We start from the raw sequence: 144179 nt of genomic DNA on the forward strand, positions 1-144179 counted from the left end.
ACTTGTAGTTAGCAATGAACTTTTACAATTAAAAATAATTGAAAAATGAAAGATAAGCACATGGTTTAGTAAAATAATAATATTCACATGGTGTTAAGTAAAGAGCCCATTTGTTAATTAATTTAAATCAATTAGTCATGACAAGTCACTACTGAACAAAAGAAAATTACAAAAGGTCAGTGAAAGCCATCTTACTAAATGAAATAATGCACCCATTATAAGTGCAAAGTTTGGTATAAGCAATAACACATTTTGATACCCCTGATATTAAGGACAAAGAAAGTAAAGAGGAGAGTATGGTTATACTCACATAGATAGATAAGGATATTTAGACTTTGGATCCGTGACTATAGTGTATATGTTCTCCCAAGCTTAGACTAGGTAACTTTTATACAATCACTTTGTACCTGCACAATGAAAGATATCCCAAGCTTCTTCGGCCAACCAAAGATATTATACCTTGAATGACCGAGAACTAATTGCTAAGAACCAAGTTATGTATCATTAAGACATGTTTTGAAATATAGGTGAAGTGGCAGCTAGGATCCATGTTGCACTCTTTCCAAAGTACACCTAGGAAGAAACAGAAAGTTGGCTAGTTGAGTACTTGATTAAGTTATCTCTTTTGTCTTCATTAAGTGGAATACATCAAGTTAAATTATAATGCAAATTTACATGTGTATCTGTGTAGGTTGTGAGAGAGTGGTGTGAGGTTAGAACTTATGAGTAAAAAACACATATAAGTAAAGGCTTCGCACAAGGTCAAGAATATTATTCCATTCGTACATACCAAGTAGCAATGGCTTTGCACAGGGTAACAAGTGACAATTCCCAGACTTGCATGCAATAGTTCCAAATAGCATCAAAATTTGTAGTTAGTGTCAATTTTTATAATTCAAAAATAATACAAATAAAAAAATGAGCACATCATACCAATGCTCATATTGACCACATTGACATCTTTTTCTCAATATGATCCGTCCCCGCAAAAGTTCACCTGATTTAAGTTAAATAGTTCCAAGAACTTAATGTACAAAAATGCAAAGAGTGAACGCCTTATTTTAGTCGTGTAAAAGAAATCGATAAAAGAAAAAACCGCTTAAGACAACGTGCTAAAACTCATCTCACTAAATGAATGATATGCACAATTTATAAAAGCAAAAAATTGGTACAACCAATAAGACATTTTAACACTTGTGATATTATGAAGAATATAGGAATAGAGGAATTTTTCTCTACTCGCAACAGATAACAAGTTCGTGCATATATGTAAACTTGAGAATGCCAGAAGGTCATGTATGTATTAATATATGTATGTTTAGTGTCTAACAAGTTCACTACTTGGTACAGCTTTGAAGTGCTTAAGTTTGGTTATTGTATTTTATTTTATGTTACATCCACTCGAGGCTTAGTGTATGAGGCACCGTTTTGCTCCCGAACAAAAAAGAAAAAGAAATCCAAGTTTATGGAATCAGGTACAGACTAGGGAGCAAAACTTGTCAATAGAAATCCAAGTGAGTTCATCCTAATGGTCAAATGCATTCTCACAATAGACAAATCTGAAACAACAAATTATAATTGTACTGTGAATTATCAAATTGAATTTTTGTATAACACGCCAAGGACTTTTGTGCAAAGCTTCACAATTTTTTATAACACATTGTGCAAAGCTTCATACTCTGTTATATATATATAATAAGAGCACACTGATGTAAGCAAGGGCTTTCCCAAATTGATTAGATAGAAGAAATAAGTCTTAACAACCATCTTGATGAAAAAAAAAATCCTTAAATATAAAATATTACCAACACAAACAATATTGAAACAATGAAAAAAAATCGTACTTTCGAGAGCCTCAATTTATAAGGAGAGGGACACAAGGAAAAAGGAGAAAAGAATGCTTACTTGTCTTCTCACAGACTTGCTTAAGATTTTCTTCTCTGGTTCGTTGAGGATTCGACATCAAGAAGATGACTAGACCATAGAAGCATGTACGTACGAAATTTGGTTTTCCTGACTTCCCAAGCAACAAATTAGTCGATTCAAATAAATCAATGTGATTAGACCTTGCCACTGTTATGCAAAACGTCCACATCGGGTGATGCCCGAACCTTACATAAGATCCCCAAATTTGTAAATTGCAAAATCCAAAATTAATTTATGAGAACCACTATTCCAAAGAAATTAAGGTTTTTGAAATTGGGGGTTTTAATTAGTGGTTGTAACCTAAAATCCAATATATTGCCGCAGTAGTTAAAAGCTATTGTAATAATCCATAAGGAACGGTGAGTCTTACCAACATATATTTCAACATGCACATCCAGAAACTACAAACACAAGAGAACTAATACAACAAAATAGTTTTTCCTGTATAGCTGGTTGAACGACTAACATATGTGCTGAACAATACCAAGTCAAAGATTTACTAAAACACCTAGCGAATAATCAAACTAGTGCACTGATCTTCTAAATAGTATTTGTTCTTACTTTGATCCCATAGTATATATATAAAAAAAAAACAACAACCATGTCAGGGGTATTGGCATACTAGAAATTAATGTAATTCTTACAGACTGCAAATAGATAGATTAAGAAAAATAGAATAACATAATCGTGAAGTCTGCTTATTGTGAAAACTGGTTTGTTGTAGCACAAGAAACGAAACAAAAGACTAGAATTGCAAAATCAACAACAAGGACATACTCTCATTAAAAAAAACAAGTCTATTACAATACAAAAATATTCCTTTCTTTCACCCCTAATTAAAACAATCACAAATCACTTAACTGAATAGAAAAATCATTCTAAATTCCAAGACAAAAGCATAAAAATCATAGAATTGAGGAAAATGGGGCACCTTTAATAGCTTCTGAAAGGAGTGGGAAGAGAAGTTCTGTGAATATATATCAACGAAGGAACAACTAGTTCGATTTCTCGATTTGTTAAAGGTCAAGTTCCTGTTGATGTCAAGATTGATCTTCAATTGAAGTTCCAGATTTCAATTTAGAAGTAAACACATGGATGACTAAAAGAACCATGCTGCCCTAGGGCATATTCGCAATGAAGAAGACAGCCAAAATGTTTGAAACATGGGCTGCTCTTGTTCATTTGGTATTATTTTTTTAATCATGGGCCGCTTACTACCAGTGGGCCGTGGTATGTCCAATTTGCCTGGTTTAGAGAATATTGACATTTTTTTGCTGAACAAGTTACATATTTATCTATTTTTTTAACAAGATGTTGATGGTTTAATTGAAAGCTAAAATGGTCCAACAACGATGTAAGCCAAAAAATTGTGGAAGGCCTTGGCGGTTTATTATATTGCTAACTTTGACTATTTTAGAAAATCCGTCATAAAATTATAATATTTTCTTGATGCATGTGTCATACACGACATAATGTTACAACAACCATCATAAAATCATCATATTTTCTTGGCGTTTGTGTCATACCGCGACATAATTTTGCAAACATACCGTCATAAGAATATTATATTTTCTTGATGTTTGTGTCATACATGACATAATTTTGCAACAGCCATCATAAAAATATCACCAAAACACCTATCTTGACGGTTTTTAACAAAGCTATCAAGATAGATAAAAACCAAGCGTCATAATATGCCTTTTTTTTAGTAGTGTTGGTCAAACCAAGTCAATGAATGGTCAAACCAAGCCTAAAGGTTCCTCGGTCAACCATGTTCAACTTTTGTTAACATTGGTCCTAGTCCAATTGACCAACCCTAGTTAAGAGTCAAAGTAGTATCCCTTATAATACTTATAATGGATGAATTCTGGTAATACTGTTGTGAGAGATAAAATGAAACAAATGGTGGAAATTAAGTATAGTGTGTGGATTTTTATTGTTTTTTTTTTTAAAAGATCGACAAACTCTTCACGTGAAAACATTGTTACTATACCAATCACACACACATTAACCGTATATTTAATTTTTAATTAGTGAACTTATGTGGAGGATACAAATCCAAATGCAATAGTCTTACAAAAATGTATTACTAAACTTTTTACATTTTGGTTTTGGCAGTTTCTATTCTCCATTTCTCTTACTTATTATTACATATTTATGGTACTTTTAAAAATTATATTAAAAGTGGTCAACTATTAGGAGTAAGTTATTTATATTTTAAACTTGTTTATTATTATTGATATTATTTTTATTTTTATTACACTTTGTGTTTTATTAAAAAAAAAATTATTGAAAAATGGGGTTTTTTTTACATTAGTCCTACTATTACTATGACAATTAGACTTTGGTCCACAAATGTTGAAATATTAGGTTTTGGTCCTACTTTTGTTACTTGATCGTCAGTCAACTTAGTTGACTGTGGTCACGCCGTTTGCTTTTTTGAGCGTGCGTCATCCGTGCTTACAAGTAGGACTAAACTCTAATATCTAACTTATAATAAAGACCATGTCCTAACAATGACGCTATTATCTAGGTCAAATACTAACTTATCTTTAAGAGTGAGAAAGGATGATGGTTTAGACAATGTGTATCTTCCAATACTCCCTGTTTTGATCCTCCGCAATTCTTCCTTATGCTCTCTAAGTTTTGCAAGTTTTTCTTTTATTTCCATAGTATATGCCTTGCAGAAATAAAAACAAAAGGAAACCGGAAGAATTGTTTAGAAAACACATGCATAGAAGAAGGAAACTAGAAAAATTGTTTTGAAAACACATGCATAGAAGAAGTATTATGGTGTGGTGTCGTGAGTATCTCACTACAAAAGTAAGTACTCAAAAGAAATAAATATGCATATTTCTAGTAGGATCTTAGAACATGCTATCCAAATCAATGACATAAAGGTTCATATAATCTTTACTTGTTAGGTCCATTATATATGAGGTGGAACGATGGAACATATTAAGTTTTTACTTAGCTTGAACATTGAATGACAATACCACAATCTTTTCCTCGGATACACGTTCTTGATACCCACAGAGATTCAATACATACACTTGTAAAACATCTATCGATAAAAAACCTGTGTCGTGAAAATAAGAACCCTAGCACGATTAAAAATAAATAAACAAGAAAAATCTTTACTCTAACAGAAAATCCTATTGATCCTAAAATAATTATAGTGTCATATGCTAGTTATATGTTGTTTAGTTTCTTATCTATCATACATATTACTATTTCTAGCGCAAAAGATGTCACTGAAGGCGGTTCTTTGAATTTATTCCCCACTGAGAGAATTGGTTTATGCAACATATCAGCCAATTTCGAGGCAATTTATTGTAGAACGTGAAAAAAACTTTCCTCAATATGGGAATCAAATTCCATCTGAATGGTTAATTAGAACTCTCAAGTAAAGAATAGTCATACTATAAGTTAGATATTATAGTTTAGTCCTACTTGTAAGTTAGATGTTAGAGTTTAGTCCTACTTGTAAGCACATGTGACGCACGCTCAAAAGAGCAAACGACATGACCACAGTCAACTAAGTTGACCGACGATCAAAATAACAAGTAGGAGCAAAACCTAATATTTCAGCATTTCTAGACCAAAATCTAATTCGTAATAATAGTAGGACCAATGTCTAAAAACCCAAAAAATGTTTAGTCATAATTTGGGGCAATTCACAAAATGCTCAATTTGGGGCTTGAGAGGTTGCACCATTGCACACCATTTTTTTTCCTTCCTTAAATAATAATTTTTTATATCAAAACAATTGCTTTATGGTGGGCTTCAGAACTGTGTGTGGACCGCAAAGTTTAATTTGTCTTTCGGTCACTATCATGAGTAATGAGTAAAATTATTGGTTTGTTATCAATGACCACATGGTAGTTTTTTATTTGGCCCGAAGAAAACTAAGCATTGGGAAATTGCAGCAAAAATGGGCTCATGTTAGGAGACTTAAAAAGATGAGTCCTAATGAGGAGATCTCTTCTCGAAGGAGCACTCAAGATTGTCAGCTGTTAGATTAAAAAGAATCTCATATCCCAAAAAAAAAAAAAAAAACAAAACCATTTTGTATGTATGTGATGTGGCTAGCAATGAAAACAATTGAAGAAGGAAAAAAAATACAACCAAAATGACACTTTAGCCCTCGTCTTCCTCGCTCATCTCTTCTCAAGTTCTCAACTTTTGTTCCTGTTATTAAGACCGGGTGTATTAAGACCCATAAATCAAACATAAAATTTGTAATGGTTGGATAAGTAGTAAAATCACTACTTTTAATGTTGAATAGTAAACACCACACATGAATTATATCTTGCATGCACTTCCTAAAGCTTTCATTACAACAACAAAATCTGAAGATTATTAAGCTATTAGTTTGATCAAGTAAATTAACGAAACAATGTCAATTAGTTTTCATATTGATTGGTAATCTGTGTTTGATACATTGAGTGAAAAACAATGTGAATATAGGGAAGAAGATTATTAGAATTTACTTTTGTTTTATGTTGACTTATCCACATCGAGATTCATGCACTCTATCTTATGGCTCTTGACAAGTGCGGCTCTAATTCGAGGAGAGATCCATCTCTCCTTATCGTTTGACTAACAAGATTGCCATGGCACGGTTCACACACTTCTATATCTTCATTGCTACTCGTTTTGGTTACCATAACTTTTTCTTCAGAAAACTGTCAATAAAAAATAATATAAGAGCATCTTCAATGCAATAACTTGATTTAGAGTACAAAATGGCATCATCCACTTAAAAGATGACATTATTTGAAGTATGAAAAATTATCTACATTAATGCATCACACTCTATAATATTGTTTAATATTAAAACTTATTAAACAGACACCATCATTGAATTTTAGAAATTATTAAAAAAAAAGTAATTAAATTTGGTATTTGCACATATGGCAGGCATAGGTTGGATGGGCAATATGGGCAACATGGGCAACTAATATAGAGTGGCACTTCATAAAGCAAATCAAACTCTATATTTGACCCCTAAAATAGAGTGTGGTGAGTTGTTCGCTTGATATAAAGTATGGGTAGGTGTGGAACATTTGAACTGCCCACTTAACACATACCTAGGATTATAAAGCACCATCGAAGATGCTCTGACATACTATAAAAGTACAAAGTACAAACTAAAATCTCAACTACAGTATAGAAGGAAACCTTAGAGGGTGTTTGGATTCTATTTATTTATTATCAATAAACATTTATTAATGAAAAAACTTTTTTTGAAAAAATAAACATGTTTGGTCTCTATTTTTGTAGAAAGTAGTTTTTCACCCAAAAAACATTTGTTGGTCCAAAAATCATGTTTTATGATAAATAGCAAAAACTTGTTTTTCAAATTAAAAAACAATTTTTTCTTCTCACTTTCTCAGCTCCAAAGGCATATGGATTGCCCATTAGTGAAAAATGCTAAGATATTTCGAGAAATATCACGAAATTTATTAGTTTGATAAAATAGTTTTTAAGAAAAAATCTCAACCAAACATGTTTATTTAAAAATTGTTTTTAGAATAAATATTTTTTCAGAAAAATACTTTTTGAGAAAAACTGATTTCCCAAAGGAAAGCACAAAAAAATTTCCCTTCTCTTCCTTCTCTAAGCTATCTATTTCTTTTTGTAACAATGTTGCATCTTCCAACACATTTCTCTATCTTCGGAAAAAATCAACGCGTGCAATTCGGCTCATCCGTTGCCTAGACGATTCCAACTCATCAGGCATAGCTAGCTTTGACTGAACCGACTTTCAAAATGCATGTGCTATTAGTGCAAGCAACACCAAGAAGAACAATGATAAAGGAGACACAACAGTCATTAATAGTCAAGAAAACTATATCAAACTCCCTAAACCCAAACCATTAGCAATGATCGCTTTCTCACCCGATTTAGTTCAGTTCGGCTCCGGTAGCACATTTTGGAGAACCTCGAACTTATAGAAAGAAGTAAGTCTCTGTCAAAGCTTATCGAGGCTACTTGGCGTTCCCTACCAAGGATTTGAAGTTTTTCAAGTGGTTGAACATTGTATCATTGATAGAGCTGTGTTACCTATTGAGAACTGTTGTACCACACTTTTATTACTTTTCACTCTCTCTACTCTCTATGTTTTCTTTCTCTCTTCTCTAATGAATTTTCGACCCCCTTCTCTCTTCTCCTCTTTTCTCTTTATACCCCCATCTCCTTTCATTTTAGTCGTCCACCTGTCTCCTCATCTCTCGGTCTCCTTTTCCCCACGTGTAAGTGTCTTCGTAGTGTATCTACGAGTCCGCAGAATGATCCTGAACCATGCTAGTTCGCCGCATATCGTGCATTAAGCTCATCCAACCAATGATCTTCTATACCCCGGATTATACCACCACAGATGCCCCCTTTCGAGTCCGTGATAATGGGTAAGATCGATCAAGAATTTCTCCTTTGCCTCTTCCTCTATGCTACGACCCATCCTTTAGCATGTGTGATTGGTTTCATGTGATCGGCATGTGCATTAGTGTCAGTGTCTCTTCGTTTTTCCGCGGCTTCCGCGACGCCACCTTTCTAATAGTTCCTTTTGGTGGCCCTTCGATTTCTGCTCATCCCATTTACAATTTTGCCCTTCCATCTTGTTAAATCCCACTCAATCTTCTTTCCCCTTCATTTACTCACTCTCTCTCCCTTTCGCGTTTCTTACTCCTCTTTACTCCCATTTTTCTTCCACTCCTTCTCCGATTGGTGGCGTTGTTGCTCACTAGTCTTCTTCTCGCAGCAAGCATTTTGGTGCCTTTGGTTCAGACTGGCTTTCCCTTTTAGGTTGGTTCCTATCTTTTTCTCTCTTTCTTTCACTATCTTTGATCTGTTTCATTTTCTCTCCACCATTTTTTAAATCGTTATCTTTTCTTTTTTCTGCCCCCTTTATGATGCCGGAATCCCATTCTCGGCCTCTTCATCTTCCCCAATCGAACATGGTGGCATCTCCCCACTAATCGATCCCTCTGTGGGCACCCTCCACATCGGGCAGCCCATTACCCTTCCACAACTGATAAGAGTCCAAAACTGTAGTTTAAACCCCTTAACAATATTACTTTTAGACCAATTATTTGATTAATAAGTAAGAGTTAGTACTGTTATCCTGCTTTTGTGTGTTTCAGGCATTGGAGTCAATTATGTGAAGAAATACGTCCCTTTTATGAGATAAAGGAGCAAGAGTTCATTGCTAAGAAGTTCTATGATTAAAGACCAAGATTCAAGGAGAAAAAGCCTTTTTAAAGCCCGGTCAAAATTGAAAAGTCAAAGTCAACGCTGGGCGAAATAGAAGCGCAAAAGCCACATAGAACTTCAAAAGGTTGTATCTTTGAACTCAGACCTTGGAATTTGGCCTACCATATTTCAAAACAACCGGCTCGAACGAAATTTCTAATGGTCCAAGCCTTGACCCAATCGAGGAAACGTGGGACCTAAAAGGCTATCAAGTCATTTTCAAATTTAAAACCCCTTTGGGATCTGAAGTAATGAGGTTTTGGGCTCGATTTTCCGACCCAAAAACATGACTACTAAGCCCATGCATGAAATTGTGGATCTAGCATCTTCTATTTAAAGAGGACAAAGGCTTAGCTCTTAAGTTAAGAAGTTTCTAATTCATAGACTTAGTCGATAATTGATAAACTAAGTTTTTGGAATTCAATACTTGGTTAGCTTTAGTTTGTCTTAATTTCATAATTAGTTAGTCATAAATTCAAGTTCTAAATTAGTTTTAATTCATTTTGAATCATTAGATTATTGTTCATTAGATTAATAAAGTAATTGTTATTCATTCAATAATGTCTTGTTCTTATTGTTCTTATTCCAAATGATAGTTTAATGACTCAAGGCTAAACCTCCATTAGAAGGGTTTGAGGAAGCCTTGATGATGACTTGATTTTGTTAGCATAGATATAGTTATAATGTTCTATCCTATTCTAGAAAGTAATTAGTTCACCATGAGAATGGGTTTGATTGCTTCACATGCTAGTTATTAGTTAGTAAGAGATTACCATGAATAATTAGGATAAGAAATACTGAACCTTTACGTGAAAACGAAAGATTTGGATTACAAATGTGATTCTATGCTAGTTTATTAAGTCGAATCAAGGTGGAATCAAATTCCCATAATTCCTTCTCATATTGTCAATTTAGTATTAAATTGTTGTTACTTCATTTATCACATCTTGATTAGTTAATTCACCACCTTAGTTAAATTTAATTCCATTACTCTCATTGTTTTGTTAGAATACATGAACTAGGAAACTTCATATATAAACGAACTAGGAGTGGAACGAATTCTGCTCCAAATATTTCATTGATAACGAAAGTAGAAAAACTTTGATACATTAGCTTAAAATTGCATTTTAGTTTTACTTACATTTGAGTTTAATTACTTATTCGCGGGTAAAACTATCGTTTTAAAAGTTTATCAAAGGAAATTAAGCTACCATCTTAGTTGTGTTTAGTTTCATTTCCTTTAGTAGTGTTAATACTACCAAAATCCCATTAAACCCACCTACCCTTGTTTGGTTCTAATTGTGGTTGTTTGTTTCATAACTGATTTTTTTTTGCAGAATACATCGGTGCACCCCGCCCTCATTGGCCCATTTTGAAGTGAGCCTCCCGCTAAAAGTGCCTGGACATCGCCCAAGCAAGAGCCCTCCCCCCTAGTTAGGCAAATTTGAAAGCGCAGGCTAAAGTGCTCGGACTTCGAGTCGGGCAAGAGCGTGACCCGCCGCTTGTAAGGCAAATTCGAGCACCTCGCGGCCCTCTTACGACGACTCATTTTTCACAAGTTAGTACAAATTTCTATTTTTCAAGTTATTCAGTGTTTCTAACTTGTTAAATACACCGAGCTTCGTGATACAAGACTCTATTCATAAGCGAAGCAAGGAGGCATTCGGTGTACTTTCTTTCCATGCACCGTGATCTCCCCGTTAGAGGATTTTATACTAGCATATCGAGGTTGTTTTGACCAAGGTCGTTTCTTTAATATTGGACTTAGTCTTGCATGAGATTAAGGTCAGGTAGAGAAAAAACGACTTTATGTAATTTATCATGAACGTTAACACACACACCTATTTAGTATACCACGCGACTACCCTCGAAATAATAGGCTGAAGAAAGAGATTTTCTCGACTTTTACAGCCTTGAACGATAGCCCAAATCTTGCATCGTTCTTGCAGACCCGATGGGGATTTTCAATCCCCCAAATATATTTAATTTGTTACTAGTTTTTCATGGGTTAGACCATGAAAAACCTTATCAACATATCGTAGAAGATTGAACAAGTTCTTACCACATTCCATCATCTTATAGTAGGTATGGAACAAATTAAACCTGAGGGTGTTTCCTTTCACCCCAGCCGATAAAGGCGGACATCTTGGTTAAGCGCCCAAGCCTAATTACGTGGACTCAATAGGGCCAAACTTATTCAATTGTTTATGAAACATTTTTTACCCACCATTTGAAGGCGGATGAAATGCTTTCCAAGATTCATTTTTTTCTACCGTATTCTCATGAATCTTTTTTCTGGCCCACGAATCGTTTCAATCGATCTTCTTATAGAGTGTTCACATTATAACCTTGTGAAAGACACGCTAGTTCATGCCCTTTTCAAGGGACTTTTACACCACCATAAAGAGGTCCTTGATATAATGAATGGGGGTAGTTTCCTCGATAAAAGGAACCTCGTGAGGTTTATAGGTTTTAGAAGATCAAACAAAGCGTAATAATAAGGGTAGTGGCGATATCCCCCGCTAGTTCTTCTTCAGCGGATAAGGTTGCGGTATGTTTTGAGATTAAACCCGATCTCGAGCTTTAAACTTTAATCCGAATCTCACTAAAAAGGTAGAAGCTATTTACGTTTCAACAAAAGCCTACCCTGCGTCATGAATGTCAACTCTATTCCATGTAATTTCGTTTTGAGTCACGAAAGCATCCCGCTCTATTATCCTCTGCATATGGACAACAACCATCACAACCGGATAATGTTTGCTCCATTAATAGCTATCCTATTCCTAACGCCTTTGAGGCAGAAATCTCAAATCCGGTTGGGAGAAATAATCAACAAGTTACACCTCCAGGTATAATAATCAAAATAAGGCGCCAAACAATTACATAAACAAGCTCCACCACGACAAGGACAAGGACAAGGTAATTATAATAATTATAACAATAATAATTATAATGTTAATAGAAATATCGTTCCAAAAAATAATAACTATCCGCAACCCACCCATTAATAATAAATCGACATAGTTCTGTCCGCACAACCCGTAAATAACCACTCCTCCACAACCGGATCATTTTTATCCAAACCCAACAACAAATTTTTCTGATCCGTCCAACTTTTCTTACAGCGGTTAACTAAGAGAAATCTGACCAAAAGGTGTGTTCCGGAAATTATTGTGGGAGTCAGAACTGTAGCACAAAGAATTCATGCGATGCGGTACTTGGGATCCTTTGTCGTTAGCTACTTTGATACAGGTATTCTCGTTGAAAAGAATTTGCACAAAAAAAATACAGGGATATATAATGGCCCATACGCTCCGAAAGAATGGCAAGTTGAAAAGAATGACAAACAAGTGTGTTTTACCAAAACATTTACATAAGGTTTTCCTCGAATGAAGTGTGTTCAAATAAGGATTTTGTATGGCTCTCAAGAGCTAAAGAAATCACTCAAGTCACAAGTTTCTTTAATTTAGACCACCGCTATTCCGAGAATCCAACCATGTCACCTAGCCCTTCACCAAAATGATTCTACTGAGCCATGGAAAAAAGAAGGAAGTGTAAGTGGGAAAACCGTTAAGGATTTGACATGTTACACAATCACTAAGCATTGAACTTGCTCTCATACATACCAAAAGTTTCTTTAACTTGTTCTTCTTCTTCTTCTTTTATCTACATAGGCTTCAAGTTCCTTCACACTTTTACAAGGGCATCCTCCAGAGTGAGTAAAACAAGAATAATCAAGCTGATAAAAAGCATTCGACGCTTTTCCTTTGAATGTGCGCTTACTAGCTAGTAGCCGCATTACCTTAGGCCAAATACATACAATGAGTTCTAGCAATCAAGAAGAGTAGAGCAGGTGTTAGTATATCAAATTCAAAAAAACATGAGTCTATAAAATTACCCGCCAGTTTCCATGAGTTCTTATTCTAGGGCATCGACATCGCTTCACAGTTAAAGATTAAGCATTTCCTCTCTCCATTGCATCAGAGTCGGGTTTTTATCGAGAACAACGACCTTCTTTCCAGTCATGACACTTCATGACGTATATGTATTTAGCGGGCGGATATGGTAGGTCCAGTAACCGGGTAGTTGGCGGCTTAATGTCAGGGTTTACAGAGTCAATAGCATTGAATAGAGGTTGCATCAAATAGCTTTTCGTATGTCATGAAATAATCCATCATCATAGTGATAACGCCCATGACAAAACGCCGGATTTTGTGAGAAGATTTGAGCGCTTTAGCTTGTCGAAACCTTGCATCATCATAAGGAGAGAAACAACCCGGAATTTGAATAGTAGCATTTGATGGCTCCAGGTTATACAACAAAACATAAACACTTGGCAATATAATATTATTAGGTTATGACACCACTAGTGTTCTCTTTGATTCAAACTTATTTTACAAAGAAATACAATTTGCTTCGTGCATTTGCTATTACTAGGTGTTTATATATATATATATATTTGTTTTTCCTTCTACGATATTCCCTCGTTTCATCTCATATAATAATTAATTAACGCCCCTGCGGCTTTATATTTTTCAAATTTTAGCCTAGCCATGGATCCCAAGAGGTTGTTCATTTCGAGGGATTTAGGTTGTCCATTCCTAAGATGAGGTTGTTTCATTCCGGAGGATGAGGGCCGCCCATTCCTAAAGACAAAACACTATAAGTACTAGGGTAGAAAGGAGAGGCGAACTGTAATGTATCATTTCTTCTCATTGATTGGGATGGTATCATCATAAGAGTTCACTTTGATAGGAAAGGTAGCCTATAAGTCAAAAAGTTTGTAATAAGATTTCGGTTGGAAGGTGCTCTTGCGAGAGTCCGATTCCCCTAAGTGCTTTTTTCAAAAGTGGACGAAAGCACCAAATTTAACTTTAAAACTATATTGGGTCGGCATAACTGTAATTTATTTTGAATTTTGAATTTTGAATTTTTATTTTCCGTTTGTTTTTATCTTGCTTATAACTTGGATTCGGCTTATTTATTCGCGGACCCGTGATAAGATTCGATATAGATATCGTATAGGGAAGTCAGGCTTTTGAAATCGCTTGGAGTTAGATGGAGGACCTTCAAGAATATGCTGACTATCAAATATATTATGCCATTTAAAGATGATCCCGAGGCACTCTCAAAACCACCTCGCAAGTATAAGCTAATTAAAAAATCGACCGATGCATTTGTGAAATCGAGATTAATGTAAGAGTTCCGGTGATGTGTGTGAGACATTTAAATAGGTATATTGTTCTATTTAAATTAATAACTTTTTTTTATCTATTAGGAGAAGAGTAAGTTACAACTGCACGGGCGGCAAATGGTAAGTATAAATCACCGAAGTTAGCGTGCTTGATATATCGGCTTGATATATAAGATGGTGAGGACTTGTACAACTTTTTAAAATCATAATGTATATAGTAAACCATATCAAATACTTCATAACTAAATTGATTTTTTTTTTTTTGTATATCTCATTATAGCAAGAAGAGTTGGAGAATCGCTTTGATGAGGATGATAGAGCCGGGTTTGTGGCTTTAGCTCGGCAGAGCAAGAGTGGCTTAATACTTTAACGATGATATAAGGAAGGTGGTAGAAAAAATTGTAAGTTTTGAGCTATGCTAGCACGGGTAATAGAGTAAAGTACTAATGTTTCTAGTTCATGTCGACTTTGTTCGGGCTTCCCGCCCATGCCATCGCATCAAGTTGCTCCCCCGGGTGGAGTCACCACTGCGGTGCCTCTCCTTAACTCGGTACCAATGGAAGAGGAACGATGTTTATATAAATGAAAAAATTAAGCCTATCCATTATATAGAATTTTCTTTTGTGTTTCCAAAGCCCTCGAGATCCACACTCCCACCGGGCAAGTAGTCCCTGTTTTTAATAAACGGCCGCTACCCCGTAGGTGCTAGGAAAAGAAGAGTTCTCAGAGCCATTGGGAGGGGATGGCCTCATCAGCGATTGAATCACTTCTACCGGGAAACTTCGTCTTTATCGAACTATGCCGAAACCGATCTTGGTTCCAATGCTGCGAGAGCAGGGTTATGGGTAAAACTAGGTATTGGTCCCGGTGTCAGCGGAGACAGTGTGTTACCGATCGAACTAATCTAGGCTATGTTCAAGACTTACCCCAGGCCCTGTTCCAGCCTTATGTCGCCTTGTTTAGTCTTCCAGCCCATGTCAGAATATGTTCAAGACTTACCCCTGTTCCAATGTCGGACCTTGTTTAGTCTTCCAGCCCATGTCGGACCTGTTCAGTCCTTTACAAATCAATATCAAGCTTCAATAGACCATGTCCATACCATTCATGTCCACCCGCAATACTTAACAGGTCCAGAAAGCATTGGCAGTCCACCACTCAGCCCATGACAAGCCGTCAACCATCCCAATTAGGGTATGGCTGGCCCACCACGGGTTAGCTACACTCACTAAGAAAACACACACATTGAGAATGATGGGTTGATATTTTCTTTCTCAGTAAATGTATGATCTACCTTGCTTAAGAAGAGAGAATGTTTTCGCAGGAACAACTAAAAAAGGAAGAGGCTGAAGGTAAGTTAGTAACCCAAGGAAGCGATGATGTTCTTATGAAGGCATTGGGGACTCCGAACATTGTGGCGGGGTTAGGAGCAGAGGGAAATATGTCACTCCAACTACTTACTTTAATCTCCCCTAAACGGGGATCAAAAGCACATAGAGCGAGATGGAGTCCACGATCCGTAAGAAAGAAGAAGAAAACCGGGCATTAAAAGAAAAAGTGAGAGAGTTGGAGACCTTACAAGGAGTGATTAGCTCAAGCAACACATAGAGAAAGTTGCCTCCAATGGTTCCAAGAATAATAGTAAAAGCGAATGGAAAGTCCAAATGATGATGTATTATCTTCTTGCACTAACAACAAGACAATTAATAAATGTCTTGAGAGAGCATTGGGTGTGAATTGAGAAAGAAGTCGAAAAGGTATTACTTTTAAATAAATGGCTACTCAATGTAAATATTTTTTCAGTTTTGAATTAACTTGTTCAATATGTGTGTAGGCAATTAGTGGTGCTAAATCTAAAAGCGATGAGGCAAATTCTAAACAAAAATTAGGAAATGAGCAGGTATATGTTATTTAACGTGCAATCTTTAAATGTTACTTAAAAGATTGTTGATTTTAAATTCATTGTTATGTCTCTTAGGATGTGGGCTTGAAGAACAGTAGTGTTGCTAAACTTAATAGCAAAGTGGCGATCTTTCAACATAAGTCGGGCGAAGAAGAAGGTAATAGTTTTTTTTTTTTACTAATGAGTTAGAGAGGCATAGGAAGGTAAATGTTTTTACAACGGTGATAAACTCAAAAGTGATATGCCAATATCTATTCTCGGGTTGTTAGAGTATGGAGTGTGAGCCTTGTAAACATTTACGCTTTTCATTGGTCCACGACACAACTTTTTTTCAGATGTCAACCCCTTAGATAAATGAGTTTATCCGAGGTTGGAACCGTTAGTATAGCCCGGATACTCTTACATAGGGTTTTACCCAAGTGATGAATAGTGTACTATTGTTCCCATCCGAGTTTCTATAATTAGAGAGAGAGAGAGCACATGATGTGATATGGTTAGTGTGCATGATCTGCTGAAACCACGCCGCGTGTACTAGGATCAACTTGTACACGCTGTCTTAAGAAACTTAAAAGTATACACTAGAATATTCATCAAATTAGCCACTAAAACCTACTTGGAGCAGTTCACAAAAGTATCAATAGAGCTCACGTGCCAAAGGCTTTATTTGTGGCTTAGAAAGATATTAGTTAATATTAATAGAACAAATTAAAATACACAATATTCACAGCAAAGATGGGAGTAACGTGACACTCCTACGCTTACTAACACTAGGATGTAGGTGGATTTGCAAATATATGCCATTGAAACATACTTACAAATAGTTAGTAGCACAATATTCTAAATACTTATATAGACACTTTACAGGAAAGTTAAGGGATAGGTACAAAAAAAAGGTTAGTAAAACATGGAGATGAAAAATTTTCAAAATATAATTTATCTTCAAGGAATTTTAACTTAATTATAGATAGGAAACAAGCATGATGGTGTGTCATTATCAAAAATACAGTAGCTTTAAAGATGGAAAAAAAATGACAATATCTTAGCTTATCGTTACTCTTTATCCGTCCCTAGTTCCTATGCAATAATAGTGAAAGTACAAGAGTCATGGTGTTATTGAGGGGTGCGAGAGATGAGCGCAAGAATGAAAAACATCCCCCGTTTTCACCCATTTTCTTTTTGTTTCCAATTTTTTTTTTTTTTTTTTTTTCAATACGTCACACTTTATTATCCGTCACATAATATTGGGTATATGTTAGGAAATAAATCAAGTATTTGCCTACAGAATAGGTAACGGTTGGTAATATTTCTAACATAAAACTTGTGTGACAAACATTATAACGGATGAATAAGTGTTAGCAATCAATTTTACTATATGTTGCAAATTCAGTGTTATGGTGTAGTGCTACCAATAATGTTATACTCAATTGTTTTGTTGTTTCAAAAGTGTAAGCTGGCTTTGGGGTCCAAAAACAATATTGTTGCGGATGCTAGTCTAATTGAGGGGTTCGGACCGATGACAATATCTATAATGTTAAAATGGGGAAGGCTATATGTACGTGTACAAATCATAACGCGTGCAATTTTGGCAAATTCTCTTCTGCCAAGACCGATTCCGGATGATGATATTACCACCGTAGGAGGTGCAGTTGGCTACCACGTGGCTTGGCCAAGTGACTTTGTGGTATTTGACAATTTGGCTATCTCAAAACCTATGTTAGGAAACAAGCAGGTACTTGTCATTTTGATATTAACTAAAAGTGATAGTTATATATAGTTTACAAATATCTATTAAAATTGTCCTTATAATGTTTGTTAGGCTGTGGGATCAAAAGACAATGATAATGGCGCTAAAGCCAGATCAAAAGGCAATGATAATGGTGCTAATAAAGCCAAAAGTGTTATGCCAATCTCTAAACCTAAATCAGGAAATGAGAAGGTAAAATCTCTAATTTCTAAAATCATTAATCATGGTACTCACTAGAATTTTTAATTTATAATTATTTTAATGTTTGTGGTTGTTTTAAAGTGTAAACTTGCTTTGGGGTCCAAAAGCAATGTTGTTGCCGATGCTTGTATAATTGAGGGATTTGGACCGGATGACAAGATCCATAATGATAGAATGGGTGAAGGCTATAAATAGCGTACAAATAATACGCGGTAATTTCAACGATTGCTCTTCTACCAAGACCAATTCCCCGATGATGACATTACCGTGGGTAGGTGGTGCAGTCGGGTACCATGTGGCTTTGGCCTCGTTGACTTTGTCATACTTGATAATAAGGTAAAACGTATTCTATTATATTTTTCTATCAATATTTATATAAATTAGCACCTATTTGTATTCATTATTCATTGTTTATTTATTTATTTTTATAGAAAAATGAGGCTCAATGTGATGAGCATGACGAAATTATATTTGAAGAATTTGTGGTTTTGGTCGGCAATATAATGAAGGGAAATCATATAAGTGAAATGGACATGAGGATTTTTGAGCGTGAAATGTAGTTTTATATTTCAAAAGATGAAATAATGGATATTTGTCATAAGCAAATGTTGAATGGCAATTGCATTGTAGTATATATCCGGTGAGTGGAATCTTGGATTTTATTTTTAAGAGATGAGTTGTTTAATTTATGCGTACATGTCGTACTAATGGTAGTATACTTTTCTTTTAGATATTTGTATGAGAAATAATGTAAGTTCTCGGCCTAGGAGGTTTGGATTCTGTTATCCCCGCGATTTCAACTTGTATGCAGACAAAAAAAGATATGAATCATCTGGTCTCAAATAGATTAATGGCAAGACAAGGAGACCAAATTATTTTTCTTCCGCACAATTAGGGTATGCTTGTTGGTCATGTTATTTAACATATATGCATTCTCATTTTATTTTTATTTATTGTACTTTCTTAACTCCTATATATGGTTGTATAGGATACATTGGGGTTTGGTAATTATTGACGTAAGTGCAAAAAAAGTATATTTTCTTGATTGAACTGGAGGTGTCCCTGATATAAAACTAAGATGCATGGTGAACACGTGAGTTGATTAATCTTATTTTTATTTTGTATGTCATATATGCAAACAACTTGTAACTTAATTGTAAAGTTTGTTTTTTAGTGGGATGAAGACATTAACATTAAGTGAAGGAAAAAGAGTGGAACCAGAGTGGGACTATGTCAAGGTAAATATACAATACTTGAATGTGAAAGATTTACTCGTCTTGACTTCCAAAAGATGAAACTTGAAGATGTTCGACGAATTGCCGCTGAGAAATGGAGACCCAAAGGAGCTAGCGTCTGATCTAAGATCTCCCAATCGGGACAATCACGAAAGCAAACACCCACTTATTGAGCGGGAAGATCGGGCAGGCAAAGCTTGGTTTCCGGTCGCCTTACCAAGTTTTGTACAACAAGAAACCAACAGTATCACCACACTGGTACAAAGACCATAAGAGGGCTTGAAAACGTGAGATAGGCTCAAAAATCGGCAATTGAATTGAGAAGGTTTTCCGCAGTTGTGTATTGAATGTGTTTTGACAATTTGTTTATGTTTTGGTGTAGTGCCTAATTCAACCAGGAGGATACGAGTGTGGATATTATGTCTTGCGGTTCATGAGACATTTTCTGATGGATCCTAGTCAATCAATTAAGACAAAGGTTAGCAAGTCTTTCTTGTTAATATATTCTAAAATATCTATGTAATTTTTTCTTGTAAACGTATATCATTTATATTAAATTCTTTGTTGACTTGACGCATTTCGTGTAGCTAATGGAGTGGCCAACACTATCACCTATACCAATGCTTTGAGCTTATTGAAATTGTGATGGAGTTTATTGACTTTATCAAACGATTTATCTCGCCAAGCCAAAGGTATGAGTATGTATTGCAATAATAGTATTTTGTTTTATTTTGTTTGCTACTTTTTGAGGTATGGGATGACTTTAAATGTAGTAGTGTATATCTTGAATCACATCCCATTTGCATTGTAGGTATTTTCATTTATTTTTTCTTCCGTTAGAGAACTAGGTCCCATCGCATTGTTATCGTCATGCTTATATAAAATAGTCCGCTTTGGTCGTGGCAAATTTACTAATAATGTTTCTTTTTACTTTATTTGTTTCTTAGGTTTGACAACGCTCGATCGATCGATGGATAATATTTAATTTGTTGATGATGGAGTTTATTAGAATGACTTTTAGTTTGGTTGAATGTGCTATCAAATAAATGTATCTAGCATTTTCATTGATGTTGGATAAATGATAAATTGATGTAAGGAATAAGTGTTTCCGAATGGTTTGAAAATATATGGGTTGAAGTTATTGTGGATGTTTTAATTTTATTTTTGAGAATTTTATAGCCGTTTTATTGGCTAAATAAGTTTACGATTAGGAATTGAATTACTGTGTTATTATGCAGTATTTTTTTTAGGAAAAATATAATATAAATATATATATTATAAATTAAAAAAATAATAAAAAAAAAATAGATGACGGTTGTAGAAGAATTGTCACAGTGTAAACTATTTGTTGACGTATTTTTCTTCCATAAAATGACGGTTTTGTAGTAGTTGATAGGCATTTCATGACGGTTCTACAATAGTCAATGGGCATTTCATGACAGTTCAACAGTAGTCAATGGGCATTTCATGACGGTTCCACATTAGTCAATTGGCATTTCATGATGGTTCTGACGTGAACTGTTAGAAAATATTGTTAATTTCTTGATGGTTCTAACTATAATTAATGACGGTTATATATGAGGTGTCATAATAAAACTTACCTACTATGACATTTTAAAGACTAATCTATGTCATAATGGGAGGACCTTCTAAGACATCTTTCTATGAACCGTCATAAATTTAATGACGGTTTTTGTTGACTTTTTATGACACCCTCAATAATGACGGCTAGATTTTTAATCGAAAGTGTCATGATATGTATTTCATGACAGCTAAAATTGTCATAAAACCCTTTTTTAGTAGTGATTAGTTACACTAGGCAAAGACCAAAACAAAGCTAGACAGACTTTTTTAGGAGGGGTTCTAGGGACATGTTAAAAAACACACACACAACAAACTCAAAATCTTTAGGGCATTTATATATTTTAGATTAGCTTAATTCCTAACTATTTTAAACATTGTCACAAAAAATTGTTCAAATCCGAAACTTGTAATCCCATAAAATGTATTCAACAAATTAAGAATTGCTAAGAATTGTGGAAGTGCTAAGTTCGTCCGGGCTCAAAATAATGTACAAAATGCTGAAAATAAAAGTGAAACTCTGTCTTTTTTTCGGTTAATATTTCGAGAATATTTGGTAACTTAAAAAAAAAAAAAAAAAAACACCCACCCCTCATTGGCCACCATACTTGTGTTGGACATGATATAACATTGATACTCGTCAGAATTATTTTTTGATAATGATGTAACAACGATACCCGTCGGATATTATTATTTTTATAAAAAATATTAAATAAAAGAGACTCTTAGAAATGAGTTTGTTTTTAGGAGAGTGGGATTTAATTTGTTATTGAAAAGGGACTCGCGGTGCACTTTATAGCGCTCTTGTCGCCTCTCTCATTGTAATTTGATTGTATATTAATAAAATATTAATTCAAACAAAAAAAAAATGTTAAATTGCACTACTAAAAAAAGGGCTTTTTATGTCATCTTTTAGCTGTCATGACATACATATCATGACATTTTCTGAATGAAAAAATAGTCGTCATTACTGGGGGTGTCATAAAAAGTCAACCAAAACCGTCATTAAATTTATGACGGTTCATAGAAAGACGTCATAAAAGTCCCTCCCATTATGACATAGTTAGTCTTTAAAACGTCATAGTAGGTAAACTTTATTATGACACCTCATATGCAACCGTCATAAATTATAGTTTGAACCGTCAAGAAATTCACAATATTTTCTAACACTTCACGACAAAACCGTCAAGAAATGCCCATTGTCTATTGTGTAACAGTCATTTTATGGAAGAAAAATGCGTCAACAAAAAGTTTACACTATGATAGTTCTTCTAAAACCGTCATCTAAATCTTTTTTTTAAAAAAAATTATATTATTTATATTATTATTATATTTTTCCTACCAAAGATACTACATAATAACCTGTAATTCAATGCCTAACCTGTAAACTTATTTCACCAATAAAACAACTACAAAATTCTCAAAAATAAAATTAGAACATTCACAATAACCTCAACCATATATTTTTAGCTCATATCATTTCACATGTACTACGTTCCAATATTTCAAACCATAACATGACAAGTATACAACTTTGAAATTTCCATTAATATATGGAGTGAATAACAGTAACAAACAAGTATACATCATTGCAATTTTTTTGAAATTACCAATAACTAACATTGTAAAACACTTTTCCATTACATTCAGCGAGGCCAACAAATTATTCATTACCTAGCTAGACCTTAAGAAATCACGTTATGCTCAGGTCATCCATCCATCATTGAAGATTATCCCATTCTTGCATGCCAATTACGAGCAATGGCCTACACACAATGTATACAAGCTAGGGAACTTGATCAATGATGCCCCCAAACAATTTGCAAAAACCTGCAGGAGTTCCCAAGATAATAATCTAAGTTGTTGACTTGTAGTTAGCAATGAACTTTTACAATTAAAAATAATTGAAAAATGAAAGATAAGCACATGGTTTAGTAAAATAATAATATTCACATGGTGTTAAGTAAAGAGCCCATTTGTTAATTAATTTAAATCAATTAGTCATGACAAGTCACTACTGAACAAAAGAAAATTACAAAAGGTCAGTGAAAGCCATCTTACTAAATGAAATAATGCACCCATTATAAGTGCAAAGTTTGGTATAAGCAATAACACATTTTGATACCCCTGATATTAAGGACAAAGAAAGTAAAGAGGAGAGTATGGTTATACTCACATAGATAGATAAGGATATTTAGACTTTGGATCCGTGACTATAGTGTATATGTTCTCCCAAGCTTAGACTAGGTAACTTTTATACAATCACTTTGTACCTGCACAATGAAAGATATCCCAAGCTTACTGGCCAACCAGCATATTATACCTTGAATGACCGAGAACTAATTGCTAAGAACCAAGTTATGTATCATTAAGACATGTTTTGAAATATAGGTGAAGTGGCAGCTAGGATCCATGTTGCACTCTTTCCAAAGTACACCTAGGAAGAAACAGAAAGTTGGCTAGTTGAGTACTTGATTAAGTTATCTCTTTTGTCTTCATTAAGTGGAATACATCAAGTTAAATTATAATGCAAATTTACATGTGTATCTGTGTAGGTTGTGAGAGAGTGGTGTGAGGTTAGAACTTATGAGTAAAAAACACATATAAGTAAAGGCTTCGCACAAGGTCAAGAATATTATTCCATTCGTACATACCAAGTAGCAATGGCTTTGCACAGGGTAACAAGTGACAATTCCCAGACTTGCATGCAATAGTTCCAAATAGCATCAAAATTTGTAGTTAGTGTCAATTTTTATAATTCAAAAATAATACAAATAAAAAAATGAGCACATCATACCAATGCTCATATTGACCACATTGACATCTTTTTTCTCAATATGATCACGTCCCCTGCAAAAGTTCACCTGATTTAAGTTAAATAGTTCCAAGAACTTAATGTACAAAAATGCAAAGAGTGAACGCCTTATTTTAGTCGTGTAAAAGAAATCGATAAAAGAAAAAACCGCTTAAGACAGCGTGCTAAAACTCATCTCACTAAATGAATGATATGCACTATTTATAAAAGCAAAAAATTGGTACAACCAATAAGACATTTTAACACTTGTGATATTATGAAGAATATAGGAATAGAGGAATTTTTCTCTACTCGCAACAGATAACAAGTTCGTGCATATATGTAAACTTGAGAATGCCAGAAGGTCATGTATGTATTAATATATGTATGTTTAGTGTCTAACAAGTTCACTACTTGGTACAGCTTTGAAGTGCTTAAGTTTGGTTATTGTATTTTATTTTATGTTACATCCACTCGAGGCTTAGTGTATGAGGCACCGTTTTGCTCCCGAACAAAAAAGAAAAAGAAATCCAAGTTTATGGAATCAGGTACAGACTAGGGAGCAAAACTTGTCAATAGAAATCCAAGTGAGTTCATCCTAATGGTCAAATGCATTCTCACAATAGACAAATCTGAAACAACAAATTATAATTGTACTGTGAATTATCAAATTGAATTTTTGTATAACACGCCAAGGACTTTTGTGCAAAGCTTCACAATTTTTTATAACACATTGTGCAAAGCTTCATACTCTGTTATATATATATAATAAGAGCACACTGATGTAAGCAAGGGCTTTCCCAAATTGATTAGATAGAAGAAATAAGTCTTAACAACCATCTTGATGAAAAAAAAAATCCTTAAATATAAAATATTACCAACACAAACAATATTGAAACAATGAAAAAAATCGTACTCAGAGCCTCAATTTATAAGGAGAGGACACAAGGAAAAAGGAGAAAAGAATGCTTACTTGTCTTCTGCACTGCTTAAGATTTTCTTCTCTGGTTCGTTGAGGATTCGACATCAAGAAGATGACTAGACCATAGAAGCATGTACGTACGAAATTTGGTTTTCCTGACTTCCCAAGCAACAAATTAGTCGATTCAAATAAATCAATGTGATTAGACCTTGCCACTGTTATGCAAAACGTCCACATCGGGTGATGCCCGAACCTTACATAAGATCCCCAAATTTGTAAATTGCAAAATCCAAAATTAATTTATGAGAACCACTATTCCAAAGAAATTAAGGTTTTTGAAATTGGGGGTTTTAATTAGTGGTTGTAACCTAAAATCCAATATATTGCCGCAGATGGTTAAAAGCTATTGTAATAATCCATAAGGAACGGTGAGTCTTACCAACATATATTTCAACATGCACATCCGAAAACTACAAACACAAGAGAACTAATACAACAAAATAGTTTTTCTGTATAGTCGGTTGAACGACTAACATATGTGTTTTGAACAATACCAAGTCAAAGATTTACTAAAACACCTAGCGAATAATCAAAACTAGTGCACCGATCTTCTAAATAGTATTTGTTCTTACTTTGATCCCATAGTATATATATAAAAAAAAAAACAACCATGTCGGGGGTATTGGCATACTAGAAATTAATGTAATTCTTACAGACCGCAAATAGATAGATTAAGAAAAATAGAATAACATAATCGTGAAGTCGCTTATTGTGAAAACCTGGTTTGTTGTAGCACAAGAAACGAAACAAAAGACTAGAATTACAAAATCAACAACAAGGACATACTCTCATTAAAAAAAACAAGTCTATTACAATACAAAAATATTCCTTTCTTTCACCCCTAATTAAAACAATCACAAATCACTTAACTGAATAGAAAAATCATTCTAAATTCCAAGACAAAAGCATAAAAATCATAGAATTGAGGAAAATGGGGCACCTTTAATAGCTTCTGAAAGGAGTGGGAAGAGAAGTTCTGTGAATATATATCAACGAAGGAACAACTAGTTCGATTTCTCGATTTGTTAAAGGTCAAGTTCCTGTTGATGTCAAGATTGATCTTCAATTGAAGTTCCAGATTTCAATTTAGAAGTAAACACATGGATGACTAAAAAGAACCATGCTGCCCTAGGGCATATTCGCAATGAAGAAGACAGCCAAAATGTTTGAAACATGGGCTGCTCTTGTTCATTTGGTATTATTTTTTTAATCATGGGCCGCTTACTACCAGTGGGCCGTGGTATGTCCAATTTGCCTGGTTTAGAGAATATTGACATTTTTTTGCTGAACAAGTTACATATTTATCTATTTTTTTAACAAGATGTTGATGGTTTAATTGAAAGCTAAAATGGTCCAACAACGATGTCGCCCAAAAAATTGTGGAAGGCCTTGACGGTTTATTATATTGCTAACTTTGACTATTTTAGAAAATCCGTCATAAAATTATAATATTTTCTTGATGCATGTGTCATACACGACATAATGTTACAACAACCATCATAAAATCATCATATTTTCTTGACGTTTGTGTCATACACGACATAATTTTGCAGCAGCCGTCATAAGAATATTATATTTTCTTGATGTTTGTGTCATACATGACATAATTTTGCAACAGCCATCATAAAAATATCACCAAAACACCTATCTTGACGGTTTTTAACAAAGCTATCAAGATAGATAAAAACCAAGCGTCATAATATGCCTTTTTTTTAGTAGTGTTGGTCAAACCAAGTCAATGAATGGTCAAACCAAGCCTAAAGGTTCCTCGGTCAACCATGTTCAACTTTTGTTAACATTGGTCCTAGTCCAATTGACCAACCCTAGTTAAGAGTCAAAGTAGTATCCCTTATAATACTTATAATGGATGAATTCTGGTAATACTGTTGTGAGAGATAAAATGAAACAAATGGTGGAAATTAAGTATAGTGTGTGGATTTTTATTGTTTTTTTTAAAAAGATCGACAACTCTTCACGGCGAAACATTGTTACTATACCAATCACACACACATTAACCGTATATTTAATTTTTAATTAGTGAACTTATGTGGAGGATACAAATCCAAATGCAATAGTCTTACAAAAAATGTATTACTAAACTTTTTACATTTTGGTTTTGGCAGTTTCTATTCTCCATTTCTCTTACTTATTATTACATATTTATGGTACTTTTAAAATTATATTAAAAGTGGTCAACTATTAGGAGTAAGTTATTTATATTTTAAACTTGTTTATTATTATTGATATTATTTTTATTTTTATTACACTTTGTGTTTTTATTAAAAAAATTATTGAAAAAATGGGGTTTTTTAGACATTAGTCCTACTATTACTATGACAATTAGACTTTGGTCCACAAATGTTGAAATATTAGGTTTTGGTCCTACTTTTGTTACTTGACCGTCAGTCAACTTAGTTGACTGTGGTCACGCCGTTTGCTTTTTTGAGCGTGCGTCATCCGTGCTTACAAGTAGGACTAAACTCTAATATCTAACTTATAATAAAGACCATGTCCTAACAATGACGCTATTATCTAGGTCAAATACTAACTTATCTTTAAGAGTGAGAAAGGATGATGGTTTAGACAATGTGTATCTTCCAATACTCCTGTTTTGATCCTCTGCAATTCTTCCTTATGCTCTCTAAGTTTTGCAAGTTTTTCTTTTATTTCCATAGTATATGCCTTGCAGAGAAATAAAAAACAAAAGGAAACCAGAAGAATTGTTTAGAAAACACATGCATAGAAGAAGGAAACTAGAAAAATTGTTTTGAAAACACATGCATAGAAGAAGTATTATGGTGTCGTGAGTATCTCACTACAAAGTAAGTACTCAAAAGAAATAAATATGCATATTTCTAGTAGGATCTTAGAACATGCTATCCAAATCAATGACATAAAGGTTCATATAATCTTTACTTGTTCGGTCCATTATATATGAGGTGGAACGATGGAACATATTAAGTTTTTACTTAGCTTGAACATTGAATGACAATACCACAATCTTTTCCTCGGATACACGTTCTTGATACCCACAGAGATTCAATACATACACTTGTAAAACATCTATCGATAAAAAACCTGTGTCGTGAAAATAAGAACCCTAGCACGATTAAAAATAAATAAACAAGAAAAATCTTTACTCTAACAGAAAATCCTATTGATCCTAAAATAATTATAGTGTCATATGCTAGTTATATGTTGTTTAGTTTCTTATCTATCATACATATTACTATTTCTAGCGCAAAAGATGTCACTGAAGGCGGTTCTTTGAATTTATTCCCCACTGAGAGAATTGGTTTATGCAACATATCAGCCAATTTCGAGGCAATTTATTAATAGAACGTGAAAAAACTTTCCTCAATATGGGAATCAAATTCCATCTGAATGGTTAATTAGAACTCTCAAGTAAAGAATAGTCATACTATAAGTTAGATATTATAGTTTAGTCCTACTTGTAAGTTAGATGTTAGAGTTTAGTCCTACTTGTAAGCACATGTGACGCACGCTCAAAAGAGCAAACGACATGACCACAGTCAACTAAGTTGACTGACGATCAAGTAACAGAAGTAGGAGCAAAACCTAATATTTCAGCATTTCTAGACCAAAATCTAATTCCGTAATAATAGTAGGACCAATGTCTAAAAAACCCAAAAAAATGTTTAGTCATAATTTGGGGCAATTCACAAAATGCTCAATTTGGGGCTTGAGAGGTTGCACCATTGCACACCATTTTTTTTCCTTCCTTAAATAATAATTTTTTATATCAAAACAATTGCTTTATGGTGGGCTTCAGAACTGTGTGTGGACTGGCAAAGTTTAATTTGTCTTTCAGTCACTATCATGAGTAACAGAGTAAAATTATTGGTTCTGTTATCAATGACCACATGGTAGTTTTTTATTTGGCCCGAAGAAAACTAAGCATTGGGAAATTGCAGCAAAAATGGGCTCATGTTAGGAGACTTAAAAAGATGAGTCCTAATGAGGAGATCTCTTCTCGAAGGAGCACTCAAGATTGTCAGCTGTTAGATTAAAAGCGAATCTCATATCCCAAAAAAAAAACAAAACCATTTTGTATGTATGTGATGTGGCTAGCAATGAAAACAATTGAAGAAGGAAAAAAAATACAACCAAAATGACACTTTAGCCCTCGTCTTCCTCGCTCATCTCTTCTCAAGTTCTCAACTTTTGTTCCTGTTATTAAGACCGGGTGTATTAAGACCCATAAATCAAACATAAAATTTGTAATGGTTGGATAAGTAGTAAAATCACTACTTTTAATGTTGAATAGTAAACACCACACATGAATTATATCTTGCATGCACTTCCTAAAGCTTTCATTACAACAACAAAATCTGAAGATTATTAAGCTATTAGTTTGATCAAGTAAATTAACGAAACAATGTCGTCGTGTTTTCATATTGATTGGTAATCTGTGTTTGATACATTGAGTGAAAAACAATGTGAATATAGGGAAGAAGATTATTAGAATTTACTTTTGTTTTTATGTTGACTTATCCACATCGAGATTCATGCACTCTATCTTATGGCTCTTGACAAGTACGCTCTAATTCGAGGAGAGATCCATCTCTCCTTATCGTTTGACTAACAAGATTGCCATGGCACGGTTCACACACTTCTATATCTTCATTGCTACTCGTTTTGGTTACCATAACTTTTTCTTCAGAAAACTGTCAATAAAAAATAATATAAGAGCATCTTCAATGCAATAACTTGATTTAGAGTACAAAATGGCATCATCCACTTAAAAGATGACATTATTTGAAGTATGAAAAATTATCTACATTAATGCATCACACTCTATAATATTGTTTAATATTAAAACTTATTAAACAGACACCATCATTGAATTTTAGAAATTATTAAAAAAAAGTAATTAAATTTGGTATTTGCACATATGGCAGGCATAGGTTGGATGGGCAATATGGGCAACATGGGCAACTAATATAGAGTGGCACTTCATAAAGCAAATCAAACTCTATATTTGACCCCTAAAATAGAGTGTGGTGAGTTGTTCGCTTGATATAAAGTATGGGTAGGTGTGGAACATTTGAACTGCCCACTTAACACATACCTAGGATTATAAAGCACCATCGAAGATGCTCTGACATACTATAAAAGTACAAAGTACAAACTAAAATCTCAACTACAGTATAGAAGGAAACCTTAGAGGGTGTTTGGATTATATTTATTTATTATCAATAAACATTTATTAATGAAAAAACTTTTTTTGAAAAAATAAACATGTTTGGTCTCTATTTTTGTAGAAAGTAGTTTTTCACCCAAAAAACATTTGTTGGTCCAAAAATCATGTTTTATGATAAATAGCAAAAACTTGTTTTTCAAATTAAAAAACAATTTTTTCTTCTCACTTTCTCAGCTCCAAAGGCATATGGATTGCCCATTAGTGAAAAATGCTAAGATATTTCGAGAAATATCACGAAATTTATTAGTTTGATAAAATAGTTTTTAAGAAAAAATCTCAACCAAACATGTTTATTTAAAAATTGTTTTTAGAATAAATATTTTTTCAGAAAAATACTTTTTGAGAAAAACTGATTTCCCAAAGGAAAGCACAAAAAAATTTCCCTTCTCTTCCTTCTCTAAGCTATCTATTTCTTTTTGTAACAATGTTGCATCTTCCAACACATTTCTCTATCTTCGGAAAAAATCAACGCGTGCAATTCGGCTCATCCGTTGCCTAGACGATTCCAACTCATCAGGCATAGCTAGCTTTGACTGAACCGACTTTCAAAATGCATGTGCTATTAGTGCAAGCAACACCAAGAAGAACAATGATAAAGGAGACACAACAGTCATTAATAGTCAAGAAAACTATATCAAACTCCCTAAACCCAAACCATTAGCAATGACTGCTTTCTCACCCGATTTAGTTCCAGATTCCCAGCTCCGAGTAGCACATTTTGGAGAACCTGGAACTTATAGAGAAGTGGCTGCTGTCAAAGCTTACTGAGGCTACTTGGCAGTTCCCTACCAAGGATTTGAAGCTGCTTTTCAAGTGGTTGAACATTGTATCATTGATAGAGCTGTGTTACCTATTGAGAACTGTTGTACCACACTTTTATTACTTTTCACTCTCTCTACTCTCTATGTTTTCTTTCTCTCTTCTCTAATGAATTTTCGACCCCCTTCTCTCTTCTCCTCTTTTCTCTTTATACCCCCATCTCCTTTCATTTTAGTCGTCCACCTGTCTCCTCATCTCTCGGTCTCCTTTTCCCCACGTGTAAGTGTCTTCGTAGTGTATCTACGAGTCCGCAGAATGATCCTGAACCATGCTAGTTCGCCGCATATCGTGCATTAAGCTCATCCAACCAATGATCTTCTATACCCCGGATTATACCACCACAGATGCCCCCTTTCGAGTCCGTGATAATGGGTAAGATCGATCAAGAATTTCTCCTTTGCCTCTTCCTCTATGCTACGACCCATCCTTTAGCATGTGTGATTGGTTTCATGTGATCGGCATGTGCATTAGTGTCAGTGTCTCTTCGTTTTCCGTGCTTCTGCACGTCACCTTTCTAATAGTTCCTTTTGGTGGCCCTTCGATTTCTGCTCATCCCATTTACAATTTTGCCCTTCCATCTTGTTAAATCCCACTCAATCTTCTTTCCCCTTCATTTACTCACTCTCTCTCCCTTTCGCGTTTCTTACTCCTCTTTACTCCCATTTTTCTTCCACTCCTTCTCCGATTGGTGGCGTTGTTGCTCACTAGTCTTCTTCTCGCTGCAAGCATTTTGGTGCCTTTGGTTCAGACTGGCTTTCCCTTTTAGGTTGGTTCCTATCTTTTTCTCTCTTTCTTTCACTATCTTTGATCTGTTTCATTTTCTCTCCACCATTTTTAAATCGTGCTCTTTCTTTTTCTGCCCCCCTTTATGATGTCGGAATCCCATTCTGGCGCCTCTTCATCTTCCCAATCGAACATGGTGGCATCTCCCCCACCCACTGATCCCTCTGTGGCACCCTCCACATCGGGGCAGCCCATTACCCTTCCACAACTGATAAGAGTCCAAAACTGTAGTTTAAACCCCTTAACAATATTGCTTTTAGACCAATTATTTGATTAATAAGTAAGAGTTAGTACTGTTATCCTGCTTTTGTGTGTTTCAGGCATTGGAGTCAATTATGTGAAGAAATGCGTCCCTTTTATGAGATAAAGGAGCAAGAGTTCATTGCTAAGAAGTTCTATGATTAAAGACCAAGATTCAAGGAGAAAAAGCCTTTTTAAAGCCCGGTCAAAATTGAAAAGTCAAAGTCAACGCGGGCAGAAATAGCGCACAAAAGCCAATAGAACTTCCAAAGGTTGTATCTTTGAACTCAGACCTTGGAATTTGGCCTACCATATTTCAAAACAACCGGCTCGGAACGAAATTTCTAATGGTCCAAGCCTTGACCCAATCAGAGGAACAGAAGTGGACGAAAAGGCTATTGAAGTCATTTTCAGCTGAAAACCCCTTTGTGGACTGAAGTAATGAGGTTTTGGGCTCGATTTTCCGACCCAAAACATGACTACTAAGCCCATGCATGAAATTGTGGATCTAGCCTCTTCTATTTAAAGAGGACAAAGGCTTAGCTCTTAAGTTACGTAGTTTCTAATTCATAGACTTAGTCAGATAATTGATAAACTAAGTTTTTTGGAATTCAATACTTGGTTAGCTTTAGTTTGTCTTAATTTCATAATTAGTTAGTCATAAATTCAAGTTCTAAATTAGTTTTAATTCATTTTGAATCATTAGATTATTGTTCATTAGATTAATAAAGTAATTGTTATTCATTCAATAATGTCTTGTTCTTATTGTTCTTATTCCAGAAATGATAGTTTAATGACTCAAGGCTAAACCTCCATTAGAAGGGTTTGAGGAAGCCTTGATGATGACTTGATTTTTGTTAGCATAGATATAGTTATAATGTTCTATCCTATTCTAGAAAGTAATTAGTTCACCATGAGAATGGGTTTGATTGCTTCACATGCTAGTTATTAGTTAGTAGAGATTACCATGAATAATTAGGGATAAGAAATACCCAACCTTTACGTGAAAACGTAAAGATTTGGATTACAGCGAATTCTATGCTAGTTTATTAAGTCGAATCAAGGTGGAATCAAATTCCCATAATTCCTTCTCATATTGTCAATTTAGTATTAAATTGTTGTTACTTCATTTATCACATCTTGATTAGTTAATTCACCACCTTAGTTAAATTTAATTCCATTACTCTCATTGTTTTGTTAGAATACATGAACTAGGAAACTTCATATATAAACGAACTAGGAGTGGAACGAATTCTCTGCTCCAAATATTTCATTGATAACGAAAGTAGAAAACTTTGATACATTAGCTTAAAATTGCATTTAGTTTTACTTACATTTGAGTTTAATTACTTATTCGCAGGTAAAACTATCGTTTTTAAGTTTATCAAAGGGCGTCGCTACCATCTTAGTTGTGTTTAGTTTCATTTCCTTTAGTAGTGTTAATACTACCAAAATCCCATTAAACCCACCTACCCTTGTTTGGTTCTAATTGTGGTTGTTTGCTTCATAACTGATTTTTTTTTGCAGAAATACACTGAGTGCACCCCGCGCCTCATTGGCCCATTTTTGAAGTGAGCCCCGCGCTAAAGTGCCTGGACATCGTCCAAAGCAAGAGCGCTCCCCACGCCCTAGTTAGGCAAATTTGAAGCGCACCCCGAGCTAAAGTGCCTGGACTTCGAGTCAGGCAAGAGCGTGACCCGCGCCCTTGTAAGGCAAATTCCGAATGCACCTCGTGCCCTCTTCTGAACAGCCCGATTTTCACAAGTTAGTACAAATTTCTATTTTTTCAAGTTATTCAGTGTTTCTAACTTGTTAAATACACTGAGCTTGCGTATACAAGACTCTATTCATAAGCGAAGCAAGGAGGCATTCAGGTACTTCTTTCTTCCACTCCTGGCATCTCCTGTTAGAGGATTTATACTAGCATATCAGGGTTGTTTTGACTGTTGTCGTGTTTCTTTAATATTGGACTTAGTCTTGCATGAGATTAAGGTCAGGTAGAGAAAAAACGACTTATGTAATTTATCATGAACGTTAACACACACACCTATTTAGTATACCACGCACTACACCTGAAATAATAGCTGAAGAAAGAGAGATTTCGCTCTCTGACTTTTACAAAGCCTTGAACGATAGCCCAAAATCTTGCATCGTTCTTGCAGACCCAGTGGGGGATTTTCGAATCCCCCCAAATATATTTAATTTGTTACTAGTTTTTCATGGGTTAGACCATGAAAAACCTTATCAACATATGCGTAGGATTGAACAAGTTCTTACCACATTCCATCATCTTATAGTAGGTATGGAACAAATTAAACTGAGGGTGTTTCCTTTCACCCTAGCCGATAAGGCGGCATCTTGGTTAACTGCCCAAGCGCCTAATTCTGTGGACTCATGGGCCAAACTTATTCAATTGTTTATGAAACATTTTTACCCACCACTGAAGACAGATGAAATGCTTTCCAAGATTCATTTTTTCTACCAGAATTCTCATGAATCTTTTTCAGAGGCCTGGAATCGTTTCACTGATCTTCTTATAGAGTGTTCACATTATAACCTTGTGAAAGACACGTTAGTTCATGCCTTTTTCAAGGGACTTTTACACCACCATAAAGAGGTCCTTGATATAATGAATGGGGGTAGTTTCCTCAGTAAAGGAACCTCAGAGGTTTATAGGTTTTTAGAAGATCAAACAAAGCGTAATAATAATAAGCGTGGGGTAGTGACGATATCCCCTGTTCTGCTAGTTCTTCTTCAACAGATAAGGTTGCCGGTATGTTTGAGATTAAACCCGATCCTGAGCTTTAAACTTTAATCGAATCTCTCACTAAAAAGGTAGAAGCTATTTCTGTTCAACAAAAGCCTACCCTCGTCATGAATGTCAACTCTATTCCATGTAATTTCTGTTTGAGTCCTGAGCATCCCGACTCCTATTATCCTCTCGCCTATGGACAACAACCATCACAACCAGATAATGTTTGCTCCATTAATAGCTATCCTATTCCTAACGCCCCTTGGAGACGAAATCTCAACTTCAGTTGGAGAAATAATCAACAAGTTACACCTCCAGGGTATAATAATCAAAATGTTAGGCCAGCAAACAATTACAACCAAGCTCCACCACGACAAGGACAAGGACAAGGTAATTATAATAATTATAACAATAATAATTATAATGTTAATAGAGATATCGTTCCAGTAAATAATAACTATCACAACCCACCCATTAATAATAAATGCGACATAGTTCCTGTCACACAACCTGTAACAACCACTCCTCCACAACCAGATCATTTTGACGCCTTTATCCAAACCCAACAACAAATTTTACAGTCCATCCAACTTTTCTTACAGCAGTTAACCTAAGAGAAAGTACAACCAAAAGGTGTGTTTCCAGGCCAAACGATACCTAATCCTAAAACAACAAACACAACCTTTGAGGTAAACGGTAATACTAGTAATGAAAATGGAAATGTAAGTGAGCTAAATACCATCACCACTCTCCGTTCTGGCAAAGTGGTTGATAACGCCATAACTATGCCTGTAGTTACCCCACCAGTAGTCCTTACACCGGATAATTAACTAGATACCGAAGTAGTAATTAAAGATCCTACCCCTGTAGAGGTACCAGTTAAACCACAACCTAAGAAACAAAAAGCCAAGGTTAAACATCCTGTTGATCCATATGCTAAATATAGAGAGAAACCACCGTTTCCCCAGAGATTAGCCATGTTAACCAAGGATACGAATTTTGATGAGATTAGGGAAGTTTTTAAAAATCTAACGATAAACTTACATTTTCTTGAAGCAATTAAAAAGTTACCTCACCATGCTAAGTTTCTCAAAGAGTTGTGAACTACTAGGCGTAAGACAAATATTCCTAAAGATGCCTTTTTAACTGAACAGTTTCCAACTTTATCCGAACATAATGGAATCGTTAAGTATACGGACCCTGGTCGTCCTACTGTACAATGCACCTTAGGAGATTCCCACACGACGACCACGCTATTAGACTTGGGGGCGAGTGTTAACTTACTCCCTTATTATTTATATAAACAAATAGGTCTACAGGAGATGCAACCTACTAAAATGACGTTACAATTAGCTGATCGGTCTATTATGTATCCTAAGGGTGTGGTTGAAAACGTACTTGTTAAGGTTCAGGATTTCTACTATCCTACTGATTTTGTTATCCTCAATATAGAAGTCTTTAACGACTTTGTGCTGATCATTTTAGGGCGTCCCTTCTTGGTAACTGCCAAAGCGCTTATAAAGTACCGCGATGGTTCGATGGCCTTGTCTTTTGGCCACCTTTCTGTTGAGGTAAATGTATTTAAAATGATGAAACAATTACCAGATTCGTCTATAGATGGGGAGGTTAGCATGACAGAGAGCTTAGCTCAAGATTATTTTAATAACACATTTTCAGAAAATCAGATGCATAAATTCCTTTCTTTCGGAAGTTTAGATTTTGAGGATGACTCCTACGTGGAGGAAGTCAACGCCCTTTTCCAGTCTACACCTACCTTAGATCCTTATGTAGCTCCATCTACTGAGTATGAAGATTTGATACCTAAACAAGTTTTCACTATTCACGATGAGGAACCTCCAGAAGCCTTTATCGACATTCCTCCCACCCCTTTGCTTAAACCTCTTCCTTCTGAGTTGAAGTATATTCAACTTGATCTGGATGGTAGTCATCCGATAATTATATCTTCTCTGTTGTCTGTGGATGAAGAGGCACGGTTTATTAGGGTAATTAGGGAACATCGTTCAGCAATTAGTTGGTCCCTAGACGACATTAAGGGGATTGACCCTAATGTTTGCACTCATCGTATCCATTTTGAGGATAATACCAAGACTTCTCGCGAACCTCAGCGTCGGTTGAACCCTACCATGAATGTGGTGGTCAGGGAAGAAGTTTTACGGTTACTCGATGCGGGTATCATATATCCCATTTCCGATAGTGAATGGGTAAGTCTCATTCATGTAGTTCCTAAGAAATCGGGGGTTACCATTGTACATAATGCTAAGGGTGAATATGTTTCCACACGAGTCCCTATAAAATAGAGGATCTGTATTGATTACAGACGTTTAAATGCCATGACACGAAATGATCATTTTCCTTTACACTTTATAGATCAGATGCTCGAACGTCTAGCTGGTCATGCTTATTATTGTTTTTTAGATGGCTACTCTGGCTATTTTTAGATTATTATCGATATTGATGACCAAGAAAAGACTACCTTCACATGTCCTTTTGGAACATATGCCTATAAATGAATGCCTTTTGGCCTTTGTAATGCTTTTGGTACCTTCCAGCGGTGTATGTTTCATATATTTAGTGACATGGTAGAGCGTTTCATGAAAGTTTTCATGGATGATTTTTCTATCTATGGAGACTCTTTCACTAACTGCCTATTTAACCTATCTAAGGTTTTGACACGGTGTGAAAAGAAGAGTCTGGTTTTAAATTGGGAAAAATGTCATTTTATGGTTAAAAAAGGAATAGTGCTAAGACATATTGTGTCTAGTGATGGCATTGAAGTAGATAAAGCCAAATTAGATAAGATAGCGTCTCTACCTATACAACGGACGGTCCGTGATATTAGAGCATTTTTAGGCCATGCATGTTTTTATAGGTGTTTTATCAAGAATTTTTCAAAAATAGCTAGGCCTTTAACTAATATGCTTTTAAAGGATACCATTTTTTATTTCAATTATAACTGTAAATAGGCTTTTGAAACTTTAAAAGCTGCTTTAACATCTGCACCGATTATACAGCCTCCTGATTGGTCTAAACCTTTCGAACTCATGTGTGATGCTAGTGATTATGTTGTTGGTGCTGTCTTGGGACATAAACTAGATAATAAGTCCACTGTTATTTATTATGCTAGTAAAACTTTAAACGATGCTCAAAAAAATTATACAACTACGGAAAAAGAATTTTTAGCTATCATTTATGCTTTAGATAAGTTTCGTCCTTATTTGGTTGGTACTAAGACTTTAGTTTACACGGACCATCCAGCCTTTAGGTACTTTCTCGGGAAGAAGGATGCTAAACAGAGATTGATCCGATGGATTCTTCTCCTGCAAGAGTTCACCTTAGAAATTAAGGACAAAAGAGGGGTCGAAAATGTAGTTGTAGACCACTTATCTAAACTAACAAATGACGATGGTAGTGATTCTAAGTCCATACCTGACTATTTTCCTGATGAACATCTGTATGCTATTTTTTCTGCACCATGGTATGCTGACATTGTGAATTATTTAGCTTTTGATATTATTTATGATGTTTGGTCAAGAAATGAACGTAAGAAGTTCTTAGCTAGAGTTAAGCTATACTACTGGGATGAGCCCTACCTTTTTAAGTATTGTGCAGATCAGATTATTCGTCATTGTATTCCCCAGTGGGAATATAATGAGGTCCTATCATTCTGCCATGACAAAGAGTGTGGTGGCTATTTTAGTGGTATGAAAACAGCTGCTAAAATTCTACAATGTGGATTTTATTGGCCTACTCTTTTTAAGGATGCCCAGGTTCACAGCAAGACATGTGTCCGCTGCCAACAACTTGGGCGTATCACTAAACGAAATATGATGCCATTAAATCCTATCATGGTAGTAGAAATTTTTGATGTATGGGGCATTGATTTCATGGGTCATTTTCCTTTTTCCCATGGTTTTATTTATATTCTTGTTGCCGTGGACTACGTGTCTAAATGGATATAGGCCATGGCTTGCCGTAGCAATGACCATAAGACAGTTGTGTTTTTTGTTAAAGAATACATTTTCTGTCGGTTCGGCATTCCTAAAGCCATCATTAGTGATGGTGAAACCCATTTTTGCAATAGAGTTGTTGCGTCTCTAGTTAAAAAGTACGGAGTTACCCATAAAGTGGCAACTCCTTATCATCCACAAACTAGTGGTCAAGTTGAAGTCTCTAACAGGGAAATAAAAAAATATTGGAAACAACTGTAAATCCTGATAGGAAAGATTGGTCTAAGCGTTTAACTGATACCTTATGGGCGTATAGGACTACTTTTAAAACTCCTATAGGTATGTCTCCCTTTAGACTTGTATTTGGAAAACCTTGACACTTGGCTATTGAATTGGAGCACCGTGCTATGTGGTGGGCTATAAAAAGCCTCAACTTCAATTTTGATGAGGCGGGTGTCAAGCGCAAATAACAATTAAATGAGCTTGAAGAAATCCGCAGCGATTCTTATGATCTCGCAAAGGATTATAAAGCTAACATGAAACATGTTCATGATAATCAAATCTTGCACAAAGAGTTTGTGTTTGGTCAAAAGGTCTTGCTTTACAACTCCCGTTTGCAGATTTTTCCCGGGAAATTAAAAACCCGTTGGTTTGGTCTTTTTCTGGTTCATGAAGTCACCCCTTACGGGGCAATCACCTTGGTGAATCCCAAGGATAATAGTACCTTTCAAGTCAATGGCCAACAGTTAAAACATTTTCACGAGTTAACGTCCCCTGATGTAGAGGATATCCTTTTATAGGACCCTGTCTATGAGGATTGACCTTTGATGTTTGGTGTACTTCCTTTCACTTCCATATATTGGTAAGTGCACCATTCAAGTAACCGGGCCCTCCCTATGGAGTGTGTGGCTGTAAGTACCAGATCCTAATTCCACGTTTAAGATAATTCACGTTTTCCACTCTTGCTTGTTTTCTCAGTTTTTGAGTCATGTTTCTTTATGATGTGAATTATGTTCTTATTGCCTTCTTGTTTTTCCTTATATTAATCCGTATTCATAAAATCTAAAAAATATTAAAACCATAAAAATAGTAATCTAGAAAGTCTCAGGAATCTGACTTTAAAAGACCCACGTTTAAAACAAATTTTCAAACTTCGTTGTCAAAAATTTGTTTGGGAGTGGTGTGTCTGGTCTTTCTTTTTCTTGATCTCTCAACTTCCTATTCTTGTTTTTTATGCCGTTTAATAGTAGTTTGATTCGGGTTGACACCATCTATAAATAATTTTCATTTGTTCACATAACTTATGTTATGCACACACTTCAAGGTGTTTTCTATCTTTTTATATGTCAACCACAATTAGAATAGAGTGTTTTATGGATCATTGGATTGGAAATTCTCTTCTGATCATTTTTATAGCTCATTCGGAAAAAATGGACAATTAACGAATCGAGAATTTCAGTTTGAAGTTTGCGCGAGTAGGGACAAAATGGATATTTTCCGAAATTGTTTGGCTTGGGCCCAAAAATCTCGCGGTCACGTGCCTTACACGTGGGTCTCAAAAATTGTGAAAAAGACCAGCAAAACCCTTCGTGTTCTCTTCTTCTTCTTCACGCCATCAGCCTCCATTAACGAACCAAAAAAAAAAAAGCACTGTTCATGTTTTCTTCTCCACGCTGCACCTCACTCCACTCCACCGCTGTCTCCTTCCATCAGCACTAACTTGGTGCTGCCACCGCCACCGCCACCACCAATCCTCCACCATCTCCATTTATCCAAAACCCAATCCACCATCTCCACCAGTTTTAAACCCTTCTTCCCGATCGCTGGCACCTCACCGCCACCACCAGTCCCTCACCTCACCATCACCACAACCACCACAACCACCAAACCAAAACCCCACTCCGACGGTGCAGCACCACACGCTGCCCTCCACCGTGCACCACCCACTCGCCTCCACTTCTTCATCCACCAAATTAAAACCCAACCAGCAGCACCACACGCTGCCCTCCCACCGTGCACCACCTACTCGCCACCACTTCTTCATCCACCATATTAAAACCCAACCCTTTCCTGCTCCCCACCAGCCACCATCACCACCATCATTACTCATTACTATTAAAAAAAACAACAACAAAACGAAGCTTGCCGTAGCATTGTCACTCACCACAGTCAGCATCTTTGCCATAGCATTGTAACTCACTCCGTCAGCAACAGGGCAACAGTGTACTCACTGGTTTTTGGTTTTCAGAATTTTTTTTGGCTGGAACAGTGTGGTATACTGTTGACAGCATTTGGTTTTGGATTTGTTTGTTGGACTGGTTTTGGGATTTGTCTGTGGATTTGTCTGTATTGGGTTCGGTGTGTTGTTATTTGACGGGTTTTTGGGGTATGGGATATGTATAGTTTGGGGTTTGTTTAGTTTGGGATTTGTTTACCTGACTGCGGGATTTGGGTATGAGAGGGAAGAAAGGTCTCGCCCTCTCAGCTATTTCTTTGGGGGTTTGTGCCCCACCCCCTAAGAAACGTGTCAATTGTCCTTTACGGGATCGTCATGGATGCACCAATGGAGTGAACGGTAATGGGTTTACTGTTCCCTACATTTTCACACATTTCGATAAACAACATTTGGATTGTCAGTTGAGTATCGATAGGGTACGAGATGAGATTAAGGATGATTGTGAACTGTATTTGTCACTAGAGAACTCCTTAAAGTCATTAGACAAATAGATTTGTGGCATTTATCTTTGCATCCATGCACTTGGGATACCGTGTCGTCATCCAGATGATACCATAGAACCGCCTGCTTTGATGGAGAGTGGAGAACCTGCATGTGTTATTGTGGGCATACCACAGCCGCCCTTTAAGCCCAACACTACGGACCTTATACTCCCGACACACAGGGGTGACAGTGATACCCCTAATCAACTTGGTGAGGTTTCGCATCTTGATGAGACGTTACTTGATAGTGCATTCCGTATACCTTTTCGTACTGTAAAAAGTATACCACGTGCTTGTCGTTTGGCTTTTTCTGGTGTACTGAAATCTGCTCTCTGGGATATTACGGCTGATCTTGGTTCAGTTATGCCCTGGGTTCGTCTCCTTCTTCTCACACAGACTCGCAAGTTTTTCAACCACGTAATCGCCGAAACGCCGCTCGGTACTAGAAAAAACCTTCAGCAAAAATAGATTCTCCATGCTTTAATGACATGGAATGAGCCTGATGGGATGTTTCGCCTCTTAGAGTCTGTAATAGAGCCTCCTTCAATCCAATCAACCAGGAAATCCGTTCCCACTAAGAATGTGCGTCGATGCTTATAGAAAGTTGTCGATGGACATTTTGCTGCAGCGGTACAAGTGTTATCATCATCAGGGGTTGCCTCCAATACTGCAGAGATTGTACATGCATTAAAGGAGAAACACCCGATGCGACAACCACCTGTGAGACCAACGGTTCTTTTTGCTGAGCCCCCTTTATTAGTAGAGAGAGACACCTTATTGTCATGTATTAAGTCGTTTCCGAAAGGTACTTCTTGTGGTCGTGATGGTCTCCGTGCTCAGCACTTGTTAGATGCCATGAGTGGTGCTGCAGCAGCTATATCGTCTAACTTGTTAGATGCCTTGGTTTCGGTGGTGAATCTGTGGTTACAGGGATAATGTCCATAACCGTTAGCAAAATTCATAGCGAGTGCTCCGCTCACTCCACTTCTTAAGCCGGATAATAGCATTCGTCCGATAGTTATGGGTATGGTTTGGCGTCGTCTTGTTTCCAAAATTGTAATGAAAGGGGTTTCCAAAGAGGTGGTAGGGTACTTGCAGGATTTTCAGTATGGGGTTGGTGTCCCTGGTGGAGCAGAGGTGATTTTGCATGCTGTTAATCGCATGGTATGTGCTAACGGTGACAGTACATCTCTTTCTATGTTGCTAGTAGATTTTCAGAATGCCTTTAATATGGTTGATCGGACTACTATGTTGAGAGAGGTTCGCATTTGCTGCCCCGCTATTTCCCCTTGGGTCGAGTATTTGTATTGTCAGCCTGCAAGATTATACTTGGGGGATGATTACATATAGTCTGCTTCTGGGGTTCAGCAAGGTGATCCTTTGGGTCCCTTTCTCTTTGCACTGGTGTTGCACCCTCTGATTCTACAGATCCAGGCTTGGTACTTAGATGATGGGACTCTAGTTGGGGATACAGAACAAGTGGCAGTAGCTCTGCGTATCATTCAGGAAGAAGGGCCTTCTTATGGGTTGGTTCTTAATGTGGCCAAGAGTGAGATATTTTGGCCATCACTGGATCCACGTCGTTCCACTCCTGATCTCTTTCCTTCAGATTTATCTTGTCCTCAGCATAGGGTCAAGTTACTTGGAGGGGCAATTAGCACTGATTCTTCTTTTGTCATGATTCTTGCTCGTAAGCGTGTTGAAAAGGCTATGACTTCGATGGACCGTTCACCTGCATTAGAGGATCCACAGTGTGAGTTAGCACTTTTACGAGCTTGTGCTGGGCTCTCCAAGTTGGTTTTTGCAGTTCGTACTTGTCCACCACTTTTTTAGGGAGGCAGCTAAGACTTTTGATCAGCACATTCGCATGGTTCTGCAGGGCATTATAGTTTCTGATGGTCCTGGCTTCGGTGATTTGCAGTGGCGTTTAGCGACGCTTCCATTACGCCTTGGTGGGTTAGGTGTCTATTGTGCCTCTGATGTCTCTGCTTTTGCTTTTGTAGCCTCCCGTTTTCAGACTTCAGAGCTTCAGAACCACATTCTTGGGAGTTGTGGTCCAGTGCCTATGGGTGAGATACTTGGTGATGCTACCAGTGCATTGCGTCTCTGTCTTCCCGATTTTGACTTTGATTCTCTGGCTGTGAATGCTACCGTCCCCTCAAAACCACAAAAAAATTTGGCGGAAGCTTTCTACGATAAGATTGTTTCTAGTCTTGGGAGGGAGTTTGAGTTCTCTACTCGTCAGAAAGCAGTCATTGGATGCTTGCAGTCGGAACATGCAAAAGATTTTCTACTTGCTATTCCGATGGAGGGACTGGGACAGCGTATGTCACAGGTGGAGTATCGTGCCATTCTCAGGTACCGTCTTATGATTCCTATGTACTCTGACGGGGGTCTTTGTCCTGTATATAAAAAAAGTAGATTAAATGCCTTTGGGGACCATGCAGCACATTGTAGACATTTTCCTGGTTTTAAATACAGACATGATCATGTTAGAGACATTTTGTGTGATGCATTTTGGAGGGCTGGGGTACAAGTGAAGAAAGAGGCTCCTGTTAATTTTCTCACTGATCCGAATGAGGGCAGATTGACACTTCGGCCTGCGGATATATTGATATACAGTTGGTCTGAGGGGAGACATGCATGTGTTGATGTAACTGGCGCCTCTCCGTTGGTAGGGCTTGGGAATGGAGTCTTTGAGGTGGGAGAAACAGCTAAGAGAGCACCGACAGGGAAGATAGAGAAGCATGAGGAAGCTTGCATGGCTAACCAGCATTGTTTCATTCCGTTTAGTTTCGACACTTTCTATTTCTTGGAACAGCAGGCTGTTGAGCTTCTCAAGAGACTTCAGAGAGTTATGGACAGTAACGTTATGACAGCTGGTTCTAACGAGTTTGTTTTTAGAAGAATAGGATTTGCTATTCATAAAGGACTTGCAGCGTAACTTGTTGCACGCTTGTCTTAATTATTTGTAAAATTCCTCATCAGTATCAATAAAATTTCCACTTAAAAAAAACACACACACACACACTACCACACCGATTCTTCCACTCGATTCAAATAACACCCACTCCAATTTCGCCCCAGCCAATTCATCTTCTTCACTTCCGCCTCTCCAAAAAAACCAACAGTTCGAACGAACCAAAAAAAAAATTGCCCAAATCAAACGACAAATCAAACTAAAGTTCGATTTCTTGTTTCAATACTGTAGTGGCACATTGTGGGAAGATTGGACTAAGTCGGCAGGGGATAGGAGGCAACATAATTAAGGAAACGGAAGAGTAGTGAACCAAGACCATGGAACCCTAGACCACGGACGTGGCATGCGTACGGTCGAAAGGAGAGCCATGGGATAACAGGATAGATGGGCGGTCTAGATGAGAGGAGGGAGGTATAAAAAGAAGAGTGTGAGGAGAAAAAGAGGAGGTTGTTAAGGAGAAAAAGAGGGGAGGAACAGAGTAAGAGAGAAAGTAAGAGAGATTGAGGAGTTGAGATATTTAGGGTTCATACATTCGGCGCCGTCTATGGGGACTAGAGAAAAGCAACTTAGAAATGGCACCAAAGAGAGTAGCGGGTATGCCAAAGAAGGTGAGGGTTCAGGAACTGACACAGGAAGAGGTGATTGAAGAGGGGGGAGAACGAGAAGAGGGGCGAGCAGCGGAAGAAACACGACTGATGCGAGAAGAGATTGAGAGGCTGAGAGAGGAGAATGATAAGCTGAGAAGAAAGAGAGAGAAGGCGCAGGAAGAGGCCAGGGAAAAGCTAAGTGAGGGGTCCAAAAATGAGGGATCTGAAGACGAGGAGGAGCCTGGACCGAATCTTTTGGAAAATCCGGTAGCGGGCTTGACAATGGAGCAAGCCCAAGAAATGATAGACAATGATCGGGAGGCAAACCGGCGACAGGTGAAAGAGCACAGAGGAGCGGCCAGTCAGGTGGTGGCTGGGTTGAATCGCAACCCATTTGCAGATGACATAGGGGCTTTGGAGGTTCCAAAGCGGTTCGCCCAGCCGAGGTTCGAGAGGTACGACGGTAAAGGAGATCCAGCAGATCACATCCATCATTTTCGGCAACAGATGCCACTCTGGCAGGAGTCTCGGTATGATGGTATGCGGTGTATGATGTTCCCGACTAGCCTTAAAAGAGGGGCATCGGATTGGTACTACAAATTGCCAGCGGGGAGCATAAAAAATTTCCAGGAATTGGAGCAGGCGTTCATAGATCACTTCATACATCAGAAGAAGCGGGTGGTAGACATCGCGACTCTATTCAACGTGTGACAAAGGTCCGCGGAATCAGTTAGGGAGTTTCTGTGCTGGTTCAAGGCAGAGACACTGAAAGTTGAAAATCTGGATGAGAGGATAGGGGTGATAACCTTTGAGAGAGGCTTGCGTCCGAGGACAAGAGTGCACCAATCCGTAGCCAAGAATGAGATCGCGATGCTACACAAGCTGTATCCGCGAGTGGAAAAGTATATAAGATATGAAGATTCTATGCAGAAGGATTCCAAGAGGTCAGGGAAGGCCGTGTTATCTTTGGAGAAGGAACGGGAACACTGGAAAACAGAGACATTGGAAAAAGAAAGTGGGAGATACCGTGGATACAGAGCATGAGCAGAAGGAAGCCGGGAAGGCATCCGAAGGGAGTACAGAAAAAGGAAGCCATACCGCGAGATGGAACATACTCCGTTGAATAGGCCACTCAGTGAGATCTTACCCTTAATAAAGAATATGTCGAGGTATGAAGGACCGCGAAGCATGCCAATAGAGATACTTGAGAAGCCCTTCTGCGGATATCATCAGAAAAGGAATCATGAGACGAATGAATGTTACGCTCTAAAATGGTTGGTTCAGAGAATGGTGGAGAAAGGGAGGATGGGAGAGTTTGTGAGAGACACTCAGAATGAGGAGTGCATACCAACGCAGGGAAGAATACTGTGAACCATCAATGTGATTTACAGCGGGGAGGTTCTGAGTCATACCGCTCATAGAGACAAGATAAGGCGGACCGCGAGCATCCAGCAAATTAATGAGAGAATGGATAGACCATGGCATAGAGAGGTGGCGACAGCAGAAAAGGACAGAATCGTATTTAGTAGCGCAGACCTACGGGCAGTGGACTCACCACATGAAGATGCGCTAGTCATTACAATAGCGATGGGAAACTACATGGTGAAAAGGGTGTTGATTGTTTGTGGAAGTGTAATAGATTTGTTATTCAGAGGTGCTTTGGAGGAAATGGGAGTCGATCCTAAGTAGCTGCGTCCTTCGCGGACTAATTTGTATGGATTTAACGGGAGTATGACAGAGCCCATGGGGAAACTCTTATTGCCCGTGACAATAGGACCAGTGACAGTTTTTGCCCGATTCATGGTGGTAGATTCTGCTTCGCAATATAATGCAATCTTGGGAAGGCGGTGGATTCACGAGATGAAGGCGGTCCCATCAATGTATTATCAGGTAATACGATTCCCCACACCTACCGGTATGTACGAGGTTTACGGTGATCAGGTAACTGCCAAGAACAATCGTTAGGGAACAGTGAAGCGGTTGATCCGCAAACCAGAAGGAGAGACTTCCAATCCTAGGAAGAGGCAGGCATAGCAATTATAGTGCACCTCGGTGGAGGGGGAGGATGAGACATCGGCGGATCCAAAGACGCTCGATGAGATTGAGGTGGTGAATATTGGGAAAGGGGAAGAGGAGAAGTTCACGTCGATAGGATCTAGTTTGCCAGAGGAATGGAGGGGTAAGTTGATACAGTTCTTGTCCGAAAATAGAGATGTCTTTGCTTGGATAATAGAGGATGTTATTGGGTTGGACCCAGAGTTCGCATGTCACCACTTACATATGAAAAAAGACGCCAAACCCGTGAGGCAAAAGATGCGCAGTATTAGGCCAAAATACACCGAGGGGATCCGGGAAGAGGTCACTAGATTGAAAGGGGTGGGGATAATTCGAGAAGTTGAGTTCACAGACTAGTTGTCTAACATAGTCGCGGTACCAAAAAAGAATGGAAAGGTGCGTATGTGCGTGGATTTTACTGATGTAAATCTCGAATGCCCGAAGGACAGTTATCCCATGCCGCGAGTAGATGAGTTGGTGGATAGGATGGCAGGGTTCAAGATATTTTCCTTCATGGATGCGTCGATGGAGTACAATCAGGTCGCGATGTATGGGCCAGATCAGGAAAAGACATCGTTTGTGGTGGAGGGCGGTACATACTGCTATACAAGGATGTCGTTTAGTTTGAAGAATGCAAGGGCAACATTCCAGCGGTTGGGGGAGAAAATGTTCGAAAGCAAGATTCGGAAGGGAATTGAGATTTATATAGACGACATGGTGGAGAAAAGTATGTCGGAAGAGGAACATATAGAAGGTTTGAGAGAGACCTTCAGGATACTACGTAAATACAACTTGAAGCTGAACCCTGAGAAGTGTACATTCGGGGTGACTACGGGAAAGTTTTTGAGTTATATTGTTACTCATAGGGGGATCGAGGCTAACCCTGAGCAAATAAGGTCCCTGGTAGAGATGTCATCTCCGCAGAATGTGAAGGAAGTACAGCGGTTAGCAGGAAGGGTCACGGCCTTGAATAGATTCATTTCCAAGTCATTCGATAAATGCAGACCGCTGTACATATTGTTAAGGAGCACATCGGATTTTGTGTGGACCGTAGAGTGTGAGGAGGCATTCCAGGAATTGAAAAAATATTTGGGCAAAGCGCCTTTGTATTTGTACTTGGGGGCCACGAAGTATGCAGTTAGCTCAGTTCTAGTTCGAGTGGTAGACAAGATGGAGAAGCCGGTATATTTTCAGAGGAAGACTTTGCTAGATGCAGAAATGCGATACAATAGAATTGAGAGGTATGCCTTGGCATTAGTTTTCTCAACCTTGAAGCTGAAACCCAACTTTGAAGCGCATATGGTGGTGGTGGTAACGAATTTGCCTCTGAGACAAGCACTGAAGACAGAAAAATTTGGTAGAATGTTGAAATGGGCAGTGATGCTGAGTTCCTATGAGATACAATATCAGATAAGAACCGTGGAAAAGGCGCAGGTGATGGCTGAGTTTCTGGCAGAGTTTCCCGCAGAGGATTCCACGTGGGGAGAGGAAATGGTCATGGAACCAGAAAAGGAGGGTGAACCAGACCTCCTAGACCCGTGGGATAAGAGGAATGGATGAAGGGTATTCGTGGATGGGTTGGCTACCGATGCATGCAGTGGCATAAGAGTCATGTTGGTTACACCTGGTAATGGCAGAATAGAGCAAACCATGAAACTAGGGTTCGTGGCATCCAGTAATGAAGCAAAATACGAAGCGGTGATAGCAGGATTGAGAATGGCGGAAGTTTTGGGGGTGAAAGAGCTGACAGTATATTCTGATTCAAATTTAGTGGTGTGTCAAGCGAATGGGGGGTTCGTCGCCCGATGCCCCAGGATGGCAAGATATTTGGATGTGTTGTGTAAACGATCTGCAAAATTCACAGAACTCCGGTTCCTTCATTTAGGTCGTGTAGAGAACAGACACGCTGATGCCCTCACATATGTAGTAGCCGCAATTCCTGGGTCGGAAGAAAGAACGATACGAGTGGGAAGGTTGGAGAAACCGATCACCGAGGACGCGATAGATATTTGTCAAGTCGCGGAAGAAATGGAGGGTTGGATGGAGCAAATTAATGGCTTTTTGGCAAGAAAGGAACTGACAAATAAGAAGGCAAGAAGGAGATCGGAACAAACTTCTCGGAGATACGTTCTACTGGAAGGAGAGTTGTACCGAAAAAACTTCAATGGACCACTATTAAAATGCTTGGGTCCGTGGCTATCCTATTAGGTGTTGGCAGAATTCCATGAGGGATATTGCGGGAGCCATTTAGCGGGAAGAACTACGGCACATCAACTACTGACACACAGGTATTTCTGGCCCCATATGAAAAGGGATGTCATGGAATTTGCTAAGAGATGTGACAAATGTCAGATATTTGCCTAGCTAATATTCGCCTCCACTGAACCCCTGCATAATGTCTCAAGTCTATGGCCTTTTGCTATGTGGGCAATGGATATAGTGGGACCGCTGCCCATGGCCAGTGGCAAACGGAGGTTCATGCTCGTGGCCACTAATTATTTCACGAAATGGATTGAAGCCGTACCCCTGTAGCAGGTGAAGGAGACGCAAATCATCAAGTTCTTATGGGAGAATATTATTGGCAGGTTTGGGCTGCCATATGCCATCATAGCAGACAATGGGACTCAATTTATGGGAACGAAGGTGGCCAGGTTCTTACAAGCCTATAAAGTGAGACAGGGGTTCTCGGCCCCTTACAATCCCGAGGGCAACGGATAGGCAGAGTCATCCAACAAGACTATCATGACCAACCTTAAGAGGAAATTGGAAGATAAGAAGAAGGCGTGGGCCAACGAGCTGAATCATGTATTATGGGCCTACCAGACCACACCTCGGTCATCCACCCAAGAGACCCCATTCTCATTGGCTTACAGGGTGGAGGTCATGATCCCTTCTGAGATGGTGGCAGCTACCACATGAACAAAGGCCATGGAGGAGGGCTCAAACTGGAGAATTTTAGCAACAGATTTGAATTTGGTAGAAGAGAGAAGAGACATTGCCTGTATAAAGCTGGAAGAGTACCACCGGAGACTGCAAAGACAATACAACAGGAGAGTCAAGCTGAGACAGTTCCAAATAGGTGACCTGGTGCTCCGTTGAGTGACACCTAGTACCAGGAAAGAGAAAGCTGGAAAGTTGGGTTCGAACTGGGAGGGACCTTATACTGTGGTGGATATCGGAGGGGCTAGCACCTACAAATTGTGGACGCAGGAAGGCAAATTGATAGAGAAGTCGTGGAACGTGAGAATGTTAAAAAAAATTCACACTTGAATGTAATGAAAATCTAAGGCAAGAATCTGTAGTTGTATGGGAATATATAATACAACAGCACTTTTGAGAAGAGCCTATCATTTGTAAGGGCAGGAATCCAAAATAAACATGGGGCATGGAATATAAACGAGACAGTGGAGGGGATGCGCCTTTTGCTGACACAAGGTCGGAATTGGACCTGGGGCAAGATGAGTTGCCCAACTAACTTTCGAAAGCTATAGAGTCGTAGAGTGGGACGGCGCAAATTACACATGGGGCATAGAGTCCTAGCATGGAGAGAGACAGCAAAGGGGATGAGCCCTTCACTAATACAAGGCTAGAGTTGAGCCCGAGGCAAGATGAGTTGCCCCAAGGAACTTGCTGAAGCTGTAGTGCCCACGGAGTGGGATGAGCCCTTCGCGGAGGAGAGATACTAATAGCACGTGGGGCATGGAATCCAAGCATGGAAAGAGGCAATGGAGGGGACGAGCCCTTCGCTGATACAAGGCTAGATGGAATCGGGGGCAAGATGAGTTACCCCAATTGACTTGCTGAAGCTATAGAGCCCGTGGAGTGGGAGGAGCCCTTCACGGATGAGAGATGCTAATCACCCATGGGGCATGGAATCCAAACGAGGAGAGAGACAGCGGAGGGGATAAGCCCTTCACTGATACAAGGATAGAGTTTAGTTTGGGGCAAGACGAGTTGCCCCAATCGACTTACTGAAGCTATGGAGCACGCGGAGTGGGGTGAGCCCTCTGCGGAGGAGAGGTGCAACTCACACATGGGGCATGGAATCTAAGCATTAAGAGAGATGGAGGAGGGGAGGAGCCTTTTCCCTTCACAGAGGAGAGGCGCGAATCACACATGGGGCATGGTGCCCAAACATGGAGAGAGATAGCGGAGGGGAAGAACCCTTCGTGGATAAACTCAACCATTGCGAAAATAGCGGAAGGAACAAGCTTATCACTAATGCAAGGCACGAGTTGAATAAGGGTCCCGTGGACAAGATATGCAATTTGCACGTGGGGCATGGGGACTGGCTTATAGTTGATTGAATAGCCAAACAAAGAGAAAAAGACAGGGCGAGGGCTACATTTGATTAAGACAAAGAGACCAGACCACAGAAGAAAGGTAGGAGGGGGGAAAACTTGGAGACAGAGATACAGCGCGGTTTAAACGAGTAGCAAAGTCAAGAGATAAAGAGATAACAAACATGCCAGACAAAATCAAACATCATATGAAAGAGATTAATATCCAAATTTAAACAAAATAAGTGTATTGCAATTAGTGGCTGAGATGGGGTAAAAGTTACTTATTACAAAAAAAAATACAAAAAAGAGGAGCTCTAATGCATCTCAGATGGGGAGTCGTTGGCAGATAGTACATCAAGAACTTCTTCAGTGGGTACAGTGGTGGTCGCTGCAGTGATGTTCTCCAGGGTTGCGACAGGGGTCTCTTCAGTAGCCACGGCAGGGTTGGAGATTTCTTCATGCACCGGGGAATGGGGAAGGTTCTCGGTGGCCGCCACTTCTTCCCTGGCGTCCTCAAGGGAGGCTACCATGGGGTGGTAAGCCTTTCAGGCAGAAGTCGTCCTTCCTGTGTGAGTCGGGCAAGCTCCTCTTAGATCTTCTTGGTTACCCTTTTGTCAGCAAGAAGCTTGAAGCGTTCGCGAAGGGCAACCATATCATCTTGTTGTTGCTGTAGTAGGGCGGTGGAAGCATCTTTATGCTCTTGGTTGAGGGTGTTAACGGCTGCCTGGTGTTGTTGAGTTAGGGCAGACATATTGAGCTGATGTTGTTCGAGGAGCATTGCCCTTTGATGACTCAGGCGGTCGTTGACTGTATCCATGTATTTCTGGTGAGATGATTCCGCAGACTGGAGTTCGTCCTGGGCCTTGAGCTTAGCCAAGTTAGCAGCGGCTAGATCGGATTGAAGCCCTGCATAGGCAGCTTTTAGGCCAGAAGGGCCGTTGAGTTCTTTCTCCAAGGCAGCCAACTTGGTCTTGGCACTAAAAAGACTGCAGATCATGAAAGAAATGTCCAAGCTCACCTAGAATCAGAAAAAGAGAGGTAAAAAAAACAAAAAAGGGGGAGAGAAAGAGAGAGTGAGTGTACCCGTTCCCAGTTAGTATACAGAGAGGTGCGGTGCTGATCAAAAGAACCCCCGTCGGCATAGGCGATGTCCTTGGGCAGATGGGCGTTGTAGAATAGGGAAGAGGCTACAGCCACATTGTCCAAGGCGGAGTCAGCTGTTGATACTCGGCGGTTGCACACATTGAAAATGGGACAGAAGTCCTCTACAGGGGCCGATTCAGAGACCGTAGCTGCAGGTGGAATTGGTTCTTTGCTAGGCCGGCGTGTGTGGGGGGAAGAGACTGCGGGTTGAAGTGACGAGGTGATGGGGGAAGGTTCTTCAGATGTCGAGGTACGCGGAGCTACATGGATTGATTCTTTAGAGGCTGATGTCCGTTGCCTCTTGGACGGGACGGGGGCATTTCGACAAGAGCCCTTATTTCAGTTGGGGAAACCTCAGTCACATCTTCATCATCAGAGTCGCTATCAAATAGTTTTTGTTTACGAACATCCATGTCGTCGGTTGGGGAGTTGGGAGAGGTGTACTGGTCGTCCCAGTTAGAAATGGAGCGGTATGAAGGGATGTCTTCGGGAGCGGAAGATGCGGGAGAATCACAAGATCTAAGGGAGTGAGAGGAGGGGCGAGGACGATGGTGGTGGGAGGAAGAGACGTGGGATCTTTTTCTGGTAGGCAGAGAGGCTTTGGGTTTCCACTCCTTGGGAGGGGGAGGGCGGTAAAAGGGAGCTAAGAAGCCGCAAAAAGTTTGTAGACTGGGGATTTGCAACAGCGGGGTGGCGGTGGTAGGGTGGATGCCTAGGTGGTTGGCTTGAGTAGGGCCGAGATCGTGGAGTCTTTGGAAAATAGGACAAGAGATGCCGGAGTAGAGTTAGGATTTGGAGTCCAGCCGCCAACCTACAAAACAGAGAAGAACAGTGAGTTAGAGCATAACGGTAACAATGCAATAAGAAATAAGGGAAGAACAAGGATACTCACCATGGGTGATGAAGGAGAAATGGTTAAGATTTAAATCCGAAGGAATATCCGTGGACAGAAATTATCCTGATACGTATAAAGGATAATGGTGCCACACTTTGTCTGAGGATGTGATACAGAGCAAGAGTGATGGCTTATGAGGGCATACACAAAAAGACTGGTATCCCACACCGATGTCTTTAGTACTTTTCTTAATGAAATAGTGGGAGAAGATGTCGCGGCTAGTGATTTTAGGTTCGCCGGTTTTATTGTATACATTCGCGGCATACATAATCCTCCAAAAATTCCCTATGCCTTGACATGGGGGGATGTTGAAATGATTTCACACCTCGACATCCAGGAGAATGAGGGGCAGCCGTAGACCAGCGATAATTTGACCCACTGTGATTACAAGGTACCCCGGACGGCGGGGAAACAGGTGAGGGTAGTGTGAGATAGATGGCATGTGTTCTACAGTTATGTTGGCTAGAATGCCATAAGCTGCCCTAATTGCGTCCAAATTAAGGAGGCGGCATCGCGAGGGCAGAGGTAGTAAAGGGACTTGGCGCTCAGAGGTGAAGGGGGCCGCTGTAGGGGAATAGGAGGCACAGACGCTGCTCTATGTGAGCGAGAAGTGGAAGAATCGCCCGAGTTAAAGCCTGACATTGGAAAAACAGAAGTACATACGCGGGATATGAACAAAATCAACTATTTAGCTCGAACAAAAATGAAGGAAGCCTAGAAAGCGTACCGACTGAAGCAAAGAGAGTGGTTATGCCTGAGTAGAGGTTTGAAAAGATGAAAGAACCGCCAGGAGACCGAGGAAGCGCCCATAAACTGGAGGTTGATTGGAGAAGAGGAAATGGGAGAGTAGTGAAAAGCAAAGGGAGAGGGGAAAACAAAATGAGGAAGAGGGAGAGGGAGGGGAGTTTAAATAGGGGAGGGGTAAAAGTGTAATTACTGGGGTTTGTGGAACTCGAGGAGTCAGGCAGACAATCCAGCCAGCGCGAGACACGTGAAAGCCCAAGGTACGAGGGGCGGCTGAAAACGTGCGTGATGATTGCAGCCCACCTCACATGCAAACCAAGAAAAAAGAACATGGGCGGTGGAAAGAGAATAACAATGAGAGTTCTCGACCCCGGATCCATTAACAGGACCACGGAGTCGAGAAGGGGCATTTGTAGTGACACAATGTGGGAAGATTAGACTAAGTCAGCGGTGCAGGGGATAGGAGGCAACATAATTAAAGAAACGGAGGAGTAGTGAATCAAGACCACGGAACCTTAGACCGCGGACGTGGCATGCGAATGGTCGAAAGGAGAGCCATGGGATAACAGGACAGATGGGCGGTCCAGATGAGAGGAGGGAGGTATAAAAAGAAAAGGGTGAGGAGAAAAAGAGGAGGCCGCTAAGGAGAAAAAGAGGGGAGGAATAGAGTAAGAGATAAAGTAAGAGAGATTAAGGAGTTGAGATATTTAGGGTTCATACAAATACCTCTCCTCCACCTTACCCTAAACCCATTTTCGATTTTAAACATCAATGGCCCAAAAATGCAAAATCCTCCCGGAACAAGTTTTCAAAATGGAACAGTTTGCACCATTTTACAATGATGAGATGCAAAGAAGGAGTTAGCAAAAGTTGTGGTATAAGGAGAACGATTTTTACCATGAGGATTTGGTTTTGAATTTTTACAAGAAGCGGGAAATATAGGGTAGGAAGATTTTTGTGAAGGTGAATGGTGCGAAGAGAGAAGTGAGTGCTTCGATGTTGACTCATATTCTGGGCATTTAGCCGAAACGCCACCTTGTAGCCACAACACAAGAATCCCAGTATGGTGGGGTCGAGGCATTGATGAGAAAGACTATGTTGGAGGGACAGTACAATACGAAATCGTATTGCGTCCAACAGTCATCTCTGAGAACCAACTAGCTGGCTGTAGCTCAATAGGTTGGTAAGAATGTCATTGGGAAAGAGAAGTTCAATGACATCAGTCTGAACTGTCTCCACGTACTCTGGTTATTACAGCAAAAGAGGTATGATTTTTGCATCATTGACTTTTTATTAACTATGATTAGAGGAGTTGGAGTAAGTACCGCACCCTTTCCTGTTTTAATTACTAAGATGATGTTATCTTTTGGTGAGAAACCAAAAACTGAGCGGATTATGTTGAAGTTGCATGCAAATGCAATTTCTTATACGGAATGTATCCAGAAGACGTGGAGATTGCCTGGAGATAGGGTTGTAGAAGATGTTAATTTGGATGATGAGGAGGACACGGCATGTTTTGATGACAATGCCTTGGAGAAGTGTAATTCTGATATAGAACGCATGGCATTGATTCATCGTGGCCAGCGTTCTATTAATACCATTTATGAAGACATCCGGACTAGGTAGACTACCATGTATCAGAATTATGAGGAGCTCAGGACTACCATGGAGACCCTAGTCCAGCGTGATAAGGAGCGTGAGAAATCCATGAACGCATATCTCGAGAGTCAGTGGAAGTGCTATGGCGCTTGCCACCCTATCAGAGTTCTACTTCTGATGAGTCTGAGAGGCATGAGCGTCGTCGCAGAAGGCCGGATGACTCTGGCCCATCTTCATTTCATGGTGAGTACTTTAGTTGTGATGTGTTTAGGAAATTTCCCTATTTTCGTAGAATTTTATTTCGAGTTGTTTAGTTTATTAGTTAGATTTGGATTATGTAATCGTTTTCGACTATTTGATTGTTAGTTGAATTTTTAATTTAATTTGGTTTTTGTCCAAGCATGCGATGATTTTTCCATGAATCCCACCTTCCTGAATTGTTTGGGGGTGATATTATTATTTTTTGCATTGCTTTTATCTTATCTACCGTTTTAGAAGTTAAATTTTGCAAACTGTGAAAATATGAGTTGTTGAGAATGTTACCAATATTGGTGTGGCTAAGATTATATATTGTTGTGGTGATGGAATTTCAATGAATAGAATTAGGAAGTTGCTATTTTAAGTTCAACCAAAAAGCTATTGGTTTATATTTGGAATATGCACCTAACTTGTTTCTGTTTTGGTTTTAGAAATTTCTGTTTCCATCATCCTGCCTTAACAATTTTGGCAACTCGTGGATGTTGGTTTTAGAAACTAAACCTCTATAAATACTTGATTCACTCTACACTTACAAACCACACCTCTCACCTTGCACTCTCACCTTTCACTTCTCACTTTTCTCTTAGTTTTTCACTACAGAGCACTCAAGGTATACGGAGTGCACCCCGCGCCCTTCATAGCACAATTGTGAGCGCACCCTGCGCTATAGTGCCTGGACCTCAAGCAAGGCGGGAGCGCACCCCGCGCCCTTGACAACCCAATTGTGAGCGCACCCTGCGCTGTAGCGCCTAGACCTCGAGCAAGACAAGAGCGCACCCCGCGCCTTGACCTTCGTAGCCACTTAAATTTCTGATTTTTTGTGAGTTTTTCCTAGGTTGTTTGCAACACTTCTAAAGTGTAATTGTTGTGATGACATCCCCTCATATCATACCGGAACAGTCTTTTGAAGATTTGTTCTGAAGTGACACCTATGGAGGATGGTTCCGTGATAGAATCGTATAGTCAAAATGGACACATCTATTGGTAAGTCCTGATGACTCATATTCACCTCAACTTACTGAATATTTCTATAATAATTCAAGGTTCTTTTGTCAATCAGATGGAGAACAAATGTTCTCTGTCGTAGTTAATGATACAACTATGGATTTCAGTAAGTTTTTAGTTGCTTTTGTTGTGGGACTGCCTATGCCTGTTCCTACAAACTCATGGGGATATCTAACTAATAATGCATACCTTTATAACTATGAGTACTTTCACGAGACCTATGGGGGAGGAGTTTTTTGTGTAATAGACCGAGGGCAGTATAATATAACCCTAGGTAGCCTATCCCAGAATGTAGGTCTTACCATGTTTTTCATTATGATGAATATTTTAGGGGATTGGCAATTTACTTCTACACATAGTACCACTGGTGACATTTTCCTTGCTTTATCATAGCATGGCAGGACGCAAAAGAACCTCCCTTCTATGTAGACGAGGATGATGACGCCTAAATGCTGGATAGGAGGTAAGTTTTTATTTTTGTTCGTGTCTGCTTATGTCCTAAACAATTTACCTTTTTGTAACCCCATAATGGGTGGAACTCGTATAGAGTTGCGTCTATTTTTATCTATATTAGTATGTTTTAACTTTATTTTGCAGATGTTCCAAAATTTCAAGCGTTTCCATGGTATTTTTCTACCCTTTTTATTTCAATACTTTGAGGACAAAGCATGTTTTTGTTTGGGGTGGCATAGAAACATGCATAATTTAAGGCATCTATTAGGATATAGATATGTACAATATACACTTGTTTTCTAGTAAAAAATTTAAAAAATTAAAAAATATAAATAAAAGTTTATGATATGCACTTAGGAATATGGGTGTTATTTCTTTCTCTATGTTCTTAATAATCTAGAAGTTTCATGTTAGCTTTTATATTAGAATAGTCTTTAGAAACTTAGGTTAATATGTAGGTAATAATCTTTGCATCTTTCTATAAATATATTGCATGAGCATCTATGTTTGTATTGACAGTAAGTTTCTGAAATCTAGGCTAGTATACTTATTCTACAAATCCTGTGAGAATATAGCCTAAAGCCTTATATGATTGAAATATTTGAGAAATGACACAAGGGAGAAGTAAATTCCGAATAGAAAAATCACACGTCCACTTGCTTGATTATTATACCATATCCTAAGTGAGAATTTAGGCCCTCTTTGGATCGATATAGCAAGAAATCCAAACCTATATGAAATTATTTTCCGCTAGTCACCCCTCTGAGCCTTTCCTTAGCCTTTCATAAACCGCAAATCCTTTACCTTTTTACAAAACAAAATAAAAATAAAAATCAGCCTACCCATCTTTAAATGAGTATGAGAATAGAGATGAAATAAAGAATAAAGAGAAAGACCTTTGAAAGCAAGAATTTGTTAATTGATTCAAATAAGAAAAGAAAAGAAAGTTTCCATTCAAAGAAAAGAAAAAATAAATAAATAAAATAAAATAAAAAGTTAGAACTCCAAAAACAGAATCAAATAAGTCAAAAGCCAAAAGAAAAAGAAAAAAATTGCTAAGGATGGAAACAAAGTGTAGAAGCAAAGTAAGAACAAGGTTTTCTCTCATTACATAATATGAAGACTCTATTATCTTGGACTAGTTCTTTTTGAATATCCATTTCCTTCATTTTTAAACCATCACCTAATCCCCGCAACACCTAATAAAGACCTTTAGTTCAATTAGGAATAGGTTAGTGTGATAATAAGTGGTAGATGTGTTTAATCGACTCCGGCTTCCTTGTGTGTCATTGAGATTGTAAGGTAAAATGTGCCTACTGCACACTGGAGTAGCGAAACTTGAGCGGAAAAATCAGAGTGTTTTTGTCTTGACATTTATGTGAGGAACTACTTAATGATGTTATTCCCAAGTTTTAGAAACGGACTTGTTACTGCATTTCATAGCATAGCTCATTGTATATATGTTTATTCGTAGATGATTGATTATTATGGATATATTAGCTTAGGTTTCGACTTGACTATTCTGTAGTCATTACTAGTGAGATGGATAAGATATCTGAGAATAGGTAAGAAAACAATAGTTTTATTTCTTAGTCGTTGTAGTATAAATGAAGTTTGTGAGTACCTTCACTAGAAAACTCTCACGAGGCTATAACTCGTCCACTAGGGAATTCCTAGTAGGTTAAGGCCTTGTTGCATATGGTCAATACAATCGCACTCGGCAAAACGAGATTAGTTAGAACTCCATTTTTGGTCACTTATTCTAATTTCTCATATTTGCTTGAGGACAAGCAAAATGCTATTTGGGGGTGGTTTGATAAGAGCCCAAAACTATAGTTTAAACCCCTTAACAATATTGCTTTTAGACTAATTATGTGATTAATAAGTAAGAGTTAGTACTCTTATCGTACTTTTGTGTGTTTCAGGCATTGGAGTCAATTATGTGCAGAAATGTGTCCCTTTTATGAGATAAAGGAGCAAAGGTTGGTTGCTAAGAAGTTCTATGATTAAAGGCCAAGATTCAAGGAGAAAGAACCTTTTTAAAGCCCGGTTAAAGCTGAAAAGTCAAAGTCAACGCGGGCAGATATAGCGTACAAAAGTCAACAGAACTTCCGAAGGCTCTATCTTTGGACTCAGACCTTGGAATTGGGCCTAGCATATGTCAAAATGACCGGCTCGAAACTAGCTTTTTAATGGTTTAATCCTTGACCCAATCAGAGGAGCAAAAGTAGACGAAAAGGCTATTGAAGTCATTTCCAGCTGAAAACCCCTTTGTGGACTGAAGTAATGAGGTTTTGGGCCCAATTTTCCGGCCCAAAACATGGCTCCTAAGCCCATGCACAAAATTGTGGATCTAGCCTCTTTTATTTAAAGAGGACAAAGGTTTAGCTCTTAAGTTACGTAGTTTCTAATTCATAGACTTAGTTAGATAATTGATAAACTTAGTTTTTTTGGAATTCAATACTTGATTAGCTTTTTTTTTTTTTTTTTTTTTTTTAAAAAAAAAGATAAGCTAGGGTTAGGCTGACCCTCACCTGCATTATTTAACCATATCTTATATAGATAGTACCTCGTGCATCCTCCTCTATTAGATTTTGCAATTCTCTATATAAAGGAGGAATAAACACTGATAACTCTTTACATAGAGATGGGTTTAGCCAAGCAAGAAAGTCTGCCAACTGGTTAACTTCCCTAAATACATGCGAGAAGGAACAAAAACTAAAATGTTCAGCAATCTTTGATATTTGGGCTTCTATGTCCACGCAAGTCCAAGGTGGTTTTGCTATCTTGTTGATGATGTTCACCTTTGCCGATTGAGTCCGATTCCACTTCCACCTTTTGATTCCTATCTCATAGCATACCTCAAGCCCAATTCCTATCGCTTTCAAATCTCAAACAAAGACCGCCTACTTATCTCCACTTCCCGAGTAAGCTTCCAAAGATCGCTCCCTCACTATCTCCTCGATGATCCCCCATGACCAGACTCAGGTCTCCGCCAATGCTCCATCAAGATTCAACTTTGCTATACCTTGTTTTGGTGGTGTCGAGCTGCACTCTTGCTTCTTTTGCACTTGGAACTCTATTTGTAAGCCCAGCGACTGGCATAGATTCCTTGCTTCAGTGGATTCTGCGACTTCTTTCACTTGTGTTTGGATGTACACCTTTGTCTCTCTAAGTAATCTCCTTAGCACTACCAGCTGGTCTCTCATTGTTCTTGAATCTGCGCCCATTCCTTTCTTTCCAAATTCCCTCTACAGCCGCACAAATATAGACCTTGTAGACTTCAGCCACAACACACGACCCTTTGCATACTCTCAGCAGTGACGACCATTCTCTGTTCGAACTTCTTCTATCTTCCTTTATTCCCAACGCATTCTTTACGCCTTCAATGATCTCACGTGAATATGTACACTCAAAAAAAAGGTGGTTAGAAAACTCTCTGCTCTGATTACATAAACAGCAGGACGAGAATGAGATGATTTTCTTGTATACTAACCTGTTTTGCGTGGATAAACTGTTAGAGAATAGATTCCATGTAGTAAAGGAGTGTCTTGGTATAACCAATCTACCCCAGACTAGCCTCTGCCATTTTACTTTTTCAACTTTTCTTCTCAAAGCTTCATACGCGCTGTTCGATGTAAACTTGCCATTAGGGTGAGGTTTTCACACTACTCAGTCCTGATCAAGATGCTTATTGATCCTTGTATTCAGAATGTCTTCTCATAGCCTATTACTTTGGATGTTCTGTACCACTTCGTTCCAACTTCCTTCTGATATGAGTTCATCCACTGTTGCATTAATAGTAATTTGTAATTCAGCTACTGCCTGTGCGTTCAACAAGAGAGGACTACTGTTGCACCAGATATCATGCCATACTAGCGTGTCTTGTCCATTTGAGATAGAGTACAGGATTAGTTCACGCGCTTCTTTTCTTCTCTTTAGGATGTTCCTCCAAGACCATGAACAGTCTTGAGGGATTGCCATAGTCCACAAGAACTTGTTAGCCAACTGATTTTTCCACACCCAATCAACCCAAATACTACTCTCCTTAGCAGCTACTTTGAATAGCAGCCCACAATAAGCCCCTGTATTCCATACTTCCATATTCATGATACCCAGCCCTCCTTCTTCTTTCGTCTTGCAGATAGTACTAAGGCTCACTTGATGCACACATCTCTTGGTATCAGTTCCACTCCATAGAAAAGTTGCACATATCTTTTCCACGTTCTCTATAACCATTTTTGGTAGGATGAAAGTTCTAGCCCAGTATATATGCAACGAGTTGAGCACTGATAAAATCAGTTGTAGTCTTCCTGCATGAGAGAGTAATTTTGCTTTCCAATCCCTGATTCTGCTTGTAACCTTATCTATCAGAGGCTGACATTCTTTGATACCTAGGCGAGCAGAGAAAAGTGGAAGACCTAGGTATCTTACTGGAGGAGTTACCAGTTCAATGCCTAATATCTTAGCCAAATCCAAGGAGGCTTGTTGACTCATGGCACCAATCATAATAGTTGTCTTGTGCAAATTTATCTGTAGGCCAGTCGCTGCACTGAATTCCGACAAACAATCTCTGAGAGAATGGATTGAATTCACTTCACCTTTGCAGAAAATTAGAACGTCATCAGCAAACGCCAGGTGTGTGAGCTGATTTCTCTTGCATCTAGAATGATATTGAATAAGTTTGTTTTCAATACCCACTCTGATCAGACAACCAAGAATTTCCATGATAAGCACAAACAAATATGGAGACATTGGGTCTCCCTGCCTTAAGCCTCTACCTCCAGGAAAGAATCCTTTCGGAGAGCCATTTATGAGTACAGAATAAGAAGGGGAGCTGATGCACATTTGAATCCACGATATCATCTTCTTCGGGCGGAAACCGTATCCGCCCAAAGATGTAAAGGATGGATTTCCAAAACTTACCATATCATAGGCCTTCCTCGATATCCAGTTTCACGGAGCATCTAGGTGTTCCGTGTCTTCTTTCATAGCCTCTCAGAACTTCATGAGACATGAGTATATTATCCTGTATCGATCTTTCGGGAATGAAAGCCGACTGATTTTCGTATACTATCTCAGGCATCACCATCTTCAACCTTTTAGTAATGACTTTGGCCACACCTTTGTAGATCGTGTTGCACAAGGCTATGGGTCTGAAATCTTCAACTTTGGTGGGTGATATCACTTTTGGGATTAGACATAGGAAAGTTGCATTAATACCCCGAGGCAACTTATGTGTTTTAAACACATTGTTTATCGCGTTCACAACATCCATCCCTACTGTGTCCCAGCAGTATTTGAAAAAGAAAGGATTAAATCCATCCGGTCCTGTCACCTTGTTGTTCTCCATCTCAAAGAAAGCTTCCCTTATCTCTGTTTCAGTCACCTCTGCTTCCAGTATAGCATTCAAACCTGGCTCAATGATTTCTTTAACTTTCAGGTCCATGAAGAAATCTCTGTCACTAACTGAAGGTCCTGTAGCACCCAACATCTGTGTGAAGTATTTCACAATACTCTGAGTTACTTCTGCCTGCCCATGCGCTGTGCCACCACTATCATTCTCTATCGCCCATATGCCTTTTCTGGCTGCCTTTTCCTTTAATGAGTTGAAGAAATACTGTGATCATTTGTCACCTTCTGTCATCCATTGGGCCTCAGCCTTTTGATCCATATCTATTGCTTCAGCTCTTGCTAAATCAACATATTTCTTCATAGCCTCTTTTTCACCTCTTCCAAACCCCACATCAGTTGGATTGTTTTGGAGTAGAATCTGTGCATCTTGTAGCTGTTGCTTTGCTGTGATAACCCGCTTATGTAGATTAGAAAAGTTTTTCCTAGCCCACGAATGAATCCCTCCTTAAGAATCTTAAGCTTTTGTATGAGAACATACATAGGATTTGCATAAATCCTTGTTTTCCAAACTTCCTCTAGAATGATTCTGAACTCTGGTTGATACACCCAAAAGTTGCAAAACCGAAAAGGTGTTGGGGCTCGACTAAAGTCATGCCATGTGAGGAGCATGGGGAGTGATCGATACTCCCCGAGGCAAGAATTCGCCCCCGAGTTTGGATAAGCTTGTAGCCATAGGCTGTTCACTTAGCATCTATCTATTCTCGACATAATACTTGCAGCTCCAATAGATTTATTCCACCAAGTATAGAAAAAACCACTAGAGTTTATATCTGTTAATCCTGCATTCTGAAGACAGAGTATAAAGTCATGGGCTTCCCTTGGATGCATAGGGTCCCCACCTACTCTTTCATTAGCAGTCCTGATGTTGTTGAAATCTCCCACTACACTCCACGGTTTATTTATTGAACCTTGTATCCTCATCAGATCTTTCCACAAAACTAGCCTTTCTTCAAAAGCATTACTCGCATACACCACTGTAAGAAAAAATTCTTCTGCCTTGGGCAGGTATTTCACACTACAATGGATGAATTGTTCAGACATCTCTATTTTCTGTATCTTCACAACAAAAGGGTCCCAACAAATCCAAATCCGTCCTGACGAGACCTTTTCGTAGTTATTTTCTTCCTCCCAACAAGGGCAACACAACTTGCGGATGCTGTCATACTTATCCTTTTTCACTTTTGTTTCGAGAATCCCAAACACACATAATTTCTTGTCTATCCTCACCTTATTTATCTCTTTGGCTTTCAAAAGGTCATTTTCTCCTCTCACATTCCAAATGCATATAGGACCTATCATTAATGGTGATGTTTTTTATTCCTTGCTCCCTTGGGTCTCCCCTTACTTTTGCTACCTTGCTTTTTTTTCCCACTGGCAGTTTGGTTCTGTTTTCCTTTGCTTCGAGTCACCACTCCATCTCGAGGTGTTGGAGTATGAGTCTCTTTAGATATAGGCAGAAGATTTTTATCTTGAAAATATTCAGTTTCTTCCTCAGACACTTCGTCGTTAGATATCTCCCCAAGTCGTACACTTTCACTGATGTTGTTGTACTCCTCTTGTTCCTCTTCGTATCGCATCAAAGGGTTGAAGCCAACAGCTTGTTCAAGGCCTTGTATGCTCTCCACATAAGGCACTAAGGCGTTAACATGCTCTTCCATAAACTCCCCTGACAACCTCTCCCTGTTCTCAGAATCCACCACTCTGTGCTGCTCCTGTACTATCACAGCCCCCTCAGTGCTCTGATCTGGCCTCAATTGATCCCCCAGAACCACCTCATTGCTCCCGTACCTGTTCTCTCTGTATAGCCCTTCACTGTACTCAACCACACTTTCTGACTCCTCTCCTGTTACCACTATAGCACTGCTGACCAGAATCTCTGCCTCTAGCCGATTGACTGCACTAGCAACGGTATCGAGAACTCCTTCTGGCCTCTCTAGCTCACCTCTCATGTCCCTGTTTTCCTCAGACTCACTATACTCTACTGCTGATGCTTCTGCCACTACCTCCGACCGAATCCAAGCTCTCTTACTGCTATCGATTCTGTACTACTACCTGAGACAACATCTCTTCCTGAACTTCTTATGCCCACTTCCTCATAAGAGTTTCTGCCTAGCAGCTCCTCTCTCTCAGCTTGTTCCTCTCTTTCTGACACAACCTCAATCCGGGCGACTTCCTCCCTTTTTACGCCATAGAGCCTACATCATATTACCGAGACAACCGCTCTCTCCAAAGCCCCGTGTCCACTTCCTCATTAATGTTGCAACTGATCGCTCCTACCTCACTCGGTGATACCTCTCTCTCGGTGATTCCTCTCTTCTTCTACGCATCAACTGCTCCACTCTCTCATTTTGGGTTTGTTCCGCTGTAGCTTCAGGAAGACTGGTGATTTCTTCCCCTCTATCATTTCTAAACATGCTACTCTCAGGTATGGTTACAGAATTTTCTACCTGCACCTCCTTTTTTGACCTCCAAATTTCTATCGTGTTCTCTCTTCTTCAAACAAACACCCTTCTTTATGCCCAAATTTACGACAGTGATCACACATCTTTGGGATCCATCCATATTCCACTTCTATCCGTCTAATATCCTCATCACCCATATCTATCTCAAAGGTACTAGGTAATTCTGCATCAAACTCTACTAATACATTAACTCTCGCGAATGCCAATCTTTTCCTTGTGGCAGTTGCTTCATCCATCCTCTGGGGTGCTCCTATTCTGCTAGCCAAAAACCCCAATCCTTCACCAGTCCATAGATCTTTTGGCACGTTGTATAGATTAATCCATATCGGAATAGCCTTTACTGTATTCTTTCTCTTCTCTACATCTTGATTCCATTGGGTTACTATGAAGCACTTTCCTGCCATAAAAATTTGAGCCATCCCCAAGACCTTTCTTTTATCTTCTTCATTGGTGAATTTGAAGTAGAAAAGGTTTGAATCAGCCACCATCTCATAATCCCCCTTTGTTTGCCATTTTTTCCTGAGGAATTCCCTGACCACTGGGTATGGAAGTTTTTGTTCTAAAAAGAACCCCACAACATAGTCTTTCCATATACTTCGCCCTTTACATATTAAATCCTCTAGAACTTGAGTTACCAATATTGAGGCTAAACTATTTGAGACCTGTTTCCAATGAAGCTCCTTTTTCTCCCTGGAACAGCTCGTTCCAATTTCTTGTTTGAGCTCCTGGATTTACTGCATTCACTCCTTGCATATGGTGACTATCCACCATGTTGTGTGTTTGTTCTTGTACGTTGGAATGTAAAGATTGGAGAGGTGGGAAGTTCTGAACATTCAAAAACTGGGAACTCATGGTTCTTCTAAAGATTTGTTTTACCACTGTTGAACTCACACTGTGTTCAGTGTAGGATTTTACCAACAGTGACTAAAACCATACACAAGGATTGGATGAGTAGGATGATGAATGGTGTTCTTCCACAACAAGAGGGATGTTTTGCCCGAAAAGGAATAGAACAGCGAAGGTTTTTGGATAAGAAACAAGGAACTTGCGTATTTTTAACTAAACGCGACAAAAAAAGGATTACTAGATCATTGATACGACTTAAGTTATGTCGCATCCTGTCGCCCAAGAAATGGTCCCCATTGATACGACTTAAGTTATGTCGCTACTTGATTAGCTTTAGTTTGTCTTAATTTCATAATTAGTTAGTCATAAACTCAAGTTCTAAATTAGTTTTAATTATTTTTGAATCATTAGACTATTGTTCATTAGATTAATAATGTAACTGTTATTCATTCAATAATGTCTTGTTCTCATTGTTCTTATTCCAGAAATGATAGTTTAATGACTCAAGGCTAAATCTCCATTAGAGGGGTTTGAGGAAGCCCTGATGATGACTTGATTTTTGTTGGTATAGATATAGTTGTAATATTCTATTCTATTCTAGAAAGTAATTAGTTCACCATGAGAATGGGTTTGATTACTTCACATGCTAGTTATTAGTTGGTAGAAATTACCATGAATAATTAGGGATTAGAAATACCCAACATTTACGTGAAAATGTAAAGATTTGGATTATAACGAATTCTATACTAGTTTATTAAGTCAAATCAAGGTGGAATCAAATTCCCCTAATTCCTTCTCATATTGTCAATTTTGTATTAAATTACTGTCACTTCATTTATCACATCTTGATTAGTTAATTCACCACCTTAGTTAAATTTAATTCCATTACTCTCATCGTTTTGTTAGAATACATGAACTAATTAGAAACTTCATATCTAAATGAACTAGGAGTGGAACGAATTCTCTGCTCCAAATATTGCATTGATAACGAGAGTAGAAAACTTTGATACATTAGCTTAAAATTGCATTTAATTTTATTTACATTTGAGTTTAATTACTTATTCGTAGGTAAAACTATCATTTTTAAGTTTATCAGCCACCACCGTCTCGAAGTTGTAGACCTAATTTAGATGCGGTCAAGGCTGCCTATGGCATCCCTGCTAATGTCGTATACTCGTATTAGAACATGTGCCTGACATAACCTATTTCCCTCACTTAGTTCCCTACAGGTCGGGGTGTCTAGTAGCCACGGTTGGACAAATCATCTTTAGTTTCTGCTTCCCATTGTCGCTTTTGGATGTCGAGGTGTCAAACCACTTCAATATCCCTCCATGCCAAGGCATTGGCAACTTTTGGAGGATCATGTACACCGCGAACTATTACAATAAGTCCAGGGTACCCAAAATCTCATGTCGCGACATAGTTGCTCACTATTATATAAAGAAAAACATCAAAGATGTCAGCATGGGTTATCACTCTTTTTGCGTCGATCCTCAAAAACAATCATTTGTCCTTCGTATCACAACCTCGGACAAGACATGGCACTACTATCCGTTGTATGTTTCTGAAAATTTTATATCTGCGGATCTACCACCCGAATTGACTCTTAATCATCTTGCTATCTTGCCCAGTGGTGAGTGCCTTTTTCATTTTTCCTTTTGTATGCACAGTCCACGTTATGAAGTGGAGTGTTGCCATTTCTTTGTGCAGGTTGGAGAACTGACTCAAAGTCGCGCATCTACACCGGCGTAACTTCCACCATTTTCCAGAGACTCCACGAACTAGGACCTTCTTAACCTGTGGTCCTAGGCATAGACCCCTCCACTGGCACTCCGCTGCTATCTGACCCACAACTCTAAACTATCAACGGATATAGCGCTCCATATTACCGTCCTCTGCCCCCTAAGGAGAGAAAACCTCGTGCCTCTCCCCCGCCCAAGAAAAGAACTCAACCCAAGAAAGGCCACCCTAAAAAGCCTGTTGTCCGTAGATCTACCCAACCATCTCCCATCTCCCCATCTACTCCAGCCGCCTTCCCTCCTTACAAATCAATCGTCACTTGGGAGGATCAATATATATCCCCTCACTCTACCTCCGCGAACTCTCCACACTCTGATATGGACATTTCCAAGAGGAAGTTGTTTGACAGTGACTCCGATGATGATGAAGTGACGGAGGTCCCCCTACCACCACAATTGCTCCTCTGCTTGAGCCACCCTATAAGCGACTGCGGACGACCACGGACTTCTATGCCCCATAAGCGACCGCAGATGACCACAGACTTCAACTTCCGTCACTCCTGACACCCCTGCCCTTGCACATAATCCCCGCCAAGCCCATCGCCCTAGCAAAGGGCTAGCAAATACATCTGGTAAGGGGTTCGCAGACACTCCTGAAACCTTCTGCCCCACCTTCAAAGTCTGCAGCCGCACTGTCAATATTGGGGACTCAGCTCTAGAGAACCCCGTTATGGCCTCTACTAATGTTCTACGGCTTGCACCTTCCCAAAGATATCGCTTATGCGGAAGGGGGCTCATTTGAACAACATAGGACTTCCTTCTATACCAACTGGGAGAAGGTAATCGCCATTCTTGATTTTATATTTACTTTCTTCTACTCCATGGTGCCTTAACTGTCTTCTTATTTTCAGGTAAGCCTAGACATCTCCTATATGATCCGCAGCCTATTTGGAGCTAGGTCCAAGGTGGAGGCACTAGAGAAGGAGGTCACCAGACTTGAAGGGCTCTGCGAAACTTGCACTCATCTCCAACAGGAGTTGGAAGCTGTAGAACTGGCTAAGCTCAAGGCACAGGATGAGCTCAAGACTTCTGAGGCTGCCCACTAGCAGTATATGGATAGAGTTAACGACCACTTGAGCAATTAGCGTGAAGTACTCCTTCAGCAGCACAACGAGACTACGGAAGCCCTCTCTCAGTAACATTGGGACAGCACCGCGGCACTCATCCAGCATCACCAAGCTGATATGGATAAACTTCAGGAGTGCTTCAAGATCTTGGTCAACAAACGAATGGCCAAGAAGATCAAGGAAGAACATGTCCACCTTACCCAAGAGGGATTCCTACTTCTGGAGAAGCATGCCCCTGTTAACGAGGTCGCGGTCGCTCTTATCCCCATTCCCGCAGCTCCCGTATCAGCTAGTGACGCCACGGTCTCTAGTGCCGCTATTGAACGGGTTGTCGTGGTGACGTCACTATTGAAGAGGCCGCGGACGAAGTAATTAATGAAAATGTTTGAGTGTGGAAGAACCCAGATCTTTTGTTTCTTTATTTAGCTCTATGTAATCCTGTTTGACACTCTGTTTCCCGATACTCTGTATTTGAGATATGTTTATTTGCTCTTTTAATTCATTCGTATTTGCCTCAAAATTGTCTCTTTGATGAGTGGTAGTATCTACCCTACAATCACTCACATTGGTACTTAATACCTGCTATTTTCCATTGTAACATAGATACTTCTCTGGACCGTTTGGCCTATGAGGCCCCTTACCCTAGTATTTGCGTGATCTTTCTCTATATTTTAATGTATTTCCTTATCTCTTTACTTTTCTCCTTGTATGGTGTCCCCCTTATCTCTAAGCTCCGAGGACCTCTCTCTATGTCCTCGCTCTCTTTGATCAGCCGCAAAGCCTATTGGGGGTAGCTCAATTTGCCTCCAAGTTTAATTTGGACCTCATGTCTGTGAAGGGCTCATCCCCTCCGCTGTCTTTAGTCAGCCGTGATGCCTATTGGGGGGGTGGGCAACTCATCTTGCCCTCAAGTTTGATTTAGAACTCATGTTTGATTTGGGCATTACATTTAAGTGTAAAACTTTCTTAACAATCTCACATTTCATGGCCTCTCTATCATTTTTCCTCCAACTGTTTGTAGCTTTTAGGTGTCGGCCCTTCCATTATCCACCATTGTATATGGCCCTTCCCAGTTTGGACCCAACTTTTCATCATTCTCTCTCCTGGTGCTAGGAGTCACTCTACGGATCACAGAATCTCCAACTTAGAATTGTTGTGGCTTCACTCTCTTGTTATACTATCTTTGCAAACACCTGTGGTACTCTTCCAATATGATACGCGCGGTGTCTCTTCTCTTTTCTGTTAAATTCAAATCCCTTGACAATATGCCCCAGTTCAAACCCTCCTCCACGGCCTTAGTTCGGGTTGTGGATGCCACCATCTCCGATAGAATCACTATCTCTATGTTGTAAGCTAGTGAGAAAGGAGTTTCTCGGGTGGATGCCCGCGGCGTAGTACGATATGTCCAAAGGACATGATTCAGCTCATCGGCCCACTCCCCTTTCCTGTCCTCTAGCTTTCTCTTGAGATTGTTCATTATGGTCTTGTTAGATGACTCAGCCTATCCATTGCCTTCTGGATTGTAAGGGGTGGAGAATCCCTACTTCACCTTGTATGCTTGCAAGAAAGCTTTCACTTTTGATCCCGTGAACTGCGTTCCATTGTCCGTTATGATAGAATGAGGCAGTCCAAATTTGCATATGATATTTTCCTACAAGAATTTAATCACCTGCTCTTCATTCACCTGCTGCAATGGCACGACTTCTATCCACTTGGTGAAATAATCAGTAGCCGCTAACATGAATCTCCTCTTAACACTTGCCACGGGCAGCGACCCTACTATATCCATGGCCCACATGGCAAAAGGCCATGGACTTGACACGTTATGCAACGGTTCGGTAGGTGCAAATATCAACTGGGAGAACCTCTGACATTTTTCGCATTTCTTAGCAAACTCCACCGCGTCCCTTTTCATATGGGGCCAAAACAACCCCTGAGTCAAAAGCCAGTGTGTGTGGTTCTTCGTGCTGAATGGCTCCCACAGTCTCCCTCATGTAGTTCTGTCAATACCTTTTGTGCCAACCTCGGCCAGATGCATTTCAGTAAAGACCCATTGAAATTCTTTTGGTATAACTCTCCGCCTAGTAAGGTGTACCTCTGGGAAGTCTGTTCCAACCATCGCTTCCCTTTTTTATCAACCACCACTCTCCCGGATAAAAAATGCTTGATAGGGTCTATCCATCCCCCTTCCATCTCCATGGTTAATAATACCCCTTCCGACTCATCAGTGCTTGGTTTCTATAACCTCCCTACTTTATTATTCTTTTCTCAGATCCTGGGATAGGCGCCGCTACATAAGCCAAGGCGTCTGCATGTCAGTTTTCGCCGTGACCTAAGTGTATGAACTTGATCTTTACAAACTTCGCGGCCTTTCTGCGCAAAACCTCCAAATATTTCGCCATTCGTGGGCATCGAGCCGCGAATCCTCCGTTTACTTGGCACACGACTAAGTTTGAGTTTGAGTATATCGTCAACTCATCTATTCCTAAATCCTCCAGCATTCTCAATCCCGCTATCACAGCCTCATATTCTTATTCATTATTCGATGTCGCGAACCCCAACTTTATTGTATGTTCCATTCTTGTATTATCAGCGGTGACCAACATGACACCTATTTCATTGCATGCATCTACTGCAGATCCATCCGTGAACACTCTCCATCCATTCCTCTTATCCCATGGGTCTAGAATATCATGATCTGTATCATGTTCGGGCTCCATCACCATCTTTTCCCCCCACATATATAAGATCCTCTGTCGGGAATTTTGCCAAAAACTACTCCGCCATAGCTTGTGCCTTTTTTGTTGTCCTGACCTAATATTGGATTTCATAAGAGCTGAGCATTATGGCCCATTCTAGCATTCTCCCAGACTTCTCCGCCTTCAGTGTTTGTTTGAGGGGCATATTCATTACCACCACTACCGAATGTGATTCAAAGTATGGTTTCAGCTTTAGTGCCGAGAAGATCAACGCCAAAGTGTATTTCTCAATTCTACTGTATCGGGTCTCTGCATCTAGCAAGGTTTTTCTCTAAAAATACACTGGCTTTTCTATTTTGTCGACAACTAAGCTAATCGCATACTCTGTGACCCCTGATACAGATACAATTTCTCCACCTACTCTGGTCGTGACAACAAAGGAGCATTTCTCAAGTAACTCTTCAGTTCCTGAAACGCATTCTCACATTCCACAGTCCGTAAGAAATCTGGTGTACTCCTCAGCAATCAATACAATGGTCTGCACTTATCTGAAGACTTTGAAATCAATCTGTATAATGCCGCGACCCTTCCCGCTAATCGTTGTACCTCTTCGATGTTTTAAGGGGATGGCATTTCTACCAAGGATCTTATTTGTTCAGGATTTGCTTCTATTCCGCGATAAGTAACAATATAACCTAGAAACTTCTCTGTGGTCACCACGAATGTGCACTTCTTCGGATTGAGCTTCAAATTATGCGTTCGCAGTATGCTAATGTCTCCCTCAGACCTTCTAGGTGTTCTTCCTTAGACATGCTCTTTTCCACCATGTCGTTAATGTAGATTTCGATTCCTTTTCAAATCTTGCCCTCAAACATCTTTTCTCCCAATTGTTAGAAGGTGGCCCCGGCGTTCTTTAAGCCAAAAGGCATCCTCGTGAATAATATGTACCGCCTTCCACCACGAAAGTTGTCTTCTCCTGATCCGGTCCGTACATCGCGACCTGGTTATATCCCATAGATGCGTCCATGAAAGGAAATATTTTGAATCATATCGTTCTATCCCCTAACTCATCTACTCGCAGCATGGGATAGCTGTATTTAGGACACTCTAGGTTGACATCTGTGAAATCGACACACATACAAACCTTGCCATTTTTCTTTGGCATTGCGACAATGTTGGACAGCCAGTATGTGAATTCCACCTCCTTTATTATTCCCGTCCCTTTTAGTTTTGCAACCTCTTCACGAATCCCCTCTGCATACTTCGGCCTAATACTTCTCATATTTTGCCTCACCGGCTTTGCATCTGCACTCATATGTAAGTGGTGACATGTAAAACCTGGATCTAACCCTGTGATATCCTCAATTACCCATGCAAAGATATCTTTATTCTCTGACAAAAATTATACCAGCTTGCTCCTCCATTCATCCGGTAAGTTGGACCCTACTGATGTAAATTTCTCTTCATCCCCATCCCCAACACTATACCAGAATTTAAGAATTAGGACACACTCTTGGGACTATATACCCCGTCTCTAATTAGGAACAATAATTACCGTCTTAAATTGTTTGAATCCCATCGTACTGCTTTTTTAGGTTGACTCTAGATGACTTTGGTTAACTGAACGACATTAGTTTTCGTCCCAAATCAGAGACTAGACATTGCGTGCTTTTCCAGTTCGGTGACCGTCGTAGATGATTTTCAGAGAGAAAGTGATTCACTTGTCTTTTTCGCGCTCAACATTTCGTGAATATTTTACTACCCCGCTCATTATTTCTTTCTTTCACTAACCCTAGTATAGAAAGAAAGTGAGGATTTGGTGGGAGGGCTCTGACAATAAATCTTTGGTGGTAGTGGTTTGATAGTAAGAGCTTCAAATCTCTCTCAAAATCGGCAAGAGCTTCATCTCTCTCTCTCAAGTTTTGGTAACCCACACACACTCTCTCTCTCTCGTCAACTTTCGTTTTTGTTAGAACCCCAATTTCTAGTCAAGGGTTGTGCAAATTTCTTAAATTTTCAGGTTTCTTATTTTCGCTTCAAATTTTGCTGTAGATCAGAGAAATTTCGGAGAAGAAGATGGACAACAAAATTGTAATCGTCTGCGACAATGGCACCGGGGTAATAATAATAATTTTTTTTGATATGGTTAGTGTTTATTACTTTGATGAATTAGATAGTTTCATTTTTGTAAGGGTAGTTTGATCAAAATGTTTGCCTTTGGTTTTGATTAGTGGTGAAATTGCTTGTTTTGGAGGTTTTATGTGTTTGATTGGTCAAGTTTTAGGTGAAAGTGTTTTTTTTTTATGTATTTTTTGGGCTGTCCCCTGCGATGGTGTTTCTGGTTAGATATTGATATTCTGTTAGCATGTTAAAACATGAAACCTATTTGCAGTTCAATAGTTTTTGTTCTTCCGAGTTATTATTCAAAAATGTATTTGGTTATTTGAATGCTAGTTTAATCAAAATGTGATGAAGTGACCATGGACTGTGAAGTTGTTGAATTTAGGATACATAAATAAATGAATTTATTCCAAAATTAACATACGTCATTTGGTACTAAATTAACATGATCTTTTTAATAATGGGATTGTTCAGAATTTGGATGATATGGGCCATGTTTGGGATCATGCTTTTCAATGAACTAAAAGTAAATCTTTTCATTGGTCCTGACACTCTTTTATTGTGAAAGATTATAGGATTGGTTCTTATATATATATACATATACACAGATAGATCCAATAGAATGTAAGATTTTACTAACTGACCCACCTCTTAATCCTTCAAAGAATCGTGAAAAAATGGTTTAACTGTTTATCTTTCGACCAAACATCTCAGATTAGTCAAGGCTGGTCCGAGCTAGTCAAGATACACCCGCCTGTTGTGGTTTTATATTTGTCAATCTTGTTCTCATTGGGTGTGTGTGGTGTGTGTGTTTTATTTTCAATATGCAAACTTAAGGTAATGTGATTATGTGAGCAGTGATTAGCTACTAATGCATGTCTAGCATATTAAGCATCTAATAAGTTTCATCTAGTGGTGTCTTGACTCACTGCAGCTAATAACTTGTTGCATATTACATGTTTAGCGTATTCCTAATCTAGCTGCAGCCTAATAACTTGTCATACTCAAGCTAGCCAAGGAACTTGGGGTTAAAATTGGAAGTCCATGGGTTACTTTGTTCAAGGCTGAAAGCTTACCTGCATTTGTTTCTCTGTTTCTCTTTTAGCTAATCCATATATCCTATATAAGATTTTTCCACCTGAAACTGAAGAAACTCTAAATGCCCTCAGCATAGCGAGCTTTGAAAACTAGAGCAGATGGGTCTTGTGACAAAGATTGAATGGGTGATGGTGGGTACAATGCTTTTTGCAGTTTCATTGTGGATCTTTGGGTGAGTTTTCAGCTCCTTACTTTACGATTCTATTGCTCGTCGTGACAACATCTTTATAAACATGCATGGTTAACAATCAGATTAGTGTGTATTTGACTTTTTAAGCAATACAAGCGAGAAGCAAAAATAAGGAAGGAAGTGTCAGGCTACTGACATGTATATTTGGACCCTGTTATGTGCATGAACTTAGTGTAGACTCCCTAGAAAATCGAGTGTCTTTATTTGTTATTTAATTTTGTGCTCCTGAAACTTAATGGTAATAAGCTTTGGCTTGGAAGTAGCCTGAGTTCGAACACATCATGGTTATTTAAATACCTTTGAAAGCTTTGGCTTGGAATTTAAAAGATGAAGTTGACTTTCGGTTCACGGAAGGATCTCATTTTTGTATGAACCATAGAACTGGTAGTTATTATTCATGTGACTAAAATGATGCTATGATCTTATTCATAGCTTGCTAAAGATCCTGCTAATCCCCCCTTCCGAACTGATATAAGAATAAGCGAGTCAGACACACAACTTTTGAAAAATATTATATTCTGAGGTATTATATCTTTTTTCACTTTCGTGTTTTTATTTTCCCTCCCCTACTCCTGCTAGGGACTACTTTTTTCTCAATCCGAAACCTTAACCTTTCTCAATCGCTGAAAAGAGTTGCAAGTCCCATATGTTCACTTCTCCGGAAAGGGGCAAGCTCTAAAACCCCACTTTAAAACTATGGCCCTAGCCAACAATCCCTAATAAACATATGATTTTAAGTAACTCATAGTAGCCCAAGCTCGGGTAGGAGTAAATACTCTTTTAAAAATTCTAGGAGATAATGGAACTTGCATTAGCCGAGCCCATCCGGGTTATGAAATTTGCCATACCATTTACAGAGTTAAAGCTCCCTCCAGTTTGGTCAGCCAATCCTTTATTATTTTATATTATATTCAAAGCAAGAAAAAAAAACCCCCTCTCCTCAAGCGATCTTTCTATATATTGGCTAAGATTAATATGTGTTAGTTTGAGTTGAGAACTATTAGCTCTACTCGGCCATACCTTTTCTCTCTCTTACTTTTGGATAGCGCTCTTTTATAAATAAAAGAAACATTGCACATTTGGGTCGCCCCTTACCGCTTTGGAGCAGCTCGAAATCCTTTACTTTAGTAAAAGTTTGCTTGGGAAAGATAAAATCGTAGTTAAGCATCATTAAATTATATATTACTTCTTCACATGTTCCCTAAAGTTATTAATGTGTTAAATTTGCTTGACAACAACAATCTTGTGATGGTATGAATCTATACTCACATGTTTTGCCCCATCTTAACATTCGATGACGATTGAGATTTTTTCTGTACATATCTTTGAAATCTTTCAAATATGATGGATATCTAGTTTTCTATCTACTTTTTGTTTAATTTTGGAGAACATTCGGAGCAAATTTACTTTTTTTTTCTGTAAATCTGTACAGTTAACTTTATTAATATTGTATGTTGTTTCTTTACGTGTTCCATTACATTGTTATGAATCGACAATGTCCCGACACTGAAATTTTGAGTTTTTGACAATAATGTGTTTTTTTTTTCTTTTTCTGGTAATTTACAACAAAAGGTGTGGATGGTTGGTTCTACACTTGCATTTATTGATCTCTAAATTTGTAAACTGCATAAATTTCACAAATTTAAGATTACATCATGTGTAATATTCTGTATTCAGCGCGAATTCATGTCATTTATATGCAAGTTTCATGTTAAAGCTAATTTGCCGCATTTATCAAACGCCTATTTCCTTGTTTTTGAAGTGCTTGATTCCTAGAACTGCAACTAATGTTGTATGCTATCAGAATCGTGTGACTATTGCTTATAGTATTGTTAACAAAGTGATTATTTGGTTCTTTTGTTTTCTAGTTGGTGTTTTCCTGTGTATCATTTTTCTAAATGCTTTTGTTCTTGTAGTGTGTCAGCATAAATGAGTTTCTGAATCCCGCTGAAGGGGAAAAGTACTACAATCCAGGAGGGCGTGGTCGGGGCCTTGGTAGAGGCGGAAGAGGTGATAGGAAAGCTTTGCACGAGGCTCATGAGCAAGAAATAAGACAAAAACAGGAGAGATTATATCGTGAACGGGAGCAGAGAGAAAGGGAGGAGAAAGAGAGAGAGCGAAGGAGGCTGGAGGCTACAAGGGAGGCACGTGAGAGAGCAGCTGCTGATGCTCGCCTAAGGGTGTAAAAGGCTGCTGTTGATAAGGTCAATGCTGAGGCACGTGCTGCTGTGCAGAGAATACAAGCTCAGGCACGTGAAGGGCAGCAGCCGACGCTAAGGAAAGAGCAGAGAAGGTAGCTGCAGAAGCAAAAGAGAGAGCTGCTGTTGCAAGAGCTGAAGCAGACACACGGCAAAGAGCAGAGCAAGCTTCTACTGAGAGGGCAACTGCAGAGGCTCGTGAGAGGGCTGCTACAGAGGCTCGTGAGAGGGCTGCTGCGAGAGAGAGTCAACAAAAGAATGAGAATGATCTGGAGTCTTTCTTCGGCGGTAGAGCTAGCAGTGCACCAAGGCCTAACAGAACCACAACTTCGGTACACTTAGGGGAATAAGATTAGAAGCAAGATATTGTTTTTTTTTCCTGAAATATTAGCAGACTATTATTTTCGTCTTTGCTTCCTGCATCAGGAGTCTACTTTTGAGCCCCAATTTAAAAAAAAAAAGCACTAAAAGCCCGTCGGACATCTTCCGGAACCTCATCGACCATGCGGAAGGCATCCTCAACTACAAATATTGTTGATGATCTCACTTCAATCTTTGGAGGTAATCTTGTTGATTTTACACTTTCTCTTGTGCCAGAAGAAGCCTTCCTTCCGCAATAGTAATCAAGAGAGCTCCCGAAAAGTATGCTAATTGCTTAAATTCTACTTTGTTAAAGGTGCTTCGTCATCCGGAGAATTCCGTGACGTTGAGGGGAAACTCAAGAAAGACGAAGAGCGAGATCGATCGCCACCAACGCATACCGAGGAGTCTTGCGGTCCGCGTGGAGATTAGCTTTTCTCTATTTGTTTGTGTTTATGATTATCTTTACTTGTCATCTTATAAATGTAGAAAACCTATTCAAGTGCATTGACTAGTTTCATACTAAATTATTCATCAATATTATTTCTCTTTTTATGAAAATTGTTGTCAAGTTTTTATGGAGTCTCTCGTCCTCGTGCAAAAGCATTGGCGTAAAAAAGAATGAGCGGACCGTCAAACTCGTGAGAGATCGCATTGAGAGACATGTAAGTTTTGCGGATCAACATCATTATTCTTGCTTTGCTCCTGTTATTATGAGTTTATATCTAAAAATGCCTCTGGCTGTAGATATTAACACTTCCATCCAATCAGTTTTTTAGATGCTTAGCACTTATAAAGGAGTTGTGTTTCTCATGTACCTTCTATTGAGCACTTGAAATAAACATCACTTCTCAAATCTTACTTTGTTGTTTGTTACAGAGGATTGGAGACACCGGATCTTGAGATAAAGCGTGGTCTGCAGGGAAACAAGGGAATTTGCGGGCTCTACTCTCAACATTGCAATATGTGCGTTCTCAAATATATAAGATACATTATTGTGCTTATATTTTGGCACATGCTGCTCTGCTAGGCTATCCATATATTAATCATTGAACTTTTTGTTGCTAAGTTAAAAGAAAATACCATTTACAAACTACTAGTCTCTGCTTTCAGCTTTCTAGAAGTCAGCTAAGATAAGAACATAAGTGCGCTACTCTGTAGTAAGTCAGCTAAGCCAGGGTCTAATCGGACGGGTCTAAAGCTAAGTTGATCCCGGAATAGAAAATCTTACTTTGTTTCCTCGGTCTTTTCAGATCAGAATTAGTTCGCATCCTGTTTTCGATAAGTCAGACTAGAATTAAGTTCGAAACTCAACTATATGAGGTTTCGCTTACTTCGGAAAGAACGCGTAAGAAGCCTACTTTCCGAGCAGAAGACAAAGCTGACTTTTCTAAGAAATTGCCTATCCGATACAAAGGAATCTACAAGATTAGCTGTTTCTTGTAGATGAGAACGCCTGTATAGGACTCTTTCTAGGTTAAACCTACCCCGGGCATGGTTAAACATGTGATTCTGCCCATAGAAATTAAGTTTCGGATAGAATCCTTTACTAGCAAAGTCAGAGCCAAAGAGAAATCCAGGTTGTTAGTTCCAAGGTAACTCCCCGTAAGCTATGCTTTTTGTCGACTACTTTCTTTATATACTATAAAGAAAGATGAGCAGAGGGTACACTGAGCTAAGCCGATCCAGGTTTAGGAATAAAGTGAGTCTTTTCTCTGAAGGAAGTTCCACATTTGTCTTCACAGTTGACAACACCCTTTTTGCATAAAGGCAGTCGAAAAGTAGAATAGGATATATTATATTCCCGAGTTGCTGCAGTTTTTTGTGATACTCAATGCATCCTGTCTTTGCCTAACTTCAAGATTTCAGTTCCCATTTTTCGTATTGTCTAACTTCAAGATAAATTGGTTTTGTCTATTCTTTGCTAGTATATCTTCTAGATTCACTGCAGTACTATTTTACGCTTATTGGGTTTGTGTATTTATTTTAGATTAAGGAAAGTTCTGATGGTAAGGTCACAAGAACGTCGTAGCTATTTGTGACTGCTTATACAAGTATGGATGGGTCTTGTGCTTTTCCTGCATTCTTCATTTTAAAGAGAAACTAGCTCAACATACAAGAGGAATGATATGTTTGGAAGTATTTCTCAAATGATATGTTTGGAAGTATTTCTCAGGTACTTAAAATTGAATGACTTGAACAATTCTTGATTTATAGTTAGGAATTTGCTTATAACATCACATATCTTTGCTTTGGTTCCTTTTAGAATATAAATTCATTTATATGCTTTTTGTGCTTCCTTGGCCCCCATATGTGTTTGGTTTTTTAAGTTATTCAGTTTGAGGATACTACCACTTCCTTCTGAAGGCGGGGTGCACCTTAAACCCATTCAAATAGGAACAAACAACTAACCTATGCACAGTTTAGAGGTTTCATATCTTTGCAGACTCCTAAGTTTGAATGGGTAAGTTTCTACGAACATGAGAATTATATCATCTTGAATCTGTACATTTTTTTTTCTTGAGTCCGTCATATGATAGTGTTAAACTCGCTTTCACGACAACTCTTATCTTACATGATAGTTTCAATGATAAATAGTCTACTAGATACTTAAACCTTGATGTTTTCAGTAGTGCCCTTTGTGTTAATTATTTGATTTTAGTGTTTAATATATGAATGTTAATATTAAGTATCTGGCCATAATTAGTAGTCTTGTACATTAACTTCCAGGTTCATTCGGACAAACCGTAATCTGCTCTTGCTGGAGTGGCGCTACATTGATAATGCTCTTGCCGTGTTGTACGTTTGCCTCTGCTTTGGCTAGCTGCTTGTCCCATCTCTAGAAAGTAAATTCTCGAGGCTCTTTACCCTCATGAAAGGTTGTGCGACTCAATGGAAGAACAAATTGCGTAAAGGTGATGAAGATAGGAATTTCAAAGTACAAATTGTTTTTTCCATTATGTTCTTATGATGCCTTGTGTACTTTGAAAGCCTAGTTATTTATTGGCAATCAACAACTCGAAAACATTGTAAATTTTGAAAAACCAATGTATAATATATCAATTTTTGAAATGTGTTGTTTTAGTATGTTTGTGTAATTGATTTTATGATTTGAGAATGAGAATTAGGTAGTATTTAGTAGCGATGTTGGGGAAAATTAGGTTCTACCAAAAAAAAAATTATTAAAAAAAACATTAATTTAAACAAATACGACGGGGCATAGTGTCGTTAATTGACTTTCCAACAACAATGTATCACGGAAATGTGTCCTAAACTTAGGACGCAAATTTACGACGGGTTGGTACGTTCTAGATTTGAAAATATGAAGTTGCCGTAGAAAGGAGATTTGCGACGGCTTTGAATGTCGTATAATTAACAACGGCAATAAATGTCTCACACCCGTCGCATTTCTAATTCAAGTTACCACGCAGTTTCCCGTCGTTAATATTAACGACAGAGCTTTTCGCGACGAACTCTGGGACACCATTTCCCGTCGTAAATCTCGATTTAGGACCGCAATTACCGTCATTTTTTGCCTTTTCTGGTGTAGTGCAAGTTCACAATTTCGATCTCATCGAGGGTCTTTAGCCCCATCGAAGGCTCCGTCTCCTCCTCCATGGTGGCACTCTGTAATTGCTATGTGGACATCTTCCTGACGTCTGAAGCCTCTCCTTGTGTTCCGCGGACCATACCTTTCACCGTCCCCTAATAGTTATTCTTAGCCGCCACTTGGTCACCGTGGACTTCGTACATGCCCGTCGTTGTGGGGAATCAAATCACTTGATAATACGTTGACGGTACTACTTTCATCTCATGTATCCAACGCCTCCCCATAATTGCATTGTACTGTGAGTTTGAACCCACCACCATGAACCGGGTGAATACAGTCACAGGTAGCAAGAGTTCTCCCACAGGCTCAGTCATACTTCCATTAAATCCATACAAGTTAGTCCGCAAAGGTTTTAGCTGTTTTGCATAGATCTTCATTTCCTCCATGGTCCCTTTGAAAAACAAGTCTACTGCACTACCGCGATCAACTAACACTCTCTTTACCATGTAAGTGCTCATTGCTACTGTAATGACCAACACGTCTTCGTGGGGGGAATCGACAACTTTAAGATTCGCATTAGTGAATACAATTTGATCCCTTCCCTCCGCCGACCATGAACTTGGCTGTGAGGATCATACTAATTACCTCGTTGACCTGTTGAATACTCGATGTTCGCCTTATTTTCTCTCTATAGGCATTGTGACTCAAAACCTCTCCGCTGAAGATCACATTGATTGTTCCCAGTATCCTACCCTGAACCGATACCTGCTCATCTTTCTAAGCTCCTGTTATAAACTCTCTCAGCTTTCCCTTCTCTATCAACTTCTGAATCAACCATTTTAATGCATAGCAATCATTAGTCTCATTATTCCATATCTGGTGATATGCACAATATGGTTTACTTGGCATCTCCATTGGTGTACTTCGCAGTCCCTCATAGCCCTGATGATTTTTTTTTATCAAAGGCAAGATTTCATTCAGCGGTGTCTGTTCCAACTCGCGGTATGACTTTCTCTCCCTATTCTCCCTCCTAACTCCCTCTCTACTTTTTTTGGGCCGCGTTGAGTACCCGCGATACCCACTATTCCCCTCTCTGATGTCTCATTTTTCCAATGATCTTCGCTTTTTTCTAAGGATAGTACTACCTTCCCCGACCTTCTGAGATCCTTCTGCATTATACCATCATAACTTATGTATTTTTCCACACGGGGATACAAATCATGCAAGGTTGTGATCGCATTTTTAGCCACAGACTGATGTACTCCCGTTCCTGGACGTAGACCTCTTTCAAACACTATTACTGCGGTCCTTTTATCCATATTCTCCACCTTCAATGTCTCGGCCTTGAATCGGCACAAGAAATCCCTCACTGATTCCACGAATTGCTGCCTAACATTGAACAACGTTGCGATGTCTACCGCCCACCTTTTTTGATGTATGAAATGGTCTACGAACGCTTGTTCTAACTCTTGAAAACTATTTATGCTCCTTGACGGCAACCGGTAGTACCAGTCCGACGCCCCCCTCCCCCCCCTCCTTTAGGTTGGCCGAGAACATCATGCATCGCAACCCATCATATCGAGCTTCTTGCCACAAAGGCATCTTCTGCCAAAAATGGTGAATGTGATCCGCGAGATCTCCTTTGTCATCGTATATTTTGAATCGAGGCTGATTTAAATGTTTCAGAACCTCCGAGGCCCAAATGGTGTTGGCCAGCGGGTTATAGTTCAGACCGGCCACCACTTGGCTAGCCGCTCCTACTTGAACCCTTGTTTGCTGAAGGTTCACCTAGCGGTCGTTGGCTATCATCTCCTTAGCTTGTTCCATTGTGAGGCCGGTCATCGGGTTTTCGACCAGATCTGGCCTTACTTCTTCATTTTCCGACCCCTCGCTTGTTTCCTCTCTCTCTTCCTCCTCCCCTATTTCTCTTTCTCTTCTGAGTGCGTCATTCTACTCTCTCAACCTCATGGTCTCTTCTTGCATGAGCCGTGTCTCCTCTGATGCCGAACCCGCGGTTATTTTCTCTTCTCGATCTTCCCCTTCATCACTCACTAACTCCTTGTCTGACTTCTGCACTACTACCTTATTTGGTCTACCTCTTCCTCTTTTTGTTACTGTTTCCATCTCTCCGTTGTCTTTTTTTTTCTTCTCGTTCTCCACAGACGGTGCCAAATGTTGTACCACACTTTTTTTACTCTTCACTCTCTCTACTCTCTAGGTCTTTTTCTCTCTTCTCTAATGAATTTTCGGCCCCCTTCTCTTTTTTCCTCTTTTCTTTTTATACCCCCGTCTCCTTTCATCTTAGTCCTCCACCTGTCCCCTCATCTCTCGGTCTCCCTTTCTCTACGTGTAAGTGTCTCCGCAGCGTACCTACGAGTCCGCAGAATGATCCTATACCATGCGAGTTCGCTGCGTATCTTACATCAGGCTCATCCTACCAATGATCTTCTATACCCCGGATTCTACCACCACAAGAACTCAATCGGTGGAAGTACTTACCGAAGCTACGATCTACTCTTACGTTATTGGCTTCATATAGTTTGTGAAGTTCAACTACCGGTTCATCACTGTCTCCTGGCGTTACCTGGAAGCTGGAGTGAAGGAAGAGAATTTAACTCGAGTCATAACCATCCACAAGCATTAGCACAGTGTGAGTCGACTTTAATAACCAAGCTGGGTCTTAATGCTACTCGTGAATCAGCTTGCAGCACAGCTGCTGCGGCCAAGCACATTGCTGTAAATCAGCTCCCTGACACAGCGGCAATTGCAAGTATACGAGCAGCGGAGTTATATGGATTACATATATTTGCTGACGGAATACAGGACAATGCACGTAACGTGACTAGGTTCGTGTTGCTAGCTCGTGAGCCAATTATACCAAGAACAGATCGACCTTTTAAAACAAGCATAGTATTCGCGCATGGGAACATACGTTTGATGAAGATTGGGAGTAGGCCACAGCGCCAACTGTCCAATTCGGTTGGGTTAACAATGAGCACATAGGGAAGACTATGTACTTCTAGTGCATGTTTTATATCAGTTACGTAATTTAATCTAAAAAAAATAGGGTTTTATAGATTTGCATCCTATTTGAAAACAAAATTAGACTTGCTCCCCCAAATTCGGACTTGCCCCTCAAACTCACACCCGGTCATTTTGACCGTTATCTCGTGGTGAAATGTCCCAACTACCCTTTGCGCCTCTATTTGAAAACAAAATTAGACTTGCCCCCACACACACACACACACACACACACACAAACACAAATTTTCCTGACTTACCTCCAATTTAAATATTGCCTAAAAAGTATAAAAACAAAGTTTTTGGATTAATTTATCACTAAGAATGTAAGAGTGAGGTCATAAAATACATTAAAAAATAACAAAAATGCAGCCGAATTTTTGAAAAATTCATCAAAAACTGTATTATACGTTTCAAAGCAAAAAATCGCAAATTATTCCGAAATTTTCAAACATTCGAAAGTATAATACGTATGACCTTTCAAAAATTTGGTTTGCGAATAATTCGGCCAATTGCTAACAAGGCACACCATCTCAATCAGGCATTTTGACCGTTATCTCGTGATGAAATGTCCCAAATGTTTTTAATCTCATTGTGAAGCCACGAGATTAAAAATGGTAGTTAGGACATTTCACCATGAGATAATGGTCAAAATGCGTTGATTGAGACAGTGTGAGTTGGGGAGGGGGTTAATTTTCCTGAATTTGGGGAGGGGCAAGTCTAATTTTATTTTCAAATAAGGGTACAGATCTATAAAGCCCTTTACACATAAAAAAATAGTTGGGATATTTCACCACGAGATAACGGTCAAAACGCGTTGAGTGAGACAATGTGTGTGTGTGTGTGTGTGGGGGGGCAAGTGAGTTTGGAGGGACAAATCTAATTTCCCTTAATTTGGGGGACAAGTCTAATTTTGTTTTCAAATAAAGGTGAAGATCTATAAAACCCAAAAAATTAAGATCCTAGGAGTGGAGACTGTAAAGATACGCCCCAAAGAAACTCTTAAAAAGTATATTTCACGTTCCAAAGTAACGAAAAACCACCTAAATGGTAATATTTAGCATAGGCCCTTAATGGAATGAATAGAAATCATATAACTAAAACAAATGGACAAAATCTTACTACTTTCCCGATGTTAACTCAGCATTTCATGCTATTATTTATTGGAGAACCCTGGACCAAATGTCAACTGTATGCACTATGCTAAAAATGAAAAAAGGATAGCAGTGGCTTAGATATTTTAAAGATATCCAGCGGGGGCAAGTGAGTTTGGAGGGACAAATCTAATTTCCCTTAATTTGGGGGACAAGTCTAATTTTGTTTTCAAATAAAGGTGAAGATCTATAAAACCCAAAAAATTAAGATCCTAGGAGTGGAGACTGTAAAGATACGCCCCAAAGAAACTCTTAAAAAGTATATTTCACGTTCCAAAGTAACGAAAAACCACCTAAATGGTAATATTTAGCATAGGCCCTTAATGGAATGAATAGAAATCATATAACTAAAACAAATGGACAAGAATCTTACTACTTTCCCGATGTTAACTCAGCATTTCATGCTATTATTTATTGGAGAACCCTACAAAGCAAATGGACCAAATGAGGTCAACTGTATGCACTATGCTAAAAATGAAAAAAGGATAGCAGTGGCTTAGATATTTTAAAGATATCCAGCTAATCCAGCACATCTCCATTTTACATAATCGCCTCAACTAGTATCTAAACTGGCCTTGACAAAATAAAAGTATCTAAACTAGGCTTCAAAGCATCTATCTTTAATTTGTCAAACTGGATTTAACTTGCTAAGTAGGTGGACACCATCTGTTAAGATTGAATGGCAGACTGTAGAACTCTTCATTCCTGTTGTCACCTCGGGACGTTCTGAACTTTGCCCACCACGGCATTCCTCTGTCCTTCTTTGACTTCTCCACTTCTAATGTATTGTCTAAAACCACAGCAACAATCAACCCTACTGTTGGTGGAGATGAGAATATAGTATTCAAGAAGGCATTGAACTACAAGCAACATAAACAATAAAATAATGTTAAGGTGAAACTCTAACACAACAAAACGGTGAGAAGAATCAAAGGCACGCTTAGTAGATCACTCATGTCAGTGGTCTCAGTAAATTCAACACACATAAACTAATTGGGATTAATAACCAGAGCCAGTTAATCTGCAGCCCAAGGTGTACTTCATGCATTATATAGCCCAGCTTGTAGCTTACTTAACAATATTTCGGAACAAATTTTCTAGAAGTTTCACTTACCCATCCTGCATGGGTATGTACCGGAAGGTGTTGCGTAGATAGCAATGTCTCATGAAAATACTGTGGGACAGATATCCCAAGAAAAAGAGAAAGCCCAGTTATGAAGAGGTTTCTCATAGAGTTCATATTTGTGAACTGCAGGAATGATAGCCCAACCGAAGCTGCAAGCAATAACAAATTAAAATTCAGAACACCAATATAAAAGTAGGAAACCAGTTACATAGGTTAAAACCTATGTTACATGGACACGCCATATTTCAAAAAAAATCCGTGTCGGATACGTATCCACGTGTCTGTGTCGGACACACATGGACACATATTGTATGTAATATACCTCAATTTTTTATATCTTGCCGTGTTAGACACTTCGTATCCGTGTCGGATACGGACACACGTGTCCGTGTCAATGTAACTTAGGTTAAAACATACCTACAAGACCAAAAAGAACGCAATATAACGCGGCAAATATGGGGAAAGGTATTGATGCAAAGAGTGCCCCGAATTTTCCTGCATACAAATTGAATGGTCCGTCAAAGAATATCCTGTCACTAGCATGGCTTAGGCCCAGATGACCTGAACTCCAAGGATTCCTTACTCTAATTTAAAACCAACCTAGGAAAGAAAAAAATATCATGAAACCGGCTGAAATCTCCACGACTCTACGGCTACCAACTCGACTCAGTCCAAGAAGCCCAACATTCTCGCTGAAAATCGGTGGAAAACTGTCATTGTAGTCTTAAAGCCTAAAAAAGGGGCACATTTGGTAATATATATAAGTGACCATCCAGAGCATACGTGCTTACACTAATATAGTAGAACCAGTCCCAGTACCAAGAACAGCATCACTCAAAATACCCAAACCCTGCAAAAGCAATACAGCTTATAGAATTAAATTTTGAAGACATGGAGAGAGAAACATTAAATCATGATGATGTTCTACCAGTGTGCACATTCATGATGCACGTGCAATTGATGCAGAAACTATTGCACCTCAGTTCATGTTTCTTAACAACCAAATTAAACACTTCAAACTCAAACTAAAACATCTTTGCAAGAGCACTTGTAGTCTTCAGTCTTCACAAGCAGAAGGCTATTTCTATGTCGTCTGCTTTAAAGGTAATGCAACTTACCTGCACTCCAATGCCTCGGCTCAACACATAAGCAGGAGGTGGGGTCGCAATTGCCAGCCTGGATGCTGCTTTATAAGCAATGGTTGACTGCAGTTGTAAGAAAAGGCAGGGAATTGTAGTGAGACTATGCATAACAGAGCTAAACTGAATCACTCGTGTAAAACAAACAAACTTTTCTTGAAAGCATAGGTAAACAACAGTTGCAGATATATCTAAGTGTCTACTTGCTGGAGAACTCATTGCGAAGAGAACATGCTGAAATGTCCCCTAATTGTTAATATGATTCTGTTTATAATCATGTAATGTATTGTTTCTTAGGCCGTCCAAAATTTGGTTGTTTCGAGTGCATCCAAATTCTAGAACATAAACCTAAATAGTAATTTCAGTTATATCAATCAAGAGGTTAGCCAGTACTTACAAAATGAATGGTCATTCTCAATTCATAACACAGGTGAAACCCATACCATATTAAAGATATTCAAGGAAAAAATCTCAGCCCTATAGGCAATACCTCTATCCTAGAAACTATAACAGACCTACTTACTGAAGAACTAATTGCAAAGAGAACAGGACAGAGTGCCCCTATATTTCTAACGTGATAATGGCTATAATCTTGCCAAGTGTTGTATCCAAAAATTGGTCGTTTCCAGGTGCATCTAAAACAGCAACACATAGCAAACTTGGGTATGATGTTACCCAGTACAATCAAATTAAATGGTCCTTCTCAAGGCATAGCGAGACGAATATAGTATAACATAATTTCAAGAGCATAAATCTATACCCATAGAAAGTACCTCTATCATAGAAACTAAGACTGCAGAAATCATAGCGAATGCATGGCCAGCATTAAAAGTGGGTGTGCCCCACTGCCCAGGAAATGGAGGCTTGAACCTGAGAATATCATTATAAGAAATTCCATGTCTAAGATAATTTCAAGAATTATTCGAGCGGGACAAGAATATCTGTTTCTGTTACATACCAAGGGGCAGATGATATGATATTAGCTTTATCAGTACGACAACTGGATTGAGTTTTCTCAGGTGTATGTCTGTAGGCCCCAGCTGAAGTCAGAATATGTGAATAAACCCAAATTATTGTGACACAGATCAGTACTGGAAACCGTTCAAATATGGGAATATCCTTGAATGGCCTAATGTGCTTGAAATACTGCAAATTGAAAAAACCGGTACTTTATCATGGAAATACAAACGAACAAAGAAAATACAATCAAACCCTGAAAGCGGCATAGATCCACTCACTTGTGACGATGCAACGACTATCAAAAGCATTGGTATCCCAACTTCAACGCAATCACCCACCTAAAGAAAAGCAATAACGTTATGATCTCCCCTCCAACCACTTGCGAAAATGTGCAATAACAAGCAGTTGAATAAAACTATTATCAACCAAGGGAATACATGAGGCGCACATGGACTAGGAGAATACAAGAACACCATGAATGTAATCACCAACAAAAAATGTGCAATCTTAGGTCAGAAAAGATAATGTGAAACTTCTCACAAATAAGCTATAAATCACACTGTTATCAAACATAGTCATCCATATAAATGGAGAGGGCCTCAAAAGATTTTTAGGAGAAAAAAAGGACGAGGATCAATTCCATGTGTACCACATGCACAGAAATGCTGTCTGCAAATCTGACTTATGATTACCCCACTTTGACTCTTTAGGTAACTCTACCTGCAGAACTTACCGCTGGAAATCCTCGATTGTATAAACCCAAACCAAGCAACCCAACCACAGGCGCCATACCAAGAGGACTAAAAAACCTGTTAAGAAACAACAAACACTCTTAGGACATTTGCCACTGTAAACAGGTAAAGGAATAACCTGAGAAAACGATTGGAGTTTTACCTTGAGAAAATCCCCCAAACTCCAGAGAAGCCCAGAATCATCGGTATGCTAGAAGCAACCAACAGTGCTCCTTGTATTGCTCGCATGGTGTGCAGAAATCTCTGCAAATTGAAATGTGTTTTAATAAATCAACCTCATCAACCTTGGGCAGTGTGAGTGTTTTCATTATTGAAGAAATGAATATGTTTGACAGGGCGCCGTGAACTTTGCCTTTGACTACAATGCTAGACTCCTAGTGGTCATAATCTATAATTTGCAATTTTACATTGTTACCTCATGAGGATCAGTGATTTGTTGCAGTGATGAATCTCCAATGATATACAAGATCGGTATCATATAGGCATAAGAACCACCAACTACCGCTGGCAACCGGGTCCCACAAAATGTTTGCAAAATTGTGTTCCAACCAGATGCAAACAATAGAGTTTGTATTACCATAGCTTTGTCATCCTGTTATTGTGAGCATGAATTCAAAGTCAAATAAGAAGAAAAAACTAACTCCCACTAAAATCTGCCCACAAAATCAAATTGACATGATGCTGTGTGCCTCTGGCATTTGTTCATGTGCTTTTAGCCACGTTCGTATGCTACTAGCTCGTGTTTATGTTCATTTAGCACAGATTAGTTGGCTCATGCACCTAATTACATGCCTTTCACCTCCTCTGCCAGACGTTTTCTTCAAATAATTATTTCTTCAGATTTGGTAACTAGTCGCATTAGATGGTCTAGCCGTAACCTTTCTTGTAATATTAATTATCCAACAATATTTTGACAGTTGTGAACTTATGATACTTAGAAGAGAATCGAAAAATAAAATTATTTCTTCTTCACATAAAGACAATTGCTCACTTCACTACACATGCATGTTGTTTTTCTTCTTCTATTTTGCTTTATCTTCATTTACCTCTAGTATTTACATATTAGTATATTACTAAACTATGCGAATAAGTGGGAGCAAAAAATATCCATGACAATACATTAGTCAGCAAAATCTACAACGCAATTTGTGTATTCACCCCAACCACATACACATACATATGCTTGCATGGGTGACACATAGGGTCAAGAGGAAGCCAACCAAGATACAATCATCCCCACAAAAGAACTCTCTAAAGGAACAATACATCCCAATTAATGGCTATGCAATCCCGTTTGTTTAGGATTTCAATTTGCACTAGATCCTATTTTTGAAAAACAGATAATGCCTTCATGGAATAGTCCATAGAGAGGAAACAATCAGCCAAGCAGACTCTTCTTCTTCTTAGCAGTCTCCTATGCAAGACAATGAAATGGTAGGTTCCTATGACATACATCGTAGATTGTAATGTAGCAAATAGTTCAGGGTGGAGGCGACATGTGCAATTCAAGTCCCTAATTTTGCAAGATGACAGAAAGAAGTGAAGAGAATAAAATGGTAGGTTTCTCTGCAATACATCGTAGATTTTACTGTACAGATAGTTCAAGGGGGAGGCAAGACTGCATTTCAAGCCCCTAATGTTGCAAGATGATAGAAATAAGTGAGGAAAATGAGTAGAAACTGAGCCATCTGATGGACAAACTAGGATTCAACTTACATTAGATCCACCCATTAACGGAACAAGCACTGAAGGAATCATGACAGTTGTGCCCAACATCAAAATGTAGTTTTGAAATGCCAATACGAACGTTTCAACTGCAAGAAAAAGCTCAAATCTTAACTAAAATTTATAAACATACATAAATGTATAAAACATTCAATCTGCAACTTTCATATGCAATCCTTGACCAGTGCCATAAGCCTAATCTACACCCCTGCACCAAGTTTTCTAATGAATAGTTGTCGAAGAAGAGATGCATATCGTAATGTGCAGTTTATTTAGAAAGATATACCTAGCTACTGCCAAACCAGACCCGGGAGAGATCAAGAAGGAGAGAACTATTTGATAGGTCATAACAAGGAAAATCCTACCATAACCAATGCATATATTATTGTAATAATGAAACAAATTATTGACAAACTGAGGATTACACCCTAAGACATGCCTTATTACATTTTGTAGAAAATTTCATTGAGGCTTAATTCGCAGATGCTACATGAGGCTTAAGCGCTTTACCAAGTAGTTGGTTAGTTTTGTAAATGCAGCCAGCTACCCAACAGGGTCAGTTGCAAGCTATTTATAGCCTCAATAACTTGTATGCTTTGATTTGGTTATTTCTTTCTAGAAAGTATAAGTTTCTACAACATTACATAGACCTCTAGTCTCTAAATCTCTTTTTAGAGGCAGTATTACACACATGCATACTCTTGCTTTTCTTTTTCTTTGTAGGAAAGTATTCTGCTAAAAAAAAACAGGTGTATGCATCTCCATTAGTAGATGTGATAAAAACTAACACAAATCAGTATTTAGTTCTTGAAGGAATATGAAACCATTGAAAGTCAGCAATAATGTCAGTACTCCACTTCAAAATCTAATGACCGATAAAAGCAAAACAAAAAATAGCTTCGGAGCTAAACAAATGATAAATTTAATTATAATAAGTATTTGTAGACCAAAACACCTAATCCTCAACCAACCAAAACTCCAATTCGCGACCTATATCTCCAACACTTAATCCTAATTTGAACATAACTCCACTGTGAAAGCGTCCTATTCTCCAACATCCCCCTTCAAATTTATGAAGCAAATCATCAAAATTTCCAAGAGGAAGCATAAAACAAAAACGAACTCAAACACTGTCATTGCCATTGACATACTGCAATAGCCGTTGCAATTCCCATTGCAATGTGACGTTATGCAGTGCCATATTATGTTTCAAACGCGTGCAGAAAAGAGAGATGTTTTATGCAAACCGATGCTGCTTATAGTACTGCAGCAATGCATATCGACAAGAATTGATGTGTGCTTGACCACTCGTGACGCAAAGATGCTATGGTAAAAACAAATTCAGATCTACCAGTAGAAGCCATAAAGTGCAATGTGAAAACAATAAGAATGCTGCAATTCCCATACAGAAATCATGCCAAGCCCAGCAGCAGTACCAAATGGAGCCTACCACCAGTGGAAAGTGATTAACCTGCAAAGAGCAAGATCAATGGCCTAAACCCCAAGCTCTAAGACAACGTTGTGAAACCCGGGATTTTCATTATTCAATCAAGAAACTTAATCACAACCTATCTACTAACCTAAAGACCTAACCCTAATCCAACAAAGACTCTGACACACCAACTCATACGTCTAGCACTTAATCCTAAGTTCCTAACAAAACCTAAAGTCTACAACTAAACTTTTCAATTCATGGGCAATATCCATACTCCGGTCATTTTAAGAAACTGAATAAGAAATCAATCATAGTATCCAGCGCATAATAACCAAAAGTATAATATGACGGTTATGAAATGTATTGGGATTCTTTCAAGTTCAAGTTCTATATTGAATCGGAAGGGGTTGCAACAGAAATAATTTCTTTCTTTGTCACCATCATTTGAATCCTCCAATTAATTCAATATAGAATCTTGAGACCAGTCTCTTGCTTATAAATGCCAACTACAAATAAAGTCATCAATAACCAATAACTGTATGGAAACATTATTAGCTATTACTCTCTGGCCTCTCCCCCACCCCAAAAAAAACACACACACACACACACACACACAATGTACCAACAAAACTTGCTCAACGAGAGACGCCAAAGGTCCAAAAAAGCAGCTGTGGGAAGTACTGCATTCACCAGGCCAGCCTCAGAATTCAGAGCACCAAAGGCCTGATGATTACAAAATAAACAGTGCCTCAAGAGTCTATAGTAGAAAAGTCGTAACCATTTATATCAATTTTTAGCTTTGAGATTAAGCTTTGGAATATCTCTTTCTCAAACCAAGTGGGAATTATAATCAAATGTAACTCCCACTTTGGGATTCTTCAAAATACATCAAGAGGATTAAATCACAACCTCTCTCCTCATTCATCTGCATTCTAAAAGGCCAAGCTAACCGCCTCAAGAATCAATCCTTAGAAGACAAAATGAACTAAAACAAACCAACCTTGGAAAAATCCAACCTTTTTCTCACATTGCAACACTATCCAACTTCCCAATGTACTAAACCACATATACTGAAAACCATTAATCAGAGACCATCACTTCATTCTTTCTAAAGGAACAATTTTTATCACAATGGGCCTACTTAGCAACTTCAAACCACCCCATAAACAATATAAATCACTACAACATATACCTCAAAGCCCATTAAACGTAACATAACAAACATGCAGAAAAAAAAAGCAGAGGAAAAAATGGTCATACCCCAAGAAGGATTAGAGTCTATACAGTACTCAAGGTCCTGCAACTGTTCCATAGGTGGATGAGATATGTCTGCCATTATTGAAAGAGAACCTTATGCTAGCTTGTTCACAAAGAGAAAATGAGGTGAGAGAATAAAAATGAGTTAAAAGGAAGAGAAAAAAAAATATATGCAGAGGAATTTTAGAAGTCTGTTGATCACGCCATACACACACCTTTGAGGCTTTGAGTACCAATAAGGCAATAATAAGCTTGTTTTGAAATATAGGAATGTACTTAAGTACCCATTGTTTTTCAGTGTAAAGTACGAGTTTATTGTTCGTGTGTGCTGCAAAACTGCATGTTGTAAATATGTGGGTCCGTTTAATTACTACTTTTCAGTAAACTACTGCACCAACATTTAAGAGAAGAATCCAGCGACCACAAGCTATATGTGCTTCGTAGTCTGTCTTTTTGGTCCTACCAATTCTAAAGTTTCATCGTCATTCTTCCGGTTTGGATGGTTGTTTTTGTTTTTGTTTATTTTATGGAGTAGAAATTTTATTGATAATCATACCGAGTTTTACAAAAATTCTATAACACATTAGAAGATAGAAGATAATATGTTGCTGCTTAACCAGGGTAGGTTTATTAATTTGGCTTAGGATAATTTTGGATGAGAAACAAAGTAAATAACTAATAAATAAAGAGAAATTATACTCCAACTCTTCAAATCTAACTAAATATTGTTTATTTGCATTGATTTTATGATAGCACATATGTCTCGAGGATTAAGGAGTTACTTTTGATCAAGGCCCAAAATATCGCCGATATATCTGATATATCTCGATAAATTGGTATACTGATATCGATATTTTCGATATATATCCACCAAATATTGAACCTTTTTTTTCCGATATATATTGAAATTTCCGATATAAAACTTTATATCGTCGATATAATCGATATATCCGATATTTATGATATATATCGGTTGATTTTTTGACCATTTTTTAATATAAATCTGATATTTCCAATATATTTCCGATATATCCGATATTTTCGATATTTTAAACAGTTTGGACTGGGTACTAAAAAAATTGGATATATCCGATATATATCGGTTTTTGGATACACCGATATATTCATCGATATCGATATTTTGGGTCTTGCTTTTGATAGTTGGTGTACACTTACTGAAAATATAAAAGTTATTGTATGTTTAATTTTGAGAATTGAGATTATAAATTTATAAGACAATACTCTGCACTAATAATGTACATGTGGTGTTACATCACAAAAAAAAAAATGATCAGAGAATCTACCATAATATTGAAATGAATAATTTCTCAGTTTTATCACTTTTATTGCCCCAAAAATAGCATCACATAATTCTTCTAACGGATCATTAAAATTTTAAATTTGAACCCTTCCCAAATTATAATGCAAAAGAATAGGGGTTACCCTTCATATTTCTCAACGGATCATTAAAATTTTAAATTTGAACCCTTCCCAAATTATAATGCAAGAGAATAGGGGTCACCAATAAATGGTTTTAATCCAATAGTTCGGGTGGTTGGTGGAACTTATATGGTCCACTTCCTAATTACACAGGTTTAGAAGGAGAAGATGGTCTTAGCATGTTTTCCATTAGAGACAAATTTTCAGAAGAGAAAACGACAACTTGATAAATTGTACACTAGTGAAAGAGAGACCTGGCTACCGCCTTAAATCGTCAATGGTTGCGACGTCTCCTTTTTCCAGGTCGACCATTGGCACCTAACATACACTCTAATTGATCACGTACGACATACCACTCATAATCTGATTTTCACCTGTGTAAAGGTGCGTTTTGGTCTTCCCTTTACATACAAGGAGAGAAAGGGAGAACGGATTAGAATATGGTTAAGATCGAGTTCGTTGAGGAACGAACTGCCTACGTATCTTCTCTTGATTCTGGAGGGAGAGAAAAATCAGGTCTGACGTAGTTCATATAGGGAGTATTTATAGATGATGAAAGTGAATCCTCACCCAACACGTGTAAAGAACAACACAAATAGAGTGTGAACACTGTGGAGGCGCGAGAACCTGTGGCTCATAGGTCCAGAATGATGGGGATTAGTAGCCCGGCTTAGTAGCTTGCGGCGGTGGGTCGAGATGGTCGGCGGCAAAGTTGATTTGTGTATGTGTAGCTTCATTCATGATTGCTTCTAGAAGGTAAGCTGAGTCACGATATAGAACGATCTGTATAATGATACAAACTATTCTGGAGCGTTCTCGTAGCTTGTTGATGCGATCTAGTAACACAGATCGGCGAAGTACATCAGAGATCGGTGTGGTATTTCCACAATGCTGAGCACATGCCTGATATTCTTGAAGGAGAATATCACTCCCTCACACAGCCCTCTCTCAGTAGGTTGTGCCAGTTGTTGAAGCGATCTGCTGAGAGAACACATTAGCGCATGTGGAGCATGGTGAAAGAGAGAAGCTGGTGAAAGTGGAAATACCCAACGAACTATGGAGATCGATCCGTGCTATCTGGTGACTTGATGGGCGAAAACATTTGACACGTGTACAACATGTGAGCGGATCTAAGCAGTTGCAGAGAAAACGTGCCGCCCCATTTTTCAGGATTTGTAAAGACAAGACAGCTTGTTGGAAGTCGTGTGCGGCTAGGGCTAGAATGCAATCATAACACTTTGGGAACTAGAAGGGTGGTTATACAAAAACTACGTTGGCTCTCTGTAATGCCATTTTGTTGCTTCGCTTTGCAGAAAAACTCACTACACCAAGAGTCTTCAAGTTAGTTTTCTGCCATTGTTGGTCTTCTGCTCTCTGCTTCATTCTTTCTCTTTGATATTAAGTTGTTAGGTTGTTTGCTTAGTTGTTTGTGGTTAAAGTTGTGAGAGACAAGAGAGAGATGTCTGACTCAGACGATACGCGATCTAATGAGGTTCATGAAGTTTCTTTTGGTTGGGATGACACGGAGGAAGAGAAGGAAGAGTCGGTGTGTGGGGCGAGCGAGGGTGGTGATGAAGATGATGATGTTGATGAGGCAAAAAATGGGGAAAATGATGCCCGATCTGCGTCTGTGGTTGCTGCAACTAGCATTTCAGGTCGCGGTGAGAGGTCGTCTTCTAGTGGGCTGCCTCCTAGGGCTGTGGATAGACACGCTTTGAGGGCGTTCCCCTACTTGAGGGAGATGTATAGGATAACTGTAAGCGGTCTGGAGATCCATGAGCCCGACCAGGATGCTCGGGTCTTTAGTGATAGGTACAACCCATCGAACTATGGGGTTATAATCTGTGAAGGGCAGCTGAGGGCGTACATGACGATATCGTTCTCTAAACTGGTTTGTGAGTTCTAGAACCATTGTGGCAAAACGCCTTGTCAGTTTGTGGGTAACACGTGGCGGTTGTTTAAGGTGTTTGACTTGTTAAATGCCAGCGGTGAATACCAGATAGAGGTCGCTGATATTATTGAGCATTTCTCAGTAAAGCAATCTCGGGCGCTGAACTTTAGCTTGCAAACTCAAGCTACAATGTTGAGCGTTCTGGATGGTGTGAGTAACGAGTCTTGGGATAGAAGACCGTTGCTGTTGGTTGGGAACTTCTGTGCTAGGGGGTTCAGCGTAGAAAATAGGATATACGACCTTACTGGTGGGTACCAGTACACTATCTGAGTATTCTTAAATTGCATTGGTTGATATTGTATTGATATTACTATTTTGTTGTCTGTGCAGAGCTCGCATTAGAGAGGGAGACGAATCGGCAGGTGATCAAGAAATTTGCTAGGTTGACGCGAACTGAGAAACGGGTGAAACTTCCGGAGGTTGCGCATTTCTTTAAGGAATGGGGAGGGCCCGCAATTAGGGAGAAGAGGGAAGTGCAGAAGAAGAGGGCGCGGGGGAAGGTGAGTGGTAAAGCATCGAGGAAGCCTGTGATAGAAAAGCGTAAGAGTGACTTGGTGACGAGGGAAGATAAGAACTAAGGCCGTGCTGGGTCGAAGCGACCCTCTGGAGGTGCTGGTACTTCTGGGTCTGGAATTGGGAGTGGTCAAGAGGACGCTTTGTTCGACTTGGATGACATCCTCTTTGAAATCCCTGAGCGAAGTCGCTTGCCAAAGAGGAAGGGTAGCGATCTTGAGGCTCGACCTGCCAAGGTCGCAAGGGTAGTTGAAATCGTGCTTGGAGGTGGTTCGGGAGCTGGTGGTGAAGGGCGAACCAGGGGAAGGGCGGCTCGTAGTTCGAGAGCGAGGCCGATGCCTGACTTCAGCGTGCTGGGTGAGGAGACCACGGAGGTCGCTGGAGAGACTCCCGGGAAAATGAAGGGGAAGCCTGTTATGAAAGAGACTGGCAAAGGTCACTCCAGTGGTGGGAAAGATGAGCTGGAGCGCAATCTAATGTATGTAGATGACGTATCTGGCAAAAAGCACTATGTGAAGAGGTCGGATTGTAGCTACAAATCCGTACCTATAGCTACTTGATTGCTGGAGGGAATGACGCTGGATGGTGATAGGAAGGACTTGGATTCCAAGGAGTTGGAGTCGAATTTGAGGGGGATGGATAAGGCGTTGTGTTTGGTGAGTAGCTCCTGTATTATGACTTGTCTGGTTTATTGTGCTTCATGTTATTACTTGGTGCTAATATGGTATACTGTGCGAATTGTCGCAGCTTATCGCTGGGTACCAGAAATTGAAGACGACTACTCAGTTCGCTGAGCTAGAAAAGACTAAGGTCGAGTCACTGCGGGAAGAGCTCTCAACTCTTTGAGAAGTGGAGCAGTCTGAGAAGAAAGAGCTGGATACTTTGAGGACGGAGCTTACTTCGTTGACGTTGGATAGGACGTCAGCTGTCAATGAGTTGGTCCGGCTGAAACATGAGGTGGACGACCTGAAGAACAAGGTGGCTACAGCGAATGCTTTTGCTGAAAGGTGCAAAACTACCGCGCTGCAAGCGAAGGAAGCCTACCTTGCCATTCGTGCTGAAATAAAGGAGTTGGAGAAAAAATACGAAGATTTGCAAGAGGAACATGAATGTGGGGCTTTGGGTGTTCGTATAAGTAAAACACTCGAAGATGCTAGTAATGTTCCTGAGGTCGTGCCTCCTTCCAATATTGGTGAATTGGCGGACCATCCTCAGGCTTTTGGCGACCTGGATATGACCGTGACTGATGCAGCTGTAGCGACTTCCGATGACCCGAGCTCTTCTCAAGTGTTGGATGTCCTTCTCACTGAAAATTTTGATAACGTTATTTAAAGATGGTTGTTTGAATTGTGTTTGTATGTGGCCTTTGGCTTGAAACAATAGAGCTGGTTTCCTGGGGTAACCTAGGCAGTTCATATTTCTTTTTTGTTTGTGACAATGATGAACGACTTGGCTTCCTTGAATGTACTAGGGAGTTCAAGTAGTGATGACTGGTGGCTAACTGAGCTGGATTTCCTGAGTAGACTCAGCAGCTCGGTTAGTCTACGAACTACGGCTTAACCGTGGTCGTCAGTTCGCTCATTTGCTTGTATGGAAAGCATGCTGCTTTACTTTGTTCAACTAACTTTGCATATTATATGTCTGATTGCGTTTTGTAAGCGTGTGACTGTTGTTGCGACTTGTTGTAAGAGTGATATAGTCTAAACGACCTGTGAGTTTGTTGACCTGTCTTGCTTGTTGTTTGATTTAAGCGTTATAGGTTGCACATATCTTGAGGACGCATGAAGCGTTATATACTCTAGAGTTACCTGGGATACAGTACGTGCGTGGCACGTGTAGGAATATGAGCAGTCGGAAGATATGAAATGATGGCTGCCAGGTGGCCTGCCGTTTGGCGTCTTAGGAAGATACTTTACTTAGGCATAAATAGAACTGTTTTGAGAATCTGAAGAGCATTTGCTCATCTTCTTCTTCAAGTTGCTCTATTATTTTAGGTAGTGTTTGCATTCTTCCCTCTACTGATCACCTCAGGTACATGTTTTTGCTGTCTGGTTCTTTGTATGATCTAGAAAACTTTGTGCGTGTAGCAACTCGCTGATCATTGGCTGTAATTGTAGACTTTAAAATGGCTAGACGTCGTGAAAACACTGCTAGTGGTAGTGAGGAAATTAGGGAAACTTCTCCCCTAGTGATGGAGGAGATGGAATTTAGACCCCATCCTCTTGGGAACCATGGTAAGCATAAATCTGATAATTCTGACTCTAGGAAAGGCAAGCGTGCGAAGGTGGAGGGATGCAGGCGACCTGGAGGTGTCGTGTTCAGGTATCCGAGTCATGGAGGGGGTGACGACGTGGGGCAAGATCACCATGCTACGGCTGGCATCTCGTCCTCGAGTCTCGGTGATGTGGGGCGCGACTTCTTTTACATTGGGAAGACGGGGAATAAGCGCATGGTGAAGCATTCTGATTGTAGTTTCCATTCAGCTTATATAGCGAGCTGTCTTTTGGAGGGAATAGTGCTAGATGGTGATAAAGACGAGCTGGAGAGTGAAAGTTTGGAAACGACCCTGAAAACCACCGACACGGCTTGTTGTTTGGTGAGTTTTCTAGTTTTATAGATTTATTGTGCCATGAATGAGGACTATTAACAGTAACATTCTCCGTGCAGTTTCTAGCGGGGTACGATAGGTTGAAGCGAACTGTGCAGCGTCCTGGTAGCGGCGATGGTGGCGTGACTGAGCTGGCTAGGATGCGTGCTGCTTGGGAAGCCGATAAGAAAAAGTTGACGTCCTTGAGGAACAAACATCAGGACACGCTGAAGGAGAAGACTGTTCTGGTTAGGGCAATGAGGGACCTGCAAAAGCAGTTGGCGTCCGTGATTGAGTATGCCAAGCAGTGTCAAGTGGTGGCTCGCAAAGTGCAAAAGGAGTATGATCGAACTTGTGAAGATCATGCTATGCTAGCGGAATTGTACGTTGAGCTACTGGAGAAGCAGGACCAGGAAGCTGAAGAAACTGCTGCACTTGTCGTTGCGTGTGATGCGAGTCATATCCCTTTTACCAGTGCCGTTCCAAGGGATAAACATGTTGTTGTTGATGCAGGACGATGACTTTTTAGACTTTTCTCTTTAAGTGTTGAGGCAAATTTTTGGATGTGTTATGAGTTCTCCTCTCTGTAAGAGAGTTAAACAATAGAGCTGGTTTCTCAGGCTTGCCTGAGCAGTTTTCCTTTTGGTATAGATACTTAATGAGCTGGTTTCCACGAAAGTGGCAGCTCGATGTTTTGCAACACTTGTAAGAACTACCGATCTGGATTTCCTGGGTAAACCCAGCAGATCGGAGAATTCGCGAACTGGTTTCCCAGCCTTGGGCCGGCAGTTCTATTGATGAATATGTATGGAATGCATGTTTTTGCTTATGCTTGATTGTTTGTAGCTAGTGTTTTGTTTATGATGGTTGTGGTCCATAGTGGCTATGGAGTCTGAGATTTAGCTTAAGAAACCGTTGTGCTCATTAAGTATTGCGCAAGAGAGCGATTTCACTGAGTTGATCTTAGAAGTATAGGTCCTCTACTAGTGAGAATTGGAGAGGCTATGAAGCCCCCAAATTAGTGATGGGTTGCATCCACGCAATGAGAGCGTCTTCGCTCCAAAGCGAGAGCGATTTAGCTTATGAAAGCGTATGGCTCATTGAGAGCGTATTTAGCCTCTAAAGGTGTACTGCTCACTAAGAGCGTTCTCATCGAGTTGATCCTAGAAGTATAGGTCCTCAACTTAGTGAGAATTGGAGAGACTATGATCATGTAAGCTCATGAGAGCGTGCTGTTCGCGGAGAGCGTATTTAGCTTATGAAAACGTATGGCTCACTGAGAGCGTATTTAGCCTCTAAAGGTGTACTGCTCACTGAGAGTGTTCTCACCAAGTTGATCCTAGAAGTATAGGTCATCAACTTAGTGAGAATTGGAGAGGCTATGAGCCCAGTATTGCTCATGAGAGTTCTTTTTGTCGTTGCTTTTCGAGAGCATATTTAGCTTATGAAAGCCGTATGGCTCACCGAGAGCCCCATCGTTTAGCCTCGGAGGTGTCGTGATTGCTGCTTTTGGTGACATCGGATTTCCATGACACCGAGTTGATCCTAGAAGTATAGGTCCTCAACTTCTTTGTCTGCGGGTCGGGAATATCTAAGAACGCCCGGATTTGGTCTGGGTTAGCTTCGATCCCGCATTGTGAGACCTGATATCCCAGAAATTTTCCGTAGGACGCTCCAAAAAGGCATTTTTTTGGATTCAGCTTCATTCGAGTTCGGTGTAACCTGGAGAACGCTTGCTCAAGGTGAGTGAGGTGGTCACCTGCTTTCTTGCTCTTGACGACCATGTCATCAATATAGACTTCCATAGTATCCCCTAATATGTCCTAGAACATGTCAGTTACCAGACGTTGATACGTCGCTCCGGCGTTCTGGAGGCCGAACGGGAGGACGTTGCAGCAATAAATTCCCTGCTCTGTAATGAAGGATGTCTTCTCTTGATCTTCCTCAGCAAGTGGTATTTGGTTGTACCTACTATATGCATCCATGAAGGATAGGAGCTCGTGGCCACATGTTTGGTCCACAAGTCGGTCGATTATAGGTAATGGGAAGCTGTCTTTGGGTGTTTTTTGGTTGACATTGGTGAAATCAACACAAAGGCGAACCGTGCCATTCTTCTTTGGAACTGCCACTATGTTAGCTATCCAATCTAGGTAGTTGACCTTCCGGATGAAACCGACTTGCTTGAGTTTGTCGACCTCATCGTTGATTGCTTTTTGAAAACGTAGTGATAGTCTCCTAGGTTGCTGTCGAACTGGTCGGGCATTAGGATTGACATTTAATCTATGGCATGTAATGTTATGATCTATACCCGACACATCAATATACGACCAAGCGAAAACATCTTTATTCATGAATAAAAAGTTTACAAGCTGGGCTTTGAGTGTTGGATCGAGGTTAGCCCCTACATAGATGGACTTAGGATCATCTTATGTTCCTAAGTTCACTCTTTGCCTTTCTTCAGCTTGTATGGTGGCATGTGGTGGGTGAACATCTTCTAGGGGACTGCTCTCTGTAGATGCTTTGTCGGTCTGATTAGTAATGGGAGTGGCTGCAGGAACCGGAGCGTCTTCTGTGGTTACTACAACAGGGTCTGAGATGACTTATGTGGTCATAACAACAGAGGCTGGAGTAATTTTCTGAAGCTGTATTGGTTGTATGGGATCTGGTGGGGCGACCTCTGGGGTCTGAACAAGTGGAGCTACCGATCAAGGAGCGCGATTCTCGAGGGTCCCGATCGTTGGATCAATAACTGCTTTAGCGACCTTCGGGGTCTAGACAAATGGATAGACCTTCTTGCTAGAGCCCCCCCCCAGTGTTCTGATTTGGTGCATTGCCTTTGACTTCAGCGACCAAGTCTTTGGCCATCGTGTAGCTGGTGGGCTCTTTCCTTGTGCTGACAGGTGAATCGGCAGTTTTATTCGCTGAGAGGATTTGATTACAATGATAGGCCTTGAGTTGGTTGCTTCAAAGCTCCATCATGCCCCTAGGGCCTGGAAAACGAAGGACTTGATGCAGCGTTGACAGTACCACCTGCATTTGATGAATCTAACACCGTCCTAGGATGGCATTGTAAGACGACTTGATATTTAAGACACTGAAATGAATATTGAAGCTGACTTTATCTTCTCGTGATCCCACTGAAACTGGGAGTATAATATCACCAATTGGGTCGGCTCTAGAGCCATTGAACCCGTAAAGAGGAGCAATCGGATCTATGAAGACTGACTTGGGTAAGTTCATCTCCTGGATTGTGGGGTAGAACAAAATGTCACATGAACTACCAGGGTCAATCAAAACACGCTTAACTGTCCAGTCGCTGATTTTGACATGAACTACGAGCGCATCGTTGTGCGGGAGGCAAACTTTGTTGAGGTCGGATTCTGTGAAAGTGATGTGTCTGGTGTTGTGACCTGAACTTCACGGGGCAGGTGCTGCTTGTGAGGAGAAATGGTAAACTTCTTGAAGGGCACCCACACGTCTTCTTTTCTCTCTAGAAGAACTAACGGAGTCGTCAGGGAAAGTGATCATGTGAATAGTTCTTTCATTGTCACGATATGATGAGTGCAGGTGTCGCTCATGGCAGGAATAGTCTCTGGGACGTCCTCTGCTGCGAGATCAAGTTTGATCGTTGTGGCGATCAAGGCGGGGTGGAGTTCGGCTGCGTAGCCTATGAGCCATCAGTTTATGGCGCAGATCGCCATCAGCGATGTTGGTGTACTACTTGATGTGTCCTGCTTTGATGAAGTCCTGAAGGTAATGCGTTAGCCCCCAACACGTATCGGTTTCGTGACATTTTGCTCGATGAAAGGCGCAGTAAGGCTTGTCTGGTCGATCTGCTGGTTGTCGTACATCAGGTCGGTAGTATGCAGCTCGCTTGATCTTTTCCAGTATGTAATTGGGAGATCGTGTGAGGACAGGGAACTCACGGTCATTGTTCATTCAGCTTCCTAACTTTCGTTCTTGCTGTTGTGGTTGTTGTCTGGGTCACTCTTTTGAAGCTGAGGGGTCATCGAAATTGCTGCTACTTCTTCTTCTTCTGGTAGGCCTTGGCGCCTTAGTCCTTCCTGTAGCTTAATGTACTTCTCCACGCGTGCGTACAGCTCGGATAACGTCTCAGGGCGTTCTTTCATCAATGATCTGGCGAGTGTTGTGTTGCGCACACGACAGGCGTTGGAGAATGCCAAGGTGGCAAATGATTCTTTCAGGCCAGCTTCCATGCATAGTAGTTCTGCTTTGAATCGACTTAGAAATTCACGAATGGTTTCATCTTCGCCCAGTAAGAGTTGGAACAATGAATCAAGATCAGCTTTCTTACGTCTGTTGTGGACGTACTGACTAGCAAACAAATCGGTGAGTTGCTCGAAGGTCTTTATTGAGTCTGACTCGAGTGAAAACAACCAATCGCATGCGCCATCTTTGAGACTGGCGGAAATAGACGGCAATGAAAATGGTCAAACTCCGGTGCGCTAGAGAGTGCCAGACTTTGAATGTAGCAGGCTACGTGCTGACCAGGACACGCACTGCCATTATACATCGGAAAACGTGGTTGAATGAAATCTGGAGGAGAAGCTCTGCTCAGTATTTTAGCAGTAAACGGAGACGTGCGGTATGTCTTCAACATTTTTTGGACGATCTTGGTGGCCTCTTTCTTGACAGCACTTTGATCGATCCGTTGTGACAATTCGTTAATCTGTTGATTGACTTCGTTAATGTTGTCTTCTGCTAGGGGAGGAGGTGGAGTCTGAGTGTCTACTTGCGTGCGAAGTATAACGTTCTCCTGCCTGAGCAGGGTGATTTGTTCATTCATCACTCCTAGTTGACCAGCTAAACTCTAGATTTGAGATTCGAGGCTTGCCATGCTTCGTGGGCTTGAGAATCTTGGTTTTAGGTTTTAGGATTTGTTAGGTGGTTTCTCAAGAAATCGAGACCACAGACGGCGCCAATGTAAATGTGCATTTTGGTCTTCCCTTTAAATACAAGGAGAGAGAGGGAGAATGGATTAGAATATGGTTAAGACCGAGTTCATCGAGGAGCGAACTGCCTACGTATCTTCTCTTGATTCTAGAGGGAGAGAAGAATCAGGTCTGGCGTAGTTCATATGGGGAGTATTTATAGGTGATGAAAGTGAATCCTCACCCAACACGTGTAAAGAACAGCACAAATGGAGGGTGAAGATTGTGGAGGCATGTGAGAACTATGCTCATAGGTCTGCTGTAATGATGGGGATTAGTAGCCTAGCTTAGTAGCTTGCGGCAGTGGTCAATAGCTGGCAGCAGTGATTTGTGTATGTGTAGATTCATTCATGATTGCTTCTAGAGGGTAAGCTGAGTCACGATATAGAACGATCTGTATAATGATACGAACTGTTCTGGAGTGATCTCGTAGCTTGTTGATGCGATCTAGTAACACAGATCGGCAAAGTACATCAGAGATCGGTGTGGTATTTCCACCATGCTGAGCACGTGCCTGATTATCCTGAAGGAGAATATCACTCCCTCACAACCTGAACTTTGGATCCTATTTATTTAGAGGGCTTCTTCAGTGCGCGTGATGTGTGGCTACGTACGATTCCTGACCACATATTTTCCAACCCGTAACCGGTAGCCGAAGTGCCCACCTAGGGGTAGCGTTGGCATTTCACATATTTTCCTTCATCCCTAATTTCTTGTATTCTTCTCAATTAGATTGCGCGCCCAAATCTTTACCCCTTTCACTTCTTCTTAAATTCATGGTCAATCATTTACTTATTTCACTCTCTAAAATTTACAGCAAGGAAGTAGAGCAAAAAAAAGTGACAACAACCAACAACACTACACGGCTTGAATACATTCGAACATTGAGGTTAGTTTATTGATAACTATAAAATGTATAGTCTACCTACGAAATGAACGATGAATTCACAACGTAAGTAAACTAAAACTATTCTTTTACTATCTCAATTTATCAAAGCTTCTACTCTCGATGCGAATTGCACTAAGTGGAGTAGGAAGTTCGTTCCACTCCTAGTTCCCTAGCATGGATTGTTTTCTAAGTCTAAGAAATCGTTCTTAAGTCAATGAGAGATTTACGAATTTACAAACTAGACTACGATGCAACTACCCACGAAATGCAACTAGTCGATTATCGACAACTAAGGGAATGCTACGTTGATTCGATGTTAAGGAGTTAGAGGGGGATTGATTCCACCTTAACTCAACTTAATCCACTAGCGATGAAGTCGTCAGAATCCGAATTGAACTGCTTCACGCAAACAATCGGTTCTTCCTAATCCCTAATTACACATGGCATTCCTACCAATTAATAATTAGCATGTGAACGATTAAACCCATTCTCATAGTGAACTAAACGTTTCTAGAGTGGAAAGGAAATTACGACAATCTCCGATAATTGGAATCAAGCTTTCATCAAGGTTTCTCAACCCCCTCTAATGGAGTTTTAGCCTTGAATCATTCCGCAATCATTTCCATTTAAATTAAATCTACACATAATATAAAGCATTGAAATTTACTTAATTTAAACAATAATGAATCTAATTTAATGACTAAAATGAAATAAAGACAGGAATTGAAATTAGATCTAGAATTGGAAATGACAAAATCGAAATTGATAAAGAATACTACTTTATTTATCTAATCAAATTGAAGAACAAGATTCAAAGGTTTAATCTACTACAATGAATTGAAACTAATTAAACTAAGTTCTAAAACTAATTAATGGAGGCTAACTAATCTAGGTCTAACTATCTACCTAACCTAACTGCCTCTGACTGCCATTAACACTGAGTCAAGCTTTTGTTTTTATACATCCAGATCCAAAAATCGTGCATGGGCTTGGAGCCATGTTTTGGGCCAGAGAATCAGGCCCAAAACCCAATTCTTTCAGTCCAAAAAGGCCTCTTCAGCTGCAGTTGGCTTCCACAGACTTTTCGTCCACTTTTGCTCCTCTGATTGGTGCAAGGCTTGGACCATTGCAAAGCTCTTTCCGAGCCGGTCGTTTTGACATAAGGTAGGCCTCATTCCGAGGTCTGAGTCCAAAGATATGGCATTCGGAAGTTCTGCTGACTTTTGCTCCTTTATCTCGCTAAAGTGGCACATTTCTGCACATAATGGACTTTGAAGCCCGAAATGCATAAAACACGTAATCATTATTAACTCTTACTTATTATTCACATAATTGGTCTAACAGTATGATTATTAAGGGTTAAAACTACAGTTTTGGGCTCTTATCAAACCACCCCAAACAAAGATTTTGCTTGTCCTCAAGCAAAGATGAGAAATTAGAATAAGTGACCAAAAATGGAGTTCTAACTACTCTCGTTTTTATTGAAAGCGCGATTGCATTGACCATATGCAACAAGGCCTTAAACCACTAGGAATTCCCTAGTGGACGAAGTTATAGCCTCGTGAGAGTTTTCCGATGAAGGTACTCACAAACTTCATCTATACTACAACGACTAAGAAAATAAAACTATTGTTTCCTTATTCATGCTCAACTATCTATACATCTCTAGCAATTGAATAAGAATAACCAAGTCAGAACCCTAAGCTAATATATGCATAATAATCTATCATCTACAATAAACATATACACAATGAGTAGTACTATAAAATGTTTAGCGTGGTTTGTTTTCGAGAACTCCTAATAGCGTCCTTAAGTAGGTTCTCACAATAATAGTCAAGAAACAACACTCTGATTTTTCCACTCAAGTTTAAGCTTACTCCAAAGGTACAAGGGCACACTTTACCTTACAATCTCAATGACACACAGAAGTTCTGGAGTCGATCAAACACATCCGCCACTTACTATCACACTAACCTATTCCTAATTGAGCTAAAGGTCTTTATTAGGTGTTCGGGATTAGGAGATGGTTTAAGAAGGAAGGAAATGGATATTCAAAAAGGACAAGTCCGATAATAGAGTCTTCATATTATGTAACTAGAGAAAACCTTGTTATTTACTTTTGCTTCTACACTTTGTTTCCATCCTTAGCCATATTTTTTTTTTTTTTCTTTGGCTTTTGACTCCCTTTTATTCTATTTTGGAGTTTTTATTTTATTTCTATTTTTATTTTTCTTTCTTTGGATGGAAACTTATTTTCTTTATTTTCCAAGCACTAACTAATTTTTGTTTACACAGGTTTTTCTCTTCTTCTTTCTTCATCATTCTATTCTCAGACTTATTCTAAATTGGGTAGGTTGATTTTTTTTATTTTTTTATTTTGTTTTGTTTGTGTAACAGGGTAAAGGAATTGTGGTTTATGGAAGGGCTAATGAAAGGCTCAGTGGGGGCGACTAGCGGAAAATAATTCATAGGTTTGAATTTCTGGCTATATCGATCCAAAGAGGGCCTAAATTCTCGCTTAGGATATGGTTTAGTGATCAAGCAAGTGGACGTGTGATTTCTCTATCCGGATTTCACTTCTCCCTTGTGTCATTTCTCAAATGTTTTGCTCATATAAGGCTTTAGGCTATATTCTCACAGGATTTGTAGAATAAGTACTCTAGCCTAGATTTCAGAAACTTACTGCTAACAATCATAGATACTCATGTAATATATTTATAGATAGATGCAAAGATTATTATCTATATATTAACCTAAGTTTCTAACAATTATTCTGATGCAAAAGCTATGTGAGACTTCTAGATTGTTAAGAGCATGGAGAAAGAAACAATACCAATATTCCTAAGTGTATAGCATAACTTATTTATTTATATTTTTAAATTTTTGAAATTTTAACTAGAAAACAAATGCATATTATATCTATCTATATCCTAACAGATGTCTTAATTACACGAAGTTTCTATGCCCCCAAACAAGAAGCATGCTTTGTCCTCAAAGCATTTAAAATAAAAGAGGGTAGGAAAAATACCATTGAAGCGTGAAATTCGTGAACATCTGTAAAACAAGGTTAGAACGCACTAATATAGGAAATAAAACTGACCACAACTCTATACGAAGTTCTACCCATTATGGGGTTATCGAATTAAATTGCTTGGGACATAAGCGGACCACTAACAGAAACTAAAACTTACATCCACTCCGTTATTCGTCATCTTCGTCATCCTCTACTTCTATAAAGAAGTGAGGCTCCTTCGCGTCCTGCCATGCTATGATAATTTGCCAGGCTTCATGCCATTTATCATCTATGTTTGCTAACTTATTAAGTGCCACTTGGTCTGATGGGGTGTAGGGTGCAACCTGGTGAGGTTGTATCGGCCACCCTTGCCAAGTCATTGCACGGAAAGATCGAATAATACTATTGGTGGGTCGCACCGTGTCTACCGTAATCCAATCCGTGAAACGTGTACAAAAAACATTAAAGAAACATAGCATAATACGTGAAATTAGAACAAGCATAAGAAGGTACTTATGCCTCATGGTATGGGCTCGTGCTAAACTAGACATCAAAGTTCTGGGAAGGTCATAGAACCGGCGTCCCGTGGCTAAAGCAAGGAAAACGCTACAAGTGGCGTCATTCACGTAAGAAAAACGCCATTCCCTAAAATGTTTAGCATAATCCAAAACATAACAGTTCCTATGTTCATGGACAGCTACCAAGGGCAACGCTATAGTCCCCTTGGTCCTCAATACGGAAAAATGCCCGCCCCATAAGCCTCGCGTGCAAAACTCATTAGTGTAGACATGCATATTATCGACCCAATAGCACCATGGGTCTTGTATCTCAAATGGGCATAGCAAGTCCAAGAACAAATGCTAGCAAGAACCTGGTAATTTCCATTGGTTCATCGTCAATATTGATGGAGAACACTTGTTCTCCATCCGGTCTCTCAAAGAAAATGCAGTTATTATAAAAATAAGATGCAAGTGCTAGAGAATAAAGTTCACCGGTCTTACCATAAGAGGTTCCCAGCCAACGATGTGATCACCTCACAAAACCAAGCACCGTAAAAAGTGCTTTGGAACAAATCTTCGAAAGACTGTTCCGCTATTATTATAGGAGATGTCATCTCAAAACTACACTATGGAACAGCTGCAAAACAACCGGGTACTACGCGCGAAAAACTGGAAAATTTATGGTCCACGGATGTCGGCGGCGCTGAAGGCCAAACTAGGGCGCGAAGTCGCTCTTTGTATTTTGGAATTCCAGTGTTTTAGCGCGAAGTCGCTTTGCCTTTGTAGCGCCAGCGCAAAAAATTTCTGTCGGGTGTAGAGCGAGGAAGCGTTCTCTCCTGCGGGCGGCCCGAAGTTGCAGTTTTGCAAAAATGAAGTCAAAACGCGGGGAATCGCGGGTGTGAAGGGTGAGTGATGGAGTTTAGGTGTAGTGTGAGTTGTGAGGATAGTTTGTATCAAGTTTATATAGGTTTAAAGTTGCTAAAATGGATCGGAAAGTTGCCAAAACTAATTACGGCAGCTTTCGAAATCCTAAAATTTCCAAACTCGAAAACGAAACAACTCATATCCCGGATTCTAATTCAAACCCAAGATCTTTTAGGTTGATTTTATGATAGAATGTACCTATTTAATCTAGATTTCATCCTACAATGATACTTAATCATATTTCTGCCTAAACATCCATATTTTCACCTTGACTCCACAATTAATTCTAATACGGGGTTATACAAAAAATAGTGCTTGAATTGATAAAACCACCCCAAACAAGTTGGGAAGGTGGGGTCAATATGAAACAACCATGCATAATGAAAATAAGCCCTTATATTAAAATTTCATTCGAGTATCACTACAAAATTCAAATTACGGAAATAAAAGTTACATTACAATAAAACAACAAAAAGTAAATAAAACAACAACCACTATCAAACCTCGGACTCTCTAAACACCTCGCCATCAGTGGCGGAGGGCACACTCTCTAGTGGTGGCTCCCCGGGCTCCCCGGCGTCCAAAGAAGAGTCGCCCTTCGCCGACGACGCCATGCCTCATAGTCGTGTCCTCGGCGGAGTCCAGATGAGGTGGGAAGCGTGCAAGCATGTCCACTCTAAACCGGCGCTGGCCTCCATCTCAGCCTTCTCGCTGTTCCCATCTCTCATCCTCTCAAAGGTGCGGATCTCGGTTGTGATGAATAGTCAGCACGAAGTCCGAGGTCTAGTCAGACAGATAGTGTTTAGTGAACGATGCCCCTATGAAGCACAGCCATGCGTTCGCGTCGACCAACACCTCGGAAGGCATCCGTGATCAAAGCAGTCAAGTCTTCCTCATCCTCTGAGGCATCCCGATGTCCCCAACCTCCTCTTCATTCCCAGCTCCACCATCCTCTTCTTCTTCTTCTCTATCCTCAGCCCTCCTCCAAACTTGTTGGACACACTCCTATAGATACGCGTGTTACGGTGCAGGGGTAATGTAAATCCTCTCGGGCCGGAGTCGCTTTCATCTTCAACATGATCTTGGTGATTAACACGGAAGAGGTGCCAAAGACTTTCCGACCCCGATCATGCTTCAAAGAAAAACTCCGGGATACAGAAATCGTTCCGCCCCTCTGGAGTACCCATAAGACGGGAGGCAGGTCGGACCGATGTCGCCGACCTTGTCCTTCCCTAGGACATTCCGACCAATCCACCGAAATGAGCCGGTTGGTTGGTCCCGAGGGATGCCCGCGCATACCTAATGGGAGTTTGTATTGTAGCTCCCATTGATGACACCACGCCCATCGAGGCTCTACCCACAAACCGGGGCTCCGTAAAGTGGTTTCCGGATGGATTCTAGGCGAATGCCTAGAATCTCGACCAACAATCAAAGAGTCAACTCCCTCCTCTTCTTCCTTACCATCACAAAATCCTACTCCCTCCAACTCCCCCGGTGTTGTAAAACCGTCGGACCAAGTCTTCGTGGTAGAAGGCTTCGGTCGAAAGTACCGAGACTATTCCAGCTCTACTAGCCATTTCACACCGTAAAATGGCGCCAAGTGGTCGGCGAAGGAAAACTTGCTCGGTATAATTCGCGTTGTTGAGCCATTTGAAGTTTGAATACGGTTTGGGGTTTGTAGAGGGTGTAGGAATAATGAGGAAAGACCTTAGTGATAAAAAACGATGGTGGTGGTGATGTGGTGGCATGGCAGCACCCATTTTTTATTTTTTCGTGGTTTTGTTGGGTTAAATTGGTGGAGGTGGTTTGGTTTTAGTTTTAGAGGAGATTTGAATTGGATCTTTGATGGTTGGCGTGAGTTATTTTGGTTTTCTTTTTAATTTTTATTTTTGTTAGGGTTTTGAAGCTTTGTCAATGGCAGTGGAAGATGAAAAAAACGATGAACTGTTGCTGAGAATGTAAAAGCTGAAAGGCCACCGGCCGGGCTGGTTGGGCTCCAAGCCCAAAATCGAAATTTTGATTTTTTTCGATTTTTTCGCGAATTTCAAATCAAAATTCCCGCTTCGTTACCGGTCTGATTTTTGCGAATGAGATATGGAAATGATCAGGAGAGAATTTCCTATCCAATGATCCATAAAACACTCTATTCCGACTTCAGATGACATACGAGATAGTGGAAAACGCCTCGGCGCGCGTGCATGACGTAAGTTATGCGAACGAATGAACTCTAAATTAATAGATTATGTCAATCCGAAATCGTAATACAATAAAACGCCTAAGCAACTGTAATGGGACATAAACATTTTAGTATCGGAAACATTTAACACCCCACCCCAAACAAATTTTTTACAACGGCTTAGAAAATTTGTTTTAGTAAATGGTCTTTTTACAAATCCGTCCCCGACTTTCTAGATTACTATGTTTATTTTATTTTTATTTTATTTTTTTTTAGAAGGAAAAACAATAAACAATAAAGACATAATTCACACCATAGAGAAACATGACTCAAAAAAATCCGAAAAAACATGCAAGAGTGGAAAACGTGAACTATGTGAACCGTAGACTTAGGATCCGTACTTACAGCCACACACTCCATAGGGAGGGCCCGGTTACCTTAATGGTGCACTCACCAATATATTAAAGTGAAAGGAAGTGCACCAAACACAGAAATTGAGTCGCTTATAGTCGATACTTTCGAGACTTTATCTAAAATATATGTATGAACATGTAGTTGATCATATATCAACAACCGAAATAGTTGTGGATCATTCCATAAATAAATATCACAGAAAACATATCCAAACACAATCAAACACCAAGATTCCCTATGACTCAACCTAGTGAAATGAAAGCTAAGTCGGATTATCGTGATTGTGTAACCTATCATGCACCTTATTTTTCATTTTTGAATGAGTGGGTGTTCTAGTAAATGAGTGTGGAAAAGTGAATGGTTGTGGAGAATATGGTGGATATGTATAAGTTGTAGAAAGACAGCTTGTACACAATGAGGATGTGGTTTTAGCAATCAACTCATTCATTATGTGTGTAGGGACTGCCTCAATTCTGAAAATGAAGGTGTCAAATAGTTTGTCCTTCCTCAAGTATCCGCTTTTGCTAGGAGGATTTAAAAAATTATGTAGCACAGAGAAAACAAAAGGATCGAGTGCAAACTCGAGATTCCTTTGAAAGGGTGGAAGGAGGCCAGGGGAATCGAGGTGGATGTTGTGCAAGTTAGTTCTTGATAGGGTGAATTGTCACCTACTCGAAGAAACTCATCGAATTCCTCATCTAGATTGGTCATATCCACATTACTATGGTAGTCCTCTACATCTTTGAAAAGTCATCTATCCCGGCCCTCATCAATAATAATATGTGTATCGACTAGTGTAGGGATGAAAATGTTGGAGTCCGACTTTCCAAAGGAAAGAATTTTGGGCATATGACTATCGTGGAACGTGTTGTTGAAATAATCTCGGCGAAAGCTCTCGATCATGCTTACCTCTCCATCCATAGATCTAATCGGGTAACCGTGGTCCTTGTTTTAAAAACATTGACTTCAACAACAAGATGGCCAAAAGACATGGACATTGAACCATCACGCAATTAATGAGCGCATTGGCGGTTGCCGTGAAAGGGGCGCCTAAAATAATCGGACAGAGTCGTTAGCGACTTCCGTATCGAGGACTACAAAATCAGCCTGGATAGTAGAAATCCCGAACTTTTACCAAAGACATTTTCGACTACACCCTTAGGATACTTAATAGACCGATCAACTAATTGCAACGCCATTTTAGTGGGTTGCATCTTGTCTAGACCTATTTGTCTATACAAATAAAATGGGAGTAAGTTAACACTAGCCCCCGTGTCTAATAACGCCGTCGTCCGATAGGAATCTCCTAAGGTGCATCAGATAAGAGGATCTACTCGTGGTCCTTGTACTTAACAATTCCGCTATTTTCGATAAGGTTGGGAATTGTTCCGCTAAAAGGCGCTTTTGGTATATTTGTCTTACGCCTAGTAGTACACAATTTCCTTAAGAAACTTAGCATGATGTGGTAGCTTTTAATAGCTTCGAGGAAGGGAAGGTTTATAGTTAGATTCTTAAAAACGTCCCCTAATCTCCTCGTAATTTGTATCCCTAGTTAACATGGCTAATTTTTGTGGAAATGGTGGTTTCGGTCTATATTTAGCAATGGTATCACCGGATGTTTAACCGTGGCTTTCTTTCTTAGGTTGTGTTGTAACCGGGTACCTCTACAAAGGTAGGCTCTTCAGTTTCTATTGGGTATCTAGTAAAATAGTAGGTGTAGGAGGGTTATCGTGGGGTAACTATAGGCATAGTTACCTTGTTATCAACCACTCTGCCGTAACGGAGAGTGGTGATGGCATTTATCTCACCTACATTTTCATATTCATTACTAGTATTATCGGTTACCTCAAAGGCCGTGTTTGTTGTTTTAGGATTAGGTATTGGCGCGACTGGCAACACACCTTTGGTTTGGGCTTTATCTTGAGCCAACCGTTGGGTTAAATTATTAACCCCATTGTAGAAGCCGCTTGGTTAGATTGAGCCATGGTTTGGAAAAGTTTTGGCTCACTTGTATGAAGGTGTCAAGGCGATCCGGTTGTGTGGGTGTAGTAGTCACGGGTGGTGTGGACTGGAACTATTTCATGTGAATTATTTATGGGTGGATTTTGATAATTATTATTGACCGAACGATACCTCTATTAGCATTATAATTATTATAATTACCTTGACCTTGTGCTTGACCTTGTCGAGGTTGCACTTGGTTGTTATAATTATTAAAATTACCCCGACCCCGCCCTTGTCGTAGTGGAGCTTGGTTAAAGCGCGGTTGTTGGCCTAACATATTGATTATTGTACCCTTGAGGTGTGACTTGTTGGTTATTTCTCCAACCGAGTTGTGATTTTGTCTCCAAGGGGCGTTAGGTTCACTATTAATGGAACAAGCCCTGCTCATAGGCTATAGGATAGTGGGAGTCGGATGCTCGGACTCCAACAGAAAACTACATGGGTTTGAATTTACATTCATGACGGGATAGGCTTTTGTTGTACGTAAAATGGCCTCTACCTTTTTAGTGAGTGATTCGATTAGAGTTTTAAGCTCGAAATCGTTTAATTTCAAACATACCGCAGCCTTTAATCGTATTAGTAGAACTAGCGGAGCGGGGATATCATCACTACCCCCACCATTATTTCGCTTAGTTTGGTCCTCTAAAAATTTATAAGCCTCCGAGGCTCCTTTACTTAAGAAACTACCCCCATTCATTATGTCAAGGACTTCTTTATGGTGATGTTGAAGTCCTTTGAAAAAGGCAATAACTAACGTGTCTTTTGCTAGCTAGGTTATGGTGTGGACACTCTATAAGCATCGGTGAAACGATTCCGTGCCCTCTCAAAATAATTCATGAGGATTTTGTCGAAAAGAAATGAATCTTGGAAAGCATCTCATCCGTCTTTTAGGGGTGGGTAAAATGTTCCATAAACAAACAACAAGTTTAGCCCACGAAGTCCACGTAATTAGGGCGCTTTGGGCAGCTTAACCAAGACGCCTTTATCGGCTAAGGTGAAAGGGAATACCCTTAATTTAATTTGTTCCGCACCAACCGTAGGATGGTGGAATGTTGTTAGGACTTGTTCAATCCTATGCATGTGCTGATAAGGTTTTTCATTTCATGCTGAAAAACGGGTAACAAATTAAAAATATTTGGAGGGATTCTCAAATCCTCACTGGTCCGCTAGAACGATGCAAGATTTGGGGCTATCGCCAAGGCTTTGTAGAAGTCCGAGAGAGAGTCTCTCTTTCTTCCCCATTATATCGTGGTGGTGTGTGTGAAATAGTAGTTAGAGGTGTAGTGGGTGGTATACTAGATAGATTTGATTGTTGATGTTGTTGTGTATTTACGCTCGGTGTTTTTTGTTCGGCCGGACCTTAATCTCATGCAAGACTAAGTCGAACTTAACTAAACATGCAACACTCCAAACAATTCGATATACTAGTATAAACCTCTAACAGAGATGCGAGGTGTGGAAGAAAGGAATACCCTGATTCGTCCCCTGCTTCGCTTATGAATAGCGTCTTGTTTACACTTGTTCAGGTGTATAGAGCAGGTTAGAACACTGAAAAATATGAAAGATCAAAGTTTGAATCAAAACTGGAAAATCTGAAATTTTAACATCAAGGCCTTTCGCCTGCATAGAAGCGGTCAGCTCGAAAGTATTTTCAGATTACGGTGTTTTTAGGGCTGGTCGCTCCAAATGGGGGCGGTCGCTTCAGTGAAGTCGAAGTTCCAGTGTTTGAGCTGGTCGCGCTTTGGTATGAAGCTGGCGCGCCGTGGTGGTAGACGAAATTCCAAGAACTTAGCGCGGGTCGCGCTCTCCTTGGGCACGGGCGCGCTCCGTGTATTTTCTCGCGGAATTTGTCAACGCTGAACTGGGCAACCACAGTATGAAACAAACAAGGGTGGGTGGGTTTAATGGGACTTAAAAATGACTACTTCTACTATGAAAACATTGCTAAAGTGTAACTAAGATGGCAGCGGCGCCATTTGATAACTATAAAAATGTATAGTTTACCTACGAAATGAACGATGAATTCACAACGTAAGTAAACTAAAACTGGACTTTTACACTATATTATCAAATCTTCTACTCTCAATGCGGATTGCACTAAGTGGAGTAGGAAGTTCGTTCCACTCCTAGTTCCCTAGCATGGATTGTTTTCTAAGTCTAAGAAATCGCTCTTAAGTCAATGAGAGATTTTACTTAATTACAAACTAGACTACGATGCAACTACCCACCTAAATGCAACTAGTCGATTATCGACAACTAAGGGAATGCTACGTTGATTCGATGTTAAGGAGTTAGAGGGGATTGATTCCACCTTAACTCAACTTAATCCACTAGCTTACGAAGTCGTCGAATCCGAATTGAACTACTACGCAGAACAATCGGTTCTTCCTAATCCCTAATTACACATGGCATTCCTACCAATTAATAATTAGCATGTGAACGATTAAACTCATTCTCATGGTGAACTAAACGTTTCTAGAGTGGAAAGGAAATTACGACAATCTCCGATAATTGGAATCAAGCTTTCATCAAGGTTTCTCAACCCCCTCTAATGGAGTTTTAGCCTTGAATCATTCTGCAATCATTTCCATTTAAATTAAATCTACACATAATATAAAGCATTGAAATTTACTTAATTTAAACAATAATGAATCTAATTTAATGACTAAAATGAAATAAAGACAGGAATTGAAATTAGATCTAGAATTGGAAATGACAAAATCGAAATTGATAAAGAATACTACTTTATTTATCTAATCAAATTGAAGAACAAGATTCAAAGGTTTAATCTACTACAATGAATTGAAACTAATTAAACTAAGTTCTAAAACTAATTAATGGAGGCTAACTAATCTAGGTCTAACTATCTACCTAACCTAACTGCCTCTGACGGCCATTAACACCGAGTCAAGCTTTTGTTTTATACATCCAGATCCAAAAATCGTGCATGGGCTTGGAGCCATGTTTTGGGCCAGAGAATCAGGCCCAAAACCCAATTCTTTCAGTCCAAAAAGGCCTCTTCAGCTGCAGTTGGCTTCCACAGACTTTTCGTCCACTTTTGCTCCTCTGATTGGTGCAAGGCTTGGACCATTGCAAAGCTCTTTCCGATCCGGTCGTTTTGACATAAGGTAGGCCTCATTCCGAGGTCTGAGTCCAAAGATATGGCATTCGAAGTTCTCACGACTTTTGCTCCTTTATCTCGCTAAAGTGGCACATTTCTGCACATAATGGACTTTGAAGCCTGAAATGCATAAAAACACGTAATCAGTATTAACTCTTACTTATTATTCACATAATTGGTCTAACAGTATGATTATTAAGGGGTTAAAACTACAGTTTTGGGCTCTTATCATTTATCATCCAATCACTGAAGTCGATTTTATCTTTTCTCTTCTCTTTAAGGTACATTAGAATTTTTCATATTTAGGTCATTTGTACTAAAAAAAAGTTTTCTTTATTTAAGTAGGCGCTCCTATAACGAATCAAATAAGGCTCGATGACGAGGAGTTTCTTAGAAGTTTATGTTTCGAAATTTTTGCGTATGATGAAAGTGATTCTGTGGATGTGGAATCAACTGGTTTCCTTATGGAGAATGAAAATATTGACAGTAGTGATAGCGATGCTGAAGAGTCTGATACATATAAGGCTTATATAAAAGACAAAACAACATTTTTATCTATGCAGTTCAAGACCTCAGACGAGGCCTACACTATTTATAATGAGTATGCCAAATCAGTCGGCTTCGGTGTTCGTAAGGATGTTTATAGAATTCATCCAAATGGAGTTGCTATTAAGCGAAGATTTGTGTGCTCAGCCGAAGGTGAACGACATGCAGATAAACTCCAATCGATGACACCCAAAAGAACACCCAGACAGGTCACTAGGTTCAATTGTAAAGCCCGCATTGTTGTGGATTGTGAAAGAGTTTATTGGGGAACACACACATCTACTTGTACCACATCCGATTTCAATGTTTCTTCGGTCACCTAGAAATGTGAGTCGAGAAGCGTTGGAATTTGCTACGTGCCTAAATGATGTCGGTGTTCGTAAATGCCAAGTGATGGGTTACTTTGCACATATACCTGGAGATTTCCTTAATATTGGTTTTACAAAAACAGACTTGTATAACAAAATGGGAAAAGAGAGAAGAAGTTGTTGTATTGATGGCAATACTAACACACTGCTTGCCAACTTGGAGTACAAGGTGAAGTTAGATCCTTTATTTCATTATAACTACGAGTTAAATGCGAGTGGGCAGTTCGCTGGGCTGTTTTGGGTGGATTCCACCTCTTGCCTGGATTACTGTAGCTTTGGTGATGTGTTGTTGTTTGATTCAACGTACAGGAGCAATCAGTACCAGATGCCAATTGTTGTGTTTGATGGAATCAACAACCACCTACAGACTATAGTTTTTGGTTTTCCTTTGATCGTAAGTGAGTGCGACGACACTTATAAGTGGGGATTGAAATCATTTATTGATGCAATGTGTGGTGAACACCCTAAATCAGTCATTACTGATGGTGACCTAGCGATTCGTAAAGCTTTGAAATCTATTCTTCCATATTCGAAACACCGGCTATGCTCTTGGCTTGTATTGAAAAATTGCATCACTAATTTCAAAATCCTTAGATTTGCAACAGAGTTCAGCTCTATTATGTTTATGAAACATTCTCGGGGAGAGTTCGAAGAAAGGTGGAGACAGTTAATGGAAAAATACGAAGTTAGTCATAACACATGGGTGATGAAGGTACAGAAGAAATAGGCAAGGTGGGCAGAATTGTATCTTCATGGTGAGTTCTTTGGCGTTTGTAGAAGCAACCAACATTGTGAGTCTATTAACTCGGTTATACGACATCATGTTAAGCCCGGGATGCGGTTGTTTGAGCTATTTGTGAAAATGGAATTGGTAGTTGCAAATATCCATCACCAAGAGCACGAAGAAAAGGTAAGGACTGCAACGACGAAACCTTTCATTGGTAGCCACTTGATTGAATATGAAAAGCAGGTAGAATCCATCTATACTCGAGCTGATTTTCTTGCTTTTATGAAGTAGTTACAGGAGGAAGCGATGTACACTACAGAAGATAAACGTGATGTGGGTGACAATATTCGTGTATACACCACCAGCTGTCATCTAAATAGTAAAAAAAAACGAGTGTGGAATACAACCTTTTAGAGTAGGATGCTAGATGTTCATGTGGGCTATTTCAGTCATTTGTATTTCCAGGTAAACATATCATTTCAGTTTACAAACACGAAGACCTTCGTGAAATACCCCAGAGCTATTTTTTAAGGAGATGGACACGAGTTGCGAAATCTATCATTCCAAATAACGATCCAAGTTTTTCTTCGCAGGTTGCTTCCATTATTCGTCATAGTGAACTTATAGGGAAATGCAAGAAGATATGTTTGTGGGCCTCTCAAACAACCAAAAATAGTGAAGCTTTTAAATCCATGTTATCATATTTTTCTAGAGCTTCTGAATATAGTCCACAAGTTCCCTTTGAAATGCTTTATATTCCACCAGAAAGTGGTACAATGGATGGCATTCTGTCTTCTAAAGGCACCGCCGAGGTAGAGATGCCTTTCACCCCACCTAAAACCACCCATTGTCCATTTGTTAATGATCTACCACACGTAAAATCGAAGAGTAGGCCTCATAAAGCTAGTAGATTGAAAGGTCAGAATGAGACAAGAAAATATAAGTGTGGCCACTGTGGTATCGTCAGGCACACAAGGACCATATGTACACTTTTGCATCCAAAGGATGGGGGTAAGTTTCTTATACCATTGCCATATTCTCACTTGTTTGTTAACATTAAATAGTCACAAAAGTTTGTTGATTCTGATTTGTATTCGTCAATATCTTTCTTGTGGTGCACTATTTTACAGGTCCAAGTTCTAAGCGCAACTATGTCGAGCGTGCTGCAGGAGTTGCCGATGTGAGTGAGGATGATGATGGGTTAAACAGAGATACTAGATGTAAGTGATAATTTTGCGCGTTATCTTCTTTTTATAAATGCAAGAAAATGTTTCTTGTTTGTTATTTTCATGGGGTTCAGAGTAATGTTGCTTGTTTGGTGGGGCGTAGTGGAAGTTGGTAATGAAGCAAGAGGATCTTGAAAGACCAAGCAATGTAGCAAGTGTCGATCTACGGAGCACACAAAGTGTAGGTGTCCAGATTTGGAAGGTATGACACAATTTTTACCGATGTAATTTTTCTAGTAGGGAGTAAACTAAACTTAGATTGTACCATTAGAGTGACTATTTTTCTCTTGTTGAACTTATAGCGTTTCCCGTATTTTTCATGAGGTTGGGAGCAAGGTTTCGGAGAAATTAAATGTTGGAAAGTTTTATAGTGATGATGGGAGAGTCTTTTTCCGTATTACGGATAGTTGAAGTTAGGAAATAGGAGTACAATGCTGCTAAGTTTTAGAGCAGTTGTTGCTAATCTTCTAACAAGATTTTTGTAAGCATTTTTGTAATAGTTAGATAAAGTGGAGCATGTGCTATTTGTCGCACAATGGTGAAGATTTAAAGATTGGCTTCTAAATTATTTTGTAGCGGTATCTATAGTGTTTTTTTTTTGGATTAATTAACGAAATAAAGCAATATTCTATACACTATATTGACAAGCTTGTATATTCTGTTGTTTCTTATTGTTGGGATGTTGGGGTTGTCCTTCACCATGCGACAAGACCATCAGTAGACATATGTCAGTTACTGTGACATTGTAATTTTCATCAGTAGACATTATTCGGTAGCTATATGAATACTGATTCATAGCTACCGAATAATGTCTGCTGATGAACATATCAATGTCACAGTAACTGACATATGTCTACTGATGGTCTTGTCGCATGGTGAGGGACAACCCCAACATCCCAATAATAAGAAACAACATAATATACAAGCTTGTCAATACAAGCTATGAGCTTTTAACAATGACTGTTCATAGTCCATACTGTACGTACTATATGAACAATAAATATTCATAGTCATGAGCTATGAATATTCTTTGTTCATACCATAATTGGACTATGAACAATGATTGTTCATAGTCATGAGCTATGAACATTCTTTGTTCATATCACAATTGGACTATGAACAGTGAGTGTTCATAGTCCATACTATACGTACTATAAACAATCAATGTTCATAGTCCAATTGTGATATGAACAATGCTGCTAAGCTTTAGAGCAGTTATTGCTAATCTTCTAACAAGATTTTTGCAAGCATTTTTGTAATAGTTAGATCAAGTGGAGCATGTGCTATTTGTCGCACAATGGTGAAGATTTAAATATTGCCTTCTAAATTATTTTGTAGCGGTATCTATGGTGTTATTTTCTTTGGTTTAATCAATGAAATAGAGCAATATTCTATACGCTATATTGACAAACATTGTATATTCTGTTGTTTCTTATTGTTGGGATGTTGGGGTTGTCCCTCACCATGAGACAAGACCATCAGCAGACATATGTCAGTTAATATGACATTGATATGTTTATAAATAGATCTGTTCGTTCTTATAGTGCTGAACAGAAGGTTGGAGTGGTTGTAGAGGAATATGTCATAAACAGTAAAATAACATTCTAGTATGACAAATATAATGTCATATCTATCTGTGATTCTAACGCTTATGATATACTACCAAATGTATAAAACTCTTATTGACATATATTATAAATAGTGACATAACATTCGAGTATGACATATATAGTGTCATATCTATCTGTGATTCTAGCGCTTATGATATACTATCAAACGTATAAAACTCTTATTGAGATATATTATAAAACGTGACATACCATTCGAGTATGCCATAAATAGTGTCATATTTATCAGTGATTGTAGCGCTTTTGACATACTACCAAACGTATAAAACTCTTATTGACATACGATATCCTCTTAAACAATTGTTTTACATTGTACCATGGGACCACCCATAAAGTATGATATACTTTATGTTTATACAACTATTAATTACATACTACATCTTATATGGCATTTTGTATAACATATATCCATGTTTTAACAATGCAATCTTATGTACCGGGTAGTAGATCACGTACTACCACTCTATGAAATTTTGCATAACATACTATACTATGTATGTTATTTATAAGCACATATACAATTATTTCTATATAATAAATTCGTACCGCGTTGGGTGTGTACTTTGTTATGTATGACGGTATGTTATGATATTTTTCATGACATACTATACTATGTATGTTATTTATAATCACGTATAACGTTTTGTTTGCATAGTGCCTTCATAAGGTGTTACCTATGACATACTTTCTTGGATATGACTATTCGGATGACATACTATCATGTATGTCAAACATAATGATATAGACAATTATTTGTATATACTAATTTTTAGTGAAGCATTTTTAATGATATACTTTAATACGTATAATTCTTTGTGAGTTTTGAGTGTTAATGATGTGAGCTGGGATTTTGCGGCTCCCTTGGAGCCTTGGAGGAATGAATGTTGCACGCGTCAATGAATGGTACGAGTTAGAAAATCTTTCTAGTAGGGTGGAGTTCAATAGCTACACAATGGCATTTTGGATAGTGATAGATAAATATGATGATCTATTTTGGATGATACTTAGGCACCTAGATTTTCGAATAAGTGTGAAAGTTCAGAACATAAATAATTCCAAAATATAGTATTTGGTGGAATATGGATTTTGTTAGTTGGTTCAAATTTTCGTTTCATATGATTCTTAGGAAATTTGAAGAAAAGAGTGGAATCCGAAAAAGAGAAGCAATGAAATCTCATGTAATGGCATCTAATTTGAACAATGAATGTTCATAATCATGAGCTATGAATATTCTTTGTTCATACCATAATTGGACTATGAACAATGATTGTTCATAGTCATGAGCTATGAACATTCTTTGTTCATATCACAATTGGACTATGAACAGTGAGTGTTCATAGTCCATACTGTACATACTATAAAGAATCAATGTTCATAGTCCAATTGTGATATGAACAATGCTGCTAAGCTTTAGAGTAGTTGTTGCTAATTTTCTAACAAGATTTTTGTAAGCATTTTTGTAATAGTTAAATCAAGTGGAGCATGTGCTATTTGTCGCACAATGGTGAAGATTTAAAGATTGGTTTCTAAATTATTTTGTAGCGGTATCTATGGTGTTATTTTCTTTGGTTTAATCAATGAAATAGAGCAATATTCTATACGCTATATTGACAAGCATTGTATATTCTGTTGTTTCTTATTGTTGTGATGTTGGGGTTGTCCTTCACTATGAGACAAGACCATCAGCAGACATATGTCAGTTTGTGTGACATTGGTATGTTCATAAATGGATTTGTTCGTTCTTACAATGCCGAATAGAAGGTTGGAGCGGTTGCAAAGGAATATGTCATAAACAGTAACATAACATTCTAGTGTGACAAATATAATGTCATATTTATCTGTGATTCTAGCTGTTATGATATGCTACCTAATGTATAAAACTCTTATTGACATATATTATAAATAGTGACATAACATTCGAGTATGACATATATAGTGTCATATCTATATGTGATTCTAGCGCTTATGATATACTACCAAACGTATAAAACTCTTATTGAGATATGTTATAAAACGTGACATAACATTCGAGTATGACATAAATAGTGTCATATTTATCAGTGATTGTAGTCCTTATGACATACTACCAAACGTATAAAACTCTTATTGACATACGATATCCTCTTAAACAATTGTTTTACATTGTACTATGGGACCACCCATAAAGTATGATATACTTTCTATTTATACAACTATTAATTACATACTACATCCTATATGGCATTTTGTATAACATATATCCATGTTTTTACAATGCAATCTTATGTACCGGGTAGTAGATCACGTACTCTGTACTCTATGAAATTTTGCATAACATACTATACTATGTATGTTATTTATAAGCACATATATAATTATTTCTATATAATACTTCCCTGCCACGTTGGGTATATACTTTGTTATGTATGACGGTACGCTATGATATATTTCATGACATACTATACTGTGTATGTTATTTATAAGCACATATAATGCTATGTTTACGTAATACTTTCGTAAGGTGTTACCTATGACATACTTTTTTGGATATGACTATTCGGATGACATAATATCATGTATGTCAAACATAATTATATAGACAATTATTTGAATATACTAATTTTTTTTAGTGAAGCGTTTTTAATGACATACTTTACTACGTATAATGCTTTGTGAGTTTTGAGTGTTAATGATGTGAGCTGGGATTTTGCGGCTCCCTTGGAGCCTTGGAAGAATGAATGTTGCACGCGTCAATGAATGGTACAAGTTAGGAAAATTTTCTAGTAGGGTGGAGTCCAATAGCTACACAATAGCATTTTGGATAGTGATAGATAAATATGATGATCTATTTTGGATGATACTTAGGCACCTAGCTTAGCTTTTCGGATAAGTGTGTAACTTCAAAACATAAATAATTCTAAAGTATAGTATTTGGTTGAATATGGATTTTGTTAGTTGGTTCAAATTTTCGTTACATTTGATTCTTAGGAAATTCGAAGAAAAGAATAGAATTCGAAAAAGAGAAGCAATGAAATCTCATGTAATGGCATCTAATTTGAACAATGAATGTTCATAGTCATGAGCTATGAATATTCTTTGTTCATACCACAATTAGACTATGAACAATGATTATTCATAGTTATGAGCTATGAACATTCTTTGTTCATATCACAATTGGACTATGAACAGTGATTTTTCATAGCTCGGTAGCTATGAACACTCATTATTCATAGCTCATAGCTTTGAACAATGAGTGTTCATACTCCATATTGTACTTACTATGGACAATCAATGTTCATAGTCATGATCGAGCTATGAATATTCTTTGTTCATACCACAATTGAACTATGAACATTGATTATATACTATTTGATTTCAAAAGCAAATTTATTTTTCATTCGAATATATTGATTCACTTAACTCAACTTGTATGCTTATTAATTAGATATGGCAATGCAATGGGCAAATGAGATGGACAATGTTCTTATTGATACATTCCATAACAAGCTACTTCTAGGTAATAAGAATGAGAATGGATTTCTTCCAATACCAAAAGAGTGTGCAAAGGATCGACTGGACTATTAGTCATGTAACAAATGAAGACCTTACAATGGATAACATGCAATGAAGACCTAGCGCCTAGAGACCGCCTAGGCAGCCGCCTAAACTGATTTTTAAAACAGTGGACATATTCCATGGCCAAATGCCTTGCTGTCCATTTTACTAGTTCATGGGCTTGGCTATTAAGATTCCTAGGAATCCAAAATAAGTTACAGGGAGAACAACTATCTAGAACAGTGATGGTGTCCTTGACAATCGCTTGCATCCTCCAGTTAGCTTTCTCTGGGTTTAGTAATCCCAGGATCACTTGCTGGAAATCTCCTTGTAGTCTGACAAACTTGATCCCTTCTTTCTTTCCCAGTATCGTACCCACCTTAGCAGCCATGCACTCAGCCTCTTCAGGAGATCCCGCACTGAACTCCTTGCAAGCTATTGCCACTATCCTCCCATCTCCATCAGAATGGCTCTAGCAGCTCCCTCCCTAGTATCCCTGTAATTTGGTTCATTGTGCCTCCCAAAATTTCAATATCGCAGTCCTCCTTCCAAAAAACTGCCAAGCCCCATTTACTACCATCAGCATCCACACAAAAGCTTCTCCCATATTTAATCATCTTCCCTATAGTTGCAATCCTTCTACTACCCACCTTTGTTTATGCTAAACATATAACATCCGGCTAGTGTTCTCGGATGTGGCCCTCTAGAGATCGAACAGCCATGTTGGTGCCAATCCCACGTCAATTCCAGGCCATCATTAAAACAGAGGCAGCTATTGAGGAATATCCATAGTAAAAGTCCCCCCACTTTTCACTCTCCGGCTACCTTCTCCTAGCTTTTTGAGAATCTTGGCTTGGGGTAAATCCTCACTGCACTAGAACTTATCAGATTCGCAGTCCTCCCATGGTTTGTCCTCCTCAGACTTCCCCTCTTGATTCATCTAGGTATCAGGATCATCCACCATTACCTTCCCTTTAGCCTTTTTTGCCTTCGCTTTGTCCTCTCCCGTCTTACTATTACTCTCCTCATCACTAGTGAGTAGATTGATGACAGTAACCATTTTTACCTTTGTTTCTTGGAAATATCCTATTTTACCTGTGAAAGCCAAGCTTTTAAAATTCTGCTCATCCTTTCCATAGTCCACCACCGAGATTTTGTCATCTTCCATTGCATTATCTCTTTTCACCCTGGTTTCCAAAAGAGCGCACCTGATTGCTGTTTCATTATTTATCTTTTCCTCTCTCCTTGTGTTTCTCCACTTCCATCTCGTATTTTCTTCAATCTGATTACCATCACCCAGAGGGAAAGGGCATTGGAGATCCTTGATTTACGAATTTCTCACCATGATTCTTAGAAAATCAAGATCAAAGCTCAGAAACGAAGTGAATTTTTTCTTTTCTGGTTCAGGATTAGATAAAGAAACGCACTATTGGTGCATTGAAAACAGAACAAAATGACTTGAGAATTAAGATGAGTGCCTGGCTATTTTGCCTGGGGATACTCAAATCGTTTCCAATTCCCAATGAGGGGGCGACTAGTCCACTGCTCCTGTTCATTTCCTTTGGCCACTTACCATTCGCCGAGAATTCAAATAGACTCCCAAAAGATGTATGTACTTTGGGCTGAAGATTTGGATCACCGCACTTTTGTTTTAAGCATAGTGAGTGCTTCTTGGCCGGTTCCCGAAGCGAAAGCCCAGCTCCAACCCAGGATGAATGGTTCCTTCAGCCTACGTTTCTATCATTTCTATCAAGGGCTTGCTGGCTTGTATCCATATTCCGATATAGGGAGTGTGAACAGAAACATAGGGGGCTTGCAGGCTTGTTCCACAACATGGGTCTCGATTTTTGCAAGTTCACCTCTTTATGGTCGTTGCACTCATATAGTCTCTTGTTTCTGCAGTGACAATCGTACTTGTTTGTCCACATTAGATGGCTCTTGCATTGGAGATATTAGTTGCTGCTGCAATAGCTGTTCTTACGCTTCAGATCCTGGTACATACCGACGCCCATGATAAATCTTTGAACAATTGCATATCAACTTTACGACTATAGAAGCTATGTATGTTAGTTAGGCCTTTGATCGATCTACTGAAAAAATTATTAAAATAGAAAACGTACGAAACCAATCAAACCAAACTACCAACAAACCATAAGGCAGCTTGGTATGGTAGATGATAAAACATAAAATGAATGATTTTACCTACGAAATAAAGCGATGAAACTTACAAACGCAAGTAAAACTAAAACTATTTATGATCCTATGCTTATCAAAGATTTCTACTCTCAATCCTATGAGATATAGTGGAGTAGAGTGATTCGTTCCACTCCTAGTCCTTCCGCATGCTGTGTTATCACGTGTAATTACTCTACTTAAGGTCTAATGAGAGATTTACGAAAAGGCAACTAGACTACGATGCAACTACCCACAAGATGCAACTAGTCGGTTATCAAAATAACTAAGGGAATGCTACGTTGATTCGATGATAAGGAGTTAGAGGGGATTGATTCCACCTTAACTCGACTTAATCCTATTAACGATGAATCGTCGTAATCCGAATTGAACTGCTTCGCAGAACAATTGGTTCTTCCTAATCCCTAATTACACATGACATTCCTACCAATTCATAACTAGCATGTGAACGATTAAACCCATTCTCATGGTGAACTAATCGTTTCTAGAGTGGAAAGGAAATTACGACGATTCTACGATAGTCGAATCAAGCTTTCATCAAGGCTTCTCAACCCCTAATGGAGGTTTAGCCGAGAATCATTACGCAATCATTTCCGATTAAAGTTAAACTAAACGTGATATAAAGAATTGAAATTTACTAATCTAAATTAAACAATAATTAAAATCTAATTAATAACTAAGAATTGAATAACAAGTAGTAAATGAATCAGATCTAACACAAATGTAAATGACAAGAATCGAAATTTAACAACTAGCTATTTTATTAATCAAACTAATTAAGAGTAATGATTCTAATAGTTTAATCTAAAACAAGAATTGGATTTGAAATTAAACTTAATTAAAACAATTAAATCTAGATCTAGAAGCTATTCTAATGACTACTTTCTATTCTAAGCTCCTTTATTTTCTAACCTAAAAATCTACTATTCTCTACTAAAAAATCTACCATTAACAAAGAGCTAAGCTTTTGTTTTTATACTTTCAGATCCAAAAATCGTGCATGGGCTTGGAGCCATGTTTTGGGCCAGAGAATCAGGCCCAAAACCCAATTCTTTCAGTCCAAAAAGGCCTCTTCAGCTGCAGTTAGCTTCAATAGACGTTTCGTCCACTTTTGCTTCTCTGATTGGATCACGGCTTAAACCATTGGAAAGCTCTTTTCGAGCCGGTCGTTTTGACATAAGGTAGGCCCCATTCCGAGGTCTGAGTCCAAAGATATGGCCTTCGGAAGTTCTGCTGACTTTGTGTGCTGTTTATGCCCGCGTCGACTTTTCAGCTTTTGACCGGGCTTTAGAAAGGCTTTGTATTCTTGAATCTTGGTCTTTAATCACAGAACTCCTTAGTAACTGACCTTTGCCCCTTTATCTCGCTAAAGTGGCACATTTCTGCACATAATAGACTTTGAAGCCTGAAATGCATAAAAACACGTAATCAGTGTTAACTCTTAATTATTACTCACATAATTGGTCTAAAAGTATGTCCATTCTGGGGTTAAAACTACAGTTTTGGGCTCTTATCAAACCACCCCAAAACAGCATTTTGCTTGTCCTCAAGCAAAGATGAGAAATTATAATAAGTGACCAAAAATGGAGTTCTAACTACTCGTTTACTGAGTCGCGATTGCATTGACCATATCAACAAGGCCTTAAACCACTAGGAATTCCTAGTGGACGAAGTTATAGCCTCGTGAGAGTTTTCCAAAGAAGGTACTCACAAACTTCATCTATACTACAACGACTAAGAAATAAAACTATTGTTTCCTTATTCATGCTCCAAATTATCTATACCTCTCATTAGCAATGTATATAGAGTAATCAAGTCGAAACCTAAGCTAATATATGCATAATAATCAATCATCTACTATAAACATATATACAATGAGTAATACTATGAAATGCAATAGCAGGTCCATTTCTGAGACTCAGAATAGCGTCCTAAGTAGGTTCTCACAATAATAGTCAAGATACAACACTCTGATTTTTCCACTCAAGTTTATTTACTCTAGTTGCTGATGGGGCACACTTTACCTTACAATCTCAATGACAACAAGGAAGCCGGAGTCGATCAAACACATCTGCCACTTACTATCACACTAACCTATTCCTAATTGAGCTAGAGGTCTTTATTAGGTGTTGCAGGGATTAGGAGATGGTTTAAGAAGGAAGGAAATGGATATTCAAAAGGACAAGTCTGAGATAATAGAGTCTTCATATTATGTAACTTAGAGAAAACCTTGTTATTTTCTTTTGCTTCTATACTTTGTTTCCATCCTTAGCCATATTTTTTCCTTTTTCTTTACTTTGGCTTTTGACTCCCTTTTATTTTTTTTTTGGAGTTTTTATTTTATTTCTATTTCTATTTTTCTTTTCTTTGGATGGAAACTTATTTTCTTTATTTTCTGAAGCAATTAACTAACTTTTGTTTACACAGGTTTTTCTCTTCTTCTTTCTTCCTCATTCTATTCTCAGACTTATCTTAATTAGGTAGGTTGAATATTATTATTTTTTTTTTATTTTGTAACAGGGTAAAGGATTTGTGGTTTATGAAAGGCTAAAGAAAGGCTTAGAGGGGCGACTAGCGGAAAATAATTCATAGGTTTGAATTTCTGGCTATATCGATCCAAAGAGGGCCTAAATTCTCGCTTAGGATATGGTTTAGTGATCAAGCAAGTGGACGTGTGATATCTCTATCCGGATTTTACTTCTCCCTTGTGTCATTTCTCAAATGTTTAATTTCAATAAGGCTTTAGGCTATATTCTCACAGGATTTGTAGAATAAGTACTCTAGCCTAGATTTCAGAAACTTACTGCTAACAATCATCGATACTCATGTAATATATTTATAAATAGATGCAAAGATTATTACCTACATATTAACTTATGTTTCTAAAAATTATTCTGATGCAAAAGCTACGTGAGATTTCTAGATTGTTAAGAGCATAGAGAAGGAAAACAATACCACTATTCCTAAGTGTATAACATGAACTTATTTATTTATATTTTTGAATTTTTAAAATTTTAACTAGAAAACAAATGCATATTAACTCTATCTATATCCTAACAGATTCCTTAATTACACGTGTTTCTATGCCCCCCCCAAACAAGAAGCATGCGTTGTCCTCAAAGCATTTAAATAAAGAGGGTAAGAAAAATACCATTGAAACGCGTGAAATTCAGGGATATCTGCAAAACAAAGTTAGAACGTACTAATATAGGAAATAAAAACTGACGCAACTCTATACGAGTTCTACCCATTATGGGGTTAACAAGAATGAAATTGCTTGGGACATAAGCAGACACTAACTAGAATGAAAACTTACCTTATCTCCCGTATTACTCATCATCTTACTCATCCTCTTCTTCCATAAAGAAGTGAGGTTCCTTTGCGTCCTGCCATGCCATGATAATTTGCCAGGCTTCCCGCCATTTATCATCTATTATTGCTAACCTATTAAGAGCCACTTGGTCTGATGGGGTGTAGGGTGCAACCTGATGAGGTTGTATCCTCCACCCTTGCCAAGTCATTGCGACGGAAGGATCAAATAATACTATTGGTGGGTCGCGCATCGCGGTCGACCGTAATCTAATCCGTGAAACGTGTACAAAAATAGGAAAGAAACATAGCATAATCACGAAAACTAGAACGGGCATAAGAAGGAACTTATGCCTCATGCTATGGGATCGAGCTAAACTAGACATCAAGGTTCGGGAAGGTCATGACACATACGTCCCCGGGCTAAAGCAAGGAAAACGCGCAAAGTGGCATCATTCACGTAAGAAAACGCCATTCCCCTAAAATGTTTAGTATGATCCAAAACATAACAGTTCCTATGTTCATGGACAGGCTACCAAAAGCGGCGTTATAGTCCCCTGGTCCTCGATATCGAAAATGCCTGCGCCGTATGCGACTCATGCAAGAACTTCGTAAGTGTAGACATACATATTATCTACCCAATAGCACCATGGGTCTTGTATTTCAGCGGGCATAGCAAGTCCAAGAACAAATGCTAGCAAGAACACGGTAATTTCCATTGGTTCATTATCAATGTTGATGGAGAACACTTGTTCTCCATCCGGTCTTTCAAAGAAAATGCAGTTATCGTAAAAATAAGATACTAGTGTTGGAGAATAAAGTGCATCGTCTTACCATAAGCGGCTCCCAGCCAAACGTATGTGATCGCCTCTCAAAAACAAGCACCATAAGTAGTGCTTTGGAACAAATCTTCGAAAGACTGTTCCGGTATCAATGTTGGAGATGTCATCTCAAACTTACGCTCTGGAATAGCTGCGAATGATCCAGATACTTCCTGCAGAAAACTGGAAATTTTTCTATCCACGAAAGTCAGGGTGCGAGTGCGCTCTGAATAGTTGGAATTTCCAGTGTTTGAGCGTGGGTCGGCGCCAGCTTAGCGCTGAAAAGCGCCTCGACAAAAAATTCAGAAAAAAATATGCAGAGCGCGAGTGCGCTCGGAGTTGCTGAAACTCGGAAAATGAGCCAAAACGTGGGAATCGTGGGAGTGAAAGGTGAATGATGGAGTTTAGGTGTAGTGTGAGTTGTGAGTGTATAATGTATGAAGTTTATATAGGTTTTAAGTTGCTAAAACGGATCGGGAAGTTGCCAAAACTAATTACGGCAGTTTCCGGAAATCCTAAAATTTCCAAACCCGAAAACGGAAATAACTCATTATCTTGATTCTAATTCAAACCTAGTATCTTTTAGGTTGAATTTATGATAGAATCTACCTATTTAATCTAGATTTCATCCTACCCTTATACTTATTCCTGGATATGCTTAATCGGCCATATTTTCACCTTGACTCCGCAATAAATTCTAACACGAGGGTTATATAAAAATCATGCTGGAATAGATAAAACCACCCCTAAACAATTTGGGAAGGTGGGATCAATATGAGATAACCACGCATAATAAAAATAACCGCATTATATTAAAATTTTCATTCGGAGTACATTTCACTACAAAATTCAAATTACGGAAATAAAACTTACATTAAAATAAATAACAATAATGAAACTACAAATAAACATAAAAACATCAAACGATGCTATCCCTAACTACTCCGGTACTGGTAGCGGAGGGCACACGGTCCGGAGACTGCTCCTGGGCTCCTGATGGGCCAGCACCATTCGTCCTTCGGCGACGACACTCTCGTCCTTCGGCGACGACGCTCATGCCTCGATGGTGTGTCCTCAGAAGGAGAGTCCCCGTGAGGTGGGAATCGTGTAAGCATCTCTTCCTGGAACTGGCGCTGAGCTTCTAGCTCGGCCCTCATCTGTTCCCATCTCTCATCCTCTCTCTGTGTATGGATCTCGAAGTTATGATGCATCGTTGCCTGTCGAGTCCGGAGGTCTTCGCAGATGGTGTTGAGCGAACGCATGCCACGATGAATCACAGCTATGCGTTCTGCGTCTGACCAACACCTCTCCAAGGCATCCGCATCAAAACAAGTTAAATCCTCCTCATCCTCTGAGGCATTCTAATTTCCCCCAGCCTCCTCGGCATTCTGATCTCCACCATCCTCTTCTTCTTCTTCTCTATCCTCAGCCAACCTCCAAACTCGTTGGACACACTCCTTATAGATGCGAGGGTTACGGTGTAGGGTGATGTAAGTCCTATCGATCGCCTTGAGAAATGCTCTCAACTTCAACATGATCTTGGTTATCAACACGGGGAGAGGGGCAACAGACTTCCCTACTCCCCTAATCATGCTAAGTAAAACTCCAAGATGCAGAAACTCATACTTCGCTCCTAGAGTATCCATAATATGTGGAGGCAGTTCAGGCCGATGTCGCCGACCTTCTCCTTCCCCAGACGCCCGACCAATCCATCGAAATGCAGTTCACCGGTGGTTGGTCCTGGGGGAAGCTTCGACGAACACAATGCGACCTCGCATTGTAGTTCCCTTCAGTAACTGTCTCGTTCATCAATGGCTCTACCCCATTATGTTGGGACTCCTGGAACGTGACATCCAAATGGATTCTAGGCGGGATGCCTAGAATCTCAGCCAACAACCTAGTCGTCACTTCCTTCCTCCTCTTCGCCACCACAACAAAAATCCTCGTCCCTTCCAACTCCCTCGTATTGTAGAACCGTCGGACTAAGTCCTCGTGGTAATAGGCTTCAGTCGAGTACCACAAGCTATTCCAGTCTCGACTGATCATTTCGTCACCGTAAAACGGCGCAAAGTGGTCGCCTGTAAAAGCTTGCTCCGCCAAAATTCGGCGTTGTTGAGCCATTGGTGTTTGGAATGTAGTGGGGGTTTAAATGGGATGTGGTGGTGGATTGTTAATCGACCAACTGAAGCAAACAGTGGTGGTGCGGCAGCAACAAAATTTGGAATTTCCGGTGGTTTTTGCTTATTTAATTTGGTGGAAGTGGTGGTAGGGCGCGTTTGCAGTCGATTTGGGTTGGGTATTGATTGTGGGCGTGGGTTAATTTAGGTTTTTTTTAGGTTTTGTTTTAAGCTTTGGGCGTTAATGGCGGATTGTGGAAGATGATCGCGACTGTTGGTGAAGGTAAGGGCGCGGGTGCGCTGTCGGTGGGCGTGGGTTGGGCCCAAGCCCAAATCGAAATTTGTGATTTTTTTTTATTTTTCGCAAAACTTCAAATCAAAATTGCCGCTTCGTTACCGGTCCGATTTTTGCGAATGAGTTATGGAAATGATCAGGAGAGAATTTCCAATCCAATGATCCATAAAACACTCTATTCCGACCGTGGATGACATATAAGATAGTGGAAAACGCCTCGAAGTGCGTGCATGATGTACGTTATGCGAACAATTGGACTCTAAAATCATGGATTATGTCAACCCGAATCGTAATACAATTAAACGACCTAAGCAACTGTAATGGGACATAAACATTCTAGGACGGAAACACGAACACCCCACCCCCAAACAAATTTTTTACAACGGAGCTTAGAAAATTTGTTTTTAGCAGTGGGTCTTTTAAAGTCCGATTCCCGAGACTTCCTATATTACTATGTTTATTCTTTATATATATATATATATATATATATATTTATTTTTAATTTTAAAAAGAAAACAATAAACAAGAATGACATAATTCACCCCATAGAGAAACATGACTCAAAAATCCGAGAAAACATACAAGAGTGGAAAACGTGAATTATGTTTAAACGTGGACTTAGGATCCGGTACTTACAGCCACACACTCCGTAGGGAGGGCCCGGTTACCTTAATGGTGCACTCACCAATATATGGAAATGAAAGGAAATGCACCAAACACAAAAGTTGAATCGTTTATAGTCAGATACTCGAGACTTATCTAAACATATGTATGAACATGCAGTTTATCATATATCAACAACCGAAATAGTTGTAGATCATTCCATAAATAAATATCACAGAAAACATATCCAAACACAATCAAGCACCAAGATTTCCTATGACGTAACCTAGTAAAATGAAAGCGAAGTTGGATAACCCTATTACTTAACCTAGCATGCACCTTTTTTTTCATTTTTGAACGAGAGGGCGTCCTAGTGAATAAGTGTGGAAGAGTGAATAGTTGTGGAGAATATGGTGGATATGGGTAAGTTGTAGAAGGAAAGCATGGAAAAAATGAGGATGTGGGTTTAGCACAAAACTCATTCATAGTGTAGGTAGGGACTGTCTCAAGTCTGAAAGTGAAGGTGTCACACGCTTTTGTCTTCTGAAGTATTTGTTTACTAGGTGAATTTAAAAAATTATGAAGCACAGAAGAAACAACAGGATCGAGTGCAAACTCGAGATTCCTTTGAAAGGGTGGAAGGAGGGGAGATGAGGTGGATGTTGTGGAAAGTAGTTCTTGATAGGGTGAATTATCACCTGCTCTAAGAAACTCATCGAATTGCTCATCTAGATTGGTCATATCCTCGTTACTATGATAGTCCTTTACATCTTTGAGAAAGTCATCTATCTCATCCTCATTCGTAATATGTGTATCGACTAGTGTAGGGATGGAAATGTTGGAGTCTGAACTTCCAAAGGAAAGAAATTTGGGCATATGATTATCCGGGAATGTGTTGTTGAAATAATCTCGAGCAAAGCTCTCGATCATGCTAACCTCTCCATCCATAGACGAATCGGGTAACTGTGTCTTTGTTTTAAAAACATTGACTTCAATAGCAAGATGGCTAAAAGACATGGACATTGAACCATCGCGCAATTAATGAGCGCATTGGCGGTTGCCGGAAAGGACGCCCTAAGATGATCGGACACCCAGTCGATTAATCGACTTATTAGTCGAGGATGACAAAATCAGCCGAATAGTAAAAATCCTGAATTTTTACCAGAACATTTTCGACGATACCCTTAGGATACTTAATAGACCGATCAGCTAATTGCAACATCATTTTAGTGGGTTGCATCTCGTCTAGACCTATTTGTCTATACAAATAAAATGGGAGTAAGTTAACGCTAGCCCCTAAGTCTAATAACGCGGTTGTCATATAAGAATCTCCTAAGGTGCATTGTATGCAATGGGGGACTACCGTGGTCCTTGTACTTAAAAATTCCATTATGTTCGGATAAAGTTGGGAATTGTTACGTTAAAAGCGCTTTTTGGTATATTGGTCTTACGCCTAGTAGTACACAATTCCTTAAGAAACTTAGCATGGTGTGGTAGCTTTTTTATAGCTTCGAGGAAGGGAAGGTTTATAGTTAGATTCTTGAAAACATCCCTAATCTCCTCATAATTTGTATCCCTAGTTAACACGGCTAATTTTTGTGGAAACGACGGTTTCTGTTTATATTTAGCAATGGTATCACCTGGATGTTTAACCGTGGCTTTCTGTTTCTTAGGTTGTGTTGTAACTGGTACCTCTACAGTGGTAGGCTCTTCAGTTTCTATTTCGGTATCTAGTAAAATAGCGGGTAGGGCGATCGGTAGGGTAACTATAGGCATAGTTACTTTGTTATCAACCACTCTGCCCGAGCGGAGTGGTGATGGCCTTTAGCTTCGCCTACATTTTCATATTCATTACTAGTATTATCGGTTACCTCAAAGGCTGTATTTGTTGTTTTAGTATTAGGTATTGCGTGACCTGGAAACACACCTTTGGGTTGGGCTTTATCTTGAGCCAACTGTTGGGTTAAATTATTAACGGATTGTAGAAGCTGTTGGTTAGATTGAGCCATGGTTTGGAAATTTTTTTGGCTCACTTGTATGAAGGTGTCAAGACGATCCGGTTGTGTGGGTGTAGTAGTCACGGGTGGTGTGATTGGAACTATTTCACGTGAATTATTTATGGGTGGATTTTGATAGTTATTATTTACCGGAACGATACCTCTATTAGCATTATAATTATTATAACTAGCTTGACTTTGTGCTTGACCTTGTCGAGGTTGCACTTGGTTGTTATAATTATTGAAATTCCCCTGACCCTGTCCTTGTCGTAGTGGGGCTTGGTTAAAGGTGTGCGTAGGCCTAACATATTGATTATTGTACCCTTGAGGTGTAACGTGTTGGTTATTTCTCGAACCGAAGTTGGGATTTTGTCTCCAAGGGGCGTTAGGTTCACTATTAATAGAACAAGCCTGTTCATAGGCTATAAGACAGTGGGAGTCGGGATGCTCAGGGCTCCAACAGAAACTACATGGATTTGAATTTACATTCATGACGGGGATAGGCTTTTGTTGAACAGAAATGGCCTCTACCTTTTTAGTGAGTGATTCGATTAGAGTTTTAAGCTCGGAATCGTGTTTAATTTCAAACATACCGGCAGCCTTAACTGTATTTGATGAACTAGCGGAGCGGTGGATATCATCACTACCCCCCCAGTTGTTATTTCGCTTAGTTTGATCCTCTAAAAATTTATAAGCCTCTGAGGCTACTTTGCTTAAGAAACTACCCCCATTCATTATGTCTAGGACTTCTTTATGGTGGTGTAGAAGTCCTTTGAAAAAGGCACGAACTAACGTGTCTTTTGCTAAGTTATGATGTGGACACTCTATAAGGAGATCGGTGAAACGATTCCAAGCCTCTGAAAATGATTCATGAGGATTTTTTCGAAAGAAATGAATCTTGGAAAGCATCTCGTCCGTCTTTAGGGGTGGGTAAAAATGTTCCATAAACAGCTGAACAAGTTTAGCCCATGAGTCCACGTAATTAGGCGTTTGGGCGCTTAACCAAGACGCCACCTTATCGGCTAAGGTGAAAGGGAATACCCTGAGTTTAATTTGTTCCGCACCAACCGTAGGATGGTGGAATGTTGTTAGGACTTGTTCAATCCTACGCATGTGCTGATAAGGTTTTTCATGGTCTAATCCATGAAAAATGGGTAACAAATTAAAATATTTGGGGGATTCGAAATCCCCAATCGGGTCCGCTAGAACGATGCAAGATTTGGGGCTATCGCCAAGGCTTTGTAGAAGTCGAGAGAGGAGTCTCTTTCTTCGTCGGGCATTGTGTCGTGTTGATGTGTGTGAAATAGTAGCTAGAGGTGTAGTGGGTGGTATACTAGATAGACTTGTTTGTTGACGTTGTTGTGTAATTACGTTCTGTGTTTTTGTTCGGCCAGACCTTAATCTCATACAAGGCTAAAACCAAACTTAGCTAAACACATCAACACTCCAAACAATTTTGATATACTAGTATAAAACTCTAACAGGAGATGCGAGGTGTGGAAGAAAGGAATACCTGATTGCGTCCTTGCTTCGCTTATGAATAGCGTCTTGTTTACGCGTGTTCAGTGTATATAACAAGTTAGAACACTGAAAAATTTGAAAAATCAAAGTTCGAGTCAAAACTGTAGAATTCCGGAAAAATTAACAAAGGGCGCGGGTGCGCTCGCATAGGGCGCGGTTGCGCTCCGTGTAATTTTCAAATTACAGTGTTTTTTAGGGCGGTCGCTTTCGAAGTTCCAGTTATAGGCAGTGCGCTCCTTATAGGCCGTGATCGCTACCAATGTATTTTTTTGGAACTTTTCAACGCTCAATCGGAAAACCACAGTATGAATCAAACAAGGGTGCGTGGGTGTAATGAGACTTTTAAGAAAAGTACTTATACTACGAAAACAATGCGAAAGTGCAACTAAGATGGCAGCGGCGCCATTTGATAAAACATAAAATGAATGATTTTACCTATGAAATAAAGCGATGAAACTTACAAACGCAAGTAAAACTAAAACTATTTATGATCCTATGCTTATCAAAGATTTCTACTCTCAATCCTATGAGATATAGTGGAGTAGAGTGATTCGTTCCACTCCTAGTCCTTCCGCATGCTGTGTTATCACGTGTAATTACTCTACTTAAGGTCTAATGAGAGATTTACGAAAAGGCAACTAGACTACGATGCAACTACCTACAAGATGCAACTAGTCGGTTATCAAAATAACTAAGGGAATCCTACGTTGATTCGATGATAAGGAGTTAGAGGGGGATTGATTCCACCTTAACTCGACTTAATCCTATTAACGACGAATCGTCGTAATCCGAATTGAATCGCCCAGCGAGAACAATTGGTTCTTCCTAATCCCTAATTACACATGGCATTCCTACCAATTCATAACTAGCATGTGAACGATTAAACCCATTCTCATGGTGAACTAATCGTTTCTAGAGTGGAAAGGAAATTACGACGATTCTACGATAGTCGAATCAAGCTTTCATCAAGGCTTCTCAACCCCTCTAATGGAGGTTTAGCCGAGAATCATTACGCAATCATTTCCGATTAAAGTTAAACTAAACATGATATAAAGAATTGAAATTTACTAATCTAAATTAAACAATAATTAAAATCTAATTAATAACTAAGAATTGAATAACAAGTAGTAAATGAATCAGATCTAACACAAATGTAAATGACAAGAATCGAAATTTAACAACTAGCTATTTTATTAATCAAACTAATTAAGAGTAATGATTCTAATAGTTTAATCTAAAACAAGAATTGGATTTGAAATTAAACTTAATTAAAACAATTAAATCTAGATCTAGAAGCTATTCTAATGGCTACTTTCTATTCTAAGCTCCTTTATTTTCTAACCTAAAAATCTACTATTCTCTACTAAAATATATACCATTAACAAAGAGCTAAGCTTTTGTTTTTATACTTTCAGATCCAAAAATCGTGCATGGGCTTGGAGCCATGTTTTGGGCCAGAGAATCAGGCCCAAAACCCAATTCTTTTAGTCCAAAAAGGCCTCTTCAGCTGCAGTTGGCTTCAACAGACTTTTCGTCCACTTCTTCTCCTCTAATTGGATCGCAGCTTAGACCATTGGAAAGCTCTTTCCGAGCCGGTCGTTTTGACATAAGGTAGGCCCCATTCTGAGGTCTGAGTGCAAAGATATGGCCTTCGGAAGTTCTGCTGACTTTGTGTGCTGTTTCTGCCCGCGTCGACTTTTCAGCTTTTGATCGGGCTTTAGAAAGGCTTTGTCTTCTTGAATCTTGGCCTTTAATCACGGAACTCCTTAGTAACCGACCTTTGCTCCTTTATCTCGCTAAAGTGGCACATTTATGCACATAATGGACTTTGAAGCCTGAAATGCATAAAAACACGTAATCAGTGGTAACTCTTAATTATTACTCACATAATTGATCTAAAAGTATGTCTGTTACAGGGTTAAAACTATAGTTTTGGGCTCTTATCAGTAGATAAAGGAGTTTTCAAAGTCTGTTATGCTAGAGTAACAGATGAATGCATACAATTCTACAAGCACTTCAACTTTGGTAGTGTCAATTCTTACACAGGAGAAACAGAAAAATCATAAATTGACAAAAAAGAGTTAAAAACCCTCATAACCTAATTGTGTCACAATATAGTTCACCTGATTGTGTTCCCTTATAAGCTCCATTTACCCCTGCTTTTCTAACTTGTTTCCGATCGTAAGTTCGTCCAAAACGATGGTACTCAACAGTGATGTTGTTGTCAAGTATAATAAATTATGCATGGATTTGGAATACACGTCAAGAAATCTACCAATATGGATGCCCGGGATGTTTGATGTAGCATATAATAGCCCTAAGTAGTTAGTACTAGAGATAACAGTCATTTAGGACGATTTATATAGGGTTTTTTAGACAAAAAATTACCTGGAGTAACGCCATCAGAAACTTGACCCACTCGTCGACGAAGGCAAATCTTGTTAGGGAGAGCTACTTTAACCGCAGTAATTGTTTCTCTCTGCAGGTCTTTCTTTGGTTTCTTTTTCATTAGGCTATCTAAATATGAATGAACAAAATAAAAACGCACAGTAAAAAATTACTTTACATGACAATACAACACAGGAAAAGGTGAATGATAAGATAAACGTGATCAATATATAGTCGACTTACCTATTACACAATCCAGTTTGCTGTGAACTTGAGCCACAAAAGGAGCTGGAGTTTGTGGAGTACAACAAGGTGAACTTTGACTTTGATTACAAAGCCCGACTGTTGTCTCAAAGATGGGAGGCTTAACATGACAGCTTCGAGCTGCTTGGCCTTTTATAAACCCTTTCTTCATGGGAACATCTATAAGCACACAAATCATATATATTAAATGCTATGACTATGATTTCACAACGTATATGTCATTCAATGAGCCTTTAATAAAAATTTGAACAATCTTGTCTATATTATTAATTATTAATTTAGCACAATGTCTAACGGGAATGGTTGCACATCACGAAGAAAATGATGCTAATAATATATCGTTAACCATCACCTCGTATGAAGGGCGGAAAAAATTATTTGATACAACGTTTCTTAACTACTTTTTGGTGATAGAGTCCGCCCTAGGAATATACGATGTTCCATTATGGTTCTGGCATTATTTAACGACAAATATCAGTATTGAGTACAAGTACAATAATGCAATGATAGCAAAGATAACCCCTTTATCTTTATCCTCGATCACATTCACCCTCGCACCACCTCCATTATTGTTGTCTACACATAAATTCATTATTTTATGCACATACGGAACAAATTTATAAGTCAAATATTCAAAATTATGCACAATAAAATTACTATGGCAAATTAGTTAATATAATATAATAATAGATAAATGCTAGCGAGCTACCCCTCTTTGGCTCTTTCCCATAGCATGGTCATACCCCGTAAGAATACAAGAAAACTTAAGTTGGTGTATACATGGGAAGTTCACATTTAATACGCAAGAAAAAGTATTCTCTCTATTCCCTATCTATTTTTCAACATTTTTTAAGAATATTGTGCCGTCACAGAGTTGTCTCCTAATCCTCATGTTTTCACCAAAGTACATTGTTTCAGTGGATGATTTTTGATGACCAAAGTACATGAAGATTAAGGACTTATGGCAAATATACAAATTAAAGTACTTCAAATTTTACAAACAAACCCATTCATATATCTATGAACATTATTAATGTCAACATGCTACCCCGAAAGATAACACGGATGTGAGGGTGTAATATTATTAAGATATAAAGCAAATAATGCAAATGAAACTTACTACCTTCATGCATGTCCCTCTTCGCACTATCTTTGTGCACCAAGTTCAATATGTTTACATCTGGGCCAGTGCGACTACCTGCATAACCAATCAAGACAAAATTAGACTTACACAACATATATTAAATGCTAACATTGCGTGGATGTTAAATTTAGACATTGTTGAGTTGATTGTAAGACCTAATAGTAATCTGTAGGTCTAGGTTGCATATCACAAAGCAATACTAGTACATCGGTTACCATCACATACACAGTCTCAAGGGCAACATAAGGTTATTAGATATGGTTGTGCACCACCTTTGGTGGTTTGTTCCCTCCGAAGAATCGTGTTCCATTTTGATTCTAAAATAAACTACCCACTAACAATTACCATTATATACCAATTACAAGTATTTAGCACAAATATTATTAATTTACAAGTATTTAGTACAATTACGAGTATTTTCCTAATTTAATAGATATATAGCATAGAAATACCATTGTGTATAATTTTTTCTTTATAATTGCATTAACATAGATGTACCCAAATAGTTGCAATAAAAACCTGTATGTTTACCTGCACAGATGTCCGACATCTCCGTTCCTTCAAACACCGACTTCAACATGTTTGCATCCGGGCTACCACAAGTACCTGCATAATCAATGGAGAGAAATGTGTGTTACAAGTAGCCCATTTATGTCAAAACATAGTCATCCTTGACTAATTTACCTTCGATATGATCACCTTCTCCTCGACTTCTTCTATGCCACTTGCACAGCCTCCACTAATATTATCTACACTAATAAAATTTAATTCATATACGGTAAAAAAAAGGTGCGCAACTCCAACATTTATTGGTTGTCGGCATGCACCTACCATATTCAGGGCGAGGACTAGGTTCTGTTACAGTAACGACAATATTATTAGCTAAATGAGAAAAGTACATAGCTCTCGGACTAGACCAACTTCCTGCATAACAATAAGGAAAAAGGCATGTTAGAATGATAAGTTTTAACAATACCACTCCATCCATTTTTCTCTTCAAGTATACGTACAGACCAAGATTTAACTATGAATACAATATAATAAAAATCATGTCAATCTAGAAAACTTATACTGTTGAACAAACCATCATACACCACCAACAATTAATCAAATTTATAGTTGGACCCCATTACCCGAAGGCATGGTTTGTCTTCTCCGAGTCCTTGTAGATGGTGAAATATCTTCAAAAATATCCAGTTGAGCTTCCGCAATATTGTCTGTTTGGCCAGATTCTTCCAAGTCACTGCCACTATCTGCACTTGAATATGTTAATGACTGAAATGGATCTTCTTATTCAAATTCATTGTTATTATTACTCAAACC

The 144179-nt window shown here is 39.1% G+C and overlaps 1 protein-coding gene, 1 long non-coding RNA gene and 1 pseudogene across 3 annotated transcripts; 2 read left to right on the top strand and 1 right to left on the bottom strand.

Annotated features, from left to right (window-relative positions):
* The first annotated feature begins 29860 nt into the window (after window positions 1–29860).
* Window positions 29861–84145, top strand: LOC147503353 (arogenate dehydratase 3 pseudogene; annotated as a pseudogene).
* Window positions 78484–80644, top strand: LOC147503354 (uncharacterized). Its single transcript, XR_015220174.1, has 2 exons — window positions 78484–78538; window positions 79563–80644. It is a non-coding gene; the product is annotated as an uncharacterized LOC147503354 (long non-coding RNA).
* A 1476-nt stretch (window positions 84146–85621) lies between the features above and the next one.
* On the bottom strand, window positions 85622–93888 carry LOC147503355 (Xanthine/uracil permease family protein). 2 transcript variants are annotated; one of them, XM_086603954.1, is made up of 14 exons: window positions 93695–93888; window positions 90991–91088; window positions 89690–89866; window positions 89417–89517; window positions 89256–89331; window positions 88801–88860; window positions 88521–88708; window positions 88336–88432; window positions 87542–87628; window positions 87215–87273; window positions 87024–87115; window positions 86841–86918; window positions 86412–86572; window positions 85622–86157 (listed from the first exon to the last, which is right to left on the bottom strand). In XM_086603954.1, exons 1-14 carry the CDS (start codon window positions 93768–93770, stop codon window positions 85945–85947), a joined length of 1563 nt encoding a protein of 520 aa, XP_086460080.1. In that variant the 5' UTR covers window positions 93771–93888; the 3' UTR covers window positions 85622–85944. The 2 variants fall into 2 exon arrangements, with proteins under 2 accessions (XP_086460080.1, XP_086460081.1); XM_086603955.1 differs by lacking the exon at window positions 89690–89866.
* Between the last annotated feature and the right edge of the window lie 50291 nt (window positions 93889–144179).

The sequence above is a fragment of the Coptis chinensis genome, chromosome 4 (assembly GCF_015680905.1).
Source record: "Coptis chinensis isolate HL-2020 chromosome 4, ASM1568090v1, whole genome shotgun sequence".
Taxonomy (NCBI): domain Eukaryota; kingdom Viridiplantae; phylum Streptophyta; class Magnoliopsida; order Ranunculales; family Ranunculaceae; genus Coptis; species Coptis chinensis.

Bases quoted from the DNA above. Each gene is read 5' to 3' on its own strand.
- LOC147503355 (XM_086603954.1), bottom strand. From the start codon at position 93,770: ATGGCAGACATATCTCATCCACCTATGGAACAGTTGCAGGACCTTGAG. The intron at 89,867-90,990 runs GTAAGTTGAATC...TCACAATAACAG, and splicing joins CGTTAATGGGTGGATCTAAT to GATGACAAAGCTATGGTAAT. The intron at 88,433-88,520 runs GTATGTAACAGA...TGATATTCTCAG, and splicing joins ATCATATCATCTGCCCCTTG to GTTCAAGCCTCCATTTCCTG.